Source organism: Eumetopias jubatus, unplaced genomic scaffold (assembly GCF_037043125.1).
Source record: "Eumetopias jubatus isolate StellerSeaLion01/CBP00866 unplaced genomic scaffold, mEumJub1_p1.0 scaffold_8, whole genome shotgun sequence".
In the NCBI taxonomy this organism is placed as follows: Eukaryota; Metazoa; Chordata; class Mammalia; order Carnivora; family Otariidae; genus Eumetopias; species Eumetopias jubatus.
Genome location: NW_028274814.1, coordinates 51,467,730 through 51,611,908, shown reverse-complemented (window position 1 = coordinate 51,611,908; position 144,179 = coordinate 51,467,730). Strand labels below are relative to the sequence as shown.

At 39.9% G+C, this 144,179-nt stretch overlaps 3 protein-coding genes across 7 annotated transcripts; 2 read left to right on the top strand and 1 right to left on the bottom strand.

The window, feature by feature from the left end:
- Positions 1–64,621: 64,621 nt before the first annotated feature.
- PDE6H (phosphodiesterase 6H) lies at positions 64,622–89,030 on the bottom strand. The gene is made up of 4 exons (XM_028119677.2): positions 88,687–89,030; positions 68,911–69,084; positions 67,673–67,713; positions 64,622–65,069 (listed from the first exon to the last, which is right to left on the bottom strand). Exons 1-4 carry the CDS (start codon positions 88,731–88,733, stop codon positions 64,993–64,995), a joined length of 339 nt encoding a protein of 112 aa, XP_027975478.1. The 5' UTR covers positions 88,734–89,030; the 3' UTR covers positions 64,622–64,992.
- ARHGDIB (Rho GDP dissociation inhibitor beta) lies at positions 87,038–105,463 on the top strand. The gene is made up of 6 exons (XM_028119676.2): positions 87,038–87,134; positions 95,219–95,402; positions 96,048–96,131; positions 98,767–98,843; positions 102,453–102,516; positions 104,729–105,463. The coding sequence occupies exons 2-6, from the start codon at positions 95,225–95,227 to the stop codon at positions 104,926–104,928; spliced, it is 603 nt and encodes a 200-aa protein (XP_027975477.1). The 5' UTR covers positions 87,038–87,134; positions 95,219–95,224; the 3' UTR covers positions 104,929–105,463.
- Positions 105,464–105,557: 94 nt separating this feature from the next.
- On the top strand, positions 105,558–128,792 carry ERP27 (endoplasmic reticulum protein 27). 5 transcript variants are annotated; one of them, XM_028119669.2, is made up of 7 exons: positions 105,558–106,557; positions 106,925–107,025; positions 108,749–108,886; positions 121,887–122,003; positions 125,966–126,091; positions 127,445–127,642; positions 128,059–128,792. In XM_028119669.2, the coding sequence occupies exons 1-7, from the start codon at positions 106,464–106,466 to the stop codon at positions 128,104–128,106; spliced, it is 822 nt and encodes a 273-aa protein (XP_027975470.1). In that variant the 5' UTR covers positions 105,558–106,463; the 3' UTR covers positions 128,107–128,792. The 5 variants fall into 5 exon arrangements, with proteins under 5 accessions (XP_027975470.1, XP_027975474.1, XP_027975471.1 ...); XM_028119670.2 differs by having other exon boundaries at positions 106,465–106,740; XM_028119672.2 differs by having other exon boundaries at positions 106,470–106,557; positions 106,646–107,025.
- Positions 128,793–144,179: the final 15,387 nt, after the last annotated feature.

Genomic DNA, 144,179 nt, shown 5'->3' with positions numbered 1-144,179 from the left:
GGAATACATTTTGGACAGAGGGAAAAGGTTGTTGGTGCCCTTCAAATCATACAACATAAAAACATAACAGGGTGAGCCCAGCCCTGAACAAAAAGGAAAATTTCTACTGCAATCCTAAACTTTGCAGCTTATGTTTGAATATTAGACATCTAACTACTTGGCTGACATTTAAACATATGGCTAACATATGCCAAATTTGTTTAAAAAGTTGTGTCCAAAAGTTCAAATGTGAAAGACTAAAAGTCCTTATTCATGTTTTCTTATTATATTCTCCTGAAGATAAATCAGCGCCAACGTGTCTGTGTGTGTGGTGGGGCAGGGGTGGGGTGGGGAGAAATGAAGGAAATTTAGAGGCAGGGGAGATAATCCTTCTTTGTTTTTCCTCTTTCCTCAGCCAATGGGGAAGCAAGGCAGAACACTGAAAGTCTTGCAGCAAAGCAAGTCTTTGTGACCAGTAGAATATACGTTTTCCGTGATAGCTGAAGATAAGGGCACAGTTTATCCAGAGGAATGTGGAACTACCCCAGTTCCATGAATAGGAGAATAGAATAGGGTGGATTTTTAAAAAAATAAGCAAATATGTAAAAGCGTGTCAAGGTTCATTTAAAGTTTTATAATTATATTTAGACTGTGTAGGAGCAAGTTTTCAGTAGTAGAAAAAATCTTAGAAAAACAAAAATGTAACCTGAACTATAATTACATAAGTTTGTGTTCCTACTTGTGCCTAGCACTTTTTAAGAAGGCATGTATTAATTATTTAAATCTATCAGACTAATCCAAGAAAGTGGATATTTATTATCATCTATTATGCCCTGAGAAACTAAATATTTTGGCCAAGTTAGCTTTGCAGAAAATGGTGGAGTCAGGATTCAAACTAAGGCAACCTGGTTCCAGAATTCATAGCCTTAGCCATATCCTCCTGATGCTTTGGGCTGAAGAGGGCTGAACTGATCAAGTCTGCTACTGTTTCTTTGAGAGAGCAGGAAGCAAGTTTCATCCTTAGAAATCTAAGGATTATTTTAAGTTCTTCCTATATCCCTCTATCCATCTACCTCTATGTAGTTATTAGGGGTAAAAAGATCTAAGGAACAAGATGCTACATGTGATGTATTACAAAAGAACTATAGTTTATCAGCAAAGGGAAGTAAGCAGCGCCATGGGAAATACAGAATGAGCTCTCCAGTATCATTAGAAAAACACACAAAAGTAGGTTGATGGAAGCAAACAGTGACTAGTGAAAATATGGTCCTCTGCCTTCTACCATTACCAGAAAAGGACAATTCCAGAAATCAGTAGTAACTAGTACTATAAACATTTGGCAACAAAAATTAGAAGAGGTATGCTCTTAAAGTACACTAAAGAAGCATTTTCAAAATGACTTTTGTGTTAACGAATAAGATTACATCAAAAGGGCAATGACGTTTATCAATGGATTTTTCTTAAAAGGGATCTGAAATTGAATACAAATCTTTCCTCCAGCTGACATATCTACTTATTGTTTGTGATCATACCTAACATTCCTGTGGCAGTACTTTTGTACCTGTCATTCCCATATGACAATAATCTTGCCAAACCTATAACATCTTCTTCAAGGCTTTTCCTTCAAGCCATTCCTTTCTCTCAAAGACTTATCTGACCATATGTCTTATCTTTGACAACTGTGACATTGAATATTTATACTGCCCTGTATATTGCCTGTATTTTATACGTTACCTTGTTATCTAAAGAGTAAGTTTATAATGGCCCAATATTCTTACTGATTCAAACTCTGATATAAGTTTATAAATAAGAGATACTCAGCATGCATGATTTTATATTTTTATAATTACTATGAAATATTTTAAAAGGTGACAGGAGATATAAACATTGATTGTAAGTTAATAGCTAGAACCCCAGGTAATGACCTTTGGTACAACAAAGTAGATTAGAATAATTTTACAAATCACAGGAACACATTGGTACTCTTGCCAAGATACATTTAAAATATTCTCTCTCACAATAGTACACTCAAAGGGAATTCACATCATTCTATGTTACAGTTTTCAAACTCACGTATTTACTTTTTAAACCAGCACAACAAGGAAGCTATCGTACTTGTAACTAACACAACCTATTAGCCACTTCTTTGCTGATTTTGCAGGCAGCCATTGGAGTCATGAAGCTGGCCAACATAGGTTCTGTGGAGACTTTCAAAGACTCTACCTCAAAGCATTGGCATGTGGCCATTTACAGGTTTTGAGTTTCTTAAGCCACAATCCTCCCCAAGGGGCAGAGTCACAAATATTCAGCTCATTCCACAGGCAGCAAGAATTTGTTAATTCTGCCAAAGCCCATGAGTTTTCACACCTGCAGTCAAATTAGGTTTGGTTTGCGTTCTACCATAAAGTAAAAATATTTGGGTAACTTTCAATACATTAAGCCAAGGAAACATTATTTAAGCTACTAGGCTATAACAGCTATTGCCTGAGGAGATTAAAAATGAGAAATGGGGGTAAGGCAAAAGATGGGAGCATAGGTAGATCAGTGGAAAACCTTAGTACACAACATCTAAAATCAGTACCTAAAACCAATAACCCAGTGCCACTTAATAGCATTAACACTTAAACATCATGTGAAAAAGAAACTATGTAAGTGACCTTTCCCTAAATATTTAAACATTATATTGTGAAAAAAAATTTTTCCTTCAGTGTACAGTCAGGAAATAATACATCCTAGAGTTACGGGAATACATAAAATGATATCAGTGGCAGATTTAGAGCAAATGCTCAAAAAATTAAAACTCCTTATAAGTCTTTCAATGAACAATTCCTTTTAATAGGGGTCTAGAATTGACCTATCTTATTGGGTCTTCTACTCTGATGAAGGTTGTCAATGTATCAACACAGAACTTTCAGATATTACTAGTTCAGATATTACTCATCAAATACTCATCAACACCAAAATAATAGCTGATATTTGGTTAATTATGATTATGTTCTCAACATTTAATTTGTATGAATATATTTAAATTTCAGAACAAAGCAGAAAGTATCCCCACTTTCAAGATGGAGAAATTGAGGCATGGACGCATTAAGTAAACTTCTCAAGGTTACACAGATAGCAGGGCTAAGACTTGAAGCAGTGTTGTTTGGCTCCAAAACCATTGCCCTTTTAATTACCAACCTATCACACCTCTGGCACTTGGGGATCTATCAGTAATAATTATGGTGAAATTACACCCTTGACTTAACTAAAGATAGTGAAGTAGAGTCATCTTTACACACGCCCCTTCCTTAAAACAGCTGCAAATAACAATAATTTCCATGAAGATACAACACTGAAATATAAACTTTAAAAACTATGTACCAATAAGTCTGAAAATAAAATAATGGAGTAATTCAAACTGACCAGTGTTCTAATCCTATTTTTCTTGTCAAACTTACCAGGATGGGCTTGGGAAGTGATTTTACCTTTAGCTTTTGATTCTTTAATAAGACTAAAATACAACTATTATGGTAAGGATTAAACACCTGGGTCTATGCCCTTTACAGCTCCTGGAACACTTAGAGTCTATAAATCAGTAATGCCAATTCTTCGGTGAGGACACTAGGGTGAGGGAATGGGAAAAGAAAAAAGAAGCCTTAATTAAAATAGCATTCTTATTACTGAGAAGTCGTGTTCCTTGCCTGTTTCAGGTGAAGTAAGAGCACTTGTTCAGCTTCTAATTTAATTTAGGTCTCAACTCTCCTGCATGTTACAAATTCCAAGAACTTTGTAGAAACATTGATGCTAGGACCCCCAAGTCAGTCCAATTAAATCAAATTTCTGGATAGCAAGACTGAGCATCATAATTTTTTAAAAAATGCCCCAGGTTATTGTAGTTGAGGATCAAGCCCTACTTTACCATAAGCTCTTCAGCTGTGCCCAGCAAAGTGCCTGCAGATATGGTCATATGGGTGGCAACCACAGGTACAATGACTCGTTACTTTTCTAGCTTTGCAATGAAAAGAATGGTTAAGACTCACCTTCCCCGTAAGAAAGAATTGGTACAATGATACTGTAGCTAATGGAACTCAAAATGTCAGCTTTATTTATGTTCAGTCAGGTGCTCATTTCTCTACTAAAGTGCAGTGTCCTTTGGCAAGACTGACTTTAACAATAGGAAAGGCCATTTTTCCCCTAACCCCAAACTGAAAACATCAAAAATATGCAGGGCTGGCTTGATTTACTGATCCAGGCTGAGAAGCTGGAATAGAGAAAGCAGAGACTTAGTTGGCTCTTCCAGGTAAAGCCTCTATCTTTTTTTTCCTCAAGGGGACTAGAAGAACAAAATAAGTCAACTGCTTTTTTGGCCGAGTGGTGCCTTTTTCCTAGTTTTAAAGCAAAGTACTCTATAAACTAGTAAAAAGCCATGACCCAATAAATGCACAGACTCTCATTATTCATCCTCCATCTGAACAGGAGAACAAGGATGTGAGGTAGAGGTTAACACTCTCCTATTTCCCAAGTGTGATGGAAAATTCAAATATCCTCCTTTCTGGGCCAAAATAGCAATGTAGTGTCATGCAGTGTCATTAAGATTCCACAAATTTTTGTTCTATCATAGCCCCCAGACCGTACAGCCAAGCATCTCTCAACCAGGAGTGTGAATGGCCCTTGAAGCTGTCCTTCACAGGACTATGCCACACTACATTCAATGCCCTGATACATTCTCCTGAAATTCATGAAATGGCCACTCAGTGGTCACCCCCAGAATGCTTTGATATGGGTCAGAACAGATCATAAACTAACTCAAAGTTACGCTGTCTATACAAAAGTCAGCTTTATTCTATTTCTCATTTCCAAATTATGCTCAGTATTTTAATCCAGTATAACTCATGCAAGATTATAAGTGATACCCAAATAACAGCATCAGTATTATCTCCAAATGATACAATGTGCTGAAAATTAATAATATATAGATCTTCCAAGTATGAAGTCAGAGAGAATTAAATTTTTAGATGGAATATTCTTATGCACTAAAAAATCAAAGTTCAAAATCTGTTCTCTCTTTAGCTCAACTCAGAGGACACTCATTTAATCTGGGTTTCTTCATCAACTGCTGCATCCTGTGCTGTGCCCTGCTGGTGCCTCCCAAACTGTTATTTCTATTCTAGAATTTGTGTGTACCTCTTTTTCCAGTCCTACTGAAAATGATATAGGCTATTATATCACAGGCCCTCATCTCCATTAAACTTATAAAAAAAATGGCCATGGCCATGGCCAAATTCCTAGGAACAAAATTATTCCAGAACTCAAGACTACCCACTCTTACGAAAGTGTACCAAGGCAAAAGCTTGGTCTTATCTTGGAAAGAAGGGTAGACAGGAAGTATAAGAGGTAAAAGAGAAAAATATATCTTGCCTTCAGTGGATCAGGATGCCATTCATTCTCTGAACAGTAGTCTGAAGCTTGCAATCTGTGAGGTGAAGCTCATTTCCAAGAAATCTCCCAGTGAGAGGTAATTGTCATAATATGCTTCCCCTATCCGAAGGAAAAAAAATATCTATCATATGCACTGCTTTATTGCGCAAAGCATTTGAGACATTCCAGCCTCTGTGAGCCTTCTTTTTGCCCCTTGATCCCACATATTTAAAAAGTCTTAATTAGCATTTTCCCTTTGAGCTCTCTGTACTTAGCACTCTAGGCATGGGAATTTGTGTAAATTATTTCTCATGCAACCACTGGTGCTTCTTATAAGTAAAGCTCCTCTCATTTTTAACCCGCAACGTCTCAAAGAAACACTTACTGCCCTTCTTTCTTTGCAGGCTTTTTATCTATTTCTGTCTCCCAGTAAGATCCCAAGGCATTCCAGCCCTCGGCCGTATGTTGCCTATGAATCCTGTCTCCTAGGAGTGGTTTCCCCATTGACCTCACATACATGCCAGCTGGAGAACTGCTCTCAGCCAATTCTCGAAATGAAGTTGCTGGTGATGCTTCCAAAGCCTATGCCCTCAGAGGCGCAGTGAGGTTCAATGTTCTCCCTCACCTTCTGCAGTTTCTAGATACATTAAAAAACCAAACAAATGAAAAAAGAGCCAGTTGTTAACTCCAGGAGAAATTAAAAGTTATACAAGAAAAAATGTAATCATAATACACCAAGTGCCTCAGTGAACAATATGTGCATTGTTCTAATAATCTAAACCCAATACTGATTTAACCAAAATGTGTCCAAAAAATACACTGGAATGATGGTGAAATGGAGGTGCATGAGAGCAGGGTATAATATAAAGGGACTAAATCATCTTCCCAAGTAGGAAGCCATTACACAATATCCTAACGTGAAATAAATCAAGAAGTAGCCAATAAGCATACTACTCAGAAATATGAAAGTAAATTCTAGGAGCGGTAGCTAAAAATGTTGAAAAATAACTTTCCCTGGGGAGTAGGACTCGGGACAAGATAATGGGTCATGTGACTGCTCTGTGTGGGTGTGTGTGTGTAGTATGAGCCCTTGGATCTACTTGAATTTCTAAATCATGTACGGGGACTAAAATGAAAATTGAAAGTTAATGTACAATATTGCACATACCAAACCGAGGGACCCCAGTTTTTTTAATTTTTTAAAGATTTTATTTATTTGAGAGAGAGAGAAAGAGTGCTGGGGAGGGATAGAGGAAGAGGGAGAAGCAGACTCCCTACTGAGCACCAAGCCCTACACAGGTCTCGATCCCAGGATCCCCAAATCCCAGGATCACGACCTGAGCCGAAGGCAGACACTTAACTGACTGAGCCACCCGGGACCCTAATTTTTGTTTTTGTCAAGCCACATCACATTGGTCACCTAAATACACCAGAAGTGGGGCACTGAGGGTCTGATGGTTAAGACCACACCCACAAATATTTCACATAGCGTACATCTTAATTCCAAACAAAATAAGGACAGACTGATTACTTGGCTTCCACCTCTCCCCCACTTTTTCTTTTCTTCTATGTGTAATTCTTCTAATTCTTAACCCTGGGAAATCTGTACACACTTTTCCACTTCCATGAGGCAAAGAAATAAAAGCTATCTGGAAAACCCTCTACACTTCCAGGAAGCTTTACTTGCTTGGGCTTCATAGTACCTTGAAGTTGAAAAGCATTGGTGGGGGGGCAAGAAAAAGAGATCAAGATGGGTAGGTGAATGCTCCGTGGAGGAAGATGTTTCTGGATTTGAGCAAATGGAAAGATAGTATGTCATGTTTGAGCTAGAGGCAGAGCTCCAGATTTGGAGGGAGTAGCTCCCATATGCCAAGCCAACTGACAAATCCTGCTGAGCCTGACATGGACTTTTCACAAGCAAAAAATGTCTTCTTCAGACTTCTGTATTCCTATTTAAAAGAGGGGGAATAAAAGACCATTCCCACCTCTGGATACAAGACAGAGCATTACACCGGCTTCATAGACAACTTGGCTTTGCTGAAAATGCCAGTGTTACCTGAGCCACTGCCTTTAGCCAGGCTGATTCCATGCCCCATCAGTCCATGTGACTCCTCTGACTCCCATTTAATGTGCACAATTCTTGCCCTTTATTGAATTCTTGTATCTATCCTTGAAGCTTTACTGATATTTATACGGTATTTTTCTGTGCCCTGTAATTAAAGTTTGTATCAGGAGACTTGAAAAGAAGACAAATAAAAGAATTGGAAAAACAAAACAGAAGAAAAGGCTAACAGAATTCTAATTTTTGAATCTGAGTGCAGGGTTGAGAAGTAAATTCATCATGTATTTCAGTATACAAGAAATTATTAGAAGGGGATAGCAATCATAATGTTTTTGTTTCATTGAATGAATTCCAGAAACAATTGTAACTTGCTTCAATTATAAATTGAATACATGACTGTTTGTTGATTTCATTTTATCCTGAAACAATCAAACAAGGAACAAGCCTCATAGTAAGCTTGCCAACATTATCTTCTTGCCTCCAATTATCTGGTCTGTTGAGACCAGTGTTGGCCTGGTTTCCGGTGATAACTTCTGCCTGGAACATTGGCATTCCCCCGTATTGCAATGCCTCTTGGCAGCTGGTCCCCTTCACGCTCTCCCTGCATATATAAAATGCTAGTTATCTGAATATCTCCTAAGGATATTAATACAATTCTGTGCTTTATTCTACAATAAACACATAACACTTTCCAATGAATAATGTAGTTTTTTGGAACAATAAAAATATTGTTCATTAAATTTCAATAAAAATATTTTTAAAAACTCAATAAAGTTTAAGATTTCTTTCAGTTTTTAGTCCTTAAGTTATATATAACTGAGGATTTGTAGTCACAGTACTGTGTTCTAAGGTCAAGCAGAAAAAGAAACCTCTTCTTCATAACATTTTTCCACCAAATTAATATAGGGTTATATTCATTTGTTTTTGTTGTTTTCAATTTTCAACGATACCAAAGGATTGTTTTTCTTCATTACTTAATTATTTTATTATGTAAAATATTTATATAGTTCCAAGTTCAAAACTCAATGAGGGATCTCAAAGAATTCTTGCATTAACCCTACATTTCCCTTCACTGTTTCCTTTTGCAAACATGTATGTTTTGCAAATTATATATATCTTTTCCCTCTGTCTCTCTTTCTTATACAAAAAGCTAACATTCTATACATATTCTTCTGTACTTTGAGGTTTTTTCACTTAACAATATATTTTGGAGATGATTATAATGTATAGAGATCCCTTTTACACCTTTATTCCTTTTTACCACTGCTTGGTATTTCATGGTGTGATTGTGTTATGGTTATTCAACCAGTTGCCTATTAGTAATGATGCAAATTGTTTTGGTCTTTCACTATTACAAATAATGCCACAATGAATAATCTTGTATATATGTCACTTTTTATTTTTGCAAATTTAAATTTGTGATAGATTTCCAAAAGTGAGATTCCTAAGTCAAAGGAGAAATTTTAGTGGGAATTCCACCTCTGTGGTCAAATTCTCCTCTATAAGAGCTGCCCCATTTTGCATTTTCACTAACAAAGTGTGAGAGTGCCTGCCTTCCTACAGCCACACCAACAGAATATGCTGTGAAACTGATGGTAAGAAACAGTATGTCATTGTGGTTTTAATTTGCATTTCTCTGACTATGAGAAAGATGGAGCAACACTTTTTCATATTCATCATTCATCAGGGTCATTGCCGTTCTTTTCTGAAAATTGCATTTTTAAACAAGTTTTTTTTTTCTTATTGATTTTTAGGAGGTTGTTACATATTAGGGTTATTAGTCAACTGTTTTTCCCCAGTGTGTCATTTGTCTTTTTTGTTTTTTGCCATGAAGAAGTTTGTTTCTGTTTTAATATGACCAAATGTATCAACATTTATTGCTTCAGAATTTTAACTCATGATTAGGAAGTTTTTCCCTGTACCTTGGTGAAAAATAGAATTCACACATGATTTCTTCTAGACATTGTACAATTCCGTACTTATGGTGCTAATCTTTTTGGAATATTTCTTAGTTTGTAGTGTATAATCTGTATAGAATTTTGCCTTTTTCCAAATGGCTAACCAGTTACTCCAAAACTTTTATTCAAAAAAGTCTGTCCTTCCAGGGCGCCTGAGTCAGTTAAGCGTCCACCTTGGGCTCAGGTCATGATCCCAGGGTCCTGGGATTGAGCCCTGCTTTGGGCTCCCTGCTGAGTGGGGAGTCTGCTTCTCCCTCTCCTTCTCCCTGTGCCCCTCCCCCCTGCTCCCTGCTCATGCTCACTCTCTTGCTGCTCTCAAATAAATAAAAGCTTTTTTAAAAAAAAGTCTGTCTTTCCATCCATGAATTTGAGTTTCCAAATTTATCATATACAGAATTACTATATTCATGGTCTATTTTTTAAAATTTCTTTACCCTAATTCCTTTAGCTTTCTTATTTATTCAATAATATCACACTCCCTTAATTATAGAGGCTTTATATTATGTTTTAACATATAACAGAACTAGTCTCCCTCAAAGTAGTTTTTAGGTATTGTTTATTTACTCTTCCATATGAAATTTTTAATCAATTTGTGTGGCTCGAGAAAATAAAAATTTGATGACATGGTTATTTGAGCTACATTAAATACACAAATTAGAAAGAGCTGGTATTAAGTGATATTAAATTTTAAACAGGAACTTGGTATATTTGTTTAAGTCAACTTTTATATTTTTCACTAGTGTTTTAAAACTTTCTTCATAAAGAGATAGTTTACTTTCCTTATTTTGACTGCAAATTGATTCTTCTATTTGATTATATTATCTAGTTATTGTCTGTATATACAAAGGACAGATAGATATTTTTATATTCTTTATTCTGTATTCTTTAACAGTCTAATTTTTTTAGTAATACTTCTGGTGCAATGTTAAATAGTAGCAATGATATAGGAAATTCTGTTTTGTTTCTGACTTTAAGAAGAATATGTTAGGTGTTTAATGCTTTCCTGCTAAATAAAATGCTGCCATCAGGATGTGCATGCTATATTGTTTATTCTTAAATCATTGATTTTATTTTAATCAAGAATAGGTACCGATTTTTGTCAAAGGCATTTTCAGAATCTTTGGAGATTACCATATAATTCTTCCCCTAGGAATATCAATGTACAGTTTAGATTAGTGGAACCCATAATATTAAACCAACCTTGCATTGCTGAAATAAATCTCATTGAATCCAAAGGTAATGTATATTGAATTCTGTGTGCTTTGTGACTTTATAATTGATTATTTTGCATCAGCATATATATATATATATATATCTCCATAAGCAAAATTATTCTTTTTGAAGTTTTCATCTGATACTGGCCTTAGTGTTATATTTACATTATGAAAGAATTTGGACATTTTTTTCCTATGTACTAGAATAGCATAAACAGCACTGGGGCTATCTAGATTTTCAAAAGTTTAGTAGACCTTATCTATGAAATCATCTGGGTCAGTGATTTTGTGTAGGGAAGCTATTACACAACTTTCTGTATTATTTCAATGGAAATTGGTCTGCTTGGACCTGCTATATCAACTGCATTTTTAATAAAGTCTATTTTCCTAGAGACATTCATTTCATTAAGTTTACACATCTATTTGTAAAAGATATATAGAGTAGTTACATGATAATTTAAAATTATTTAGCTTTGTTATTTATTCTATTTTGTCAATTTATTATTGTATTTGTGTATCTATGCCTACTTTTTTAAACTGGACTAGAAAAATGCTTTCCATTTTGTTGATAATTTCATAAATAAGATATTTTTTATTCTGTAATTTTTGTTTTCTAACTTTTTTTTTTTTTGCTTTCATTAATCACTCCCTTCTGCTTTTGCAAAGTTAATGTTGATGTTCTTCCTCTAAGCTTTTGAATTGGAGGTCTGGTTCACATATTTTTAATGAACTATGGCTGTCTGCTACCCCAAGTCTTGCAAGAAATGTGCTCAGGAAATGGCTCTAAAATTTGCAAGTCTTACTTTTGTATTTTCCTTCTTTGAAGGGCTGATTCCCCTCAACCTGCATTTGATCACTTTCCAGTGATCAAATGTTTTTGATTTAGTCAAAACAAAACTATTTTATTTTCTTTATCATATCTCCCTAAATCTCACAGCCTCAGCATTGAAACAGAAGCAAAAAGAGGGTTTATGTAGTGCGATTTTCATAGGATTTTGAGAACACATGTGAAATGGTAATGGTTTGCACTCAGGGAAATAAAATAGCCCTCTGAGCCTTAAAAAATAAAGTAAACTTATAATATATTAGAGATGAAATAAACAAAATTACCTTTCAGAGAATGAAGCACCCTGCCACGAAAAAGAAATAACTAATGATATTAACATATTTAAGAAAAATCACATAGATGTAAAAGTCCTAAATAAAATATTAAGTTATAGAATTGAACAGGTTTGTTATTTAAATTTTTAAAGTTTAAATTTTAAATTTTTATTGTGAACATTTTCAAACTTCCAGGAAAAAAGAAGTAATATTAGGATCAGTCCCTTTCTACTTCAACGTTTCTTTTCCTTTTTAATGCATGATGGTAATGTAGGGTTATAACTCAGGAATATGAGGAGGTTAAATATCAAAACAAAATCTCTCAAAGTAATTCACCGCATGATAGATTTAAAAAAGGAAAATGTCAAAAGATTTTTTTAAAAAGCCTGATGTTTTTTAGAAGAGACAAGAACTTCATTAATCTTTTACTTTCTCCCAATCATCTTTAAATATATATTTTAAATATATTTATATTTTATTATTTTATTTAAATATATATAAAAATTTTAGACAAACTTTATATAAGTTTAGGAACCTGACAAGAATTTTTGCCATTACAAGCAATTCCTCAAAAAAGCATTCATTATATGTCTTCCTAGTGAAAAAAGGCAAAAAAGAAAAACTGTAACCACAGGTAGATATTATTTATTAATGATTTCATTTACAGTGAAACCCCAAGAAAATTACAGTATAAACTATAAGAACTGTAAGAAGTTAAAAAAATTTACTTAATAGAAGAGCCATATATAAGAATTAACACTATTCCTCTAGTCCAGTAATAATCAACAATATAAAATGATATTTCACAAAATTTACAACGTTCCTAGTAATTAACAAAGAAAGCATAAGACATTTATAGAAAAAATTTTAATATTCTGTTAGAGGATCTAAAGGACTACGTATGTCTGTATGTGTGTATGGGTTAACAGCCCTTCATCTCTAAAATAATTGATGAATTATACACTCCATGAAATTCTAACTCAAAATCTCAGGAAGTTTTGAAAGTAGGGACCTTAATAAATTAATTCAAAAATTAATATTAGTGAATAGAAATCCCTGCATAGCTAATACATTTTGAAAAAAAGAAGAGCAAAGGTTATTTATGCTCAAGCAACATTACAAAGACAAATACTTAAATTGTGTGGTGCTAGAGCAAGAAAAAATAAATAGACCAGTAAAACAAGTAGAAAATTCATAAATGGACTTCTGTATACATGTAACTTATTATATATATATATCTGAGAGATAACTGATAATGATGTGGTCATATGTACATATTTGTTTTTCTTCTATGGTTTGTACTTTTAGGATGTTAAGAAATAAATATATACATTTGACTACATCAAAACTGAAATTTCTCTTCAATTAAGGACATCTTAGACAAAGCAATTGGATAGAAGACAGACTGGGGAAAGTATTTGTGATTTTTAAAACTGACAAGGGAATATATAAGAAACTCCTAAAATGAGCAAGAAAAAATACTGAAAACCCAATATAAAACTTAGGTATATATGTTTTTAATGAGCTAGAAAGCTCAATCAAAAGATTGAGGGCACCAGAATGTTCATATAGTATTGCTAATGGTAGCAGAGTTGGAAATATCTAACACGATCATCATTAGTGGAATGGCCAAGTAACATTTGATATATACATAGGATGAAACTATTATTGTAGCAGTCAGAAGCCATAACTGGGCTTCTTAACTTTGGTGGTCATCAAGAACATAATGTTGCATGAAAAACATAGGAAAAAGAATGCAATTGTAACTTTTATTTTACAGCATTAAATTTGTATGTATATTAAACGGGCAAAATCACACCTCGCATTTTTCAAGGATTAAAACATGTATGGAAGGTGGATTGGAAGAACATATATTACAAATACTAAAGCGGATGCCTACTGAGGGGATAAGGAAATGGAATTGAGCTTGGGGGCTGGTAAAGGAAAAAATAATAAGCATCACAAAATAAACATGAAGTCTTGGAATGCTGACCATAATTAGCCTGGAACTGAGGAATGTGATCAATTCTGCTCTCCTAAAAAAAGAGAAAAATACTATTCAGTGGGTTTTTAGGAAGAGAGGCTGTGGTGGTCAGCAATAAAAGCACTGACTTTATTATTCACTTTCCAGAGATGAGAATGTCCTGTAAGACTGACTCAAATGTCCCATCCACCTTGCGGATTGGACTAGTACTCAGCAAGAATGCACCATTTTGGTAGATTATGGCCAGAGACCTAATTGGTAACAGTACCCACTCATTGGGGTTGGGGCAATTCAGTGGTGGAGACTGAATAGTCAGATTATCAGAATTTGATAATAGTAAGCATTTCAATCATATAATTAATCCCTCTGTTCTGAAACCATGCCTCCTGGTAACATCATTAGTTTGCCTATAGAAAAAAATATATCGATCAGAACAAGGAAATAACTGTTGTATCTGACTGCCTTGTTGTTTAGTGTAAATTAAGAATGTTGATATTTTTGGGGCACCTGGGTGGCTCAGTCATTAAGCGTCTGCCTTTGGCTCAGGTCATGATCCCAGAGTCCTGGGATTGAGCCCCGCATCGGGCTCCCCGCTTGGTGTGAAGCCTGCTTCTCCCTCTCCCACTCCCCCTGCTTGTGTTCCCTCTCTTGCTGTGTCTCTCTCTGTCAAATAAATAAATAAATCGTAAAAAAAAAATGTTGATATATTTTTTTAAATGGACAGATGGTGTGTGGGTTTTTTTTTTTTTTAAGATTTTATTTATTTATTTGACAGAGAAAGACACAGCCAGAAAGGGAACACAAGCAGGGGGAGTGGGAGAGGGAGAAGCAGGCTTCCCATGGAGCACGGAGCCAGATGCAGGGCTCCATCCCAGGACCCTGGGATCACGACCTGAGCTGAAGGCAGACGCTTAACCAACTGAGCCACCCAGGGGCCCCTACAGTTAATTTTTTATAATACAATGTCTGAAGATACAAAGTTGAGGATGAGAACCTAGATCCTGATAAAATCATCAAAATGAGATTGCTTTTGATGTTTCCTTATTTTAAAAAATTAGATGTTTGTTTGGATTTTTTAAAATGTTTCCTAGTCCCATTTCAATATTTATGAGGAGTCTGAATTTGAATAATTAAAATGGAATTTCCTAATAAGTTTTCATTGTTGAGGGAAACTTCCAAATAAAAAATAAGTTTATTACCTGGATCATTGTCTGAAGTAATTCTAAATTGTTCTAAGATAATACTCAAGTTGCCCTATGCATGGATATGTAAAACAAACCATGGCTCCCCCCCTTACCTCCCAAAAATATCTCATAAAAACAAGGCATGATATTTAAAAATCAACTGCCTTCTTCCTTTTAATACCTTCTCAGAGTTGATATTTTAATTACACATTCAACCATTTATTTTTTAGTCCTGCCAGGAATAATTTATGTGGTTCTTTGCCATTTGAAATACTCACAAACTAAGGAGTCTCTGAATTGAAATCATCTTTCCCTTTCCTAGAGCGAACCTCCTTGACAATGTGTGACATGCCCTCTCAAAGAAAGGAAGACCCAAAGGACGTTCAACCCTTGCTACCTAAAGAGTATCTCCTGGGAAATGCAGAGCCTCAGTCCCCTCCCCAGGTCTACTGAATTAGAATCTCTGTTTTAGCTAAGGCCTGAGTAAATCACATGCACTTTAAAGTTTGAAAAACACTGGTTTCCCGAAATCTGGGCAATCATCAAAATCACAGTAAAACACTTTTGAAATCATTTAGTCTTGGATCTTGCCCATGGAAATTCTGATTCACTTAGTTTGGGGTGGGTCTAAATCTGTTTTTAAAACTTCCAAAACTTGGTCAAATTCAGGAACCACTGTAGAACATGTTTTCATCAGTAGTGCACAAAGATTAATTCCACCAAGTGTACATAGCTGTTTGGTTGCATACAGGAAACTGCTGTCCTCTAACATGGGAGATGCCAAAGCAACTCCGAAGCACCTAACAGTGTATCCTTTTGAGGTAAATATTTTGTTCAACAGAAAACAAAATTGTAGCTAGAGATATGAAGTGATTTATTCAAAATCACTTTGTTAGTTATTCTCAGACCAGGGATTGAACATAAACACCTGGCCTCAAAATATAGGAATCTTTCCACTATACAAGAACTCTTCTTTCTTACATCTTTTACAATCATGGGGCCTATATTAAAATTTTCCTTTTACACTTAATTGAGCCCCAATTGTGATTGCCCTTCAGCAGGGCAGGAGTATAAGGATGTGGGCAGAAGACCCCACCTCCACAATAAGTCTTCTCTGTTTCCTACTGAAACTATAAAGTATACAATTTACTAAGCTCCAAACTCTAAATTTGAATATTATTTTCAAAATTCATTGGGAAATAAAATCCCATAACCTCACCACCCTACCACAACTTCTATTGTTGGATTGTCCCTTCTAGGTTTTGTATTATATACATTATATGTATTTACCCAGTTACAACTAGGTAAATCCATATTTTTGAGAGGGAGTGAGAGAGAGAGAGAGAATCTCCAGCAGACTCCCCTCTGAGCATGGAGCCCAACATGGGGCTTGAACTCATAACCCTGAGATCAAGAGTTGCAAACTCTACTGACTGAGCCAGCCAGGTGCCCCTTGAGCTCCAAGAATTCCTCAAAATCTACCCCCACAATCACTGTGGTGACCCCCAAATCACTGGATTCACACTGGTGCAGAAGGATGGCAGCAAAGGTGTGGAAAGGGAGTCTGGAAGCTCACAGAGAGAATTTCCTGTCTACAGTCAAAACTCGGATGTCTTTCATCACAGTGACATCAACATAATGTCTGCACACACATTCTTCTTCTTCAGTCCTGCTCAATATTCTATTTTATTTTGGTTTTAAAGGTCTTTCGAAAGAGTGACATAACAGTGATTGTGATTAGCCTTCCATGTCCAGGTTTTTTTTTATTATTATGTTATGTTAGTCACCATACAGTACATCAGTAGTTTTTGATGTAGTGTTCAATGATTCATTATTTGCATATAACACCCAGTGCTCCACGCAGTACGTGCCCTCCTTAATACCCATCACCAGGCTAATCCATCCCCCCACCCCTCCCCTCTAGAACCCTCGGTTTGTTTCTCAGAGTCCAGATTTTTCAAACTATGTAATTTTAACAAGAAAGAAATTGTCTTACTTGAATATTTCTTTGCCCCTCAACCAACCATCTTACATATTTTTCAGGAGAAAATGGGTTTGGAGACTGATTTTTAAACTGTTGGCAGAGGGAAATGGGTTGGGCTTGCGTCTCCTCCCCGGCCATCCCACTTCTTCCAGAACAATTCAGATCTATATGTTTTATTGATGTTACACAACCATGTTCAAATTTAAAAAACAGGTTTCTGTGATTTTACACATTTGGAGGCTTGGCTTGGCGATGGGGCTTTGATGTGGTGTGTGTTAATAAAAAGTAGGACATAAGCAATGCAGGGATAATGGGTGGCTAGGAGAAGTGGCAAATGCCAGATATTTCTTCATGTTGCCATTCACAATAACCAAAATTAGAGGTTGTCTGTATCACTGCTTTTCCCTGCAGATGTATTCTTCCCATGGGTGTTTTGCATTTTTAAGCTGTTTATTTCTAATTGTAGAATTAAATAATTTGTTTCCTCTTAAAATTTTTTAGTTGTCAGCAAGCAAGAGAAATGTATGCTAAGACTCTTCCCAGTATCTCAAAAATCACATTTCCTCACAGAAGTAAGACTGTCTGGGCCTGGTAGAAAAACATAAAATCTGTTTGTCATAGATTCCAAATATCTGAAACTCTCTGATCCTAATGAGAAGCAGAATTCTGGTACCTCAACAAAAATTTTAGCAATCAAATCAAACATTGTATAAAAGAAATAATACATCACAACCAAGTAGCATTTATTCCACATATATATGCTGGTTCATTATTCAAAATTTAGCCAACCTAATTCACACAACAACCACTAAAGAAGAAAAAAATCATATGATATCAATTAACACAGAAAAAATATTCAACATAATTCAACTTCCATTCAAAATAAAAAAATCCCAGTACACCAGGAGTAGAGGAGGACTCTCCTAACCTCATAAAGAGCATCTACAACTAACTTACAGCTAACAATGTTTAATAGTGAAAGAATGCTTCCCCATATGATCAGAAATAAGGCTAAGGATATCCATTCTCACAACTTTTATTCAACACAGACCTGGAAATTTTAGCCAATATAATAATTAGGCATGAAAAAGAAACAAAAAAACATACAAATTGGAAGGAAAGAAAACAACATTTATTTGCAAATGATATCATGTATGTATAGAAAATTCCAAGGAATCTACTAAACAAACCTCTTAAGACAGTTTAGTAGGGTGACAGGATCCATGATCAGCACACAATCAATTTTTTTCTATATACTGACAATGAACAAGTAGAAACTGGAATAAAGCATGTAGTACCATTTATAATTGCTCAAAAGAAAGTGAAATAGATATAAATGTGACAAAACATAGTGAATCTGTAAAAATTATAAAACCCTGGGGGAAAAAATCAGGCTTAAACACACGGAGAGAATATACAATGATTATGGATTGGAAAATGCCACATAGCAAATATATCAATTCTCCCCAAACTTATCTGTTTATCAAAATGCCTATCAAAATTTCAATTTCATGTAGACCTAGACAAACTTATTCTAAAATTTATATGGAAAGGGAAGACATTCTAGGCCTTTATTTTTCACAATAATTCTGAAAATTAAAAATAAAGTAGAGGAATCACTTTTCCTAATGTTCAGCCTTCTTACATAGGTGAAATAATCAAAAAAGTATAGTAGTAACAGAAGGATGCAAAGATCACTAGGATAGAATAGAGAACCCAGAAACTGACCTACACAAATATGTCCAATTAATATTTGACAAAAGAACAAAAACAATTCAATGGAGAAAAGATTGTTTTTTCAATAAACAGAACTGGAACAATTGAGTATTCATTGACAAAAAGAAAAAAAGAACCTTGACCTATATCTCACACATTATATAAAAATTAACTCACACAAAATTTAACTTATACAAGGATGGGTTATGGACTTCATGTAAAAATTATAAAATTTTTAGAAAAGAACATGGGATAAAACATTTGGGACTTAGGACTAGCCAAAGGGTTCTTAGACTTGACACCAAAGCATAATTCATAAGAGGAAAAAGTTGATAAATTCAGATCTAATCAAAATTGAGAACTTTGACCTGCAAAATATCCTGTTAAAAGACAGAAAAGACAAATTATAGACTGGAAATATATTTGTTAAATCACATACCTGACAAAGCCCCTATATTCAGAAGCATATGTAAATATGTTCTACATCATTAGCAATCAGTGAAATAAACATTAAAATCACAATGAGCTATCCCTACACACCTATCAGAATAGTTACAGTGAAAAATGGTGACAACACCAAATGCTGGTGAGGATTGTGAAGAAACTCGAGCACTTAAATTTTGCTGATGTGGATAGAAAGTGATAAAGCCGCTCTGGAAAACCATCTGGCAATTAAGGGAAAAAAACTAAACATGAAACTACCTCAGAGCCCAACAGTTGTCTCCTGGACATTTTTCTCAAGGAAGTTAAAACTTCTGTTCACACATAAACCTATGTACAAATGGTCACGGCAGCTTTATTCATAATGGCAAGAAACTAGCAAAATTCTACTGTCTTTCAACAGCTGAATGGTTAAACAAACTGTGTTACATTTGTACCATACTACTTAGAAATGAAAAGGAATGAACTATAGACACATGCAATTTGAATAAATTTCCAGAGAATTATGCTGATTACAAAAGATCCAGTTCCAAAAGGTTCATACTATATGATTACATTTGTATAACATTCTTAAAATGGCAAAATTGTAGAGAGATAGAGAACAGATCAGTGGTTGCCAGGGGTTAAGAAAAAGGGAGGAGAGTGGTTAATTTCAACAAACCTTTCAACAAAGTTTAATTAAAAAATTTTAAAAGTCTTCTGACATGACCTCTGATGCCGAGAAAACTCAACCAATTACCATACTATTCTTCTCCATCCAAGAATGAGAATTTTATATGCCTACTCTCTGAGTACTTCTCTCCCACTCTTGACCTTTGCTGGAGATCCTGCGGATGCAGATTGTCAGCACTCACCCACGCCCCTTATGATTGTATCACTGGAGTGAAAACCAACCAGTTTTTAACTGGCTGCAGGTTTTCTCTACAGGCTAGAACCTGCATCAACCTGGCTGCAAGTGCTGAGGAATCAGTTTCCCCTTTACACAATCTCTGCAGCATCCCCTAATACTCACCTCTTAGGGGATGAGCTAACCATGAAGTGCATTTTCTTCATCAACTCCCAGGGAGTTCGCCAGTTAGAATTAAGATCCAGTAGCAAACAATGGTAATTGGCTTTGATCATGTATCCTTTATTGGCTGGCTTCCCTTGCCTTTCTCGATTTCCCACCCTCTCGCTGTTTTTTTCTTGAAAACACCACCTCCCAATCAAACTTCTTGCATTGAAATCCTTCTGTTTGGGTGTTTTTGAAAAACCCCAAATAAGACACTTAACGTCACAATTCTAGGAGTGAATGTTGATGGGCTTGAGATGGTCTCCTTTCTCCTCTGGTTTCTGCACTTCTCATTTCTGCACTTACCTGGACCCTGAAAGTACATGAGATCTGAGGTCCCATTCTTTTCTTCTATTTGCTTTGAATTATGAGCAATGGGTACAGTACCTGTCCAAGCATTCCTTGTTCTAGTGCAATTCTCACTCCTGAATTATTAATTCCCTGAATTCAGCCAAAACAAAGAAGCTTGCTGGGTCTTTTTTCCTTTTTTTCTTGGATTAATAAGAATAACCGTCCTTGCCCTAATGCCATCACAAAATCATCATAAAAATAAAATGTGAAAGTAGCTGGGAAAGAATAAAGCATGGTGAAATGTGAAGTCAGAACATTTGTAGGGCGCCTGGGTGGCTTAGTTGGTCGGGCGACTGCCTTCGGCTCAGGTCATGATCCTGGAGTCCCTGGATCGAGTCCCGCATTGGGCTCCCTGCTCGGCCGGGAGTCTGCTTCTCCCTCTGACACTCCCCCCTCTCATGTGCGCTCTCTCTCTCTCTCTCTCATTCTCTCTGTCTCAAATAAATAAGTAAAATCTTAAAAAAAAAAAAAGAACATTTGTACCTTGGTTTTCACAGGGAGAATTCTCTCTGAAATTCCACTGCCCTGGTGTGACTGGCTACAGGAAAGAGAGAGGCTCTGAGTCATCCATTTAACCTTCTCCTTCAAGGCTTTCTCTGCCTGCCACCAGCACCAAATGGCTTTTGTTAGCAGTGTCAGTCTGGTTGGGTTCTAACTTGTTAGGAACACCAAGATATCCAATTCCCTTTTCACAAATCCTGCTCCAACGTCATTTCAGCCTAAGCCAGCAAAGGAGCTTTGGTTCTGTAAAAAGCAGTTGTCTGTTCACTTTGTTGTTTTGTGTGAATCTCTAACAAAGCCATCTGAGTTTTATGATTTTTTTCCCCTCCCCACAGTCATAACAGGGATATGCTATTTTCCCTCTTTTTTAAATGCAAAGAGAAGATGTTGCCCAAGGCAGAGAATACTTATCAGATATTCATTTTTCATGTAGCTTTCCCCTGCTGTGGCTTTAATGTAGAGATGATGAAGCTAAAGCTCTCATATAATCCGGGTTTTAAATAACTGTGACAAAGATCTCTCTCACATTCCATGGCTAATGTGGTGAGATCTCTTGAAATGAAGGAAAGCTTAAGAGTCAAGAAATGAGACATGTTTAGTGGGTCAGGCTCTAAAAAGTGAGGCCTCAAAAGCCTTCTCCCAATTCCAAATTCTCTGTTTCTACATTCTCTTAGAGTCAGGAGTAGCTATAATACCAAAGAAGCTTTTACATTATACTCTTATTTTATAGCTGTGTAGCCTTCAATAAGAGATTTAACCTTGTAAGCCTTCCCCTGAAAAATGGGACCAATTATGATGGTACCTACTTCTTGAGCCACATGTTTAGTTCCTAACACATAGTAGGCTTTCAACAAATGTTCACCGCTGTTATCATTATCAGCATCATCAGTAGCATTAATACTATTTTTTTTCAAAAGTAATGCTATGATCATTTTGGATTTTCTTCTTAGAAGCTGTGTAGCTGTTGACTAATAATTTTTCTTTCTTTAAATGGCAGATTATCCATTTGCTTCCAGTGGCATAGAAGTACTGGCTCGCTTGAGAATCTATCCCACTCCATAGAAAGACAAAATTTTCATGAATATCTTAAGAATCACCAGTTCTTCCCCTGTAATGCTTGGCACTAACAGTTAATGACATGAGAAAGTGTCTGCCTGGGTTGTACTAATATCATCTTTACCTCAGCTTCTTAAGGTTTTTGTGCTCAGTACCATCAGGTGCATAATAAAGCAGACATAGATGGTAAGTAAACTAACAGGCAAGTACTTTTTAAACATATAATTGACTTTATTTCTTTCTTTAGAGGGAGTTTTAGGTTAATGGGAAAATTGAGCAGAAAGTAGAGAGTTCCCATATATTTGTGTACAGTTAAAATCAGTGAAATAATAAAACAATTGTTATGAGCTACCTCCAACTAAGACTCCATATGGCTAAGAAAAGTACATTGTCTTATAAAAAAGTTCACCACACAATAATATGCAATGGCACAGAAGTAAAAGCAAGCATGGTAGTCTCAAAGAGCAATTTTGCTAAAGGATAGGATACAAAGATACTATAAATCAGAGAAGGCGCTTGAGAAGAGGGCTAAGAGAGAACCCAAAAGATACTGAAAAAGTGTAAAGGTTTTTATCTTACAGGTAATAGGGAACCACTAAGGAATTTTGTACAGCAAAACAACATAATTAGATGTGTGTTTAGGGGCCAAGGGCAGGCTGCCCCAAGGCGTGCAATTTCAGCATGAAGATCATTTGTGAGTTAAAAGTAATCAAAACTCAGCAGATTCAGGAAAAGCTCTTTACCTTCCCCTCAACTGCCTAAAAAATTTTCAGATAGAGAACCTGCTCCAGGAAGACAGCTATCACCGTAGACAGCTACATTACAATATGAACTGTGTGAGGTAGACGGGGGGGGGGGGGGTACTTAGCAAGGGCTGTTTGATCAAAGTGCTCTATGTTCCATTGTTTCTGAGTGGCCTAACAGACATTTGCTTACCAAACATTTGCTCTTTTTCATTTTCCTGTAAATTGCATTCCTTCTTTTTGAAGTCCCAGATTTCTTACCCCCTTCTCCTTAGTTCAGGATGGCATATATACCTCATATTGCCTGTCTTTGGAATTTCTTGTCTGTGTGGATTCCCCATACATTTGAAATTAAATATAATTTTCTCCTGTTAATCTCTCTCGTTAATTTGATTCTTTATTTTTTATTTTTTTATTGTTATGTTAATCCCCATACATTACATCATTAGTTTTTGATGTAGTGTTCCATGAATCATTGTTTGTGCATAACAGCCAGTGCTCCACGCAGAATGTGCCCTCTTTAATACCCATCACCAGGCTAACCCTCCCCCCACCCCCTTCCCCTCTAGAACCCTCAGTTTGTTTTTCAGTCTCCATCGTCTCTCATGGTTCATCTCCCCCTCCGACTTAGTCCCCTTCATTCTTCCCCTCCTGCTATCTTCTTCTTCTTTTTTTTCTTAACATATACTGCATTATTTGTTTCAGAAGTACAGATCTGTGATTCAACAGTCTTGCACAATTCACAGCGCTCACCATAGCACATACCCTCCCCCATGTCTATCACCCAGCCACCCCATCCCTCCCACCCCCGACCACTCCAGCAACCCTCAGTTTGTTTCCTGAGATTAAGAATTCCTCATACCAGTGAGGTCATATGATACATGTCTTTCTCTGATTGACTTATTTCACTCAGCATAACACCCTCCAGTTCCATCCACGTCATTGCAAATGGCAAGATCTCGTTCCTTTTGATGGCTGCATAATATTCCATTGTGTATATATACCACACCTTCTTTATCCATTCATCTGTCGATGGACATCTTGGCTCTTTCCACAGTTTGGCTATTGTGGACATTGCTGCTATAAACATTGGGGTGCACGTACCCCTTCGGATCCCGACATTTGTATCGTTGTGGTAAATACCTAGTAGTGCAATTGCTGGATCATATGATAGCTCTATTTTCAACCGTTTGAGGACTCTCCATACTGTTTTCCAGAGGGGTTGCACCAGCTTGCATTCCCACCAACAGTGTAGGAGGGTTCCCCTTTCTCTGCATCCCTGCCAACATCTGTCGTTTCCTGACTTGTTAATTTTAGCCACTCTGACGGGTGTGAGGTGGAATTTCATTGAGCTTTTGATTTGGATTTCCCTGATGCCGAGCGATGTTGAGCACTTTTTCATGTGTCTGTTGGCCATTTGGATGTCTTCTTTGGAAAAATGTCTGTTCATGTCTTCTGCCCATTTCTTGATTGGATTATCTGTTCTTTGGGTGTTGAGTTTGATAAGTTCTTTATAGATTTTGGACACTAGCCCTTTATCTGATATGTCATTTGCAAATATTTTCTCCCATTCTGTCGGTTGTCTTTTGGTTTTGTGGACTGTTTCTTTTGCTGTGCAAAAGCTTTTTATCTTGATGAAATCCCAAGAGTTCATTTTTGCCCTTGCTTCCCTCACCTTTGGCGATATTTCTAGGAAGAAGTGGCTGCGGCTGAGGTCGAAGAGGTTGCTGCCTGTGTTCTCCTTTAGGATTTTGATGGACTCCTGTCTCACATTGAGGTCTTTCAACCATTTGGAGTCTATTTTTGTGTGTGGTGTAAGGAAATGGTCCAGTTTCATTCTTCTGCATGTGGCTGTCCAATTTTCCCAACACCATTTGTTGAAGAGACTGTCTTTTTTCCACTGGACATTCTTTCCTGCTTTGTCAAAGATGAGAGGACCATAGAGTTGAGGGTCCATTTCTGGGCTCTCGATTCTGTTCCATTGATCGATGTGTCTGTTTTTGTGCCAGTACCATACTGTCTTGATGATGACAGCTTTGTAATAGAGCTGGAAGTCCGGAATTGTGATGCCGCCAGCTTTGCTTTTCTTTTTCAACATTCCTCTGGCTATTCGGCGTCTCTTCTGGTTCCATACAAATTTTAGGATGATTTGTTCCATTTCTTTGAAAAAAGTGGATGGTATTTTGATGGGGATTGCATTGAATGTGTAGATTGCTCTAGGTAGCTTTGACATTTTCACAATGTTTGTTCTTCCAATCCATGAGCATGGAACGTTTTTCCATTTCTTTGTGTCTTCTTCAATTTCTTTCCTGAGTATTTTATAGTTTTCTGAGTACAGATCCTTTGCCTCTTTGGTTAAATTTATTCCTAGGTATCTTCTGGTTTTGGGTGCAATTGTAAATGGGATCGACTCCTTGATTTGTCTCTCTTCTGTCTTGTTGTTGGTGTATAGGAATGCCACTGATTTCTGTGCATTGATTTTATAGCCTGCTACTTGACTGAATTCCTGTATGAGTTCTAGCAGTTTTGGGGTGGAGGCTTTTGGGTTTTCCACATACAGTATCATATCATCTGGAAAGAGTGAGAGTTTGACTTCCTCTTTGCCGATTCGGATGCCTTTGATTTCTTTTTGTTGTCTGAATGCTGTGGCTAGGACTTCTAATACTATGTTGAATAGCAGTGGTGAGAGTGGACATCCCTGCCGTGTTCCTGACCTTAGGGGGAAAGCTCTCAGCTTTTCCACATTGAGAACGATAGTCGCTGTAGGTTTTTCATAGATGGCTTTTATGATATTGAGGTATGTACCCTCTATCCCTATACTCTGAAGAGTTTTGATCAAGAAAGGATGCTGTACTTTGTCAAATGCTTTTTCTGCATCTATTGAGAGGATCATATGATTTTTGTTCTTTCTTTTGTTAATGTATTGTATCACGTTGATTGATTTGCGGATGTTGAACCAACCTTGCAGCCCAGGGATAAATCCCACTTGGTCATGGTGAATAATTCTTTTAATGTACTGTTGGATCCTGTTGGCTAGTATTTTGGTGAGAATTTTTGCATCCATGTTCATCATGGATATTGGTCTGTAATTCTCCTTTTTGATGAGGTCTTTGTCTGGTTTTGGAATCAAGGTAATGGTGGCCTCATAATAGGAGTTTGGAAATTTTCCTTTAATTTCTATTTTTTGGAACAGTTTCAAAATAGGTATTAATTCTTCTTTAAATGTCTGATAGAATTCCCCTGGGAAGCCGTCTGGCCCTGGGCTTTTGTTGGTTGGGAGATTTTTGATGACTGCTTCCATTTCCTTAGTGGTTATAGGTCTGTTCAGGTTTTCTATTTCTTCCTGGTTCAATTTTGGTAGTTGATACATCTCTAGGAATGCACCCATTTCTTCCAGGTTATCTAATTTGCTGGCATAGAGTTGCTCATAATACGTTCTTATAATTGTTTGTATTTCTTTGGTGTTGGTTGTGATCTCTCCTCTTTCATTCATGATTTTGTTCATTCAGGTCATTTCTCTTTTCTTTTTGCTAAGTCTGGCCAGGAGTTTATCAATCTTGTTAATTCTTTCAAAGAACCAGATCCTAGTTTTGTTGATCTGTTCTACTGTTCTTTTGGTTTCTAGTTCATTGATTTCTGCTCTGATCTTTATTATTTCTCTTCCCCTGCTGGGTTTAGGCTTTATTTGTTGTTTTTCTCTAGCTCCTTTAAGTGTAGGGTTAGGTTGTGTGTTTGAGACCTTTCTTGTTTCTTGAGAAAGGCTTGTATTGCTATATACTTTCCTCTCAGGACTGCCTTTGCTGTATCCCAAAGATTTTGAACAATTGTGTTTTCATTTTCATTGGTTTCCATGAATTTTTTTAGTTCTTCTTTAATTTCGTGGTTGACCCATTCATTCTTTAGTAGGATGCTCTTTTGCTTCCATGTATTTGAGTTCTTTCCGACTTTCCTCTTGTGATTGAGTTGTAGTTTCAAAGCATTGTGGTCTGAAAATATGCAGGTAATGACCCCAGTCTTTTCGTACCGGTTGAGACCTGATTTGTGACCTAGGATGTGATCTATTCTGGAGAATGTTCCATGGGCACTAGAGAGGAATGTGTATTCTGTTGCTTTGGGATGGAATGTTCTGGATATGTCTGTGAAGTCCATTTGGTCCAGTGTTTCATTTAAAGTCTTTATTTCCCTGTTGATCTTTTGTTTAGATGATCTGTCCATTTCAGTCAGGGGGGTGTTAAGGTCCCCCACTATTATTGTATTGTTGTCAATGTGTTTCTTTGTTTTTGTTATTAATTGCCTTATATAACTGGCTGCTCCCATTTTAGGGGCATAGATACTTCAATTGTTAGATCTTCTTGTTGGATAGACCCTTTAAGTAGGATATAGTGTCCTTCTTCATCTCTTATTACAGTCTTTGTTTTAAATCTAATTTGTCTGATATAAGGATTGCCACCCCAGCTTTCTTTTGGTGTCCATTAGCATGGTAAATGGTTTTCCACCCCCTCACTTTCAACCTGGGGGTGTCTTTGGGTCTAAAATAAGTCTCTTGCAGACAGCATATTGATGGGTCTTGTTTTTTAATCCAATCTGATAGCCTGTGTCTTTTGATTAGGGCATTTAGCCCATTTACATTCAGGGTAACTATTGAAAGGTATGAATTTAGTGCCATTGTATTGCCTGTAAGGTGACTGTGTCTGTGTTCCTTTCTGATCTATGCTGCTTTTAGGCTCTCTCTTTGCTTAGAGGACCCCTTTCAATATTTCTTGGAGGGCTGGTTTCGTGTTTGCCAATTCCTTTAGTTTTTGTTTGTTCTGGAAGCTTTTTATCTCTCCTTCTATTTTCAATGACAGCCTAGCTGGATATAGTATTCTTGGCTGCATATTTTTCTCATTTAGTGCTCTGAAGATATCATGCCAGTCCTTTCTGGCCTGCCAGGTCTCTGTGGATAGGTCGGTTGCCAATCTAATGTTTTTGACATTGTAGGTTACAGATCTCCTCTCCCGAGCTGCTTTCAGGATTTTCTCTTTGTCTCTGAGACTCGTAAGTTTTACTATTCGTCAATTTGATTCTTAATCCTCTCAAAGGATCTCGAAATATAGAACTCGAGCTAGAAGGACCTTGAAGGGCAGAGGAAAGTATTCCTTCCCAACATGTTCTGAGGTACTCTGATGGCAATATATTGGATGAATTAAGGAAAGTCAAGGCTACATGGGTGGAAACTAATGAATCTGTTGAAATAATTAAAATGAGATCATTCAAATGAGAACTCAAGTGGTGATAGTAGAATGAGGGAGAAGATGAGTCATACTTCAAAATTTTAAAGAGATGAAATTAATAGACCATCTTGGGCAATTCTAGGTGAGGAATGATAGAGGAAGAATTATAGAATGACTCCCCTTTTCTGCCTTGAGAAATTAAATTAATGGTGATGTCATTTTCTGATACAGAATGTGTCAGAAGAGAAGGACATCAGAAAAAAGTTGAGTTTAATTGTATATTGAGTTTGGGATTTTCAGGTAGAACTATCTAGTAGCATGTAAGATGTCATACTTTGGAACCCAGAAAAAGATATTTGAGCTGGAGATAAGATTTGGGGTCATTACTTAATTGATGATATTTCCTAGGGTGTATGCATTGAGAAGAAAGAGGGGGGTCTAGAATCAAACCCTGAATAATACCAATATTTATGGAGCAGGCAAAGGAAGCAGCTCTAGTGGAAAAAGAACCAGGTAAGGGTGATGTCATGAAGCCAACAGAAAAAAAAAAGTTTTAAGAAGGAGGAACTAATCAAGGAGGCTCTGTAAAACATGCTTCTAATGGATTTAGTTATCAGAAGGTCATTGACAATCTCAGCAAGAGGGGACTTGCAATAGACTGAGGTGTGAAATGTAAGTCAGTCCTATTCATTGCTGAATCCCTACCACCTAGCGTAATGATTTGTTCTCCTCATTGTCTAGTAAATATTTACTGAATGATTGAATGATAAATCTTTTTCTAGGTCACATAACAGATAGCAGAGAATCATTGCTCTTTCTTCTCAACTGTACTTAAAATTTAGTGATTCTCACTCTGATCTGAAAGCTTATCTGATGGACTAACACAGCCACATTCAGGGACTCTCTCTGGATTCTCTGCTCCTACTCAATTATTCTTGCCAGTCTTTTATAGCAAAGTCTTGTTCCTTGCAAAATAGCTTAAAATAAGTTTTAAATATTTTAAAATTTTTAATTGTAAAAAAAGTAACATAAAACTTACCATCTTGGGGCACATGGTGGCTCAGTGGGTTAAACATCTGTCTTTGGCTCAGGTCACGATCTCAGGGTCCTGGGATTGAGACCCACATTGGGCTCTCTGCTCAGTGGGAAGCATGCTTCTCCCTCTCCCTCTGCCTGCCGCTCCCCTGGCTTGTGCTCTCGCTCTCTCCCTCTGTCAAATAAATAAATAAAATCTTTAAAAAAAAAACTTACCATCTTAACCATTTTTAACCATATAGTACTATCCCCTATTATATTATTAAGTATATTCACATTGTTGTGCACTAGATCTGAACTTTTTCATCTTGCAAACCTGAAACTCTACCCACTGAACAAAAACTGCCTATATCTCCCTCCCTCCAGCTGCTGGCAACCACCATTATATGCTCTGTTTCTATGAATTTGGCTACTTTAGATACCTCAATTCGTTTCCAGGAATCATACAGTATTTGTCTTTTTGCCACTGGCTTATCGTCCTCAAGATTCATCCATGTGTACTATATAAAATGGACCTGTTTCTTTTAAACACAGTTTCAGTGTTTTTCTTGCAAAAGCTCAAGAATCTAACAACACACATAAGTCATACTATTTCTAGTTAAGTTGGAATCATGAAGTTTTGTCCATCCATTTGTGGATATCCTTAACATGGAAGAGAGCCTTCTTCTTACTAGAAATCATTCAGTGATAGGGAACCCTCTAATTTTGAGGATGCCTACTGCACTTTTCAATAAACCTCACCATTAAAAGCTACAATACTCTACTCCCTGTACTGATCTGGGGATGCATCTATTGAAATCCTAGAATTTGACAGGCATGTAGGAGATATCTAATGCCAGTTTAAAGCACTTCTTTTTCTTAAAGCCTTATAACATTCTTCAGGTCACCTTTGTGTTCTTGTAACTAGCCATTTTATTCCTTGTATCATTAAACTGTGGTTACTTATTAATCACCCTCCCATGAGATGGCTGCAGTAACAATGCGCACACAGGTTAAGCTTTCTGGTTTGGGAAAATGAAAAGAGGCAGAAGTATAAAACAGGAGGGTTAGAATCCATCCCTACAGACCAGAAACAAAGGAGTTGTTGGCTGAGTCTGGCATCTCAGCCGCTACCTCCCACACAACTAGATTTTACTATAATTGAGCTCTCAGCTTCCAACTTAGTATGACTGTAGTCTCCAGCAGCATTTCAGATATAGAAAAACACATTTCCACATATTTTTATTTATAGCTTCGTTGACACAAAGTTTGAAAATGAAAATAAAAATTTGAAATGATGTCTAACTTTCTACATAAAGAGAAGATGGGGATAATCTAGTCACTGTGCTTATATCTACATTTCTCAATTCTGCCACACATGGTATATTCCAGTAAGAACTGAGTTAATCTTAGCTGATGTTGTTTTTCCTTTTGGCCTGGTACAAAAGTCTAGACTGCTGAGGACAAACATGTTTAGTTATTTTTACTAGGGTTGAGCAAATAAGTACTAAATCTTGTCTTAAAACTTGAGCTGATCTTTAACAGAACATTTTAGGAAGTTCCAAAAGGTGTTTTCAACCTGGTGTTTTCACTTGTTCTCCTGTTATTAACCAATTCTAATCTTAAAATATATATATATACATGCTTTAAGGAAGATTTTATCAGCTCTCCATACAGGATATAAGTGGGGGGAAAAAATCCATGATTGTTCTGTGTACAGAGTTACTGAAAATATCTTTCTAAGTTTTCACCAGGCAAATATTCTTTCCACCATGGAACATAAGCAGTATAGATATATCATGATATTATTACTAAGATTTAAGATTTCCTTTTTGGGAAGACCTATACATGCACATTGAGATTAACAGAAATTCCTTTATGTGGAAGATGCTAACAGTTGAATTTTACTCTCCAATCTACTCATATATAACTGTTCACTCTTGGATGCCCCTCATAACTGCTCCTGAGCCAGGAATCCGGGGTTAGGTTATGAAGCATGGCCTCAGTTTTTGCTAACCTACATGATTCTCCCCTAGGATGGATTTGACTCCCTTTACCCCCAGGTCCTCCACAGTTTTCAGTTACATCCTCTCAGCCTTCCAACTTACATGTGAGGCACAGCTGTACAAAACTAATAATTCTTGACACTTTTATAGGAAACACAATTACAAGATACATTCTCACGTATTACCTTAACACAACAATCTGGGATAATCAGGTCCAGAAACAGAGCCACATTTTAAAGATAAGGAAACTAAGAGTAAAGCCATGATCTAAAGACCAAGACGTGAGCAGAGTGGAGACAAGATCCTAGATTTTCTAACTGTCCATTGTGGTTTTTGCCTTCTGGTTATCTGTGTAAGCCCCATAGGGAAATTCACATTGTTCTCAATAGTCCATCTTCCTTTCAGTTGTCTTTCTTTCTTCCCTTCATCCTTGTCTTCCCTTCACCCAGTCTGCTGTGGTTCTTTGGAAGTTTCCTCTGCCTCATAATAGCCAGTTCACATTTACTCTGTGTAGCCACTTCCTACAGCGTCCTGAGCTTCTGGTTTTCCTGAGCTCCAGAAACCTCTCATTCTCTCAATGCTCTGCTAGGCTCTTGGAGCCAAGTCACATGGAACTAATGAGAGATAATAGTTCAACCAGGGTGATTTTGCCCCACAGGGGAGCCTAGCAGTGTCTGGAGATATTTTTATGCTACTGGCATCTAACTGGTAGAGACCAAGTGCTGCTAAACATCCTACAATACACAGGATAACCCCCAAGAAAAAGAATTACCTAGCCAAATGTTAATAGTGCCCCAAACGCCAAGGTTGCAAGGCCTTGGCTTAGAGCAATGACACACCTCTCCCATGATGTCTATTACAAACATTTACCCAAAAGAACTAGCCAATGTTAAGCCTTTTTATCACCATGGTGGTGGGAGAAAATAATTGGTTTCAGTAGAGGAGGTGGGGGTGGTGGATGGGTATGGTGGTGTTTTCAGTCAGGTCATAAACCAGTAACCTACTTGGACTATGTTTACTGATAACTCTTGACACCATAAGGCCACATTAAGTTTGCAGGTTTGCTCCATGGCAACACAGCAGAAACTTGTCGTGAAGGGAAAGAAGAAAAGTCAATGACCTGGGAAGTCTCTGTCTCAGAGACACTGAAGATTTGTTATGAGTCTGCCACACACTGGGCCTCCTGGTTCTGAAGGTGAGCTTGGAAAATGTGTCCCCAGGAACCACATGAGATGATTATGTGATGGGCGACAGCCTTGAGCCTTGAGGATCAAAAGACAAAAACTATTTTTAATGTAGTGTCCCATGGTGAGGAACACATTGCTGATGTGAGAATTTGAGTGTGAGATCCACACTCTGCTCCTACTGGATCTATCAGAGCAGTTGGTCATCTAATTCCATTCTAACTGTAGAATAAGACATTTAAAAAAAAATCATTCTGGGACCTGTGCCATTCATGTTTCTAACCAACAGTGCAAAATTCCATTTCATCTCAAGGACAAAGAACAATTTGCTCTCAGCTAAAGCTTCCTTTCGTCCTTCTCTGACATCAACTCTATTCTTCTTGGTTCCTCCTCTCTAGCCTCACGTGGAACTAGCTCAAAGGACAGAGATATCCTTTGACCCCACTGTCCCTCCACTTTCATGTTCATGACATGTATTTACAATATCTGAGTGAGTGATCATCATTTAATTCTAACACATGTTTTGAAAGAACATTTTTCTTAAACGTTTTACTTTCCAAGTCTGATCCTCTCAATCCCAAGAATTTCTCCCTTTCCATTTGAATGAATCCAGGGTCCTCTCTTGGTTATCTGCTTTCCGGACCCCAGTCTGACATTTGACACTTTTCTTGCTCTCTGCTTCACCACTTTCCAGCCTCAGGGGCAGACGCCCTCGATTTTTATCTTATTGCTTCTTTCTGTTACCAGAACATTAATACGCTTACATCACTTCTTTTCCTTCCATGTGTGCTATACGATTGGAGCTACATAAGGACATAAGTTCTAGTTGCTACTACACGTGGAAAACTGCATTTATTTTGAACTTTCCTCCCAATTAATGGTAACCCATTAGTTACAGGCTAATTTGTCTACTAAGGTAAATGGGCTTGAGCTCTATCAATGTTTCCCCTTTCCACAATCAATTTTGAGAAAAGCTACATGCCTGCACTACATATGTGCATGTGTGTGTCACTATAAGAGAAAGTAGGAATTTATTTTTAGGTATTTAAAGGTGATAGAAGTTCTTTTTCTTAAATAAGATTCTGTCTGTGGGGCGCCTGGGTGGCTCAGTCGGTTGAGTGTCTGACTCTTGATTTTGGTTCAGGTCATGATCTCAAGTCATGAAATCAATCCCCATGTTCAGCTCCACACTCAGCAGGGAGTCAGCTTGACATTCTCTCTCTTCCTCTGCCCCCCCCTTAAAAATACTAAATAAAATAAAAATAAAAATAAATAAGATTCATAAGATTCTGTCTGCGACATTGGCTAGTGTAGTACATAGAAAACACAATTTCCCCTTGTTCTTCCATTTCAAGATTCAAAGTACAGGATCATGCTAAGAAAAGAGGGATTTAGGGCTGCATTAGTTTCAGTTCTCTATTGGAGTCTCTTCCAATGGTTGACCCTTATTTTTCCTTTGGCAAGGACAAATTTTTGTTTTGCTTAGAAAATCCTTTGCTGTTGCTAGTGGTAGGTATTTCAAAGAAGGATGGAATGAAGGAAATGGAAAGAACTATGTGATAGAACATTTTCCTTGATTTTTTTCCCCTCAAAGTAGAAGGATGGGGGGTCATTTAGGGTGAGAAAAATATGTGTTTTGACCTCCTTGAAGCAAACACCATATTATTTTGCCTTCCCACAGAGCCTAGTTAAATTTCTATAACCAGTGAGTGTCAGGAAAGTATTATTATCTGACTGTTTTTGTCCTGAAACTCTAATAAAAATACTCAGATAAGAATTTCATGTCACGAGGTGCCTGGGTGGCTCAGTCGTTAAGCGCCTGCCTTCAGCTCAGGTCATGATCCCAGGGTCCTGGGATCAAGCCCCACATCGGGCTCTCTACTCAGCGGGGAGCCTGCTTCTCCCTCTCCCACTCCCCCTGCTTGTGTTCCCTTTCTCACTGTCTCTCTCTCTGTCAAATAAATAAATAAAAGCTTAAAATAATAATAATAAAAAAAATTTTAAAAAAGCATTTCATGTCAAAATACACATTTTTCCCTTTATAATAAATAACTGTTTAGAGAGTTAAATGAATCCACTCTGTGAAAGGGTACACATGGTTTTAAATCTTTCAGTGTGCTGCTCCCTAGTGAGCATTTGTTAAAAAGACAGCTCTGCCTGAACTCTACCACAGGCTCCAGCAGGGTGACCGCCTGTGGGGCCAGATAGCGGGTGGTGGTGGTGGTGGTGGTGGTGGTGGCCATATGCAGTGGGGATCAGGAGAGACCAGAAAGCCACCATGAGCCTGAAACAGATCAGACACATGAAATCTAGAGAGCAAAACTGGGTGTTCATTGATTACTCATCAGAGGCATCTCTGTATTAATAGATTTTATTAGGCCCAGGCTTAAGCCAGAGCAAGTCCAGTGATGACCTAGGCACTCTCTTTTGCAAACCAGGGACTGATGGGAGAAACTGAGAGGCAGTGAGCAAGAAGTTGGTTTCCAGTTGGTGGTAAAATAAATAAACAACCACCCCCCCAAGATTCATGTATGCAGCCAGAATCCTGTCTGAAAGAGCTAGCTGGGTACTCAGAAATACTCCAACTACCCCACGTTACCTTCTCTTTGTAAGAGGCATCCTCTCACCTACTTTTAGTCTTTAGAATTGCCCTACCTACACAAAAGAATTATTGCAATAAAGATGGAATTTGTGCCATGTTGGAGAAGGCTTGGGTTTGGGCCCTGGCAGTTAGCAAGCCCAAACTGGCATCCTGCCAGACATGAGTTGTGGGTAAACTGAACCACAGCTTATAAAGGATGAGGAGTTCAGAGGTTTGATCACCTCAGTAAATACTAAATCTTTTGTTTTAGCATTCTACGGTAGCTGACTGTCCCTTTCTTGGGTGTGAAATATAGGATTAACTTCCTCAAAAATATAAAAAGGTAAAATGCATTTTAGAAGGCATTTTCTTATATAGCAACCCCATTTCCTTTTGAAATTATTATTCAAAACATACGAGCTATTATTTTTGAATACTTACTATGCCTTTTTTTGTTTATTTATTTTTTTATTAACCTCTAATACCCAACATGTGGCTCAAACTCGTGACCCCAACATCAAGAGTCTCCTGCTCTTCCAACAGAGCCAGCCAGGTGCCCCTACTGTGTCTTTCTTTGATCTTAATAATAACTAACCCTGGATGCAAATTTAATTGTCCAAGAGATTGCTGCTAAGAGAGTTGCCCATGATTAAGAAACTGGTACATGGCAGTACCGAGAATTAAATGCTTTGTCTGACACTAAAGACACTATGCTCTATTTGCTTGCTTGCTTGCTTGCTTGTTTTTTAACAATCATTTCCTTTCAAGACATACCTAATTCTGTTGCTCTTTGGAAGATAATTAGTGAAGTGGATGAATTAATCTGACCAAAGCTAACCCTTCTCTTCTGAGTAACATGGGCACTTGTTACCATGGCTTTTTGAGATGATATCCAACCCAAGAAGGTCATTGGACATTTCCAATCAGCCATAACTAGAAACTGAAACTATGACAAAATAGTAAAAGAAGTAATTCTGGGCAGATAAAACCTTACAATTCCTCTCAAAATAAACCAATATTTGTTTGAACAAGTAGACCTTTCCTCCTACCTTCTCTTTTGAACCCATTGCACTGGGTTGAATAGTGCCCTCCACAATTCATGTCCATCTGGGGCCTCAGAATGCACCCTTATTTGGAAATAGGGCAATAAAGAAAAGTAATTAGTTAAGAGGAGGTCATCCTGGATTAGAGTGAGCCCCAGATCCAGTGACTGGCGTCTCTATAAGAGAAGGGAGCAGGAGGGGCACCTGGGTGGCTCAGTTGGTTAAGCGTCCCACTCTTGACTCCAGCAGGTCAAGATCTCAGGGTCATGAGCTTGAGCCCCTTGGAGCCCTGCACTGGCTCTGTACTAGGGTGGAGTCTGCTTAAGATTCTCCTTCTCCCTCTCCTTCTGCTTCTCCCCACCAGCTCCCACGTGCTTGCACATGCACACTCTCTGTCTCTCTCTCAAAAAAAAAAAAAAAAAGAAAGAAAGAAAAGAAAGAAAGAGAGAGAGACGGAAGGAAGAAAAAGAGGAAGATTCAGAGACGGAGACATAAAGAACAGAGACTGGAGTGATGCAGCTACAAGCCAAGGAACACGGAGGATTGCCAGGACCCACCGGAAGCTCTGAAGAAAGAAGAAAGTTTTCCTTCCCACGGCTTTCAGAGGGAGCGCAACCCTGCCAACACCCTGACTTTGGACTTTTGGCCTCCAGACGGTGAGGGAATAAATTTCTTCTGTTTTAAGCCACACATTTTTTGGCACTTTGTTATGGCAACCTTAGGAAATGAATACGCCCATGGTCGCTAACTGGTTTATCCATGCAGTTATCTCCTTGAACTCATGAAAAAAGCATAAAATCTGAAAGAATGAAATAAAAAATAGTGAAGTTTCAGGGGCTGCCAAAAGCATAGGAGCGAGACATCCCAAGTGGCTCAAGGACCAATACAGCAATCTAGGAGCTGAAGAGAAAGCAGACAAGATGGAGATGACAGGTCAAAAACATGATATTGAGGTGGGACCGCCTGCTGTTCACTTTCATCTAAGGGTCCGAGTTGATAATGGTCAGCCCTGCCCATGTCCTAAAAATCGTTTAGGAAAATTAGCTTGCTTATTTTATGTAAATAAAGCCAATTTTCCCAATAAAAACATTGAATGAACTTTGTGATATGCTAAGCCAAAACATACATTTTTAGATAAATGAGCGATTTTTCAAAATAAATAAACTTCAAAAACTGATATTCACATGAAGGCCTTCCTAAAGTCAACAGTCAATGTACGTTTATATTAGTTCTAGCCAGAAAACTCTTTCAAAATGGTATTTGTACAAACAGTTCTTTGCTTAAAGTTTCATAAAACCCTTAGTGAATACTTTTCGAGGCTCTTTAGAAAAACAAAGTTGGAGTTAAAGTAGATTGCTTTCTCAGAATAAGAAAGCAGGAGTCTTGGATGGACTGTGGAAATCCCTTCTAGTCCCATTCATTATTAAGGAAAAAAACAAAAAGACTTCATAGTTTAACAAAAGGAGCCTTGTGCCGAGAGTCAGGAGACTCCATATGAATTATAACCTAGGTTCTGACATTGATTTACTGTATGACTTTAAGGCAAATACGTCATCTCCTGATATCCCAAGTTTCAACTTAACTTTTTTTGCTGTGGAACATTGGACAAGTTGTAACAATGCTCTACCTCGGTTTTCTCATCTATTAAATAAGGATGGCATATTCTTGCAGAGTTATCGTGAAGATAATATGAGTTCATATGTCTAAAGCACTAAGAACAATGCCTGGCACCGAACACCTAATATTGGTAATCGCAGTATTAAATGGCTTCTAAACCTTAAGCTTCTTGAGGCTAGGAATCATATCTTATTCATCTTGATATCTCTCGAAACACCTAGAAATGTATCTTGCACATAGTAGTTGCTCAATAAATATTTGCTGAACTGAATTTAAACTTCAAGGACAAAGACTATATATTATCTAGCTTGTTGGGGTTGAATTCATTAATTCTTTTTTAAACCCAGTTATCTGGGAAAGGAAAAGAGAGCATCTTTTTGGAAAACATCTGTGAGCAAAGCTTTTCCATGAGAAAATTTCTATCAGGTTGGAAAAATACTTGAACAAATCTTGTAGTGATGGCAGAAGGCTTTAGCTCTTTCTGGGCACCAGTCTCTGCTCTCTTAGAACAGCCTGGAACATACTAACAGTCTGGAAGAGCCTAGTTTCTCTCTTGAGCCCCTTCTCTTCTTTCTGCTTTCCCCTTCCCAGCCCCACGCCTCAACCCAGCCTCTATCCCATTCTGCTGGTGGCCTTCTTCTCCCAGGAGAACTAATAGTAAATTCTTTATTGCTTTGGCTTTGTTACTTTCAGCTCTGGAAACAGTGTACATTCAGGCAGTAATTATATTTCGTGTATAAATATTATCTCTAAGAAAATAGCTAATAGCTTTTTTGTAATGCTATCTGTAATTCTGTAGCTGTTAAATTTATGTGCCAACCAGAATCTTGAAGTAAACAAAGTTTATAAATTGATTCCTGTAGAGTGATATAAGATCTTGCTAGACTCCACTACTGCTCAGATAAGAACAACTGAATTCATCAGCTAAGCCAGCAGTGAAATTAAAGTGCAATTGAACATTCTGAGCAGTCTGAGAACTGTGACAAATTACAATAAAACCAAACATGTGAATGTCAGTTGCTTTGTAAAGAAGTCAGGTTCCAAGTCCCTCAGCCTCCCACTTGGCCACAGTTTCATGTTTCTTCCCAAGTTAACTTCAAGTTAGCTTTCCCATAAAAACAATTCAGATGGGAAAGGGCCTTTAACCTTCACAGAAAAAAGTTCAAGAACACTATCAATTACAGGTAGCACTACTGAACTCTATATAGGGTCCATAGATGGAAATGCTTCTCAAGAAGAGGTTAATGTCCACTCTGATGTCTTAGCTGTCAGGACAGTGTCATGATGAGGACAGGATGGTAGTAGGATCCCATCCTCATACAGTGGGGCTCTAAGGAATACTGTGTGCAATGGCCTTCTCGACACTAAAGGAGTATTAAATGTTAGCAGACATCTGCATACTTTGATAAAATTCACTTTCTCTCGAGAGGTACCATTATGTAATGATTAACTGCATAAGCTCTGAGGACAGAACTTCATGGGTTTATATAAAAAAACTGGGTTGGGGGGCACCTGGATGGCTCAGTCAGCTGAGTGTCTGCCTTGGGCTCAGGTCCTGATCTCAGCGTCCTGGGATTGAGCCCCCAAGAGCCCCACCCCACGAGCCCCCCACAGCGCTCCCCATTCAGCTGGGAGTCTGCTTGTCCCTCTGCCCCTGCCCCCACTCATGCGCACGCGCACATGTGCTCTCTCTTTCTCTCTTTGTCTCTCTCTCAAATAAATAAATCCTTAAAAAGAAACTGAGTTGGACAAGCTGTATCAGGTTTTCTTTTTTTTTTTTTTTCTCATTTGTAAAATGGATAGTAGCTGGGAACATTAACTGAGTTAATACAACTGAAGGACCTGGCAGACCATAAAAGATCAATAAGTGTTTGCCATTATATATTACTACTGTTATTATTTAGAACTATTTTATTTAGAGTAATTATTAGGATTATTCAATTTTGCATTATTATATTATTTAGAATTATTATTTAGCTCTCTCTTAGCTCTTGTTATCTTAATTTTAACTTAGGAAACTGCCAAGCGGCTGCCACCAAGTTTACTGTCCTGAAGAGGCATTCTGACAACCTTCTCTCTACGACGGCCCCAACCAAGACGATTCTAATTAGACCTAAAAGGAGGGAAAATCTCTTCTAAAAAAAAAAAAAAATTAAAGGACCAAACGAGAATAAAAACAATTAAGAGTCCAAAAAGAAAGATAATACATTAGCCGCTCCTTATCCATGATTTTGCTTTCCAGAATTTCAGTTAACTGCAGTCAGTCATGGTCAGATTGCAGATTATCCTCCATCTGAGGGTCAAGAGTAGCCTAAGCCTGCTCCCACTGCCTGTATCACTCACCTTACTTCATCTTGTCACGTAAGCACGTGGCATTACAAGAATGGTGAGTACAGTTAGATATTTTGAAAAGAGAGAGAGCTCACATTCATATCATTTTTATTAGTATATTATTATACTTGTTCTATTTATTTGTTATTGTTGTTTATCTCTTAACTGTGCCTCAGTTATACATGAAGCTCTAGCATAGCTGTGTATGTCTAGGAGAAAACCTAGTGTATAAGGTTCAGTGCTATCTATGTTTTCAGGCACCCACTGGGGGTCTTGGCATGAGTCCCCTGCAGATAAGGGGGGCCAACAGTACAGAACACAGCACTCCAAAGTGACATGTTACTAGTTCTAAGGGAACTGAGGCCCCTAGCAATCCTCTGTAGTCCCTGGGGGACCTCTATTCTTGGAAGCACAATGAATTTAGGTAGTTTTCCTCTCCTCCTCTGAGCTGGGTCTTCTGTTTTCATCTACATGGATCCCTTTTCCTCAAGGCCAGCTTCAGAGGGGAATCACAATTCTCCTTGACCTTTTCCTCTTTGTGCTATCTCCCCAAATTAACAAACAGCCCTTTTCCATCCAATGATTTTATTACTAATTACCACACAGTAAAAGAACGGTGCTTAAAAAATTTTTTTAACAAAAAATAAAACCGGAAGCTACAGAGTTCCCAAAGTTCTTATGGAAGTCTGGGATTTTGACCCTGAATGCCTTTCTTGGGTGGAGCAGAGACCCCATTGTCCTCCAGCTCCTCTGTAAGTCTTAAAGATGGAATTTACTGAAATATCATCCATTAATAAAGTTTCACCAAATCCTTCTCTTTTTGAAAACTCTTCCACATAGGGACAAAGATGTAATTAAGGTGGATTAACTAAGCTCTTCTCAAGTGAGTGACTTGTACTGCAAATGGATTCCAGGCATACATCTCGCCTTCGGGGCCATCTCCATGTTCTTCCACTTCTGTACATGAAAGGTTACTGGGTGGCGCCCATTTATCTCATGACTGTTTCCAACCTTTACTCCAGTGATTCTCAAATTTGAGTGTGTATCACAATGGCTCAGAGGGCTTGTTAAAGCAACAGACTCCTGGTCCCTGTTCTCAGAGTTTTGCAGTCAGTGGGGTCTGGGACAGGGCCCGAAAAGTTGCATTTCCAACCAGCTTCCGGGTGACACTGAGTCTTTTGGAAGCACTCTAAGAACTTTTGAATTATGGTCCTCCTCTCCTGGTTTTCCTCTTTGGCCAAATGGGGAGAGCTTTTTTGTAGAATGAAGTCAGAATCAGAGCCATGAAATAAAGAGAAAGGAAGGGGCAGGCGAGGAGAAACCTAAACAAGATTATACAGCTCTGTGGTCCATCAGGGTCTGAAGCCAGTGTCAACACTCCATTTCCCAGCAATACAGTAAAAGTTATAAATATACTCTTCGCTAAGCTAGTGTCACTTGGGTTTATGCCACTCGCCACCAAAAAAAAGCACAGCCAATGTAATCTCAGTAAAATGTATTGTTATAAAAATTGTACACTCGAGACCATTTCTCACCGCTCCTGTAGATAATCAGAGAAGTAATTTCTCCACATCCCTTAATCAGCTCTGTCAACAACAAATATCCATTACCAACTTGACAAAGACTACATGTTTATTTATGGAGATCTGATGGTGGCTGAAGCAGATGGAAATTCTCCCAGGTGGATATAGGCACAGAAGGAGAAGTTGAGCATATGTTTGGCAAGCCTAGGATCATTCATCCATTTATTTAATAAATATTTGTTAAATCCCAATTGCGTACTCCTCACTATGCCAAGTGCTGGAATGAAACAGTGAAAAATATCACTTCACGTCTGTCACTCCTCAAGTTGGGGTGACAGGAACAGGCAGTTACAGCAGAGTTAGATCTTTGTTCTGTGGGCATCGCATGGTACCATTGGCTCCAGAGTGAACAAACAGGGCCACCCGGCCATCAGGTATGCACTCTGTAGACCACTGCTCTGAGTCAAATTTTGGGCAATGGTATGATGCAGTGGACATGGAGGGCTGATAGATTTTAGTTCTTCAGGGACCAGGCTTTGGGCTTCGGATAGATTTGTGTTTGAAGCACTGCCGCACTATCTTCTAGTCTAGTTGGTGACATCGAGCAATTACCTTCTAAGCCCCAGTGTCTCTTATTTATAAATTGGGCTATTCAATATTACCTATTTTAGGTCATTTTGCAGTAAGACTTGCACTCTGGCGCTAAACATAGAGTAAATATTCTTTCAACGCTTGCTGAAGAAAATACCCCCAAATGACACAATTTTAGAAAAACAGTAAAGGAGGGGGCCATCTTCTGCTGGAAAACTACTCACAGAACAAATGTGAAACTTGAAGTTCTAAGGACCAACGTGACATTAAAATTAAAGGAGGAATTTTTGAGTGATCAATAGCTTCAAATCTGAAACTCTGAGGGACATCCTTAGGAATCAATATTGATGCCATAAGATTTATTGAAAAAAATATAAGAAATGGCATGATATTTGTTTTTGAAATGGAAAAATAATGCCAATAAAAAAGAAGTTGTGAGAGACATAAGTCCTCTGTGGTCTTCCTTAATGGAATATAGGAAAAATGCCCCTGCAAGTTGATGCACGAGTGCACATTATCTGTTACAAGAGAAGGAGGGGAAATAAAAAGGCAAAACGTCAGATTTCAGACTTAGACTTGACCAAGGACTAGCTCCACCACTTTCTAGTTGTGGGGGATTAAATTCTGGGCTCAAGAATCGTGATAAATTCTGCCATCATAACATTTACAGCACAGGTTTGTGGAGAACCAAGAGAGAAAATGTGTGAAAAGTGCCTACAGCAACGCTTTGCATCTAAGAGGCACTCAGCCCATGGAAACCATAGAAATTGGTGAGAGAGAGAGAGGAATGCTTTTATGCCCTCTCCACAGGTCAAGCCACACTCCACTCTCTACTGATGGCTGGAATCTTCCCACGGCATCACATTTTCACCTTTTGCAGAATACGGGGAAATGCTGTTATTAGCGAAGTCAAGGGGTTGCTGGACCTTAGGTCACAATTCTGAGGCACAAAGCCTACTGTGGACATAATTGTGAGATGACACAGAATTTCAGCCATTGCAGATGGCAATTTCTGTCCCTACTCTGGCCCCATCCCAGGAGTTCTATTGAGCTGTTTGGAGGCTACCCTGACTCTGATCCCAGCAGTTTCCTAAAACTACCTTCTCCAATTCTGTGTATCTGCATCCTTCTTGCCATGAATAGACTCTAGCAGGAACAAGCAAGTGGTCTGTTGAAATTAGGCCCTCCTGAAAATTACTCAAATTATTCAATCTGAAAAAAATTTTTTTACCTGTCTGGGGATAAGATTATAAACCCATAGGAAGTTCTCACTTCCAACATCACAGGAAGAGATGATGATCTCAGAATTCATGGACCATTCGTAGTTGTTTTTTTTATGTTGTACTTTTAAAAAGAGATGCTTTTAAGAGTAAAAAATACATTGATCCAACTGAAATGTGTTAAAATGGATAAGTGGAATGATGGTATTTATATTCTGTACATGCCTCCATGTATTTTATGTAGTTAAATAGCCATCGTCGGAAAAATATTTTTAAATTATAAGAAATCCTGCAATTACAATTCAGTTGAATTTTTAAAAAGTTCTGCAAGTTTGTGGTTAATTGTTAGAGCTTTAAAATATGGAATTTGTCAGGGCGCCTGGGTGGCTCAGTTGGTTAAGTGGCCGACTCTTGATTTGGGCTCAGGTCGTGATCTTGGGGTCCTGGGATCAGCTGCGTCAGGCTCCACGCTCAGCACAGAGTCTCCTTGTCCCTCTCCTTCCCTCTCTGCTCCTCAACCACCCTCCCCACCCCCTGCCCCCATGTGAGTGCTCTCGCTCTCTCTCTCTCTCAAATAAATAAAATCTTTTAAAAATAAATAAAATATAGAATTTGAATATAGAAACACATATAGCTTTAGGATAAAGAACATAATGAGACTCTTTGTCCATTAGAGTCCAGTTTAGGAAACTGGAAAGCATACTAATTAACAGACAGAAATAGTATAAATTAATTATAATCAATTGAGGAATTTCCTAAATAAATGTTAGAGGGTGGAAAATGCAAAAAGGAGATATTGAGGTAGTGAATACAGAGAGAACTTTCAGAAGCAGGAACCACCATAGGGAAGGTGCAGTAGAAGGAAGAACATAGGGATAGAGAAGGGGCCCTTGGAGCTCACCAGACCTCTGCAGAGAAGGCACCGGCTGGTGCTGACAGCTCTGCAGGAGGAGGCAGAGCATAGAATGAACTGGAGAAGAGAATGGAACAGTCACTGCTGCCAAGAGAAAGCAGCTGCTGTTGGGTGTGCTGTTGACACAAACAGGAAAAGGAACGTCTCCTTCTACCTCACGGCATGCCCCCAGGGCCTCCTCCTCCAAGTAGCCCAAACTATGTTTCCTAGCCTCTCAGCCCAGAGTCACAAAGCTGAGGATAGAAAGCTGGGTTTGGAATAGAGACTAGCTTCATGAATCAGCACAGTATCTTCTTAGCAACCTTTTCAAGTAAACTGAGGCAGTCACACATCACAGCAGGTGCTTCAATGGGCACCTGAAGTTTGCAAACAAAGAACAGCCTTGTGGGGCACCTGGGTGGCTCAGTCAGTTAAGCGTCTACTTCGGCTCAGGTCATGATCCTAGGGTCCTGGGACCGAGTTCCACATTGGGCTCCCTGCTCAGTGGGAAGCCTGCTTCTCCCTCTGCCTATGCTACTCCCCCTGCTTGTGCTCTCTCTCTCTCTCTTTCTCTGACAAATGTATAAATAAAATCTTTAAAAAACAAAGAGCAACATTGCTATATCTAGAGTAGGGAAGCCCCTGCTCATGCCATGTTGATCTTTCCAGCCATCCATGCACACAAATAATCATCCCATTCACTTCTTCATGTATTTATTCAACCAAGAATTATTTATTGATGTCCATTTCCAGGCATTTTTCTAGGTGCTGGGGTGGTTATAACAGTGAATAAGATGGACAAATTCCTGTCCTTGTGAAGCTTATGTTCTAATGGGGTAGACGAACAGCAAACAAACACATGACCAATGAATGGCCAGTAGCGCTATGACCATGGGGAGAAGGGGTCTTAAATCCACTTCTTTTTTGTAATGTGATGAACACATGGAATATTTTTTTTAAAAATAACTAACTTTTCCAGTTCACCTGGATTGTCATGTTACATTAACTTTCTATTTCTCATAAGCCATCATTCCAACTGTCAGTAGCTCGTATTAAGCATTCTGGCTGACAACACGCCCCTGATAAAACAACAAGACCTAAGCTTTGCTGCTTCCTGGAAAAAGCCAAAGACAGACACAGCTCAAGCCCGCACACCAAGGTGGTTGGATGGCAGGACACTCTCTCGGAGGATGTTTTTGTGCCCCACACATACACCGTGGTGCCTGAAATATTCCTCTGAAAGAGATTTAGTGAAAAGCTCTGGGCACAGCTTATGCAAGATAATTAAAACCCAGAAATATTTCAGGAACTTGTCCTTTCTTTAAAGCTTCAGTGGCAAATCACCTGTTGGTAGCTTAGTGTACAGTGAGTTGCCTACATAAAAATATCATAAGATGGTTATTCTAGCTCCATTATATTTTTACTCTGGGCAAAATAAATGTTAGAGATGTCTTGTTTTGCTTCTTCTAGGCACCATGACTATTAAAATATGGAGAATATTAATCAAATCTGTGTGTGTGTGTGTGTGTGTGTGTGTGTGTGTGTGTTTACCAGAAAACCTAAGGAAAGCCCGTAGAGCTTAGAAAGAATATTGTTTCTAAGGGCCTAAGCATGGGGTGCACAAGATGCTAGATCTACAAAACATCTGAGATTCCTGTTTTAAAATGGATAAGAAGAGATGTCTGGGTGGCTTGGTCAGTTAAACGTCCAACTCTTGATTTTGGCTCAGGTTATGATCTTAGGGTTGTGGGATCGAGCCCTGCATCAGGCTCCATGCTAGATGTGGAGCCTCCCTAAGATTCTCTCTCTCCCTCCCCCTCTGTCCCTCCCCCACCCCACTCATTTTCTCTCTCACTCTCTCTAACAAGTAAAAGTAATAAAATATAAAATAAAATAAAATAAAATAAAATAAAATAAAATAATAAAATAAAATAGATAAGTAAGGCAATGATTCCTTCGTCCCACAGGCCTGAATAATGGAAGAACTAAGGTCACAAGAACCCCCTTATCCCACTTATCTGTCTCCTTCCACTGGACTGAGAGTATTTTTGGTCTTTGTATTTCCCAAACTTAAGACAGTGCCTGGCACACAACACCTCCTCCCAGTCCCTTCCAATTTCAAGTTGATTTAGGTGTTCTCCCTTTGTTCTAGTTTATCTGTCTTGTCTGGAAGATCCCCGAGAGAAGAGACTCCGTCTTATTTACTGAATATTGTGCCTAGTGCCTGACTCAGAGTAATATATTTGTTGAATGGAGAAAGAAAGGAATATCAATCAATAGATGATCTTGGCAAATAGTTGTGGGGGGAAATCTGTAATATGAAGCATTGATTTGTTCAAAGTATGTGGCTGATTTATGAAATTATCCGGCAGACATTGGCGATTGGCTCCCCAAAAGCCATTCCCAACCTCTCCATCCTTATGGTCTCTTTGTATAGTGGCTGGAAGTCTTTATGGCCTCCTATGCTTAGAGGTAACAGTGTGATACAGTTCGGATCTATAAGCAGAGGTCTGCTGGGGTGGGGACCAGAATAGGTATTGTACTCTCTGGCTATTTTTGCCTCTTCTATTTCCTTCATCCTATCTTGAACATGGATGTGATGACCAGTGCTGAAACATCTTGTAGTTATGAAAAAAAAAGGACCTGAAAATCCAGAGGCATCCGGCTATGACCTGTTTTAGAACCCTGACATCTTTGAGCAATTGAATTGTCCCTAGCATCTACACCCCTTCAATCTCCTTTTTCATGATTAAAAAAAAGTGAAGGTTTTTTAAAACAAGGTTTAAACCAACAGATTTCCTATTACTTTCAGCTAATCAGTAAATATCAGATGTTAAAGCTACCTGATTCAGAAATATAGTTTCTCTGATAAGCACATTGTGGGGATGGGGACTGTAAATATATTCAGGGCACCTTGGATCTGAAAGTGGGGTGGTTGTTAGAAACCAAGATATATTTTCCCCGTGTTCTCTACAGTCTTCAGACAATTTTCCTCCTAGACACACACTAAGAATTAACCTACCCTGCTGGAAAATGAAAAAAAAAAAAAATAGACTTAGAAATGTACTTCTCTATTTCTCTGGAATACTGAAGTCCCTAATTAAGCTCCTTCTCCCTGCAGAGAACGTCATTAAACTGGGTGTGATTTCCCTCCTTTTCCATTTCCCAGTGGCCTTGGCATCTGTTTGATCGGCAAACAGTAAGTTTCACCCTGTCCAAATTCACAGTCCCTCTGTATTTTCACAATAAAACTGTCTTAACAGTAAGTGCTTTAATACCTTGTTACAACATTACAAAACGAATTACAGTGGTGAAAATTTTAATCATTATATTTCTATCCACTAATATTTATCTTTCAAAAACTAATGAATATTGATGATCTGTTGTTGCCATGCATCCGCAGCAATTTGAAAGCTCCTTGATCTGAACTAGAATGAGCCAACAACTTTAAGTGCTTCTAAGTGTGATTCTTGAATGACAAATTACAATCATTGAAAGGAGGCTTAGAGATTCTTACGTCTTTGTTTTACAAATGAAGAGACTGAGAGACCTAAAATGGGAACTGTCTTTACATATGTGTTCACGCTCCTATCAACTGTATCTATTTATATAAGCGGAAAGGGACAAGGATTGCTGGACCTGCTCTACCCATCCAGTGCCCAACACGATACCTTGCTTGCACAAAGGAGATGCTTAATTAGTGTTTATTGACTAAAGAAGTGATTCCACACATTCGATTGGGTTTTGTCTCATTCATTAGGCCATAATAGGGTGGCCTTCACTGGGTGCTCTGACTGTGCCTTGACCATTCCCATCTGCCCACCTTCTCTCTGACTATGGTCCCACTCATGGCGGCTCAGCTTCTAGCTCCTCTAGGGAGTCATTCATGCGGTCTCCAGTCCTCATGGCTCTCACTCTTGCTGCAAGAGTTTAAAAGACAATTGGCTTATTTCATACAATTTGGGATTTAATTACATAATTTCTTTTATTGATTCCTGTTTTCCTGAATAGCTTTGTCCCTGCCACTATCATTTATATTCCCAGAAGGCAGCAACAATCTGCTATATTTTTATGTACCAAAGTGCATATCCTGTTTCAGAACACACAGAGGTCCTCAGCTTGTCCTTGGTTTATTAACTGGAAAGAACAGAAACTATCTCCAGGTTCCTTTGGAAATCCCTACTCAACAAAACAGATGTGAAATAATTTCTGTGTCATGAAACCAGCGTCATAAACAAATGGAGGGAAGAGTATTTTACTAAGAATCAGAAAAGTACACATTAGCACTAGTGAAACAGAACACTTTAATATCAAGAGGGAATCAGGGATACCTGGGTGGCTCAGTCGGTTAAGCATCTGCCTTCGGCTCAGGTCCTGATCCCAGGGTCCTCGGATGGAGTCCCTCATCGGGCTCCCTGCTCAGTGGGGGAGCCTGTTTCTCCCTGTGCCTGCCGCTCCCCCTGCTTATTCTCTCTCTGTCTGATAGATAGATAGATGATAGATAGATAGATAGATAGATAGATAGATAGATAGATAGATAGATAAATAAATAAAATCAAAGGGAATCAATCATTCAAGAACACATGCCTTTATATCCCATATTTCCCAGAACAGACTGAAATATTTCAGAAACACAAAGTCAAGAAAACATCAGGGATAGAGGCAAGAATAACCAATAGATGAGAGATTTAAGTAAATCGCTAGAAGACAGAACACAAGTGGTAGTTTATTGATGGACTATAGCAAAAAGAAGTCATACCCTGGAATGTTCCATGAAGGGAACTGGGTTGGGGGATGGGGGTGCCACCATCTGCCAACCAGAATCTCAGAGGGGTGCAGGGTGAGGGATTGGTCAGGAGCCTAGAAACAGACAGGTTTACTGAAAGTATGAGCAGAGAAGAGGTATCTCTCCACCTCCCTCATGACTAACATCTGTAAGCCGTCTGGGGAGCTAAGACTTCTAGTGTGATGTTGGCACCCACAGTAACCTCTCCTCCCTCTGACTTTTGGAGAAAGCACACCTGACAGCCACCCCCACATCTTCTCATTGTAAAACTAAGCTTGCCACTCCATAAGCTCCGCCTTTGTAAACAGAGCTGCCTCTCAGAATTTCCACTCAGTGGAGCCGCTGTCTGAAAGCCAATATTGGAAATATAACAGGGGAGGTGCTTTGACCAATTTCCATCCGGCATTCTTAAATATGAAGAAACAAACCAAAGGTGACCAGATATGTGAGGAAAAAAAAAAAACCCAGCAGCATAGAGAACAAAAAAAGATCAAAAACAACAACAACAAAATCACAACAGGAGATAAAAGAGAACTCTGGTGTACAAAAAGACTGGACCTCCATGAACAGGATGCGGAGAAAAAGGAGAAAGCAGAGACCAGTAAAGAGGTTGAAAATAGGAGAGAAAACACACACACACACACACACACACACACACACACACACTAAAATGATAGGAAAAATAAAAGACAGAAATATCAAAAAATGTAAGCAAAACACTAAGCAGAAATACAATATGAGAGAAAACAGATGAGGAACAGAAAAACCATCTCTTGACTTAGAATTTCAGAGAGAGAGAGAGAGAGCAGAGAAAATGGGGGAAAGAATATTATCAAAGAAATGGCAGGGGGAAAAAATCCCCCAGATTAAGAAAGACATTTTCAACAGAGAAAGAGTTCGTTCCTGATTGCTGAGTAGACTGAATGAAAAATCCTTGTAAATTTTAGAGCACCAATGATAAAATATAATCACAAATGTTTCCAGGAAGAAAAACACAAATTTGATCTGGAATTTGATCTGTTGTCTGGGACAATACAGCTGTACTACAAGCTTGGAAAACAGCCAGTCCAGAGGGGCCAGGAGATCAGACATCTGGTAGGGAAGTCTCTCCTGAAGAGTCGGAGGACTTGGTACATTATACAAAATGATCATGAAGCTAGATAAACTATGAGAGTATGACAAAGACATATAGTTTTTTTGCCAAAAAACAAAACAAAAGATAATTGGAAAAACAAGAGAGAAATAAACAAAACAAAGACTTTACAAGACTTTAAGTAACGGATAACGTTTAAGGGACAGATTCCTTTTTTTTTTTTTTTTTTAAGTAGGCTCCACACCCAGGGCTGAGCCCCAACATGGGGCTTGAACTCAGGACCCTGAGATCAAGACCTGAGCTGAGATCAAGAGGGAGACACCTAACCAGACAAGCCACCCAGGTGGCCCAAGATTTCCTTGACCTTGATCCTGGAAAGATGTTCCACTGAGCAGACCAGAAATGTAGACAGTCAATGAACAGAGAAGAAATATTTACTAAGCATACTATTTGGCCCTACTTTGGGGGGGAAAAAACTATATAGTCATAATAATGCAACTGCTGTTGATTACTTTTGCTTTTAGAATCAATTAATAGGAAAAATATAGAAGGTTCATGTAGGGCTAGTGAACAGAACGTTCATACTAAAAATCCTGAGAATGTAAAAGAAAAGTTGTGACTGACAGAATGAGGAAAAGAGGGAAGAAAGTTGGAGAAAGGGATGAAGACACTCAGCGTCTCATCCTAAATAAGCAAAGATTCAAGATAATGACGAAAGCTGATAGAGGAAGAAATGTCACTTGAACTGCATCAATAAAAGTATAGTGATAACGAATAGAATATCTAAAAACAGTGAGCATTGAATTTAGGAAATGAGAACGCATAGGGCAAGTAGCCAATGATATAAGTTAGTATCTCATCTTTTATAGCAAGGACTCTGTAAATATTGTTTAAATAAAGATATAAGCTTATAATTGGAAGTTATGCTGGTAACCATGAGAAGATAAAAAAAATAGAAGCAGATAAAGAGTTGCCCTTAGAAAGTGGAGAACAGAAAGGGTATAATGGGCATTTTGCTATTTATAATAAGTTCTTTTATTTTATTAAATATGTATTTTTACACTGATTTTATAACAGTAATTTTGTAATAAAATAATGCGCTAATAGCCATCCCTCAGTCTCATCCAGTTCTGAACCTCATCCTATCTTTATTCACACCCCAGATCTCATCTCTGACCAAACTGTGCCTATAACCTGATTTTACCTCCTCATGAGCCCGGGCGGAACTCGCAGCTGATGTATCAAAATGGCTCATCAAATTGGCCAAATGAAAATATTATGAGTGGCCCGTCATTTCATGCTCTGCGCCTCAAGTTGTCCTTTTGTAAAATGAGGGCATGCGGTGAATGATGTAAAGTCTGTTCCAGTTTTAACATTTCCTAAGAATGTTTGTGCCCGTTTATGTATTTGTCGGCACTAGACCATGGAGCTAAATATCCACAAGATGGCAGTCTAAGTCCGGTTCTAGAAATAGTCTGCTTTCTTCTTTTTAATTCTCCTAGTCTTGCTGGTAGAAATTACAAAGCACAAAGAACTAAGAGAAATATTTTGAGGAAAACCTCAATCAGGCCATAAATACCGTTCAGAGACAGGCATACTCCCCACAACCTTCCGCCGTCGCTAAACCTCTCCAATAGCGTGGAACTACATTACCGCAGGTCATTAACAGCCTGAGCATTAACATAGTTTCAAAATAACAATTCCCAAACCGTATTTCTCCGGTTTGGACTTCCACTCCCACTGTGGGAAATTCAATCTGCTGCTCACCACCCTAACCCCTCCAGTTATTTCTGAGATCCCTGGCAGGTGCTTTATCAGCCAAACCTCTCAGCACCTTCACTTCCGCATCGGTCAGCGTTCTGCCAGAGCAGCAGAATGAGTAGGATATCAACATTAAGACGTTTTTATTAAGAAACTGATGTATGTGGTTGTGGGCGCTGGCTAGGCAAGCCTGAAATCTTAACGCAGGCTGGGGACTCTCAAGCAGAAGCTGGTGCTGTCCTCCACAGGCCAAATTTTTCTTCAGGGAAACATCAGTTCTGCTCTCAAGGCTTTGCAACTCATTGCATCAGTCTCACCCAGTTTCGGGAGGATGATCTCCTATATTTTAACTGATTGATTATAGACGTTAATCTCAACTGCAGAATATCTACCTAGCCTATTAGCTAGTGTTTGATTGAATAACGAGGCACTATAGCCTTGCCCCATTGATACGTAAAACCGATCATCATGATTTCATTTTCTTTTTTCAAAAAGATTCTATTTATTTGAGAGAGAGCATGAGCAGGTGGAGCGGCAGAGGGAGAGGGAGAAGCAGACCCCCAGCTGAGCGAGGAGCCAGATGCGGGGCTGGATCCCAGGACCCTGGGATCATGACCCCAGCTGAAGGCAGATGCTTAATTGGCTGAGCCACCCAGGTGCCCCAACCATTATGATTTCTTTGCCATTTTCTCTTTTTCTTGCTCAGGCTCTTTGGGGGCAATGCTGGCTCCCAAAGAAGCGGATGTTGCTGGTGTTGCTCTTGTATAGTGTTCCTAGAACACTTTGAGCCACTGAAGTGACAGCCACCCAGGCTTTGAATATGCTCCATTGTCTTCTCACTGCTTCTCCCAGATTTTAGTGACACAGTCTCTGATTACAGCCTCTCTGCCCTGGGTCTCAGCACACTGGATAATCTGAGTGGGAAGAACCCAGGACACAGTCTTGTATAGACACCAGCCACTAGCTCTTTTCTTTGGACTAAACTTGTATACCTTGGCTTTCTCTAACATTCTCTCAGGTTGGATGAATAAAGATCTAACTAATTCTTGGCATGGTGTACAAGGCACATTGACTCCCTCTGTCTCTCCAGTCTCGTCTTGTAATGTGTTTCTCCTGCATCCTCCCTACACTCCTGTTTTTACGGTCTTTGCTCAATTCCTTGAACTTGCCAGGCTCATTCCTCCTTGGGCATTTGAATGCACTCTACCCTCTGCCTCGTATATTTAACCACATCTTCATTACCCTATCATCCAGATGATGAGTTTTTCCTCTGGATCTCACTTCAGTTGTCATTTCTTCCAGAATGTCTGTCCTGACCACCTTACCTGGTTATTTCCCCATTGTATACACTTATAGTTTTATGTAGCACAGATAATTATAAACCTAACCACAGCTGAAATTTTGTTTTTCTATATGTCATCTCTATTATATTTCTCCCTAACTAGTGTGTAAGTGTCACAAAGGCAAGGATCATGTCTGGCTTTGTTCTTTATTATGTCTGCAGCATGTATTACGCCTACGCAAGAGTACCTGGCACAAATTGGTGCTCAAAAACTTTGAGAAATGATGGGGTGCCTGGGTGGCACAGTCAGTTAGGCGTCTGACTCTTGATTTCGGCTCAGATCATGATCTCAGGGTCCTGGGATGGAGCCCTGCCTCGGGCTCTGCGCTCAGTGTGGAGTCTGCTTGAGATTCCCTCTCTCCCTCTCTCTCTGCCCCTCCCCCCCGCTCACGCACTCTCTCTTTCTCTCTCTCTCAAATAAATAAATAAATCTTTAAAAAATGGTAACTGAATAAATAATTAGATTTTGTATCCCTTTCAAGACCTAATAGAGTGTATTAATTTCCTCATGTAGGTCCATAACAAAGGCAGTTAGGGCTGCCATAACAAAGTACCACAAACTGGGTGACTTAAGGAAATTTTTGCTGTCATAGTTCTGAAGCCTAGTATCTGAAAGGAAGGTGCTGGCTAAGCCATTCTCCCTCCAAAGCCTCTACAGAAGGATCTTTCTTTGCTTCCTAATCCTGCTTCTGATAGTACCAGGTGTTTCTTGGCTTATGGTAGCCTACCTTCAATCTCCACCTTTATCTTCACACAGCTATCTTCCCTGGGTGCTGGTGTCTGTGTCCAAAATTCCCTTTTCTTATAAGGACGGTGGTAATATTGGGTTACGGGCCCACCCTACTTCAGTATTATCTCATTTTGATTACATCTACAAAAACCCTATTTCCCAGGTACTGGGAATTAAGACTTTCATATATCTTTTGAGGGGGAATACAGAGAGAGAGCACAAGCGGGGAGGGGCAGAGGGAAAGAATCTCAACAGACTCCCTGCTGAGCCCAGAGCCTGAAGTGGGCCTCAACCCCAGGACCCTGAGATCAAGACCTCAGCCAAAATCAAGAGTCAGTCGCTCAACTAACTGAGTCACCCAGGCACCCCACATAACTGAGTATGTTCTAACTGAGGCCATCTATATCCTATTTCCAGAACACCTCCAAACTACTTTTTTGCATTTCCGTGGAACTGATCATTTATACTTGAATGTTCAATGTAGCCTAAGTCCCTTTTCATCCTGTGCAAATAGTAGGTGTAATGAAAAGACCTTTTCAGTTTGTGTTCTAAAACCAGCATTGTAATCACAGTTCTGTTATTTTAACCTTGCTAGACCTACCCTCCCATAGTGTAAAATGCTATTAACAATGCACATATAGCATTGTTATTCTCAGGACTAAAAGGGGGTAATCTAAATCATCAGACACATAGGGAATGTTATATAAATATCCATTTCTTCTTTCACGTGTATGGCAATTTTTCTACTGCCTCATCTGAAAACACACACACACACATGCGTACTATAGATACAGTATATATACATGTGCTTATATAGTACCTAAATATAAATGTGTGTGTACAAACATATATATTTGCTCTGTCCATGTCTGCTATGAAGAACATGGGAAAATCCATAAGGGGTGCTAAAGCGTTAAGCCAGGAATTAGTCATCTCCCAGGTCCTCATTCATAACTCACTCTTAGCTTTTCTGTGATTCTAGAGGATGTTACTCCCTGTCTCTGGATGTTATATGTAAAATGAGACATCCCACTTCAAAAGGCAGATCTGTAGGACCACATAATTAAAAATGAGAATAATTCAGCATCAAGGCAATTGGACATATCAGACACTTAGGTGGGAGACAAAATTGGCCACCACAATGTTTTCCTAAGAGTGTTCAAGAGTATTCATAAAAATGTTGAGCAATAGATACATAAAGGACAAAACCAGAAACTTTGTGAGTTAACCCCACAATTAATTATACCCAATGCCCTTCTCTCTACCTCTAGATAGAATGTTACATAATAGAGCTAAAAACAAAAGCTGACATGCTCTAAAACCTTGTGGTTTCTAATAGGAAACAAAACATTCATTTACTCTATGGCGATCCTTAAAAACATAGATCAATGGAATTCTGCTAAGCCAGTGAAGGATTTGCAAGCAAGGTGCTAGTAGATATGGTCTTTAACTGAAATTTCTCAAGAGGTTTCTTGATTTTTAGGAAGAGAGGGAGTGTATGTAGAAGTTTCAGCTGAATTTACAATGCTGATCCTACAGACATCTAGGTCAGCATAGAATTTTGCCAGTTTTGCATGTGACCTCTCATGAATACAAAGTCAACATGAAGGAGGATGCTTTCAGGCTAAGATAGGAATGTTAGGGCCAGAGTCTTTTAGTTTATTATTTATTCATTAATTCAACAAATACCTATTGAGGTATTTGTCTGTCTGCTTACTGTCTGTCTGACTTCATGGCAGACACTGAGAACACAGCCAAGAATAATACGTTAAGGTCACTGTACTCACAGAGTTTACATTCTGAATTCTGAGAAAACAAACACTATAGCTGCGATCTAAAGGATGAGTTGGGGGGCAGAGGTGAGAACAGAAGGATCATTTGAAGGTTGTTGTAATAATTGATCAAGAAGATGATGGAAATGAAGAGCAATGGCATATTCGCCCAAATTATTACTCTTCCTAACTTCAGTATTCATCCCCTCCATAGACACAACATCTACCAGCACTGTTATGTAGCTGATGACTCCCTTCAGTGTGATCTCATATCAAACTTTGTCCCTGTGCTAGGCTATAAGCACCCTGAGAGCAAGAGATTCATAATAATACTAACAATGACAATAATAATCTTACTGGGATCACTGAGCATTTACCATGAGCTTGGCATTACACTCTTATCTCATATAAGCTTTAAAAACACTCCCATGAAATAGATACAATTTTCTCTGCTTTACAGATGAGAAGATGCATTTGGAGTAGCAACTCATTTATCTCTGTGGCTCCAGAGCTTTTGGTCTTATCCATAATAAGTCTCCAAAAATGTCAAACAGTGAGTTTATTGAATTGATATAACCAGAGCATACTATTTGCTTCTGTTTCCAGTTCTAATTATTACCTTTCTTGCTTGCATCTCACAACCTTCCACTACGACATCATTCAGGCCAAAAACATTACCTCAAGTTGGGAGGATTGGAAGAGAACAAGATATATATATATTTTTTCTTTTGGCCAATGTCATCTTATTTTCAAAAAACAACTTATTCTACCCAAGGTCAGCACTTTATTTGGTCCAACATTTGGTAAACAGACATAATACGTTTCAAGAAATAGTAAAGGAAGTCCTTCAAGTGAGAACAAAAAGACACTAAACAGCCACACAAAAGCATATGAAAATAAGAGCTTATGGCTAATAGTAAATATATAGACAAAGAATATTGTAATAGTGGTATGTTGATCACTTTTTTAAAAAAGACTTTATTTATTTGAGGAGAGAGCATGAGAGAGAGAAGCGAGCTCATGAGCAGGAGGGAGGGGTAGAGGGAGAAGCAGACTCCCCACTGAGCAGGGAGTCCCATGTGGGACTCGATCCCAGGACCCTGGGATCATGACCTGAGCCAAAGGCAGACACTTAACCGACTGAGCCACCCAGGTGCCCTATGTGAACAACTTGTATTCTGGTTTAGAAGTTAAAAGGCAAAAGCAAAAAGAAACTATAACTATAAAAATATGTTCAAGGATGCACAATATAAAAACATGTAATTTGTGACATTAATAACATGGAAAAGAAGAGCAAAAGTGTAGAGTATTTGTACACCATTGAAGTTATCGGCTTAAAATATATTGTTATCACTATAAGATACTTTATGAAAATACCATGCTAACCAGAAAAAAAAATTACCTATAGAAGATGCCCAGAAGAAAGTGAGAAAGAAATCAAAGCATATCACTGCATAAAATCAGTGAAACATAAAAGAAGGCAGCAAGTGAGGAAGACAGGAGCAAAAAAAGCTGTAAGACAGATAGAAAACATTTAACGAAAAAGCCATAGTAAGTCCTTCCTTATCGATAATGAATTGAATTGAATTGTCCAGCTAAAAGGCATAGAGTGACTGAATGCGTAAAAAAAAATTAAAAATATCCTATGTTCATGCATTAGAAGACTTAATATTGTTAAAAGGTACGTAGTATGCAAAGCAACCTATAAATTCAATGCAATCTTTATGAAAATCCCAATAGTGTGTTTGGCAGAAATATAAAAAATAACCCCAAAATTCATATAGAATCACAAAGGTCCCCAAGTAGCCAAAATAGTCTTGAAAAATGGCAAAGCTGGAGACCCCAGACTTCCTGATTTGAAAACATATTACAAAGCCATAGTTACCAAAACAGTGTGGTATTGGCATAACCACAGACATATGGATCAATGGAACAGAATGGAATGACCAAAAGTAAACCCATACATATACAGTCAAATGATCAATAAGGGTGCCATGCTTCACAATGGGGAAGACAGTCTCTTCAACAAATGGTGATGGGGAAACTGTATAACCACATGCAAAAGTATGAAAGAGGACCTTATATTACACCATACATAAAAGTCAACTCAAAATGGGTAACAAGACCTAAAACCATAAAATTCCTAGAAGGAAACAGGGGACACCTTTCGTAGTATTTGTCTTGGCAGTGATTTCATGGGTATAACACCTAAAGCACAGGCAAAAAAAACAGAAATAAACAAGTGGGACTACATCAAATAAAATGCTTCTGCACAGGAAATAATCACCAGAGTGAAAAGGCAATCTACAGAATGGGAGAAAATATTTATAAGCCATATATCTGATAAGGGATTAATACCCAAAATAAATAATGAACTCTTAAAATTCAATACCAAAAAAAAAAAAATCCCAAGTAACCTGATTAAAAATGGACAAAGGACTTGAATACAAATTTCTCCTTCAAAGAAGACATAGAAATGGCCAAGAGGTACATGAAAATATACACAACATCACTAGCCATGAGGGAAATGCAAATCAAAACCACAAATGAGATTACTTTGTACCTGTTAGAATAACCATTATAAAAAACAAACAAACAAACAAACAAAACCCCAGAAAATCAGTGTTGTCAAGGATGTAGAAAAATTGGAAGCCTTGTGCACTGTTGGTGGGAATGTAAAATGGTGCATCTCTTACGGAAAACAGTATGGAGGTTCCTCAAAAAATAAAAAAAGAAAATGGACCTATCACATGATCCAGCAATTCCACTTCTGGGTATATATCCAAAATATTTGAATCAGGGTCTCAAAGAGATATTTCCACCCCCATGTTTATTTGTAGCATTATTCAAAATAGCTAAGAGGTAGAAACAAGCTAAATGTCCATTGATAGATGAATGAAGAAAATGTTGCCTAGATATGCAATGAAATATTATTCAGCCATGAAAAAGAAGGAAATATTGTCATACGCTACCACACGGATGAAATTTGGGGATATTATGCTAAGTCAAATAGGTCGGTCACAGAAAGACAAATACTGCATGATTCCATTTATATTAAATAGAATGGTGATTGCCAGGGGTTGGAGGGGAAATGGGTAAGTGTTAGTTAATAGGTATAGTTTCAGTCAAACAAGGTGAGACATTTCTAGGGATTTGCTGTACAACATTATGCTTATAGTTAACAATATTGTACACAAAAATTTAAGAGGGTAAATTTCACATGTGTTTTTTTTTTTAACCACAATAAAAATAATTCCAAGATAATTTCTTAGGGGGATTCATGTGCAGGATGGGAGTGGAAGGAGCTAGACAAGCTAATTCCAAATTATAAATGAAAAAATAAACATACAATAATATCCAGAAAATGTATACAAAAGAATCATAATGAGACAAGGAAAGTTTTCACAGATCTTACAACATAGTCTGAAGTTGGTAGCTATTTAAAAATAGACAGATTGGGATGCCTGGGTGGCTCAGTCTGTTAAGCAGCTGCCTTCAGCTCAGGTCATGATCCCAGGCTCCTGGGATCGAGTCCTGCATCAGGCTCCTTGTTCAGCGGGGAGTCTGCTTCTTCCTCTGCCTGCCACTTCCCCTGCTTATTCTCTCTCTCTCTGACAAATAAATAAATAAATAAATCTTTAAAAAATAAATAAAAAATAAATAAAAATGGACAGATCAGTGTAAAATAACAGAAATAGAGGCACTGTGATAAACATAGCAATTCAATAAAGTAGTGGGAACGTGGATTGTGAAATAAATAAATTCCATTAGGGCTCTTTACCTGGGAAAAATATTCTCTGCAATAACAACTTTCAAATGAATCTAATATTTAAGGTAAAAAAAAAAATGAAAGAAAAATTGGGAAAAAATGTGAAAGTTTTTTTTTTTTCAAATTTGGAAGGTGAGAGACCTAAGTAAAACAAAAATACACAGAAGTCATTAAAATTTATAAATATGACTATATGAAATCTAAAACATCTACATGGTAAAAAATAATATAAATGAGAATTAAAAACTAAGAAACCAAATAGGAAAAGAAAATTTACTACACATAAAAGACAAATATTTCCTTTCAGATAGATAGATAGATAGATTGACAGTCAAATAGAGATGAATATCTTACAATTCAGCACAAAGATCAACCATCTTATTGGAAAACAGGCAAAACACATAAGAAAACAATTCATAAAGACATAAAAGTGATTTTTAAACATGAAAACCTGCTCAGTCTCAGACAAAATAAAAATGCATGAATATTCTATTAGATGAGAGTGTTAAGAAAAGTGTATATAATTGTGTACTTTGTGATCACAAATTATTTAGAGGCTAATTTGGCAATCTCTTTCCTTCAAACTCCATCCATTCTACTACTAAGAATTTACCCTAGAGATAAGCCTGTGCAAAAGTGTCAGACATGTGCAAACAATTAAAGAAAGATGAACGAGTCTAAAAACATCCCAAATCAGGGCACTTGGGTGGCTGAGTCGGTTAAGCATCTTCGAGGTCATGATCTCAGGGTCCTGGAATCGAACCCCACGCTGGGCTCCCTGCTCAGCAGGGTGTCTGCTTCTCCTTCTCACTCTCCCTCTGTGCTCTCTCTCTCTCTCTCTCTCTGTCTCTCTCAAATAAATAAATAAAAATCTAAAAAATAAAATAAAATAAAAACATCCCAAATGTCCCTCAATCCCCAAGATAAGATAGGTGACCAAGCAAGGAATGGAACGGTGACTATAGTAGGTGATCATCGTGCAAAGGAAAAAAATGTATGCACATAGGATTGTCTCTGGAAGTGTTCACAACAAACTAGTAACAGGGATTGCCTGAGAACGGGCAGGAGACAGAGGGCAGGGGGTAAAAATGAGACTTACCTTGTTCCTGTGTATACTCTTTTAAATGTTTATCTTAGGCATGAATAAGCATGTGCTTGATACACATGAATACCCAAGGTGTACAACAATTGGAATTGGTCAGTGAATGGGAACAAATTCAGAAGTAGCTCCATGGATTACAAGTTTTCCAATAGAATCTTCCAAGTGTCCTTGAGGTGTTCATTCATTACAGCAGGTGGCAGTATTATACACGAAAAGAGCTGGGAACTCAGTGCCTTGGGACTTCTGGCCGGAAAGAGAATGGTTTGTTCATGTTTGAAATATGCTCAGATTTATCACTTGATTTCTAGAATTTTATACTGCAAGGGACCTTGACAGTTATTTAGTCCAATATCTTTGCTTTATTCTCAAACACTGAGCCCAAGAAGCTGTCTAGCAGATCCTACGCAGCACAGCCGGCCAAACCCACGACTCCTGATTGTTTGGCCGTAAGGGCATGGTGAGACTGATGTGGATCATCAGTTTATGATTCTTGTTTTTTTTTTGTTTTGTTTTGTTTTGTTTTTAAGGGTCGTTAACCAGTGGTTGTACTTTATTTTTTTTTTTATTAACACATAATGTATTATTTGTTTCAGGGGTACAGGTCTATGATTCATCAGTCTTACATGATTTTTGTTTTAAATTCCAGTTTTCATCAGTCTGACTCTGCCCTTAAAAAATAAAAAGAGAGTCAAATAACTCATTTAGAGTTGCAGAAAACACTACGCTAGTTTATACAAGCACACAATTTTTGTGACCTAAGTCTTTCCCTCTAGCCTTTTCTAAAATGTAAGTCCTTTTCTGTTTCTCTCTTTAAAACAAGTCGGTGTCATATTTGCTTAGTTGTTATAATATTAGTTGTCGTGTTGGTCAGTCTCGAGTGATTGGTTTTCCTCTTGCGCAAAATCTTAGTCTTACGGATTATCCTTGTCTATGTGTGTTTTCCCCTCCCTTCTTTAGTTGTTGAGAAAATACTTTCCCTCCTTTCCTCAGTGTATGGTGATTCTTGTTTTTCTCATTGGGCAAAGGAAAAAATTAGAGTCCACTGCACAGTTCCAATTCTTTAATAACAACTGTGTTTATTTGCTTATGGTAAGGCGCTCCAGAGGAGCATTTTCTCCTTACACATTATTTTCTTCTCCGGTGGTAATGCTACTTCGCTCTGGAATGGGGGTCGGCACTTACATCATCAGCTCCATCAACCCCCACTTCTACCCAATAATGTGAACAAATAGAAAATGGTGGAGGATGAGTGAAGGTCACCGCCTCCACTTGCTGAGACAAAGCTCCTTCCCTCCCTGGTCTCCCCTACTCCAGTCAGAGGAGCAACAGAACAAGGGTGACCACCATGTGACACAATGGCAAGAGGTTCACCCAGGGAGTCATGGTGCCCGTTTGGCCTTATATTTCTTGGAACTGCTTCAGTCTAACACTTACCTTCCAAACTCTCTGACATTCTGTGCAATTTGAGAAGCATGTAACTGGGTTAGGTCTGAAGTCATGAGGCACGTCTATTCTGTCAATCCAAGAGTCAGGACACCCGAATGTTAGCTCCTGTTCTCACATCTGTTGCATACGTTATGAGGGGCACGTGGACCCAGCTATATCAGTCACCTGGGTGGCGACGAGATTTCTCTAACTCCTAACGTTCACAAGGTAGGCTTGGACCACATCAGTGTTTTCAAACCAACACAATCATAAGAATCCCCTGGAGCCCCTCTTGAAAATAAAAGATTCTGAGATCTCACCCCTGGAGACCTTTACTCAAAAAATTTGGAGTGGGGTCCAAATTCTGTGTTTTTCACAAGAAATCCTCAGTGGTTATTATTATTGAGAAAGTGTCAGAACGTTTCCAGAAATTCTCCAGACCCTTAAATGCTACGATAACTTCCTCTTGCGATTTTTCTCTTTTGTCTTTCGTGTTCTTCTATTTGACATTGTCCTTCCTCTACCCTCACAGGTTTTACACATACCCAGGCTTATTTCCCAACTCCAGCTAACAACTGCTGGTGGACAAAGGGCTTCAGTTCTTTCATACTGTGCCCCGCCGGATGGTTCCCATTCGCCCCTACACATCCACTCTCCACCCTTCTCCACCTGATCCCTGCTGTTGGAAGTGAACTTTAGACCACATCAGTGGGCTCCTTTGTCTTCTGACTTCCAACTAGGTTTATCCAATGGGAAGCATCAAGAGAGGAGAGGATGGGAGAAGAATACCACTAGGTTATTGATAAGCCTCACCCCCAGCCCCTCTTGATTACTCACAGGATCACTGTGGGGTGGCTGTGTCCTTCCACAGCCCTCGTGGGGGCCTTTCTTACAGAGAAGACCTACTGGGATTCCGTCAGGTGTAAGGCTGGAAACATTGTAGCCCCAACACTGTTGCTAGCCCCAGGTTACTGTCCTACCTTTTATAGATACGCCTTAACCCTTCTCAAGCCTTTTTTACCTTATTCTTTTTTTTTTTTTAAGTAAGCACTACACCCAATGTGGGGCTTGAACCTAAGACCCCGAGGTCAAGCGTCGCATGTTCTAACGACTGAGCCAGCGAGGCACCCCCACCCCAAGCCTTTTTAAATAGTCCCTTTGTTTAAACTTCCTCAGTTACTCTGAATATATCATCTCAGCTGCCAACACTTTGGTTGGAAGCATGATTTACTTTCTCTCTTTCCTATCTGCTATTTATATAAGAAGGGCTTTCTTGTTTCTTATTAGAAATAATAGAAATGGGAGATGTAGAATTAGAAATGGAAAGAATAGAATTCTAGGATTTGAATGGCTTTCAATTTATCTGTTGCAGCTTACTGCCAAATGCCAGAATACTTCATAAAATAGATCTGCTTCATCCGGTTCATTACAACTTCTCAAATATTTGCTGGCAATTATCATTTTTCCCCTCTAGGCTAAATATTATCAATTCCTTCGACAATTCTTCATGTAGCATGGTTTCTAGATCCTTCTCCAGCCTGGCCATTGAGTATGGTCCTCTGGGTGTGTTCTTAAAACGTCTAGAGAAACCTTTGCAAAGTAAACCAAATGTGGACCAGAGTCACACCTAACTGGAAAAGAACCCAGACCTCCGTAACTGAGAGGCATATGGGAATGAACGAGTGCAGCCCGAGGCTCTGGCTATCAGATGGAGCCGCTAGATGGAAAACAGGTCCATGGGTGGAGTCCCTGCTAAGGGGGAAGCACACATCCCCACTAACATCTGGCATGTCACGGTTCCACTCTTGAATTTATGCTTTACTTTTTCTTCTGTACTTTTTTGTTTCTACCAAGGGGGGAACAGAAATGGAATTCTAGTCAGGCCAAGAATTAAAATTAAAAAAAAAAAAATAGGACTGCTTTAAATTCCCATGGTCTGGAAATCCACAGTCTCCTTACCCCCTACCAATCCAGACGCCTTCCTTGGGCTTCTAGTCTTCTGGCCAGAGGTCAGTAGGTCATTTGTGCAAAATGGTACAGAGCCTGCGGCACAAGACATTTTCTAGAGTGCTGAGCTCCTTGAATTCTCATTCTTAGACTCTGCAGGCCTCAGTGTCATGGAATTATCACTGCCATGAACCTTACATTACCTGATTCAGGCAACCTAGAGGATCCAAAGTGAGAAATCTTTGTCCTAAATTGCAGAGTAATTTACTGGTCGAGCCAGGATTAGAACCCAGATCTCTTTCCTCTCTATAATCCCAACTCTCTCTTCAGTTAATTTACTCCACTCTTTTACCACAGATTACAAAACTGAAATGAAGAAATTAATACAGCTAGTACCCAAAGCATCCAAGTCAGACAGAGGCAGCCTTTGAATTGCACAATTGCCTTGAAAGTACTGGGGAACGATAGCTATGTACACATTACATTTGACACAACCTCAGGGGTGAAGCAACCCATCATTTTATTTAGAGGGCTCAACTACCTGTCTTTGCATATGAGTCTAAACTTTATAGAACTAAATCTTGTCAATTAGCTGAGCCAAGGCACTAAAAGGAAGGCTCACATTATCAGATTCCTGAGTTTAAATCGCCAGTCTTCCATCAACATAAGGCTGTCCAATTTGTACAAGCTGCATAGGACCTCAGGGATAACCCAGTTCAATAAAATTTAGACCAAGAACATGCACAATTTACTAACTTACAAAGCAGAATCAGGCTTGACTCTTATTCCTATGCTCTTTCACATGCACTGTGCTTGTTTCCTGGAGGACTGTGCCTTCTTTGTTTAACTGGCTCTCAGAACAGGGCATCAGATATTTGCATATAGCATTTAACACAACTGCATCATTAGATTCAAGATAAGTATCTCCTTTATTAAATGAGAAAGGGAGGGGAGTGACATAAATGTTAACTTAAAAAGCTACTACTAATTACAGGGAATGTCTACTACAAATAGATTTGAAGAACTTAACAAATAAACAAAATTCAGAGAACTATCAATGAATTCTAACCAGCTGATAGGAAAGTGTGGTAAAGTTTGAAATGCCCTATCAAAAGTCAATTTGCATCCACTATTCCAAGCTGAACTATATGGCAAGAGAGAGTCCGACACTAAGAACTCTTTGTAGCAATTTAGGGGAAATGACTTGTGTAAGCTGAGGAAACCACTTCTGAACCATGCTGAATTTCAAGACTCTGGCAGATCATAGGGCAAAAGTAATCAAAACTCCAGCAGGTGCTGTTGATGGCAGAACCTCTGGTGCATCAGATGATTCCAAATTGAGCAAGCTCATGCAATTCCAGGTGGTTGAATGCCTCCCAGGGACAAATCACCGTAATATCTGCAAGAGAGGGAAGAAGAACTTGTAAGCCAACCTCTCCCCCTGCCCCTCAGAGCCTCAAGAAGGCACCTCACTCCTCTCTCCTATTCATTGTCTCAGTAACCAGGAAGTTATCTACAATGGCCCTGTCGCCCAGGAAGGATTCGACTGATTGCTTAATTAATCCCTTGCAGGGTTCTGATGCCCCCAGAACAGGCCCCCTAGGTAAGCATCTTCATTGGTTTCATTCTGTACGTCTTTGGAGAGGTGACCCAAGGCTTTTGACTGGAGCTAGCCTTGGGTAGGGGGTGCAGGTCAGCAATCAAACTGGGTCTCCTCAAAACACAACCACTCTGGAAGGGACACAAGTGGAATTCTAATCAGGCCAAGGCTTTAAAATGAGAAATAGAAGCATTTTAAATTCCCATGATCTGGAAATCCACTGCCTTCTTACTTCCTACCCATTCAGATGCATTCTTCTCTGACTTTACATTTTGAAATGTCTACTGTATCCAGTCACATATTGAGAAGTAATCTCAAGGCATCTGCTAATCCAATTTTTTGCTTCAGGCAATAAAATATTATTATCCCTGAATTACAGAGAAGCTGACTGGAACACAAAGAGATTAAATACCTACAGAAAAATCAGAGTTATAGAGATGGGACTAAAACCAAGTCAAAGATCTCAGATCTCCCCTCAGTGTAAAGCTCTTTCCAGTATTCCAAATATGTTGGCAGAGTTAAGCATATCCTCCAGAACCCAAAGCAAATCTGCTGGTCTTATGTACATCTGGCCAAAATACAAAAGCAGTTGATTTAGGGGAATAGCAAATGACCTTTATAAAATAGCTGAAAAATGTATTTGAGGTCTCAGGAGTGGCATTTAACTGTTAAAAGCAAATACAATGAGAATTGCCTGGTAAGGACACTGATTACTGATTACACCATTTATCAAAAGTGTACTGGATAAGTTGAAAACATGTCCACTCAACAACCTGCACAATGGGGCGCCTGGGTGGCTCAGTCTGTTAAGCGTCTGCCTTCGGCTCAGGTCATGATCCCGGGGTCCTGGGATGGAGTCCCCTGTCGGGCTCCCTGCTTGTCGGGAAGCCTGCTTCTCCCTCTCCCACTCCCCCTGCTTGTGTTCCCTCTCTTGCTGTGTCTCTCTCTCTCAAATAAATAAATAAAAATCTTTAAAAAAACGCAACCCCGCACAATGGTGTTTATAGCAGTATTATTCATAATTGTGAAAATTTGGAAGCAATAAAATATCTTTTAATAGGGTAAGCAAATGGTGTTACAGCCATAGAATGAAATATTATTCTGTGGTAAAAAAAAAAAAATGAACTATCAAGCCATATAGGACATGGAGGAACCTTAAATGAATAAATATTGCTAAGTGAAAGAAGCCAGGCTGGAAAATCTATATACTGTATGATTCTAACTGTATGACAATCTGGAAAAGGCAAAACTTTTTGAGGGTAAAAAGATTTGTGGTTGTCATGAGTTTGTGGAGGGTGGGAGAAGGGATGAACATGTGGAGCCCATGGGATTTTTAGGGCATCTATTCTGTGTATACTTGTAATGATGGATACACAACATTGTGCCTTTGTCAAAACCTGGACAACACTAAGAGGGAATCCTAATATAAGCTATAAATGCTAGTTAATAATAATGTTATTAATACTGGTTCATCATTCGTAACAAATGTACCACACTAATGCAAGATGCTAATAATAGGGGAAACAGGCGTATGGAGGAGCTCCATACTTTCTGCTTAAGTTTTCTGTAAACCTAAAACAGCTCTAAAAAATAAAGTTCAGTGTTTTTATTTTTTTTAATTTTTTTTTTAAGATTTCATTTATTTATTTGAAAGAGAGAGAGAGAGCACATGAGAGGGGGGGAGGGTCAGAGGGAGAAGCAGACTCCCTACTGAGCAGGGAGCCCGATGTGGGACTCCATCCCAGGACTCCAGGATCATGACCTGAGAGGAAGGCAGTCACTTAACCAACTGAGCCACCCAGGCGCCCCGAAGTTCAGTGTTTTTAAAAGGAAGATCCGGTTGTTTTCATTCATTATCCAACAAATCAAATTATACTAGCTGACTAAAAAATATTGTATTGGATACATTCAGTGTGTAGGCCCTGTTCTGGGTGCCAGAGGATATGTAAAAAGAAGTTGGTTAAGGAGTGGTTTGTCTGGTAGAGTGAAAAAGTTCTCCAGGCCCCTCCCTTGTTTCCAGTACCTCACTCTGTGGCCTCAGATTGTCACTTCATTCCTCTCTGTCTCAGATTTCTCTTCTGAAGAAATGATGAAGTTGGGATAAATGAACCCTGAGAATCTTTCTACCATGAAAGGCTACAACTCACCATTAGACGTCCTCAAGTGTTGTTTAACAGAACAAGAGGATTTAGTATCTTTGGACCTTAGCTTGATCTCTGTTAGAGTTTTTGCCTCTGAGCACATACGTACTTACTTAGGAGATTAGACTAAGCCCCACACTTCTATGTCTTCAAGGATCTGCTGCCTTAGCTATTTCTTGTAATTTTTCATGGCCCTTTGAGGCCTAAAGTATGGATAGTGGTAAAATTCCAAGTGAAAGTCCATGGCCTTGGGTGGCTCACCTGTTCCTAGCCCCTCCATGCCTGGAATGTCATCTCCAAACCTATGGGAGAAAAAAGAAAAATTAGCTGACACCAGAGTGAAAGGATCTCATATCGAGAGCTTCCTGACTAAGGGGGAAAGAAGAGGTTTAAGATTTTGTCTTTGAGAAATATCTTTTATTTGCATTGACCTGGGGAAAAGATAAAGTCACTCAGGCTGGTTTCAGACAGTGTGTCCCTGTGGAGAGATTTTCCCCTCCTAAAAATTTAGCCTAAGACAACTGAGAGCCAAATAGAACTATTCCTGGGGCAACTTAGTCAAGCTCCACTTTTAAAAATAGAAATTGAAATGAGGGGCGCCCAGGTGACTCAGTCGGTTGGGTGTCTGCCTTCAGCTCAGGTCATGATCCCAGAGTCCTGGGATCCAGCCTCACATCAAGCTCCCTGCTCAGCGGGGAGTCCGCTTCTCCCTCTCTCTCTGCTGCTCCCCCTGCTTGTGCTCTCTTGCTCTGTCAAATAAATAAATGAATAAAATCATTAAAAAATAAAGAAATTGGAACGAAAACACAGTACGAAAGACATTTAAATGATTAATTCATCCATTTGGTTAGCTACCCAAAAGCATTTATCAAGCATTTACTATGTGCCAGGCATTGTATTAAGCATAGGGAATTGAGGAAAAAAGTAATTTTCTCTGAGGAACTTCAATCTCAGAGAACAGATGTAAATAAACAAATGTAATGTAAAACAATACAAGTTATGAGAGCTGAATGTACGAAATGCAAACATGGAAGCCATGATCACATTTGTCTAAGAGAGTCAGTCACGGCTTCAAAAGAGAAATTAACATATGAGAGTATGTTAAATAAGTAGGATTTTGCCAAGAAGAGAAAGAGAAAAATAAAGAACTGAAGCCTTAACATTTGAAACCATAAAAATAAACTCTGTATTCTGGAAATGGAAAGTGTTTTAGTACTCCAAATTAAACCACAAGGTGTACCAGTGAAGAGGAGTGGTCAAGAAAATTCTGGAAGGTCAAGTCAAAGGTTGCTGTAACAGGTTCTATTTGCCATGTTAAATGTGACCACAGACCTGGGAGGTGAGAGAGAAAGCCTTCCAGGGCTAACAATGTGATTCAGCAAAGATTGTGGTAGAGAGGAAAATAGAGGATGGGGTGGAAATCTTTCTAAGTCTATTTAATATTGGGAGCATTAATTTCTCAAAAAAATAGAAAGTCTTCTTTTTCATTTTGGTCTTACCCTTTCACACCTTTCTTAGGAGGCTTGCTCTTGAATAGGCGAGTCTGTCTCTGCTTGAACTTGGGGGGCCCCTTGCCTGGGGTAGTGGGACCCTGGTTTGAAGCTGGAGGAACCAAAGTAGCGTTGTCACTCATTCTGATGTCCGTGGGTGTCTGATCGTTCTCTTTCAGGTTCCTTAGACGGTGAGAGGAAAAAAAAAAGGCCCCTCAGGGTACAGGGACCATTGATTCTTAGACCCTCACTGGAAACGCCAGAAAAACTCAGGACTTTGTGTGCACAAAAGGGAAGAACTTACCAACTTTTAAAGAAATTTTCAAGAAAATATGGTATAAATCAATGGAGGCACTCAATGTAGTTGGATGTAGACTGACAACAGATTTTTACAAACCAAAAATCTAGGTAGATGTGTTGTTTCAATAAATCGTCACTAGCTTCCTATGTATTATTTGATATGTATTTATTTATTTATTATGATATGTACTGCCCCTCTGTGATCACCACTTCCACCATCTGTGAAGAGAGAGAAATGGACTAAATGCTATCTATAGTCTTTACAACACTGATACATTCTTTAAGCTTTATATATTTTTCCACCCAACTAAACAATAACCTGACTCTTAATGTTTATTTCCTCATATTTTATGGGCTTTTTACTTTACAGTCCTTACTTTGTTTAAACCTCATGTAATCAAGATACTTTTTTCCTAGTTCTGGGGAATAACAAAGTAGTCATCTGGACAGGGGACCTCTGAGCCAGAGACACCTAACCCCCATGTAGTATGTGATACATCCCAGTATACACACACACACACACACACACACACACACACACACACACAGGAAAATCAATGGAAGGTGATTAAGTAGTACGTTTATGCTTTAACTCCATATCCAGACATGAGGTTCTTTAGCCACCCATTTCTCTGAAATGTTCTACGTTTTCTCCTATCCAAATCATGGACTTATCCAATATGATTTTCACAGACTTTGATTTTAGCTATAGAAATGTACATTGTCATTCTTCAAGTACAAATAGAGATGCATTAATGAGATAAATTTTAAAAGTAAATATGTTAAACTAAAGGATGACCTTTCTTCTTTCTCTTTTTCTTTTTTTTTAATTTATTTATTCGAGAGAGAGAGAATGAGAGATAGAGAGCACGAGAGGGAAGAGTGTCAGAGGGAGAAGCAGACTCCCCGCCGAGCAGGGAGCCCGATGCGGGACTTGATCCCGGGACTCCAGGATCATGACCTGAGCCGAAGGCAGTCACTTAACCCACTGAGCCACCCAGGCGCCCTTCTTTCTCTTTTTCTATCACAAAAATTGATAACATTTTTCCTGGGAAGGAAGATTCTAAAAAACTCCAAAGAACTTCTAAGTAGCCTTAATCTCTTACCCTGAGCCAAACCCTTCCATGCTCTGCTACTTGGAAGATTTATTTATTTATATAATCTATAAATTATAGATTTATGCTAATATCCTTAGTTTCAGCTCTCCCTGACCATCTTTGGCCCATGCTAACCATCTTTCTCTTTCTCCACCACATTGAACATGCCTCAAATTTTATATTGTATGACTTCAAGTTCATCGGCTTTTTCTTATTACTTTCAAAATGAGTTTAAATTATTATCCTTGCCATCGACATTGGGGAGGGTATGTGCTATGGTGAGCGCTGTGAATTGTGCAAGACTGTTGAATCACAGACCTGTACTTCTGAAACAAGTAATGCAATATATGTTAAGAAGAAGGAGATAGCAGGAGGGGAAGAATGAAGGGGAGTAAATCAGAGGGGGAGACCACCCATGAGAGATGGTGGACTCTGAGAAACACACTGAGGGTTCTAGAGGGGAGGGGGGTGGGGGATGGGTTAGCCCGGTGATGGGTATTAGGGAGGGCACGTTCTGCATGGAGCACTGGGTGTTATGCACAAACAATGAATCATGGAACACTACATCAAAAACACTAATGATGTAATGTATAGGGATTAACATAACAATAAAAAAATTTAAAGGAAAAAAATTATTATCCTTGCCTAAAAGATTTTTTTCCTTATCTTCTTTTCCTCAATTACTATTTTCATTTTCTCCTGCTAGTTCTCAACTTCTTCCACAGAAACACATTGACTAATCTGTGACTAATCACCCGGGATGATGAACCTGGCCAGGGCTCTTGATCACTTGCTCATGCCAGGGATCTTGTATTAATTCTCCACTGGACTGTGCTCCAGTGGGCTTTTTTTCCCATTTTTGTTCATTTCTGTGGCCTCAAAACCTAGAGCAGTGTCTGGCATATAGCAGGTGTGCGGTATCTATTTGTCGAATGGGTGAATAAATAAATGGAGAAGTTGAACTAATACCTTGAACTTTGGGTCATGAGATCCTGACCCCGTGACTCTTCCACCAAACCACAGAGAAGGCATCAGTTGGTCTTCACCTCACAAAGCTCTCAGGGGCTTTAGGAAATGGGCTGCCAGCTCATCTGTTCACTGAATCCGGTTCTTGTGCTGTGGACCCTCTTTTGCCCTGGTAAACTGGCAAAGTTTGTGTCTCTTCTAAGTGTGGTTGGAACCATGGAAACTGCTGGTGGGCAGCCAAGAGCAGCATTATTCTCAGAGTTTACCATCAGTAACTGAAACATCCCAGCTCTGACAAAGCCACAGAAGAAAATTAGAGAACTTCTCTCAGATCAAGAGTTTTGGACTTCTCAATTCTTTCAAAATAGTAAGAAAGCACAAATTTTCCTTTCTCTCCTCTGGAGAGCTTACTAGGATTAGGATTACCAGATTTAACAAAGAAGAATGGAGGACACCCAGTTAAATTTGAATTTCAGATAAATAATGAATGGGGTTTTTATTATAAGTATATCCCAAATATTTCATGGTACATACTTATACAAAAAATTATTTGTTGTTTATCTGAAATTATAATTTTACCGGGCATCTTCTATTTTTTTAATCTAGCAGTTCTATCTAGGATCCCACTGTGTTAGGTCCAGAGTCTATAATATGAGGGCCTAAGGTAAACTAATCAGTCAAATTACCCTTTGGGGGCAATGCAATGTAAAGACTATGTGCTTTAGAATCAAATAGACATAGTTTCAAATCCCTGCTCCACAAAATCTGTCTATGTGACCTTGGATAAATTGCATAACTTTTTTGGACCTCATTCCATCTATAATATTAAATATACCTTCTTTTTAGAATTATGGGGAAAAGTAAAGGGCATAATGTAAATAAGTGTTTGGTGCAAAGTGCTCAAAAAAACCCAGTAACTATGTAATAGACCTTATAGGAGTCAAGGAAGCCAAGCAAACAAATTTATGATTGGGACACAGGTTCACTTGCCCTCCCTACACCCTTTCTCCTGGGCCAACTGTTGAAGAGCCCTTGTCATGTACCAGAGAGGTGACTGTCATCAGCACTTGCTGGGTAATCTTCTGTATCCCTTCAACACCCTATTCATTTATGCCCGGTCTTGAAATTCTGCCTTAAGCTTTCCTTGGATTCCTTTGACATCCCCAAAAGCAGCCCCAAAGAACTTAAAAATCACACTTGATTTCCATCTTTCCTTGATTATACTTCCCCTTTTTTCTTGTAAATTTCTTTTGCATATTTACATATATAATTTTGAAGTTGCACCTCTAGGCTCAGATGGAGTTCCTGTTCCTGTCTAGGTGTGATGTATTATGTAAAGTGATTCTCTTCAGAAAGGGTTATATAACAGTTGCCTCGTTAATCCCTGGATCCTCATGATATGATACTCAGGGTTTGCACTATGGGTAAGAATTTTATGTTTATTATGAATTTCATGTATAATATTTCATTTTTGAGTATGTAGGACAATCAACTAACTCGTAGAGTGTTTCTGTCATGGATGTGCCCTCCAGTTCTCCCTGTAAAACCTTTGGAAGAAGCAGAACAAATATGACCCTTTCCTGCCTTGGAAGTTAGTCTTGTCCACCACACACATCACCAGAGGCTAAACTTACTCTGCCCATGCTTTCCCAGGAACTGCAAGGGCATCCCTAGGCTAAATAATCCTCAATCTAGTGTCAGACTTGCTTTTAGCTGTAAGAAGATGTTTCACATTTTTCCTCCCCAAAGTGTCAAGTAATTCATTGACCTTTGTGAGACAGAATGGCTTTCTGTTTTTAAAGCAATGTTAACCCTTCCCCTTTTGAAGAGTATGAACTGTTGTTCTGCAGAAGGAAGTGGATGCAGCAAAGTAATATGTCAAAGCATGGTTTTGTAGGGAACCAGGGTTCATGTCACCTTGGACCCAAGGCAACAGAGCTCAGGTGTAGGAAGCTACCGAGGATGATCATCCATAAATCCCAGCTAAGGAAGAGCAGTTTCAGAAGGTCCAGAGTCAGGATTTCTGATGCTGCTATTATCACCCCAGACTTCCAGGTCTCTCCTTCTCCGCAAAGATATAGGCAAATAGACAATTCTCTTGTTGAAGGGCTAAGAGAGGGGGGTGAGGAGGAGATAGGTGCAGGGGTGGTTTCCCTGCGCTGATGGGGTTGGGCCCATAAATGTCACCAGGATCTTGCTGAGGCGGAGAGAATCAAATAATTTGGAAAGCCAAGGAAGACCCAAACCAAAGCCATGAAAAGACAAAAACAAAAATCCAGCTAGTATCCTTCATACTGGAACAAACAAACACTTTGACCTCTGAGGGAGAAGGCTAAGCCACCCACACTGCACTGGGCTCATTCCAGCTGCTCTCGACTCTTTTTCTCCTTAGCCTCACACTCTCAGGTCCCCCCTCTTGTATTTTGGTCTTTTTCAAGCACACCCTGGGAGTAAAGAACTGTTTGTTCTGTGGTCATTTAGTGCCCCAGATCCCTCCTTTCCCAGAAAACTGGAAGCCACAAAAAAGGAGTCAGTTTAGGGTTCTTTCAAAATGAGTTTAGTAATCGAGTTTTGCAGCGACCTTGTAATAATCAAATTTTACTTATTAGCTGGCTCCATGACATTATAAGGCAGTTTGGATGTATTTCCTTCATGTTTTCTCCTAGTTTCATTCCCGGCCCCAGTCCAGGCCCACGGGTTCAGTGTATTTTCTTCCATTTCTTTATTTTAGAGCCAGATCAACCTTCCACCACCCACAAACCCTTGCAATTACAACCTACTTAAACACCAGGAGTTGAGAAATACTCACAGAGTTGAATCTTGCTCCCATAAACTGCCCAGTTGCCCTCTTCAAAGTAGATGACTAAAGGATCTTTGCATCCTGATTTATCTCCCTGTAATACCCACATGCTTCGTAATCCCACTGTTATGAGCTTAGAGTACCAACCCAGGTGCAAAGAAGTTAGAAGAATAAGGGGTGAGCCTGGGACAGGCTTAGGAGTTTTCTGATAATTGAATACTCTCACAAAACCAACTTGGGCTCTCCCCTGTCAATAAATAGGTATTGAAACAACAAATGCACACAAAGTGTTGATATCCAGGGGTATATTTGTAGTTTGTGATTCAATATCACTTGTCTTCCTTCATTCCCACCATTAGTCCTTGCTATCTCCCATTCCATCCCTTTCCCTGACACCCCAATCATAAGTCAATCCCCACCACAAACACATCATGTCATAATTCTTACGGGATTTCCCCTAATCCTTATGGAAAAGAGGAGAGTGAATCATAGTGTCCCCTGCTTCAGTGGGGACACCAGGATGGTGATTGTGTGAGCAATGACATTGGAAAGTATAAAATATCTGTCCCCAATAGGTTCTGTATATATGTCCTCAGTAAGATGGAACCACAAATCAAAAATGACACAAAACTCAGTGATACTTGACAGAGAAAGAGCCCAACTTATAGCTGATAACTATTAACTGATGGCATTTATTTGAAAATTGATTGCTGGATCTTCCATATCAAAGGCTTCAGGGTTTAAGTCTCAGGCTACAATTCAATTCATTGGTATACTTGGCTTCAGTCTTTCGATTACATTGAGGCACTAGTATTAATTTGTACATCATTTTATATAGACCTTAGTCCATATGCTAGTATCATTAAGCTCTTTTAAAAAATTTATCATAGAGAAATAAAGTGGTTTATTCAAGACTGCATATAAAGTTAGTAATGCAGCCAGGATCAAGGCCCAAATCTGGGAACACCTTGCATATTCTGCTATCTTTCTATTACACTACAGCAAAGCAGAATAGACCAAAATGCATGTGTTGTTGGTGTCTCTCATGCCTTACCATGAATTGTAACGTGCCTTCCCTAGATTGTTACTTGTTAGAGAATTGCACTCCATAAGATTATAGAGAAAGAACGTCCTTATCCTTTCCAGGAGGGGAAAGATTCTTAACTGACAGCCCCAAGCAGATTACATGGGCAGCTAAACAGTTTATGGGTTTTTTCTGATAAGCTTTCCTTTGGTCTTCACCAAAATTAGAGGAGTTTTGAAGCAGCAAATGCATTGCAGAGCCAGCAGAGTATTTGGTGTCTGGATGAGTCTTTCCACTCCTACCTCTGTGTCTCCCTTACCATTCAGACCTTCCTCTACTCTTATATACCAGGCACATAGATATTGAGATTCTTATCTGTGAAACCCTCACGCATTCTCTATTTCTTTGTTGAAGGACTGCAACTCATACAGACAGTAAAAAGAGCAATAAGCTGAATGTTCTAGAGTGTTGTTACTCAAAGTGTAACAGCATCCGCACCACTTGAGCATTTCTTAGAAATGCAGGACTTCAGGCCCTGCTCCAGACTTACTAAACCAGAAGCTGTGTTTTAATAAGGTATCAAGGTGATTTATTTGCACAGTACTATTGTAGACCCATGTGCAGGCTTGATTTCACCACATCTCTGCTATGTGACAAGATTGCCACCTCTTCAAGTCTCAGTTTCCTTATGTCATATGACATAATGTGCCAAGCTTCTCAATTTTTTCCATCCCAGCACACTTGAGAAAGATGAACCACATTGATCAGTAACAGGATTTGTAACCGGTGATTCTCAATGTTGGAGGAAGACGGAGGGTGTTGTCCCATGACTCTTCTCCTTCCCAGGGAGAGCCAGAAGAATGGAATGTGAGGAGTGAGATGTATAACTAAGTATATAGCTTGAAAAACTCTTCTAAAGTGATTCTAATTTAGCTCTGAAGGATTTATGATTAGAAAATTCTTAAATTGCTTTAAGGACTTAAAAATTTATTTTCCATGCAGTTCTGGACCAAGATGGAATAAATATACTTCTCCCCATTCCTCTGCTAAGTATAACTAAAATTCCTAGATATTATATATAGAACAAACATAAGAGTATTTTAAAAGGTCAAGAGAAGAAGAGAAACCAAATAGGGAATTTAGTGCCCTAGGAACAATGTGGCAGTAAATTCCTTGAGTTCTCTTTTAGTTTTGTATATCCTGAACTAGAGGCAAGAGAGGCGGCAACCCAGAAACACAAACAGAAGCAGATAAAAAAAAAATCCTCTCAAAAAGCCTACTATTTCTAGACAAATGACCAGAAAAGATGTAATCTAGTAAGGCAGAAATAATTAGACAAAAATCACCCTATACCATGGAAACAAATCCAACATCAAGAAATCCAACATCATGGTGGGAGTGGGGGGAGGCCAATATCAACCCTATCAGCACAGGTTGAGTAACGAGACTTCCATCCTGGCCCAGCTATAATTAGGTAACCCTACCCCACCCCCATCTGGGTAATTATCAGAGAAGGTCACACGGGGATCTTAGACCTTCATCTCCAACCAGTGATAACGAGGCACCCTCTTCCTTCCTACCAGAATGGTGTCAGAGGAGGCCAAGTGGGGAATTTTCACCACTATTCAACAATAACAAGGTCCCTAAAGAAGAATAAAATGAAAATTTTAGAACTGAAAAATACAATAACCAGCATAAAAAATTCAATGGATGGCCTTGACAACAGAAGGAAGACAAAAGAAAGAATCAGTGAACCTGAAACTAGAACAGAAATTACCCCATATTATCAAAAGAGAGAAAATAAATAGAAAAGAAGAGGAGGTGGAGGAGGGAGAAGAGAAGAAAAGGGGAAGAAGAAGAAGAAGAAGAAGAAGAAGAAGAAGAAGAAGAAGAAGAAGAAGAAGAAGAAGAAGAAGAAGAAAGAGAAGGAGAAGGAGAAGAAGAAGAAGAAGAAGAGGAAGAGGAAGAGGAAGGAGAAGGAGAAGGAGAAAAACCACCACCACCACCACCACCACCACCTCAGAGACCTCAGAAATTGAAAGGTCTAACAGTCATGTCATCAAAGTTCCAGGAGAGAAGAAAAGGATGAGGCTAAAACAAGTACTTGAAAAAATAGTGACTGAAAATTTCCTAAATTTGATGAAAGACATAAGCCTATGGAATCAAGAAGCCATCAAACTCCAGTGGGATAAACCTAAAGAAATCAATGCCAAAGCACATCATAATCAAATGACAAAACTAAAGACAAAACAAATTTTTGAAATCAGTTAAAAAATATATATATACATATATATATATATATATATATGTATATATATATACCACCTTACCTAGAGGTGGAAAAATGGAATGACGGAGGATTTCTCATCAGAAGCCACAGGGCCAGAAGAAAGTAACACAACATTTTTCAAGTCCTGATAAAAATAGAATTGTCACCTCTGTCTGTGAATTTATCCTTCAGGAATGAAAGGAAATAAAGACATCCTAATAAAGGAAGACTAAGGCAATCGATCACCAGAAGACCTACACTAAAAGAATGACAAAGGAAGTTCTTAAAGAAAGGAAATGATAATGAAAAAAAGAAATTTTTGAACATCTAGAAAGAAAAAACACCAAAAAAAAGAGAAAGTGTGGGATACAAGGGGATGTGTGGAAGACAGGAAACTCAACCATATTCAGCAGGGCTTGTGGAGACTTAAACATGGTTCAAGACACTGTGAAGTTCTAAAGATCTCGTCAGTTTGTATCTCCAGGGACTGTATCCATTGTTCCCTGTTCCGAGTGACTGTTTTTTCCAGCTGTTCCTCTACTACTCCTGCTGCCACTGAGTCAGAGGATTTGAGTTACCTGGCTCATCATCAGCAGTAAGTACATACTGCCTCAGTGAGACAGAAGGATTCTACCAGGTTACTTAATTGGTCATTGGCTAGCCTCATCAGGCTGACTTTTGATCAGTTGTCTATCTCTGATCTCATCAACCAGGTAATGGAGTCACATGGCTCTAAACAAGGTGACTGATGACCAAGACATTTCTCTGGATGAAACTTGGTTGTCCTGGACACACTAAGATTTCAAAGACATAAGAAATAAAGCCAGCAGAAACCTTGCCGGGAAAAGAACAAGAATTATTGGTATATGTAATGACATCAATGAATATGAAGCACATTTTACTCAGTGAAAGAATCCAGAGTTGAAATGCTCTAATAGTACCTGATTTCATTAATGACATTCAGAAAAGACAAAACTATGAGGTTGGAGAACTAATCAGTAGCGGCCAGGAGTTGAGAGAAGTCGACTGCATGTAAAGGGACAACGCAAAGGATTTTAAAGGGTCATGGATTTGGTATCTTGATTGTAGTGGTGGATCTACAACTCCATGCATTGGTCAAAACACACAGAGAATGAGTTTTACTGTATACAAATTTAAAAACGAAATATCATAAAACGCCTTTTAAAAATTCTGTTTCATAGTTCTATAATCCTTGGTTCTTGATACTTGCTGAAAGATGGGAAAGTATTAATCACATACAGAAAGAGAGTTAAAGGGCAGGTACTAAGTAATTAGAAAGTAATTAAAATTTTAGCTGTCCTATAAGCTCCTTAGACAAGTGCTAATCTCTAATCCTTCTTTAGTGTTTCTTAAAATACCTTTGAGTAGGAAGACACACATCAAAGACACATTTCCTCTACATTTGGATTCTCCTAGACTGAGATTCCCACTCTGATTAATATACACAGCTGACTCCAGAGAGGAACACCCTAAATGTGAAGAAGGAAGGTACAAAGCTGTCTCCACCTTCTCCTACTATCCCATGATATTTATGCATTTTCCAGAACAACATTGTTAATCTTGAACAAAATAACTTATTAATTGAAAATACAATACTCCCTTTCAGAAAATAGGGAAGAGGGAACAGTTCTCAACTCATTTCATTGGGCCAGTTTTACCCTCATGAAATTTTTTAACACTAAAACCAAAGACAGTAAAAAGGAAAAATACTGACCAATCTGTCTCACAAATTTAGATGTAAAAATCCTTAACAAAATATTAGCAACTCAAAGACAGGAATACACAAAAATAATAATACATCATGATCAAGTGAGATTTATTCCATGTATGCAAGACTATTTAAAGCCTAATCAATTAACATAATGTACTATATCAACAGCCTAAAAAGAAAAATCATATGATCATATCAATTGACATAGAAATGCACAGAAAATGCATTTGGCAAAACCCAGTGCTTGTTTATGATAACTCTCAGCAAACTAGAAATAGAAGGGAACTTATAAAGAGCATCTTCAAAAAAAATAAAAACAAAAAACAGCCAAACAAACAACCAAACAAACAAAAAACCTGACAGTTAACCTCATACTTAATTGTGAAAGACTGAATGCTTTTTCTCTAAGATCAGGAACGAGTCAAGGATGTGTGCTCTCATCATTCTTATTCAACATGGTACTGAAAGTTCTGGCCAGTGCAATCAAGCATGAAAAAAATAGAAAGCTTATAGTTTGGAAATGAAGAAATGAAGCTGTTTCTATTAACAGATGACATGTTTGTCTACATAGAAAAATCCTAAGGAATCTGCATTTTAAAACTATCCTATAACTAATAAGTGAGTTCAGCAAGGTTGAAGCATACTAGACTAATACAGAAAAATCAATTGCATTTATACATAACAATGAATAAATGGAAACTGAAACTTAAAAAGTAACATCATTCATAATTGCTCTAAAGAAAATGAAATACTTAGGTATAAATCTAACAAAGCATGCACAAGATTTGTATGATTACAAACTAAAAAATCTAATTTTTAAAAAAGATTTTAAGAGAGAGAGAGAGAGCAAGCACGAGCAGGGGGAGCAGAGGCAAAGGAAGAAGCAGGCTCCCTGTTGAACAAGGAGCCTGATGTGGGACTCGATCCCAGGACCCTGGGATCATGACCTGAGCCAAAGGCAGATGCTTAACTGAGTGAGCCACCCAGGCACCCTACAAAATCTAATGTAAAAGAAATCAAAGCAGACCTAAATAGTTGAAAAAACATACCATGCTATGGATTAGAAGACTCAACATAATAAAGATGTCAATTCTCACTAAATTGATAGATGTTTACCGCAATTCCTATCAAAATTCCAGCAAGGTTTTCTGTAGACATAGATAAGTTTATTATAAAATGCATATCCAAAACAAATTTTGAAAAAGAAAAAAGTAGGGTGGGAAGGAATCACTCTTCCTAATGTTAAAGCTTACTGTAGAGCTGCGGTAGTCAAGACAGTGCAGTATGGACAGAGTGAGAGACACACAGATCAGTGAAACAAAGGAAAGAAGCCAAGTGTAGACCCACACAAATATGCCCAATTAACTTTTGACAAAGGTGCAAAAGCAATTAAATGGAGGGGGGATTAGCCTATTCAACGAAAGGTGCTGGAGAATGAACATCTAAAGCCTGGACAAATGGTGCTGAGCATTGACATTTTGTCCATGGACATCATAAAAACAAAACAAAACAAAAAAAAGTGAATCTTAAATCTCATACTTTATGCACCTAAAATTCCACACCTAACCACCACAGCTTGTATGAGAACTAGCTTCACGTGTATCACAGACTTAAATGTACAACATAAATCTATAAAGATTTAGGAAAAAAAGAGGAGAAACTCTTCAGGGCCTTGGGCTAAGCAAAGAGGTCTTAGACTTGCCAGCAAAAGTACTTAACAGGGAAATTTGATATATTTGACCTCATCAAAATTAAACTTTTGCTCTGTGTGAAACCCTGCATAAAAAAACCAACTATAAGTGGAGAGCAAATGTTTGCAAATTACACACCCAACAAGAGATGTGCCTTTAGAATATACAAAGAACGCTCAAAACTCAAAATTCAAAAGGCAAACATGTCAATTAGAAAAATGGACCAAAAATACAAATAAACATTTCACTGAAGAGAACATACAGATGGCAATAAGCCCATAAATAGATTTTGCCATAATCCTCTATTACTGAAACACAAATTAAAACCACAATGAGGAAATGAGTCAAGTATGGCTCTCTGGGAGGAGAGCATTCCAGCAGAGACAATACCTCCGGAAATGGGAACCTACTTCTCCTGTAAGGATTAGCAGGGGAGTGGGGGACTAGAGTGGAGACAACAAAAGAATAGGGAGAGGAGTCTGGAGTGGTGCAAGGGCCCAGATCATGAGTGTACCGGTTATTGAATAACATAAAAATTACCTCAAAATTTGGCAGCTCCTAACCGTAAACATCTGTTATATCCCACGGTTTCTGAGGGTCTATTCAGGAGTAGTGTAGTTGGGTGGTTCCTGCTCTGTCTTTCATGAGGTGATAGTCAGGCTGCTGGGACTACAGTCATCTGGAGCTGGAGGATTCATTTCCTGTAGGAAATAGCTCACTCACACAGCTGTTAGCAGAAATCCTCATTTCTCACAGTGTAGACCACTCCGTATGTTGCTTGTATGTCACCTCCGTGTCGTTATGACATGGCACCTGGCTTTCCACAGAACAACTGATCCAAGAGATCAAGAGAGAAGGCACTATGTCTTTTATAACACAGCCTCAGAACTGACATAGCATCACTTCTGCCACGCTCTACTGGTCCCACAGACCAAGCCTGATACACACTGGGGCCATCTTGGAGGTTGGTTGCCACAGTGAGAACACCTGCAGGCCATGGCAAATGCTTCCATTTTATTATAAATGGGTAAAAGGTCCTTAGAGGTTTCAGATGGAAGGAATGATCTGGTCATGAGTGTGCTTCTTACTCTGACTACTCTGAGGAGAATAAAGCATGAGGCTATTATGGAAGTGGAAAAAATACAAAGAAGCTGTTCTAAAAGTCTCTAGAAGCATGGTGATGGTAGGGCTAGGCTGCTAGCAGAGAAGATGAGAAGTAGTGAGCATGTTATATACAGAAAGCAGAGCTTGCATAAAACAGGATTTTCCTAGATGTGGCCAAGTTCTCTTTTTATACTCTCTCAGGGTGGTCTCATCCATTTATATGGGTTAAACCAATGTTTCTCAAACATCACAACTTAACTGCAGAGTGTTTTAAAACAGATTCCTGACTCCAGCCCTAGTGATGCTGATATCATGGGTCTGGAGTTGGCTTGATAATTTGCAGTTTTAACAAATTCCTGGGTGATGCCCATCTGCAGATCCACAGATCACACTTTGGGTAACCTGGTTGAAACTACTATCTATAGCTTGATGAAGAATGAATCATTAGTTTAGAGTTGAAATCCAGGCTTATATATCTTTCTGTCAAAAATCACCTCCTAGAAATGGCACAGTTGTTTTCAAACTCAACATGTCCAAACAAGCCATAACTTCCCCCAAGACATCTCTTTTCTTTTGTATTTTCTATATCAATTGATGATACCACCAAGAACCCTGTCATTCTTGCAAGAAACCTGTAAGTCCTCACTCCTCCTCACCTTCATCCTTCACATCCCTCCAATCACCAAGTCATGCCAACTTCACCTAAGTATTTCTTGCAGCTGCTCACCTCTGTCTATCTCTCCCATGAGTGCTTTAGTTCAGGCCTACACCATCTCCAGACCAGTTTTGTTCCCAACAAACCCATCAACACAGATACCAGAGTAAACTATAGAGTAAAACACAAGACTGTTCATGTGCCTCCTTTACTTTCAATGGCTCTCCATCGCTGACAGGATCAAGACCAAGTTCCTTATTAGCATAGACTGAGAGGTCTGCTGTAATGAGGACCCTGTGCCTGCCCCGCTCCAGGCACATTTATTATGCTTATATAATGTTCACTTTGAAGTCCAGCAACCTTGAGCAGCTTCTTTATAATTCCCTGCACATATCACACCATTTTAGGATGCCATGCCTTTGCTCATGGTTTCCCTTTCCTCAAATGCCTTCTCCATTTCCAACCCTTCCCATGTCAAGTAGCCAACATCTACTCTCCTTTATAGACTTAGCGCTGTAATCACTTCCTCCAAGAAGCCTTTCTTGATGTCCTTACTAACTTCTCTCATAATACCTCCTATACATTTCTTAAGCACACACAAAAAATTTAATTTGTTTCTTTCTGTCTTCCTCATTACGTTGGTAGCAACATGAGATCTAGGACAGTGCCTTAGAAATGGGCTTATCTCTGACCTTGTGCACAGGTCCTGGAATATAGCTGGGAATTCTTAAGGGCTTGTTGAACTTGGAAATGAACCTTTATGTCAAGGCTATGAACCCCTTCAGAATGTAGTTCAGTATGTCATATATACATATATATAAGAAAGGAAGAAACAGAAAAATTGGTTTCAGTGACCCCTATGGACACACAATTATACTCATATTCGTATTCATTTTTCCCCAAGACAACACAGTAACCAGAGGAAAGAGATGGGGTGGGGGTGCAGAATGTAGGCATTTCTATCTAATCTAGACAGATACATATCTACTAAAGAACTTTACTCAATTTCTTGCATGATTCAGTCAAGTATTGTGCTAGCTGCTTCAAGGAATACAAGGCACGTAAGACACAGCCCTTTCCTCACACATTTTATATTTGGATGGAGAAATAACTCTACTATTCAGAAAATAATCATGTAACACAAAGCAGTGCCTACTAAAGTCCTAAATTATATTGTATAAACAGTGCACGATCTAGTTCAGAAAGAAAATATAACACACTTATCCTGGATCAATGCTGGAAAGCTTCAAAGAAGAACAAGGTAGGCACCTGGGTGGCTCAGTGGTTTAAGCGTCTGCATTTGGCTCAGGTCATGATCCCAGGATCCTGGGATCGAACCCCGTTTCAGGGTCCCTGCTCTGTAGGGAGCCTGCTTCTCCTTCTCCCTCTCCCTCTGCATGCCACTCCCCCTGTTTGTGCTTGCTCGCTCTCTCTCTGTCAAATAAATGAATAAGATCTTAAAAAAAGAAGGAGGAGGTAATATATAAGATATATATATATATATTTGAGATGTGTGTGGGCTGATTGTAAGCACTTAGATGAAAATGACTCTCCCCTAGTCAATCTCATATGTGGTCTGCAATAATAAGCATCAAAATGTCCTGTGGAATTGATGATGGCGATGATTTTCTTAGCCTCAATCGTTTATTGAGTATTGAGCACTCTGCTGGATGCTTTCTCACACATTATTTCCAACCCTTCCAGCAAGGCTGAAGGTTGATATCATTCCTCTTTTACAGATGGGCAAACTGAGCCTCAGAGAAATGAAGCCATGGCCCGGGGATACACTGACGGGAAGACACAGAGCCAGGACATCTGTCTAACTGTAGCCCACCCCCCGCCCAAGCCTGCTATTGGTGCCTCGTGGACACATTTCAGAATGGACAGCTTTCAGAGTTGAAAGTCTTCTCTGAGAGTTTATTGTCTCAACTTGTAGCCTCAAAGAAATACATCTGTGCCAAAAGGGGAAGTCTAACAGTCAGCTGCAGTCTTTTGACGTTTTTTGAGGTTCATGGCGAAGGCACTGCCCCATGGAAGAGTTGTCTAGAATTTCCCTTTCAGTTGTGTGCTTGTACCAACAAAAACTGGAAACTACTTCAAAGGTTTGATTCTTGTTCTGGAAACTCTCATGCAGGTTTCCAAGTTCTGCTGACTTCACTTAGCAACACAGGGCTAGGGTCCTTGGAGTAAGAGCCTCCTTACTGCAATGACAGGCATTGTCCTGCATCTGAAGAAGCTTGGATACGGGGAAGGGAGTCTGGGTGTATAACACATCTTTGTCAGCATGGGCTAGAAGCAGAGTGTCTGCCCTTGTAGGCCTCTCCAAAGAGTCTCTTCATCTGTTTTCCCAGCTGACAAAAACAGGTGAACAGTGAACGGTGATGGAGGAGAAATGAGAAATGGGAATTTCGGTGAGATCCCTGCCCTGACTGTGATGTCAGGAGGTATTTTAGGAGAACATGGCATTCGTCCTCCAACTGACTGTGTCCTCCCATGGCTATGTCATCAAGAAGAGGCTTTAAATGAGCAATTCTTAATACTTTTGAGGTCATGGACTCCTTTGAGAATTTGCTGAAAGTTATGAATGCTCTCTCTTCCCCCAATAAATACACACACACTGCACACATACATAGAGATGTTGCAGACACTTTTAACTGGCTCCCCTACCTTCCAATGTCCATACCCAGGGGTGCCTGGGTGGCCTAGTCGTTAAGCATCTGCCTTCGGCTCAGGTCATGGTCCCGGGGTCCTGGGATCAAGCCCCGCATCGGGCTCCCTGCTCCGTGGGAAGTCTGCTTCTCCCTCTCTCACTCCCTCTGCTTGTGTTCCCTCTCTCGCTGTGTCTCTCTGTCAAATAAATAAATAAAATCTTTAAAAAAAAAATGTCCGTACCCAGTGCAGTGGATTAGGAAAAATTGTGGAGACACATCGGGCTTGACGGGGAAAAAAAAAAGCCCTGTTTGACTAGTGATGTTTTCCCTAATAGCATGAGAAATGGGGAGTGGCATGTGGACTTTGAATCTACCATTCCCAATTTTTAAATCCTCCTTGTTCTAAGTAATTTATTTTTACCTATGTTATTTTTTCATTGTCTGTCCCCGCCCAGAACATAATTTCCACAAGAGAGCAGAGAGTTTGTCCGTTGTCTACTGCTGTTTCACTGGGGCCTAGGACGGTAGCTGGAAAAATAAAGGTGCTCCACAAATGTTACTGAGAGAAGAAATGTGTCCCCCCTTACAAGTACTGAGCTACAAAATTTACTCTCTTCCATGTTGGTTAATATTTGCTTCGATTTATAATACAGCCAGTTGCTTTCAAGGGCTACCTTCTATCTACATCATTTTGAAATTTACAGACTAAGTCTGTATTTGGTGTTCAGAACTTTTGCTAATTGTAATTATATACTGTTTTCCTTTTTATATTTTCCTCGATTAATCTCTTTTCTCCCACCAAATAACCATCATCTCGACTGCTTCAGTTCCAGTGACTAAAGATAAGATGTATTTGGTGGCATCAGTTTACAAAAAAGGGAACAAGATGCAGCACGTTTAAATGACAGCAAAATAAATGTCAGTTTCTCCAAGTATATTTGCTTAAGTAGTCAGCGCTACACATATTGAAACAATGTAAATGCTGAATATTGAAATGTTCGTATAAATAAGCATTTTTTATCGACAGCAGCTATGGAAGTGTATGGAACAATGTGGCTTGACTGCTTAAAAACTGTTCCCTTAAAGGGTTTAAATATGGCATCTGCCACTTGTTCGCATTTAAATTACTTCACAAACCATTTCCTTAAATATGGGAAGAAGTCCGCTTTCGTACTTGTTAAATCGCCACAAACTCTGAGTTACAAGATTATGAATTAACGACATTGCACGCTGTTTTATAGTCCTCATTCCTAGGTTTAATCGAAAGCAGTGCTTCACTTTTTTTTTAATTAAAACAATCAGCGAAAACTACAAGTGACATTTGATTGTGCTGCGGTGCAAAGCTACGGTTTGAAATTATAACCAACAAAACTCCAAAAACCCGTTTGAGGGCACACCTTCTAAGTTTAGGGCCAAGTATATGCAGTTAACATTTATAATTCCTTAGCTCTCTGCATTCGCGGCCAGCAAACTTTCAAGGTATCTGGCAGATAAGAAAGATGGCAGAAACCCCATAGGAGCAGAAGTCAGTGATACGAAGTAAAGCTGATGCAAATTTATTGCTACTGGTTTTCAGTTCCTTGCCTCAGTAAGCTTATGCACTGCAAGGACTTGATTTTTTAGACACACCCACACAGTGATCCATTACACTCAAAGGCTATGGCCTCGAGGCCCTTGCACGAACCCTCGTGCACATCCGTGTTCACACTCACACGGGCGGTCATGCTCCCACCTGTGCCATTAATTGATAAGAACACTGTTCAGTTGACTGATCAAGAGATATGCAGCGCAAAGGAACAGGATTTGAGACAGCCCAGGGTTTCCTCTTCTAGTAGGTTTAAAACATTTTTTTTTCCTCACTAACTTCCTTCCTGTTCTAACTGCCAGTACTCAGAAGTCAGAGTGAGAGACAGAGGCACCCCAGAGAGCCGTGAGCCACTGAATGTAAGTTGAAATGCCTCTGGGTGGGGGAGGCTGTAGGTGGGCACAGGAAAATGTAGGCGATATCTCAACTAGGCGAGGACCCTCTCCAGTTTTTTTGTTTTTTTTTTTTTAGATTATCTTTGAAACAGATAAGAAAGTACTAAGGAGGCAGTAGGAACCGTTTGCAGAGAAGGGGAAGTCAGAGCAGGGAATCTTGGCAATGACTCAGGGGAGAGAGCTCGGGGGGGGGGGGGTGCCGGGCAGCCCATGAGATCCTGAGTGTCTGGGAAAAGGGCTATGAGTGTAACTCCTGGGGAGTGCCCAGAGGGGTTTCCTACAAGGTGGGGGTGGGCATCCAGCCAAGGTGAGAAGCAAAAAGCCTGTGGAGCCAAACTGGTGTGAAACATGCTAGTAGATGAGGGGTTGCTGAGGGGGTGGGGATATGTGGTTTCCTGTTTTTAAGTAGATGTAAAGAGACTGATTGAAAAGAAAAAAAGATAAAGACTCAAAGCTGTCAAACATTGAACTGTTTTCCCCTAAAGAATTTTTCTGGTGGTATAAGAGAAATGCATAATGAAAACCTCTATGGGATTTAACCATGTGCTATGGGATTTAACCATCAAGGGGGAGGTGTGGTAGAACACATTGTTATTTACTCATCGGTCACAGAGGGATCGATTTTTGCCACTAGCAAAGACCACTTATTAAATTCCTGCAGTCAGGAATGCCCGGGTGGCTCAGTCGGTTAAGTGTCTGCCTTCGGCTCAGGTCATGATCTCAGATCCCTGGGATCGAGTCTCACATCGGGCTCCTTGCTCAGTGGGGAGTCTGCTTCTCCCTCTGCCTGCTGATCTCCCTGCTTGTGCTCTCTTTCTCTCTCTCTGTCTCTCTTTCTCTGAAAAATAAATAAAAATCTTAAGTATATGCATACATGCATATATATACATCTATATAAATTCCTGCATTCAGATGGGCAGAAAGATCATTGCTGTTGTTGCTTAAAAAAATAGCTCTTTACATCTGAGAGGACTAAAAGCAAACAAGGAAGGCACAAAATAATTTATTAAGAGATAGGTTCTACAAAAATCCAATTAGCCCCTGCTAGGATACCTGCCTTGCGAGCCTTCAAAATGCCAAGGACTAAATTTGGCGACCCTTAGAAGTGCTTTAGGCATGATCTGAAATGCTTCCCTTTAGAGGATGCCCCAGTCAGCATGTGTTATAAACCTAGTCTGTTATTAAACTCAAGACTTAGGGTTACTTGTGGCCTGGGTCTGATCAAGCCCTGGCTGTTCTTCCATGCAAGGTCCAGGAAGGCAGACTGCTCTCCCTGAGAGCCCCTTCCCATAGTCACCCCTTCACATGGAGAGCCACTGAAATCAGGATTAGCCTCGTGGAGCCTCCCTGCAGGAATGATCAAGCAAGGGAAAGCGAGAGGTCTGTGCTTGCCCAGGAGGTTTGGCCACAGGGAGGCATCACAGATATTTGCCATTGCTTTGTTTTGTTAAGTGTACAAGAAAACATCCCTCCCAGATCCAGATAGGACGCAAGCATAGTAATAAGATCATCTTACTCTTTTGTGAGATGTGCAGAGTTCTGAGAGAAGAGTTCCTTCTCCATTCAGGATGCACAGTGTGGAATGACTGTGTTACAGCTGAACCAAAGCTGACGGGCATGTTCCAGGGACTGGGATTTAGTCCTTCCTTGCTTGGGAGAGCATGAATTTGTCCCTAGGGAAGTAGGCTGAGAGCAACACTGAGGTTCTGTTGTTAGTGGAAGCTCAGCACAGCGAAGCCATTGTGACGGGAACATTGGCCTGGGCCAATTTATGGGAGCAAAATATAGTACAAATTTCTGCTAGCAGGAAGAGAGAAGCCCCAGGGACTAGAAACGAAGCCGAAAGGGAGAGAGAACCAACATCTGTTGAGTGCCTTCTATAGGTGAAGCCTGGTGGTAGAAACTTTCAGTCACCAAAAAAAAAAAAAAAAAAAAAGAACCAGCAGCTACAATGCCTTAGAAGGACATTTTAGGAAATGTCCCGTGGGGGAAATTTTCTCTAATCCCACAATCTGGGTGTCCTTATTTGTAGGCAGTGTTATGCTGTCCGAGGCCCTGGATGAAAGTCCACACTGGCATACCCAGGGACGGCTCTCGCATTGTTCCTGCAACTTCAATGTTTATCACTTCGGTGAACACTTCCCAAATCACTCTGGGCCATGTCACACTCTGGTGTCCACCGCCAGAGCTAGTACAAAGGCACCTGAGCTTTCTTAAAGGGGCTGATAATCTCAGCACCCATGGTTACAGATCGTGTCTCTGCTTCTTTTCGTGCTGAATTTAAAACTTCTGTGACTGTATCAAGTTATGGCAGTCAAGTGTTTTGCTTAATAATGGCTTCCTTGATGCAGTTTTCATCGAGGATTATTTAAAATAAATATTTACGGAAATACCAAGCGTGGTAACTTCACAGGGCAGACACTCAGCAGACATGAATGGCCCCACTGAGTTCTCTCTCCTTTTGCCTAGGAATCTGAGTTAGAAGAGTATACTGTGACTAAGCAGGGGAGAAAGAATGTATGGTTTCTCTCACCCAGGCAAGTGTTAAAGAATTCTGCTTCTGGGCATCTGATCTTTCTCTGGACTGGTTTTAATATTTATTGTATTTAACAAGACACTGTCCTCTCAGGCGCTGAGTTGATTCTCCTCACCCAGCTTTGCAATTTCAGATGTTCTTCACAGAGCTAAGATGGTGGAGAGCTGCCCTGAGGAGCCCGGGAGGCACCAATCCCTCCATGTTGCTAAGGAACCCTGAGAAACCACAGAGCCAAGACAGCTTCTGGTGTCCCGAGGGATCAACTCGGATTCCCCAAATAAGCCCAGTCACCAGGCAGGCAGCAAAGCAGACCCAAATCCTTGACATGTCGGCCGTCCTTCAGGGATGACCCAATTCTCCATGTATCCTGGTCAGCAGGGAGAGGACATGACAGGGTGACGGAGAAAGCTAATGCTTGCATCAACTTCTCTGATGGAAATCCCCCTACTTCTGGCACTTCCATATTTCTCTGTCCCTTTGTCATTTCCACCTCTTCTATCTCATATTCATGACCTGTGCATCTAGAGGCATGATCTGGCAACCTTGGAACATGAGTTTAGTCTCCACAGTATTTTGCTCCAGAGCCAAAGGAAATTCTCTCCACTGGTTGTGCCTGTTGTCTTTTGTCATTTCTCATCATTTGCAGAGTGAACTCTGGCTTCAATGAGGAAAGGGAGCAATAAATAGAATCTAAAATTAAATTGTTCGTGAGGAAGCTTTTTAAAGAAATATAATAGTGACGTTCCCATTTTAAGCTTGATTCAGTTAATAAACAGTTCTCGCAATTCCGAGAACTTCTTGTGTCTTCCGTGCTCCTCAAAGAAACAAAATCTATTTTTAAGATGGAAGGAGTGGACATTGTCAACACTGCAGAGACGAGGGAAAGCATTTGGTGCCTAAGCAGCCAGCTACCTCACTTCACAGAGGCTGTGCCACACAACAGACAGTCCCGCAGGGCAGGGTTCGGAGGAAGAGAACGGGTAGTTTATTGAACATCTACTATTGGACAGGATCGTCTGAGAGCTTTTCATGTGTTTTCTCCAACTCTTCAACCCCATAAAGGAAGAGCATTATTTCCACACTACTGGTGGAAAATCAGGCGGAGCGAGGCTGATCATTTGCTTAGTTAGGTCCTGCAATAAGGCAATGAAGAACCACATTTTGAATCTCTGGCCCACCGGACTCAAAGTCCAGGTCCTAATAGGCCTTAAAGGTCACCTGTCTTTGAATTAACCAGGTGATCTGTTTCATCTGAACTCAAAAGTTTCACCTTCCCTTGCCCCCCACTGCTTTGGAACTGCATCAATGAACCAGACAAGGATGCTCTGTCCTGAGATTGGTGCAAATGCTTAAGTGTATTTCACTTTCAGTATCTTGGACAATTCACTGGATTTGCAAGCAAAACCACCAATTTGTGCTATGGCAGTCACACCATGAGTAACCGTCCTAATTTCATGTGGCATTTTAACTGAGCCTGAGAGGATTAAGTTTCTATCTCAGCACGCCCCAAGCTTAACACTGCTTTGCTGCATAGCAAACATGAGGGTGTGAGGGGCTCACTGTGAAAATTCACCTGTGGAAGCATCTGTGAAGCAGAAGATAAAGATAATGAGCAGTAAGCACACGCACGCACACACACACAAAACCAGTATGTGCTTTGGGCCTGATGGGGTGCACACTAACCTTGTTAAACATGTAATTCTTCATTCTCCATTTCACTTTTACTGTGTAAAAAACCAACGTCAAAACGACCGCCAAGCAAATGAAACAACTCTGCTTTTTGTGGAACAGTGGGGGAGTTGCAAAGGAAGGTGAGAAAAGGCCAACCAGAATGTTCTACACAGCTGGCCTGGGTCTTCCCCAACCCCACCTCCACTTCCTCTTTTCTTGTTTCAGAGCCTTCTTTAAATTAAGGAGCGTTCGAGTCTCTGAATTAGGAAGAGGCCTCAGAGGTCCTTCTAAGGCAATGATTTCATTTTGCCGAGCACAAAACTGGAGCGCAGAAAGGGTCAGGGACTTGTGCAAGGGGACACGCAGCAGAGTGGCCCTGAAACCCTCTTTATGTGACGCTTCCCTGCCTCGCTAAAGCTGGCAGAGTTTTGCAAAACAGCACATTTCCCGCTGCCTGTGCACCCTCTGGATAGATTCCCAAGATAACTAATGGGTTCTATAATTTCATTTTTACTTCTTACTAAAGACAGCTAGAGCAACAGAGCATAGTGCCTGTGAGCCAGATGAGCTGGCCCAGACAGTAATTCTGCCCCTTAACACAATAGGTCCTCTTCGGCAAGCTACTTGTCTGAACTTCAGTTTCCTAACCTATAGAAGAGAATGATGACCATGCCCGCCCCTAGGCTGTAGTGAGGACTGATGAGCTAATCCTCGCAACAGCATTTAGCATTATATATGGTAACTATTATAATTATCATGATCAATAATAAAGCCAGTTGTTCTTTAGATGATACTCAAAGGTAGTCTGTAGAATTTCCATAAAATGCCAGTTCTCCCTTTTGCAGGCATATCCCACTGTAAAATGGGGGGATAAAGAGAGAACTAACAAGGTGTGGTTAAATATGCACACACATAGAGTTTGGGAAAGCATTATCAAACTCTATAAGCCATGATGGCTGAGGCTTTGGCAGAATCTGAGGTTCCCGAGAGATGAACTGTGAAATTAAAAAGGCTGTTTCTTTGGGGACTTCAAACAAATTTGAGATAATAAAACAGAAATTGGATACGTCTCTTCTGTACACAAGTGAAATAAGGTAATCGAATACCTGTAACTCAGCTGACGCATGACCGCAGGGCAAGACAAATCTACAGATGGAGAACTTAGAAAGGGAAAGCACCTAGAGGTGGTCTGCTCCAACCCCCCAAACCTCAAGAGAAGGAGAATAAGATCCACAGTAGGGTGAACCATTTGCTAAGGGCGTGACAGCTGATTAGTCTCAGATTTATTAATAAGAACATCAAGATCAAGATGACTGAGAAATTGACTCGCCAATGATCACAGATGTTATTGAATCCTGTCCTAGATCATGTCTTTGTCTTTTTCTCTCCCCTGCTCTCTCTCTCTCATTCTCCTTTCAAAATTGAGATCTCAGGGTACAGAATAACAATTCCCTGCAGGTTATGGAAATCACCTTGAGCTAGGTAGTGGGTAGGTGTGGTGTTATCTTCTGATGGTCAGACTTCAAGCAGATGACTTGTTAGAACCAAGCGATATATTCCAGAGAGTCCTGTCCAAGAGGGCCAAGACATCCTCATCTGTAGATAGGCTTCCCGATGATCTGTCCACATGTATGGTTTTTGGTTTTTTCTTTTTTTAAGATTTTATTTATTTATTTCAGAGAGAGAAAGAGTGGGAGGAGGAACAGAGGAGGAGGGAGAAAGACAAGGAGATGGAGACTCTGCACTGAGCTTGGAGCCGGATGCAGGGCTCGATCCCAGGACTCTGAGATCATGACCTGAGCCAAAACCAAGAATCAGACACTTAACTGACCGAGTCACCCAGGCACACCGGTTCCTGGGTGTCACCAGAGGAGAACCTCTCTCTTCTAATCTCATCTGGGTTGCTCTTCATCTGCCCCTTAATGATTGTCCTCAAGCTACCCACAACCTACAATCTCCACCCACTGCATCCTTCATTATTTTTCCAACCAGTTCATTCATTTTTCCTGAGTGTTGTTTGGAATATGAGTTGAGCTGGTCATGATATTTATTATGCTGTCTCGAGAGGCTCAGCAATGAGTGGTGCTGAGTCTTCAGCTGAGGCAAGAGTTGCCATAGGAACAAGCCTGCATGCTTCCTTCCTGCACAGGAAGTGGACCTGGGCATTGCAATGCTGTTTGCAGACTTGATCAAGCTCATGGTGTTTGGCTTCTTATTTTGTTAGAAGAGGATCAATGAGCCAAGGGATATCATTTCTTTTTATTCTGTTTTTTTTCCTTCTTTTTCTGTTAAAGTTGTTTTTGTTTGGCTTCCCTTCCAAATGATTTTCCTTTCTGATGCCAGTGATGGAGACACTGAAACTCAAAACCACGGCTGATTTTGGCCAGAGATAGCTTCCCGCCATGGGGGACTTGACAGAGCTTTGCAGACTCACTCAGGATGAGATGTGCTAGATATTGTCTAGAGTTGTGCCACCTAGGAACAATGTAGTCTTTAACCACCGGCAGGGAGGACACGCTCGGGGGAGAATTGCAGGAAATCAGGAAATTATCTCCTTGCCCAAATACCTCCCATATGTCCCCAAATAGCTCCATTGCTGCGAGCCACGGGCCTGAAATTCTTCCAGTAGAGACTTCTTCCTATTTATTAAAGGACACTGAAGTTCATCCAGCTATGGAAATTTGGGCATTTCTCTTAACCTCTGAGTTTCAATTTTCTCAATGATTACGTGACAGATTGGAATATCTCACCTCTACGGTTCCTTTCTGCTCTGAAAATCTCTGACTATACACGGCCTAAAATGAATAATTTTTTAAAGCTATTATTCAGTCACTAACAATTAAGTGCGGATCATTTTATTAGAATCTCCCCTCCATATTTTAACACATAGCAAGTAAATGTAGATGATGAGGGAGGAAGACAGACTCCCAGGTATGCCGAGGTGAGGCCTTAGAGAATAACGTCACTAGTCATCTGGCAAGAGGAGGAAGATACTAAAAGGGAATGGGATCCAGAAAAGGGAGATCAATGGAAGGTAAAGGTAAAATAAAGACATGCTAATCCTTCCCATTTTGTCTGGAGGAATTTAAAGAGTCTTTTGTTATTTTATGTCATTTCAAAAGAACAGAAGATCTTTAGATACAGAGCCAAATAAGTCAAACCAGGGGGGTTTATAAAATGCCTAAACTATTCAATTACCATGGGAGATTCAAGAGAAGCACAGAACCTGGTACTTGCTGCCCTCAGGCAGTTATTAGCAGTGCTGGATGGGAGCCATTCAGACACCTCAGGCGGGTGTTACAATGTTGCACGGCTTACCTTTGAAGTATTGCAGGAGTTCAGGGAAAGATTCAATTAATGGGAAGAAGCCAGCGGTTTCTTTGACCCCCTGTGTTTTGAAACCATCACAACAGGGATTGCACGATGCTAAGAGCTTGGACACTCGAGGAGCGGCTGAATTAAGAGGACTGTGGCTATTCCTAGAATTGTTTGAACTGGGGCTATCTGCTCATTATTTGGGACTGCTTGTGTTATGTTGTTTCACTTGGACTTTATTCACAAATGAGCTATTTCTCTCTGGTCAGCTTTATTCGGTGAATAGAAGACATTTGCCACAGTACAGAGAAATTCGGGAAGGTCAGAGAAAAGACCAAAGGCATTCTCTGCTTATTGCATAAAAAAATAATGAGATGAGATTAGGAAAAACTATCCTGGAAAATCACTGATGATTACAGAAGTCCATGAGGGCAAGGATGGTGTTACCAGCAGCCCCCCAAACTTGTTCATATCCATTGACTTTTGGTTAATGGACTATCATCCTCTCTCTCTCTCTCTGAAATAGATCAAAATGACTGAAAAGGACCCAGAAACACACCTGGAAGAGGATGTCGATGAGCTGGACAGCAAGCTCAATTACAAGCCTCCACCCCAGAAGTCCCTGAAAGAGCTACAGGAGATGGACAAAGATGACGAAAGTCTGATCAAGTACAAGAAGACACTCCTGGGGGACGGCCCTGTGGTGGCAGGTGTGTGTGTGTGTGTGTGTGTGTGTGTGTGTGTGTGTGTGTGTGTGTGGAGCGGGATGGGGGGCAGGTGCAGAAGAAAGAGACCAAGTGTTGTCAGAGCTAAGTGAGCGAGGCACAGTCCATATGTGCTGCATAAAGTTAAGGACGGTAAGATGAAGACTTCTTTGGAGATAAAGTGCAAGTCAGCATTGAAATAGGCAAAAAGTACACATGCGGAGGAATTAGAAAGAACCCCCGACTACCACTTAGAACTGTATTCTCTCCATGCTCTCACATTTTCTCTCCTTCTCCTCTTTCTCTTTCTCACTCCTTCCTTCCCTAATACTCCATCTTCCACAGACGCAACGGCAGAATAAGGTAGAGAGAGGCAGTGCCCATCTAGCAGAGGAAATTGCCCAGAGCCACCCAGGAAATGTTTGCTGTTGACAACTAAGATGGACCTCCAAGTGCCTGAAGCAGAAATAGCACTGCTCTAATTTATAAGGCCATTGAGCCCAACATGGGGAATCTGCCACTTGCCTTTCTATTGCCAGTCCAGAGATACCACTCTTCTTCTTATGTTCCCTCTCTCCGACTTGAAATGTACACATACACTGCACACACGTGTCTCTGCCCTAGGCTCACGTTCTTTTTTGAATCTTGCAGACCCGACAGCCCCCAATGTCACGGTCACCCGGCTTACCCTGGTGTGTGAAAGTGCCCCAGGACCAATCACCATGGACCTCACTGGTAAGTGGACACATCTGTTCTGTCCCGAGGGGCCTAGTGATATCACGGAGAACACTTAGTCTCTGTCACCTCTCCCAGCAAAAGGAAGCGCCAGTAAGGTGAATCCCAGACACGTGTATGCTGGGACCAGTTCACAAATCGTTGCTCTCAGGATACACAGTATTTACCCCACTCAGTGAAAAGCCCAATCTCTGTCTCTGTTTAATTGAAGATGGTGCAGTCATAAGTATTGGATCTATTTACTTGTATCATCATATTTACTTCAGATTTTTATCTCCACACAGCAGCAAGGGAATTACTATTCATGTGAAAAGACATGATGGGGGCACGTGGGTGGCTCAGTTGGTTAAGCATCTGCCTTCAGCTCAGGTCATGATCCTGGAGTCCCAGAATTGGGTTCTGCATCGGGCTCCCTGCTCAGCGGGGAGGCTGCTTCTCCCTCTGACCCTACCTCCTTTCATGCTCTCGCTCTCTCTCAAATAAATAAAATCTTTAAAAAAAGAAAGACTGGTGATGGAAATATTACAAAGCAAGCTGTCTGCTTCTAACATGTAATCTTTATACAATCTGAACAGCAGAGAATATTGACCATATATCAACTAGAGAACTTCTGTGAAGGCAAGAAGCCATCTAAAATCTTTTAATTAGTGCTGAGAATGCCATTGTTAAATACGTACTATTTTAGCTTAAAGCTCTCATTCTTGTATAAGCGACTTCCCCCACTAGAGACGTACAAATTAAGATGTTATTTCCTTTCCTCTTATTGTGACAATGGTCAGGTCCTTCCCTGACACTTAAATCTTCAGGAGATAGAGAGAGACTGAGAAGGTGCGTATTATGGGAGAAATGTGCATCTGAGAGGAATGAGGGAAGGGCCAAGGAGCTGGGAGGTTGGGGGCATCCAAGGCAGATTTTCAGAGAAAAAATTATTCCCAGATTCAAAAGGTGAACTCGTGAGACAGAGCAAAGCCTGACTCCAGAACAGTAGGCTCAGCAGCTAGGTGATTCCTCTCTCACAGTACATATCCACTCTTTACCTTATATGGCCTTATTTGTCTGAAGGAGGAAATCCGAGGCTGAGAAGACACACTTCCCCTTCAACTGAAACCATTACATCAGACACAAATTCACCTACCTCCACATTCTAGCATTTCTCTAGGAGAATCTCTCTCTCCCTCTCTCTCTTTCTTTTTCTCACCAGGACTCAGGCCTCTTCCTGTGTGAAATAGTGTAGCGCTAGCAGGTACAACTGTCAGTTTGTGAGATGAGGTCTGAATTAGCACTAAGGAAATCTAAGGGCCTGACCACATCGCAAGGAAAACTCAGTCTCTTTCACTTTCCAGGCATCGGGATGCCCAAATTTGGATTTCAAGAAGCTACTGAGGTGAATCCCAGTACACACACACACACACACACACACACACACACACACACACACATAATACACATATATAGTATGTATACAAAATATATAGCGTATATTATATATGTATAATATACACACATACATACTATGTATGTAGTGTGTATGCATGTAGTGTGTATATATACACATCTATACATTATATATACATATAATACACATAATTATATACAAAATATATAGTATATGTATTATATACAAATAATATACATACATACTATATACACATAGTGTGTGCATGTATATATACATATATATATGATATGAAGCACATGCCCAGTTATACAAAACACACACACACACACACACACACACACGCACACACACACATTTACCCCTGAACGTCAAATGATACAGGACCACACTGGGAGAAGAACAGAGAGTGATTACCTCTCTAACCAGAGTACAGGAATTAGTCAGATGCTGGTTTCATGGGGCCCAAAGCTTTTATCACTTAAGTGACTTTCCTTAAGAAAATTAATATGAGATTACAAATGCAAATGCAAAATTAAGTACAAAAGTGAATATATATCTAGAATGATAAAAGGGAGCCAAAACAAGTAAATTTTTTAAAGCTAGAAAATGTCACAAAAATCACCAAATCTACAAAAACAAATAGCTGGTGCTCTTACATAATATTTTTCTTATTTATTTATTTGAGGGGTAGGGACACATTCTTTAATCATCTTTTTGTTTGGCCACTTATGTAATATCATTTTCAACAGAGAAAATAGAAATATAATTCAGATTTTCCTCTAGGATGGCTGATTAAAACTTGTTTTTATTATTAACAGTTAGAAAAGACATTGTCAGGGCAGCTGGTTGGCTCAGTGGTAGAGCATGCATCCCTCGATCATGAGGTCATGAGTTCAAGCCCCACTTTGGGCATGGAGCCTACTTAAAAAAAAAAAAAAGGCATTGTCATACAGAGTTCATTGCTGATAATACCTTGTATATTTTAGGGATGTCATCAAATTTGGGGGAGAAAGCGCTATCACATTTTTCTCATATCTAGCTGTAAGATTTCAGGCATTTCAAGTGTGTGTGTGTGTGTGTGTGTGTGTGTGATCTCAAATATTCTTCGAATTGAAGGCCATGTGGACCATGTTATTCTGACGGGCCCAGCAAACAGCTCTGGAGTTTAAACTCCATTCATCTCTTTGTATTTCTCCTTCTGAGGAGAATAAACTCTCTCTAAATCTACTTCTACAGGGGATCTTGAAGCCCTCAAAAAAGAAACTTTTGTGCTAAAGGAAGGTGTTGAATACAGAGTCAAAATTCACTTCAAAGTAAGTATCTTGGCCTGTATGTTTTTATAAAGTCTACATTCTTCCTATAGTCAGAGAAAGAAAAAAAATCAAGCATCTTGCATTATCATGTTGTCATAGTTTTTGTTTCTTTTTCTTCCCCCTGGATCTGGACTGTCTCTCCCCAACTCTGAACTCTACCTGTTGAGGCCCCCGCTGCTTCCTGCCTTTTCCCTACCAGGACCCTCTCCCTGAACTCTCCGTTGATCACTTAACCAATAAGACCCCTCTCTCTGTGAACTCCAGATGCTCCCCACCATGAAGCACACCCTGCTTTATATTGTACCAGTTTTGCCATTTCGTCCCTGTACAGTCCAAGCACCCTGAGAAAGGGAGAGATTATATATCTCTTCTTTCCAACATTTTACACAAAACTTTGCAAATGATATTTGGTGAATATGTATTGAGAAATCGATACATGAATGAATCAATTAATAGTAAAAAATGGAACAGATAGAGCCTCAGTTCTAATTGCTCAATGATTATATAAATCCAGGGAGTGTGGACCTTGGTAAATAACTGGAAATTACAATTATAGTTGTGGAGCAAGCAAATATGAAAGAGCAAAACTAAACAGGAGATAAATTGACATATAATGAATAGACACATACACCAATGATTGGCCAAAAGCAAAAAGAAAAATAATCTTGGCTGAAACCAAGTAAGTCAGAAATGTACTGTTTGCTCTTAGTTGCTTATGTTTGCTTTGGTTGCCCTTCTCAGCCATATTCTGCACAGCAGGGCCCTTCAGGGCCACCAAGGAAGACCCCATCTGCCCTCTGTGTTTGCACACTGGGCTCTTCTTACCGTCTGGTGCAGGGTGAATTCAGGGTCTAGGAACAATCCCTGTGTACCACATATAAATATGCCTCAAAATAATTCCAGCCTGAAAATAGTTGTTGATGCCTACTCTATAATACGCACTGAGCTGTGGCTCACTTGCTTGTTTCCTATAGTATTATTTATTATTGAAGCACCTGAAAGTCTGATATCACATCCAAATTTGCCTAGAATTATATCCAAAGCATTGTATCCCAATATGCTTAGAATGCGTTACACACTGGCTGAATTTTTAATCATTAAAACAGCTACCTTAATTTATCAATTTAGTAAGCCGGTTGAAAGCAAATGAAACAGGACAGGTAAATATTGACGGGACTAAGATCAGAAGGAAAGGTCTGGGGCATGGGCTTCAGCTATGCGTGGGAGGCCAACGAGAATGTAGCAAGCGGTCGGTGTTATACGGTGTTACACATTAGGGTGACGGAGGACAGGGGCACAGAAAGGGGTTTTCAAGTTCCATCTGCTGCAGAGACTTAGCATTTTCTCAAATAAGAGAAAAACCACTCTCTCTATATAACCCACACAAAGTTTAGCTAGCCTGTCCCAGCATGGAGCTACCATCAGAAGAAGCACCAGCTCAAAACTGGAAATAACTGAGAAGCAATTTAAATCTTTCCTGACATCTGTTGAAAAATACCCAAGAAAGTTTGCATTTATAACACCAGCAACCGATCCTAAAATCCTCTTTTTTTTTTTTTTTAAAGATTTTATTTATTTATTTGACACACAGAGAGCGAGAGAAAGAGAGAGACAGAGAGAGGGAGAGAGCGCAAGCAGGGGGAGCGGCAGGCAGAGGGAGAAGCAGGCTTCCTGCATGAGCAGGGAGCCCGATGTGGGGCTCGATCCCAGGACCCTGGGATCATGGCCTGAGCTGAAGGCAGCGGTTTAACCAACTGAGCCACCCAGGTGCCCCATCCTAAAATCCTCTTGCGTTATCTCTCTCTTAACTGCACTCCGTGTTCTTCTCTTTCCCTACTCTGCCCACCACACCCCCCACCCAAGCTTCATGGCTCTCTCCAAAACCTGGCCTGGGATGGTTCCTTTAGTTTCTTCACCTTTTCCTTCTGCCTCCCAAGGAAATGTAGTATCTTTGACGTCCACAGCTCTCATGTCATCCAGGTTTTTTCCTCCTGGGGTGAGGGGGAGCAATGGGGAGAAGCGTGCAGATGGAGGAAGAGAATATGATGAATATTCATATTTTTCTCTTACCCATCTCAAACATATTTATGTTAAATGAACCTCAGGGCACTGGGTGGCTCAGTTGGTTAAGCATCCAACTCTTGATTTCAGCTCAGGTCAGGATCTCAGGGCCCTGAGGTCAAGCCCCACATCTGGCCCCAGGCTGGGCATGGAGCATGCTTAAGCTTCTCTCCCTCTCCCTCAGCCCCTCCCCACTCTCTAAAAAATAAATAAATAAATAGAATGAACCCTCCATGGAGCAGTAGAAAAAACAAGGGACTCTGATTTGAAGTCCTTATTGCTGAGCAGCACTCACCATTCCCGTTTTTCAGACTTTTTACCAGCACACCACATCTCCTACGAGGCCCAAAGGATGAGCTTAGAGACTTCTAGAAAAAGGCATTCACTTTTTTTTACTTCCATGAGCCACATCTGGCAGAGTAATCAGAAAGTTTGGGTGTCATTTTAGCACAGTTTCTTCAATGACGCTGTTTTCATTGTGCCTGCTTTTGATAGATCCGTAGCAGAGATTTTACTGAGTGACAGTCTAAAACCTAAGCTGGTGGTGTTCACTGCTGTGCTTCCTCGTCGCCCACACAGCAAAACGTAGCACTGATAAATGGGTTTAATTACTCTGTCCAAAACAAAAAGGCAGCCATAATTACCATGGGGTGAAATTATGTGAGGATGCCTTCATTCTTCATCTTGGCGAACAATTCAGCAGGCTGTCCAACTACTGACGCAACGTTCGCTTTGTTTGTATAAACACGAGCCCTGTATAAAACTAATGGACAACCCAGGTCCGGCCTAGGCAAAATGAATCATGGAAAAACAAAGTGCTTGGGCTGTGTATATTTTCATCCCGCTTCAGTGACCTTTCTTTGAAAGGCTTGGGGAAGTGGTGACATCTCAGACAACATCTGAAAAGAAGAGACATCCACAATGCTTGCCAGACACAAGTGGATTTCGCCCATTATTTTTATGCAGGAAGGATGTTTCTGGGGGGCAAAAACTCCTCATCTTTACACTGCAATCTCAGAGACGTTACGGACACAACCCTCTTCTAGACCTGATTGATTTTCCATGACAGCTTTTCTCCTTGTTGTTTGTTTTTCATGCTAGGTGGATGATTTCTGAGGTTAGGGTTTTCATGTCCTCACATAACAATTTCCGTTGGTACCTTTATAGCCTTTCCTAAGACAAGGACTGTCTTCTGGCCAATAGTATCAGGCAGGGGGAGCTCAAGACCATTCTTTGGACCTTTAGAGGAAGGAGAAATGTAATGAAGAACATTGAGACAATGTTTTACTTAAGCAGCACCCCCCCACAAACAAACAGCACAGTATTTGATGATTAAAACCAGGTTGACAATGTTGAATCCTGTGATCTCTTCTTTCCAATCTCTGCCTTTCCACCCGCACTAAATGATAATACTTATTCTGAACTAAATCTTAACCTTCTTTCATCCTCAAAGAACTCAAAGAAGACTCAGCTAGGTAGGATAAGCATGAAGGATAAGGGAAAATGACTGTTTTTAATCTGAATTGCTTGGATCCTTCCCACCTACAGGTGAACAGGGATATTGTGTCGGGCCTGAAATACGTTCAGCATACCTACCGGACTGGGGTGAAAGGTAAGGAACCCACACTTCACACTGTCCCAAACTCTGCTCCCCACTGATACTTGAACTTCTGCTTATCAACAATTTTAGTCATAGACTCGCTTAAGAATCTGACAAAAAGCTGTGGACACTCTCCCTAGGAAAGAGCACACATAGACCTCTGACCTAGACATTAATGGCAAGGCCTACATTCAGAGATTTAGTTTAGACTGGGTCAACGACCAACCTTCAGCATTTGGCTTCTGTGATTTAAGTTTATTATTCACAAAGGGGAAGAGTAATCAAGATAATATTGAATAAAAATGGAGTCTATTAAAATACTCTCAAGAGTAAAAAAAAAAAAAAAAAAAGCACTTCAGAGGTATAAACTTAAGTGTCAGAGAAATCCAAGACTGGAAGGTTCTATCCAGCGGCAAGTGTGGTTTTTTTGGAATGGGAGTTGTAAGTAGCATGTGGGCAGGTGGGGATGGGGAAGCAGGGGGCAGCCCTTATTTTAAAACAAAGAAATGGAATTCTTTCTAGAATTAAGAAAAGCTGTGATTGAGACATAATACAACATTATTTGAGCTGCCGTTGCTCTTGACAAGTTGTACCTAAACTGTACGTGCCTTGGGGAATGCCTTCAGTTTCCTTCCATTCTTATGGGCAGGGAGAAATGAAAATTGGAAAGGTAATGGAAATACTTGTACAGTTCCCTTTTGCCTCAGGGGCTGTCTTCTTTCAGGGGTGGGAAACAGTAAGGCACAGGTCAGTTCCCCCAAATTAATAAACAAAGGATTCGAGGGGAAATTGTTTGACAAATTTGCATGACTTGGACGACCACTCAATTACTCAGATCCCACAGAAGGTTGTTGACCTGGAAGATCTTAACTGGTCTTTCCAGGACCAAGTCTCATGAAAAAAATACTTCAACTTCCTATTTTCCTTTGGGTCTAGAGTCTATGTTGCCTCACTTAGGCAAGAGGACGATGATCTGTCTGTAGTTATTCCTCCAAACTTATTCATAACACTTAGCAGCTAACTACACATTGCCTGTCTATCTGCCTGCCTACCTTTAGTTATACTTTCTAATGCCCTCTTTTTCTTAATATATGTCCCAGTTATTCACCTATTAATAACTTTGGTTGGCTATTTTCAACATTTGTCCCAGTTCTTCACTTTTTTTTTTTAACCAAAGTATTGGTTTTCCCTCTCCATCCAAATCTTCCATCCATGAGTTCTGTTCATTCTGATAACCAGCTGTTGTTACCTTACCTCCCACAATGGATATGTTCATGGGATAATAGTTTGTAGATAGAAAATCCATGAAGTTCATTATACAGAGAAAGAAACAGAGGCCCAGAAATGTCATATGACGTAAGTGGTTGCAGAGCCAAGACCAGAACTCGGGTCTCAATTAATGAAGGATTTTTTTTAATGGTATAACCTGCTACATCTCTATAAAAGAAGAGTCTTGAGGGGCGCCTGGGTAGCTCAGTCCTTAAGCGTGTGCCTTCGGCTCAGGTCGTGATCCCAGCCCCACATCGGGCTCCCTGCTCCGCGGGGAAGCCTGATTCTCCCTCTCCAACTCCCCCTGCTTGTGTTCCCTCTCTCGCTGTGTTTCTCTCTGTCAAATAAATAAATAAAATCTTTTAAAAAAAAAGTCTTGATCCCCACAGATTTAAGGTGCTGATTTCCCAACTTTCCTGATAGCATTGGCTGTGAGGTTTTTTAAAAGCACTGATTCTTGGGGCGCCTGGGTGGCTCAGTTGGTTAAGCTCCTGCCTTCAGCTCAGGTCATGATCCCCAGAGTCCTGGGATCAAACCCCTGTATCCGGCTCCCTGCTCAGTGAGGAGTCTGCTTCTTCCTCTCCCTCTGACCCTCCCCCTGCTTGTGGTCTTTCTTGCTCACACTCTTTCAAATAAATAAATAAAATCTTAAATAAATAAATAATAAAATAAAATAAAAACACTGATTCTTGACACTGCCCATAGCAGCTTACTGATCCATAGTCTCTGATAGTGAAACTGTATTATTAAAAGGCACTCCAATTAAAAATATATATATTTTAAAGGTAAAAAAAAAAAAAAAAAAGATGCCCAGGTAACTCTGATGTTTACCCAGGCTTGGAAACTATGGCTTTTGGTTTTGGTCACTGTAGGCTGTGCTCCAAATTTTCCAGTTTTCTGTGTTTGCTTTTCCTCTATCAGAAGCTTACCCTAATGAACTTGTCTTTCTTCTTAGTGGACAAAGCAACATTTATGGTTGGCAGCTATGGGCCTCGGCCAGAGGAGTATGAGTTCCTGACTCCAACTGAGGAGGCTCCCAAGGGCATGCTGGCCCGAGGCACTTACCACAACAAGTCCTTCTTCACCGACGATGACAAGCACGACCACCTTACCTGGGAGTGGAACCTGTCCATCAAGAAGGAGTGGACGGAATGAGTGCATCTGCCCATCCCTTTCCCTACCTTGCCACCCAGAAGTACTCTCTCAGTCATGTTCACCACCCTGTCCCTCCTCTCTGTTCACAGCTGGATTCCTTCCCCAATGCTCCCCACATTCTGTTATCCTCACATCTTATCCCGCAATGTCTCTCAAAGTGTTCCCTAGCACGACATGCTTAAAACCCAGACTTTAATCCAGCCCATTTCTTCTGGCCCCCCATCATGGCCAGATCTTCAAAATTCTTCATTTCAATACCCAGTCATTTAATATTTCCTTCTATGTTTCCCATTTGAGCAACTAGAGGCCAGGAAATTGGCAAACCATCACTAACAGTCCTTTTGCCTTGGGTTCCAGTAGCTCATTCCCATCCCTGGATTCTTCTGTGGTTGCTGCTGGCTCAGTGAAGGTCCCTAATCACATTCCCTACCAGTTGAGGTTCTTTTCTGGGAGACTGTAAACAGCACATAAATAAATAAATAAATAAATAAATAAATAAATAAATAAATAAATAAAACAATTATTGAGACCCTCATTTCCCTGCTTTCTTCCTTCGAACAAATATGATAACTAAATTGTTTACATTTGTTAGTTTCCTCAGAGGCCGTGTGGGCTGGACACAGTAGGAAAGGTATTTACATCACCAGGAAGAGTTTGGTCTCCCTGTTCCAGGGCAATGAGCAATGGATATTCAGGATATGAGTAATAGAAATCTTGAGTTATTTTACTTTATAGTAGTACCACATGGAACTTTGTCCTGAGCTTGAGACCTCTATATTTCACTGTCTATGGGAATCCTGTCTTGGATTTCTGAGGGCACCTGTGGGCCAAATCAGACACTGCCTCTTACCAGCTTATGATTTTTCAATGTAATCCCATCACCTAGAGAATAAGACCCTACACTTATTGTATAATGCCCCTTACAATCTGGCCTAATTTCAATTACTAATAATTCTCTCACACATTACATTTGCATCTCCGTGTTTCACTCTTTACATGAGACTCTCTTTCCACCTTTGTTGCCTGATGACATCCTATTTACAGAGGATTCTGCTTAGGCATCTGCTGCAGGAAGAAAACCTTCACTGAACCCTACCACTGTCCTAAATGTCCTCAAGTCTGTATTCTCATAGTATCCTATGAGTTTCTCAATTTTTTATCACATCCCATTTTATATTTAAATGATCTATTTGTCCATCTCTCACACTAACAATCCAAGCTGGGGAAGGCTGGATCAGATCATACTTACCTTTTGCATCCCTAGTGCTTAGATCAATACCTGCAAAGAATATTTCCTCTTTTTTTTTTTTTTTTAATCCAAATGAACAACCTCGACTTTCTTCTGGTTGGTTATGTTCTGAGATCCTGTCATGGAACTTGGTCTTTTATCTCAGAAGTTGAAGGTTTTCATAGAGCCAGCTGCACAGTTCCCAGAACACTAACATCACCACAGCCAATTACCAGGAGCGGGCTGCCCTGAATCGGTCTCCCAAAACACAAAGTCCAGGGCTTGGAGAAGGAGCAGGAAAAGAACAATGGAAGCTGACCAATCCAGACTCCTGTTTCTATTATTTCTTTTCACATGGAAACTATCCCCAGAAGTTGCTGCAGAAGTTCAGGAATCATCAGGTAAAAAAAAAAGCACTTGGGTGACCATATGTTGTTAGGGGAAGGGAAGGGAACATGGGAATGCTCTAAGTACTTTTCCTCCAAACAGAGAACATTTTCAGGAAATGGAAAATGGATAAAGACCTGTCTTGCCCAGTGGAGAAAAGAGAAGTCTAGCGTCGTCCTTCAGAGAGAAACCATAAGGTGGAGTCACCCTCCATATGTTAGTAAAATAATAAGGCCTTGGGATGATGACAGTGCCCCTAGAGACCATGATCTCTTCAGCCATAGTATATAGAGAAAAAGTAGAGATGCCCTCAGCATTTAGAACTCCTACCTTCCTCTTGATACCCCAACATTTTCTCCTTCTCTCTCTCTCACTCTCTAGATGGTTCTGCTTCTTCCCAGAAAACTGTGTCACTCACAGATGTCCCAGCAACCATGGAATTCATTGCTGCTGCTGAGGTGGCTGTCATAGGTTTCTTCCAGGTTTGTCCAGGTACCCCGTTTCTGTTCCCCCAAAGAACCAGGAACATCTTAGCTCAGAGCTGCCATGACAGTCACCTGCTGGCCAGATGATACTGCACTAGAAGTCAAAGGGCACAAAGTCTGCTTTCAGCCTCTCAGTCGAGACCTCTCAATTTCAAAACATTCCCAGTCTCTGAATTATATCTTTCTCATACTTGCTTCAAGAGTTCTGAGGCTCCTCATCTAGGAGTGCTTTGGAGTCCATATTGGGACTGCCAAGGTAGGCGCCAGAGTAAATTCAACTTCTATCATCCAGGAAACACAGTAGCCAATGGTTAATCTCTGTCTAAAGCCTTACCAAATAGGTAGTCCCTCATCTTTCTAGCTCTTCGTTTGTTCTGAAATGTTGAGAAAGGATGACCTTTTGAATATTGAAGGCGTTAGCTGCCATCTTCCAGATTGGCTGCCTGGCTAATGAAAGCAACCATACACGAAAGGGCACCACTCCAGCATTTTTTCTTTCTTTGAAGGTAACATCTGGTTATTCTCACAGATCAAGCCCCTGCTCTTATTGCAGACCTTCTTATCCATTTCCATTAATTAGTTACAACTCTCCACCACCCTGGCGATTCTGTGTACACAGCTGGAAATGGCTGCAATGAGATGCAAGTGGGGAAGGAAGACAAGGGAGCCCATTTCTCTGCGTGGAGAAATCTGAGGTGGAGACCACAGCAGCCACCCTCGGGAAGGCAACAGAAGTGGGAATGGAGGCATTTGCAATAACTTAAGCAGCCACCAGACGCCGGCCATCATTTGATCCATGAGTAATTCCACACTAAGGAGAATCAAAAAGGGGGAAGCCTAGATTAGCAATTGTTCTTAGCCTCGAATGAACTCCACACACCCTTCCCAAGGAGCAAGATACCAGCTCCCTCTGCTTGACCCCAGAGGGAAGGCTAGTCAGTTTCTTTTCTTTTTGTACTTCTCCCCCTCCGGCCCAGAAAGATGTCAGAAAAGGCCATGCTCCCTCCTGTTTACTGTCTGGAGCTGCTCTGGGCAAAGGTCCTGTGACTGCAGGGAAAATGATGGCAGCTTGTTATGGAAGGACTGGAATCTTAACTTAGACGTGGCTTCCCTGCTCCCTCCTGCAGGCCTGGGTTCTAGCGTTGGAACAACATAGGAACAGTATCTTTCACGGGCAATACCTCAGGCTTAATGCAGGAAAAGAAGACCGTTCTTCCACATCCCGCACAAACCTTTGTTCATAAAACTTCCAAGCTTCCATTTTAATTTCCTTTATTCTTATTTTTTTTTTCCTTTTTGGCTCTTTGACAGCACCTAGTTCTTATTTTTGCATTTCTTCTTTCCTCCACAAATTGTTCCCAAAACATTTGCCTCCTCGGGTGGATCAGTGACAGTGCAGCCAAACTCTGCAGGCCTCTCTGATTTGGGGGCCCCTCTCTGCTCATAAACTACAAGCTTTATGATAAGGCCAGACAAGAGTTTCAGGCTGAGCTACAATTTTGTAGTTACCTATTAGCCCACCCCGCCTGGAAAATTCAACAATCCCACTGCAAATTTAGCCTGCATTCTTAGGGGTAAAGGTTTTTCACCTGACAATAAATCAAGTCTATGATATTTTTAGATGAGTGAGCACATTTCTATTCCCTATTCTCTATGTCTCTCCTCTCTAACATAATCCCTGTGGGTGGTTGTTTTTTTTTTTCTCTCTTGTTTTTTTTAGGATTTAGAAATACCAGCAGTGTCCCTATTCCATAGCATGGTGCAAAATTTCCAAGATGTGTCATTTGGAATCAGCACTGATTCTGAGGTTCTGGCCCACTACAATATCACCGGGAACACCATTTCCCTCTTTCGCCTGGTAAGTTGGGTGGGCTTCTCGAGGCTTTTTCCAGTTTTTCCTTAGGTTATAGATTCATGAACTTGTGAGCGTGGAAAGGCTGTATGCCTTTAACACTAATGATGGTGCCAGCGACTGAGGAGTCAGGGACAGTGATGACAAAGATGGTGGCTCCACTCAAGCTTCCCAAACAGGTGCTGTCATGAGATGGAGAGAGAACTGGACTGAGCATCAAGAGGTAGGATTGCAGCACAGCTTTGTCACTGACCAGCCACATGACTTGTGCAAGTCACTGGACGTTTTTTAGCTTCAATTCCTTCATCTGTAAAATAAAAGAATTTGACGTTATCATAGCTAAGGTCATTTTGAGCTCCAAAATTTTATATTTTTATATCCTTGGGAGTTCACTTACATTTACCAAACATGTATTAAACAACCACTGTGCCCTCTGCAAGATACTGATAATAAAAACATGTTAAATATGTTCTCTGCTCTCATAGGTCTTAAAATATAGTCGAGAATGTAAACATAGTTTACAAGTATCTACAATGCAAAGAGCATCACTGTGGATAAAGTATGATAGTCATTAAAAGGATAAATGCAAGATAGGGATTCTGGCAAAAAAAAATGATGAAGGAGACAACTGAACTGGGATTTAAAGGAGAGAGAAAATTTGGACAAAGTAGAGGAGAATTCATGTCCAAGATGGGAATAATATCAAACCTAGGAAACAGTGATTAAGCCAATTTGACTGGATCTCTGGGTACATGTTTAGAGAAAATAAATATACGAGAAGCTTGATTAAAGCCACATTATGGAGAAATTTGAATACCAGGTTAGTGGGTTTGCATTTAACTTGGTTGGCACTGCAAAGCCCTTAAAGCCTTTAGATCCGGGAGTAACATGAACAGGAATGTGTTTTAGCAAGATGATTTTGGCAGAGATGACTAGGGTGGATTGTTAAGCAAAAACACAAGAGTAGAGAGGACTTTTGTTAGGCTGACAAAATCAACCATGTACTAAGGGTCTGTAGCAGAGAGGGGTCTGCAGTAGAGAGGGGATAAAAGAAAGTGAAGAAAAGGGGCGCCTGGGTGGCTCAGTCGGTTAGGCACCTGCCTTCGGCTCAGGTCACGGTCTCGGGGTCCTGGGATCAAGTCCCACATCAGGCTCCCTGCTCACTGGGGAGCCTGCCTCTCCCTCTCCCTCTGCCCCTCCCTCCTCCTCCCTTCTCCTCCTCCCACTTCCCCCTCCCCACCCAACCCCCCCCCCCCCCCCCCGCTCAGGCACACCCTCTCTCTCAAATAAATAAATAAAATCTTTTTTTTAATTTTATTTATTTATTTGACAGAGAGAGACACAGCGAGAGAGGGAACACAGGCAGGGGGAGTGGGAGAGGGAGAAGCAGGCCTCCCGCCGAGCAGGGAGCCCGATGCGGGGCTTGATCCCAGGGCCCTGGGATCATGACCTGAGCCGAAGGCAGACGCTTAACGACTGAGCCACCCAGGCGCTCCTAAATAAAATCTTTTTAAAAAAATTATAAAAAAAGAAAGAAAGTGAAGAAAAGGCAGGTCCTGCTAATGATTAAACATAAAATTTCTGGAAAAGAGGCAAAGTTTAAAGCCAGGATATGAACGAATAGTGAAGGCATATACAAAAATAGGGATTTCTGATGCTTTAGTTAGTTGTTAAGTTTGTACTGTTGGTGGAATATCAAGAGAAAGATGTACAGAATCTACTGGAAATGCAAAATTGGGACAAAAGATAAAGTTTTCAAGATTTCTGCACTAAATGTCTTTCCCCCTCTAGCCTCCATCCTATATATTTCACTTCTCACTCAAATCTCTTTTAAATGTCTTTTATATTCAGTGTCTCCAATTTTCTTCAAGCTCTTAAAGACCCTGTTATCTAATCTATGCCCCACACTCCATTAAAACTGCTTTCCTCCAGGTCAGCCTGGCTTCCACATTTCCAAACCCAGTGAACACGCTTTAGGTCTTATTTAAGTGAACATGTCTGCCATATTTGACTTTGTTGACTGTCTCTTTAGCATTCTTTCTTTCCTTAACTCCTAAGAGCCCACTTCTGGTCCTCTTGTTCTTTTCTTAATCTGCTTGAGATGTTCTCTGCCTCCATGTACAGTTTCCTGACCCCAGTGCTCTTCCCAATCTGGGTTATTAGAATTTGCGTTCTGTAGAAGCAGAGACTATTTTGTTCACGCCTTCAATTACAGAGCCTAAAAAAGTGTCAGTCATGGAGCAGGTGTCCATTAAGTGTTTGTTGAGTGAATCAGTGAATGAATGAATGTGTTTTCCTTAGGTAATACAATTCTTTTTGTTTGACTATTATGCATCTACTGAGGATCTGAAATGTTTTCTCTCTAGCCTGGACCTTTCTCATGATTCAAATGCTTGCTGTATATAATTATTTGGGATAGTTTCATTAAACATTACAGTCCTAACGTGTTCAAAACTGAATTTATCATCTGCACCTGCTAAGTTATACTCTTTCCTCTAAAACACTTTTATTGAATGGCTATGTTCATTTAGTCTAATTTTTGCCAATTGTACCTCAAATCTGATTGAATCTATATTCCCCTTCACTCTTTTGACTTTATTCCTCATTTAGGTCCTTAGCATCTTTGGCATAAACCATTTCAATAGCTTCTTAATTAGTCTCCCTTTGCTACTTCACATGCAAATTCTAGATTGTTATCAGAATGATGTATTTAAAATGGAAAGTTGACCATGACATTCCCTTCTTAAAAACACCTCAATATTCTCCTTTTCTTACAAGATAAAAACCAAGATATTTAACGGTACATATAGTCTTTTATGACCTGGCCACTGCCTGCTTCTCTAGTCCCTTTTTTAGCACATTCCCATGGTAGGCTTTACTCTCCCGCTACACAGTGTGATAATACAATTCCATGACTTCACACAGGCCCCTGCCTAGAATGCCACCACCTTCAATGGCCCCTGTCACTTAGCCTCACCCAGCAACCTCCTCCTATCCCAGTGAGTCAGTTGAGGCATTGTATCCTTCACAAAGCCTCCACGGAATCTTCAAATTGGCCTACCTATGCCTCTATACTTCCATAGCTCTATTTACATTTACCACTTTATAGTACATGTCATATATCTCTGTGTCTGTCTCACCTAATATGACATTAGACCATGAGCTATTCAAGGGCAGGAACCACGACTTATGCACGTTTGTATTCCAAAGCTCCACAATATGCCTCTGGTCACGAAGACACTCAGAAGTGCTTGAGAAATTGACTCACCTCCCAAAGTACATCTGAGTCCCTAATCCTTTGCCTACCTGGACAGCAGCTGCAGGTTGTTATTGTCACCATCGTGAAATAGGATTAAACCGAGCTCTTCTGTGAAAAGCTTTGGTAAGACAGGTATGGAAGGTTATTCTAATGCCTTTCATGTGACTGCTGAACCACTGGGAGTAACCCTTCCATAGAAAAAGTGCTGATCAGCTACACGTTCACAAGTCCTTCTTTTCCCAGTTCGGTGTTTATAAATCTCACAAAGGCCTGATTGAAAAGTCTTAGTACTAAAAAAAATTTAAAAATTAAATAAATAAACAAACAAACAAATAAATAAGTCTACTAAGATACACATGTGGGGAAGAAAAACTAGAGCTGTTCCTTCCAATGTCTCTACAGGCTTTCTGACCTCTAATGGGTGCACTAACCTGGCTTACCGTGTATTCTTTATAAAGCCCTGTTGATGACTTCCCAGGGCTGTTCACGCTTCTTTAGCATCTGTTTTTTGTTTACCACTAGTGGCAACACCTACTCTAAATGAACTCCTGGGAACCCTGCGGATGAGATTATTGATGTACCATACCAAAAACAAACATACCAGTTCCTGCCCTGCTCCATGGGCAGGTCTGGGAGAGGTTCAACCTATGCCGCACCAGCTTTGAGATAAACATATTTGTCTCAGTTTCTACTTTCAAAAGTTTAGTCCATATTTTAATAGAATTATTATTTAGGAGTTTGGGATGATTTTTTTCTTTTTTTAGAAGAACATCAACCAAGACTATTCTTTTTTAAATTGGGAAAAGTGAACCTGTTGCGAAATTTTGGGTACCTACCTTCATCTTAAATGTATAGTTCATTCTGTTTGTTTTGTGTTATGATAGATGTTATGCTAGGTGTTTTTCAGTGTTCTACCATTTAATTCTCAAGAGAATCTGATGAAATAATTATTATTATCCCTGCATTATCAATAAGGACACTAAAGCTCCCTACTCTATAGTCTCACAACTATGGAATAAACAGACGTCTGATTCATACCCAGAATTGCTGTCTCCAAAACATGCCATTTCTATGATACTATAGTGACTTTCTGAAGCACGTAAGCCTGACAAAAACCTTTGTTTTTACTCCTAGATTCTATCAGACTCCTCATTCTCAAGCCCACTTAAAATTAAGCCTTCTCTTAAATCATTTCTCTATCCCCCTGGAACTACTTCAACCCTAGGATTACTTCTCAAGATTTAATCTAGGCATTACATATGTTGGCAAAGAAATCTCAGAATGTAGACATAGAGAATTTTCAATTGTAAGAACATATTTAGAGACAAGCTGGAATAATGATAAGTGGAAAAACAGTAAGATTGTAATGAGTTGACATTACTAGATGCTTTGAAATGTTAGAGCAATATGAAGCCAACTAGTGCTATATTCGTGGAACACATCACTCTCCAGAAAGAGTGCAGGCCAACTCTATAAATGTGATCAGAAAGAATTTAAGTCAGTGAAACAATAATAAGTTGTGTATAACAACCTGTTTGGTGTGTGTGACAGCTTGTCTTTTGTTGAGTGTGACAGCAGGCAGACCCTCCACCCTCTCTGACAACACTCCCGTTGTTGCCCTAATGGAGATGTAATCCTGGGTTGAATAAACCATGAGCCTGTTCTAAAATGGAATTTCAGATATTATTTGAATGTTTATCCTGCTTTGGCTTTCCTCAATCACCTCTTTTTTAAGAAATATAATTGCCTAACTTTGACCCAGTGGGATAGTAATGGAAACACAGTGAAGGCATTCTTTCATTCTCTGGACAGTTATGTGCTGGATTCTTATTATAAGAAATGCACCTTGCCAAACAAAGAGAATCAAAAGGAACTAGTGCAGAAAAATAAGCTAATAAATGCAAGAAGTGAGATCTGTCAAATTATTAAGTATTTCTTTCTAAAGTATATATTTACCAAATACATGACGAGCTAAGCAGTTTATAAAAACAAACGCAGGAACATGAGGGTTTTCGTTTCACAGATGATTTCTCAGTGCTATTCAAAACATTTAATACTATAACTGTGGTGTAAACTAAGACAACTTTAATACACTTTATAAAAAACTGCATTCTTAATTAAAGAAACACATAGGAATTCAAAAGAATATTGCTGAATTACTAATGAACAGGAAAAAACTAATCTGTTGGTATGGCACAGTGTCTAAAACATAAAATAATCCACTTCCAATACCCTTGGGAGGGCTCAAAATTATATTTTAAGGTGGCAACCCTTCTGGATTACTGTTTCTGTTTTCCATCCGGTGCCTCTTTTCTTGGGGAGAAAAAGAATATGATATCTCAAGTAAAATTCTTTCCAAAAACCAGAAAATACATAAAAACAATTTTTCACAACTCTTGGTTTCAGGGTCGGATTTTCTGTCCAGTGCAGTATGCAAATAATTCCTGAAAGAAGGGAGATTTCCTGTTAAAATGTTGTTTGAACACATGAAGTTTCCAGAGCTTATTCGTTTAATACCCGCTGAACTAATCTGCCATGTTGCGTTAAAAGGAGCACTACAGGGCGCCTGGCTGGCTCAGTGGGTTAAGCGACTGCCTTCGGCTCAGGTCATGGTCCTGGAGTCTCGAGATCGAGTCCCACATCGGGCTCCCTGCTCAGCAGGGACCCTGCTTCTCCCTCTGACCCTCTTCCCTCTCATTCTCTCTCTCTCTCAAATAAATAAATAAAATCTTAAAAAAAAAAAAAAGAAGCACTACAAACTGGAGGGACTTCAGGAAAGCGGTTTTTATTAAAACTCTTTGCTACTTAGAGAATGTTATCACCCCTTAACATCCTCTGCCTTCAATATACTGCATTCCTGAAGTCCAGAAACACCTGGAGGAACGGGCGCTTCCTGTTCTCCCTGTTCTGGGAAGTGGTGAGGGACTACCTGGAAAAGAGCAGAGAGGGAGGGGTTCCCGGCCACAGCGCAGCTCTGTTAGCTGAGGCGCGCCACCAGGCCTGCCGGTTCCTAGCCAAACAATCGCGAAGTATTTAGACACATGAAATATTAAAAGGGCCCCGGTTGTGATTATAATAATGATGATTCTGATGTTTGCAATTAGCAAAGCCTTAAGTGTGAAGGAGACATGCCATCTGGCAAAGCAGCCGCAAAGAGGCTGTGTGCTCCTTCTCTTCCTCTGGGGACTCTTACCCGTGAAGGAGGATAGGAGGGGCCGGGCCAGGACTCCCCCCTAGGAAGACTTTTTCTCTTGCTTTGCTAGTTCTGCCCCAAGCTTTCTGCTCAGAACTTTGTGAATGTTAAAACAATTAAGTATACTAAGGGAGTTCACATTTTTTTAAAATATCCTATGGTTTTGACGTTTTTTTCCAAAATTCTTATTTTGAAATACATTTTTTGCACCTCAGCATTTATTTGTTTTATAAATTTGAGTTGTGAGGAACAGTCATAAAATAAAGTGATTGAATTGCTTTCTGAGTGAATGTCAAACCCTCCTGTACCTCAGTGCCTAACACACAGCAGGCACTCAACAAATAATCCATTCGCAAACGTATTATAAGAGAATGACTGGGTATATCCAGAATTAATATTATTAACCATAGAGTGCATCGGGCTTCTTAAAGGTGCATATTGCTTTTAACTAACCTGATGGGAGACCACCTTGAACAAAAGAGAAGAAAAATAGGCAACGGACTCATCATGGGAATGACAATAACGAACAATCTCGGATTCCTATAGTTTAGTGACTTCAATTTATCTTTGCCTGAATTCCCTCCTGCATACACTAAAATGAGACTTACCTCTGACTTTGCTGGGTAGACTGGGAGAAAGTATCTTGGGGCCAAAAGGATGGTTCTGATCCAGCGTAAGATCAGATTGGGTAGGACCTATATGAGATAGAAGATATAAGGGAAGAGTTTGGGATGTCTACAGGTTGGTGGCCCAAGGATCTCAAACTATTTTAGGAAACAGAACCCTTCAGGAGCTAACATTTGTCTGTAGGCATAGTTGCTATGGGTGAGAGAAGCATGATCTTGTGCCTTTATGGGCATGAGTAGATTGGGGGAGAGGAATGGAAAACTCTGGAACAATGATGGACAGTATGAAGTCTTATGTTCTAATATATCTGAGTATGGTGGAAAGGTAGCTCTAAAATGCAAATGTGGTATAATGGACTAGGTAACTAGATAACCCTTCCACCAAAACCAACTTATTTTAAAAGCCAGGCAAGCAGAAAAGGGGGCGGTGAGGCTTTGGAGAACAAGAAGAAGAAGAAGAAGAAATGTCTAGATCTAAGATCTAGAAAGGATGAAAACCCAGAAAGAAAATGCTGCACTGGGACTGTTCTTTGTCTGGGAAGCTTTTCCTGCCAGTTCCTGAAGCAGTCAAGAGGCTAAGAAGTTTACTAGCTTTCTTAAGACCCTCAAGGAGCCAGAAAAGTAAATGTTGAAATTCAGGGCCCAGAAACAGAAGTAGGAGGTAGATTTAGTAAAACACCCTTTGCCCCACTTTGGACCCTAAAAAGCAGTATCCTAAGAACAAGGATGTACCATAAGTAGATCAGCTCTCCCAAGGGCTGCAACACATTTGAATCATCTTAATCACTGAAATTGGATTAAGATGGTCATATATGAATATATAAATTATGTATACCGATGGATACATGCAGACACACATATACCTCTACACATACATAATTATACATATGTATCATATATATAATCTACCCTTAGCCATGCCATAGTATAATAGCTGAAACTCAGAGAAGAAGAGAAAAATTTTAAATCAGAGGAAAGAGATTACCCTCAAAGTAATCTCCAAGGGGTAATACTAAGTTTCACAGATGACTTCTCAGGAGAAAGAATACCACATATGAAGAATTATATCTTGCAAAAACTGAAAGAAAATAACTGTCAACTTAGAATTCTACCTCCAACAAAAATAGCCTTCAAAAATAAAGTGGAAATGACAATATTTTAAGCATGGCACCCAAGAGATCTTACACTAAAAGTTGTTCTCTATGCAGAAGGCAAAACATCCCAGACGGAAGCTCAAAAGTGCAGGAAGGAACAAAAAGAAACTAAAATATGAGAATGTGCAGAAGTGTAAATGTATATTGACTATATGACAATAATAATAACACTTTGTGAGATTTAGAATTAAAATACACAATAATAATCACCTGTAAGTCTTCACTGTGGGGCAAGGGAATGGAGTCAGAAGGAGGAAAACTACTAGAATGTTCTAATGTCTGCATAGTCCAAGAAGAGACAAAATTGACAGTTAAAATTAGGTTCGGATGACTAAAGAATGCATGTTGTATAATGCGTGCTGGTTCTCAAGAGAATGACTATAGCACATGTGACTTCTAAGCCAATCAAGGGAAAGAAAGAATAATATAAAGTGCTCAATCAATTCAAAGTAGTCCAGAAATGAAAGAAAGTGGATATTTGGAACAGGCAGAACCAATAGGAAATGTATATGGGATTAAATGTATTTGTGGTTACATTATATAAAATAATGCAATCAAAAGACAGAGCAGACTGGATTAAAAAATACAACTCTGTGCTTTTTACAAAAGACATATCATTTTTTTGAATTTTATTTTATTATGTTATGTTAATCACCATACATTACATCATTAGTTCTTGATGTAGTGTTCCATGATTCATTGTTTGCGTATAACACCCAGTGCTCCATTCAGTACATGCCCTCTTTAATACCCATCACCAGGCTAACCCATCCCCCCACCCCCCTCTCCTCTAGAACCCTCAGTTTGTTTCACAGAGTCCACAGTCTCTCATGGTTCGTCTCCCCCTCTGACTTCCCCCCTTCATCTTTCCCTTCCTACTATCTTCTTTCTCTCTCTCTCTTTTTTTTTTTTAACATATAATGTATTATTTGTTTCAGAGGTACATATCTGTGATTCAGCAGTCTTGCACAATTCACAGCACTCGCCATAGCACATACCCTCCCCAATGTCTATCACCCAGCCACCCCATCCCTCCCACCACCCCCACCACTCCAGCAACCCTGAGTTTGTTTCCTGATCATTTTAAAACACAGGGACACATGTAAAATATAAAGATAGGTTTCAAAAAAAGGGATAAACCCTATGATCCAGCAATTGTGCTAATAGGTATTTAACCAAAAGATGCAAAACTACAGACTTGGAGGGGCACATGCACCCTGATGTTTATAGCAGCGTTATCAACAATAGCCAAACTATGGAGAGAGCCCCAATGTCCATGGACTGATGACTGGGTAAAGAAGAAGTGGTGTATATATATACGATGGAATATTACTCAGCTATCAAAAAGAATGAAATCTTAGGATGCTTGGGTGGCTCAGTCGGTTAAGCGTCTGCCTTCAGCACAGGTCATGATCCCAGGGTCCTGGGATTGAGTCCCGAACCGAGCTCCTTGCTCAGCGGGAAGCCTGCTTCTCCCTCTGCCTGCCGCTCCCCCTGCTTGTATGTTCTCTCTCTCTCTCTCCCTCTGACAAATCAATAAGTAAAATCAATAAGTAAAACAAAAAGAATGAGATCTTGCCATTTGCAATGACATGGATGGAGCTAGAGTGTATTAAGCTAAGTGAAGTAAGCCAGTCAGAGAAAGACAAACCATATGATTACACTCATATGTGGAATTTAAGAAACAAAACAGATGAACATATGGGAAGGGGCAAAGGGAAAAAAAGAGAGAGAGAGAGAGAGAGAGAGAGAGAAACAAACCATAAGAGCCTTTTAATGATAGAGAACAAACAGGGTTGATGGAGGGAGGGAGGTGGGAGATGGGTTAAATGGGTGATGGGTATTAAGGAGGGCAATTGTGATGAGCCCCGGATATTGTATGTAATTGATGAATCACTGAATTCTACTCCTGAAACCAATATTGCACTGTATATTAACTAAAATTTAAATAAAAATGTTTTTAAAAAAGGAATTCCTACCTAAAGAAAAAGAAATAGAAGGATAGAGCTATACCATGCAAATACTTCCAAAAGAAAGCTGATATTAAGCATATTGATGTAAGACAAAGTAGTCTTTTAGGCAACAAGAGATAAAGAATGATGCTTTATAATGATACATATTTCAGTTTGGCCAGAAGATGTAACAATTCTAAATTTGCATTCATCTAATAAATGGCCTGAGAACATGTAAGCAGAAACTGACAGAATTGTAAGAAAAAAATGGTTAAATTCACAATCACAGTGGGAGATTTTTAGTACTACTCTCTTGATAAAATAAACTGGTTAAATAAATCAATAAGAATATAGAAAATTCGAACTATGAAATTAACCAAGTGAGCTGTTAGTGTACACAGAACACTGTATTTGAAAACTGCAGAATATACATAATTTTAAGGACACATATAACATATCTAGAAGTTGACAAATGATATAAATAAAATGTAGAAATTAAGCTAGAAATTAATAACAAGATTAAATTAAGAAACACACTTCTAAATAGCCAATAGGTTAGAGAAGAAATAAGAACAGAAATTGGAAAACAGGGCGCCTGGGTGGCTCAGATGGTTAAGCGTCTGCCTTCGGCTCAGGTCATGATCCCAGAGTCCTGGGATCGAGTCCCACGTAGGGCTCCCTGCTCCTTGGGAGCCTGCTTCTCCCTCTGCCTCTCTCTCTCTCTCTCTGTCTTTCATGAATAAATAAATAAAATCTTTAAAAAAAAAAGAAATTGGAAAACATTTTGGGCTGAATGATAAAAAATCTACACATAAAATTTATGGATGCATTTATAGCCCTGTAAGGGGGAAATGTGTAGATTTTAATGTATATTTTAGAAAAGGATAAAAATCAAGATCTAAGCATCCATTTTAAAGTGAGAAAAATAATGAGTTCCAGGTAGATTTCCAATTTATTGTGAAAGATAAAATAGTAATGTTTCTAGGAGATAATATAAGAGAATATCTTCATGACCTTGGGTAGTCAAAGATTTTTAAATAAGACAAAGCAAAAACACACACCAGCTATAAGGGAAATGATTGATAACCTCAACTACACTGAAATCACCTTCTGTTTATGAGCAATAACTAATAAAAGGGAAGGTCCCAGTGAGGGAAGATAATGCAACATAGAAGCAATAAAGGACCGATATATAGAATATATAAAAAATACCTTCAAACCGGCAAGAAAAAGATAGACACTCAATACAATAGAAAAATAGGCAAATGAAGAGGACATAAAGGTGGTTATTCAGGGAAATGCAATGTAAACCACAATAAGGGGCGCCTGGGTGTCTCAGTCAGTAAAGCATCTACCTTTGGCTCCGGTCATGATCTCAAGGGTCCTGCGATCGAGGGTCAAGTTGGGCTGCCTGCTCAGCCAGGAGTCTGCTTCTCCCTCTGCCTCTGCCCCTTTCCCCCACTCACGCTCTCTCTCAAATAAATAAATAAAATCTTGAAAAAAAACACACAGTAAGACACCACCCCATATTCACCAAAATGAATACAATTAGAAAGGCTGATTAATAGGAAATGTTGGCAAGGATGTGGAGCAACGGGGCTTTCAAACAATATAGGTGCAAGCATAAATTATTATCTACTTTAGAAAATAGCTTGGCATTTTTGTTAGTTGAAAACACGAATGCTCTCTAATCAAAAATCCCAATCCAAGGTATATGGTCAACAGAGAGTTACCATGAACAAGAGTGTTCACTGAAGTATTATTTTAATAATCAGAAACAGGAAACAGCCTAAATATCCATCAGTAGTAAGTGAATAAATACATGTTGCATATTTATACAGTGGAACATTATATAGCAAAGAAACTGAAAGACCTCAGCTGCGTGCAGGAACACAGATGACTCCTAAACAAAATGAGATATGCATACCAAAAATACACTGTTTGTTTCCACTTATATAAAGTTTTAAGAAAGAAAACTGAACCACAGGATCAAAAGATGCATCCTTAAGTGGCAAAGCTATAAAGGAAGGATTGAAAATGGTCACCATAAAAGTCAGGAAATGGTCACCTTTGGCAAAAAAAAAAAAAAAGCAGCAGATTATGGCTTAGAAGGGAAGACAGAGGGCCTCCGGGGTTCTGGCAATATTCTATGTCTTTACCCAAATGGTGGTTCCACTGTTGTTTGCCCTGTAATAATTTTTAAAAACTGAGTTTTACATTTTCCATTTCATGCTTTTCTCTATATGTGCGTATTATTTCCCGTTAAAAGGGTACATACATACATACATAAATCTGATTATGCAAATGGATCCTCTTGCCTTCAGGTTAGGCTTTAATCTATTTGCCTCGGCTTCAAGGCCATTTGGAAGTTTCCCCCAGCCTATGCCACTAACCTTGTCTCTCTCCTACTCACACTTAACCTCTACTGTTATAGTCATAGCAAACTAACTGCAGCTTCCAGAACATGGCATCTCACATCTTTTTGCCTTTTGCAAATACTGTTTTTTACTTTACAACTCCCTCCCCACCCTCATTCACCTAACCTAGTTTTAGCTACTTTTTAAGAGTTGCTTCGTCCTGGAAGATTTCTGCTCTTCCTTTAGGTGACATATGGGCCTATGATTCCCCTGTGATGACATTTCTGTTCCCTTTTTTGTATCCCACAGGACAGTGTTCTTTGAAAGCAGAGAATATTTCCTATTTACCTTTAAGTCCTTTGAGCTTTAGTCAGTGCCTGACATGTGGTAGATAGTCCAGAAACATTTACCAATGAATAAATAAAAACAGAACAGTGACAATTTTATCCTTTTTGTGTTACCCAGGTGGATAACGAAAAACTGGATTTAGAGAGCAAGGACATTGAAAGGATTGATGCCTCCAAATTAAGCCGTTTCATTGAGATCAACAGCCTCCACTTGGTGACAGAGTACAACCCTGTGGTAAGCAATAGCCCTTGTCTCCAGACCCTTTTAAATTCCTTTGTCAGAGAGGGTACTTGTCTCCATAGCAGAGATTTCTTCCTCTAGGAGTTCTAATCCTTTGACCTGTAATAACAGTAACTGTCATTATTGTTGTTTATGTTGCTATCCTTACTACAACCCTTTACATTTGATAGACTTGTTCCTATTCAATAAAGAAAGAAATCAAGTTATAAAACTTAAATACCCATCAGGTGGCGCCTGGATGGCTCAGTCCATTGAGTATCCTGCCCTTGGTTTCAGCTCAGGTTGTGATCTCGTGGGTTATGGGATCAAGCCCCACATCCAGCTCTGCTCTCAGCATGGAGTCTGCTTGGGATTCTCTCTCCCTCTCTCTCTGCCCCTCCCACTTGTGCTTTCTCTCTCTCTCAAATAAATAAATAAATCTCTTTTAAGAAAGAAAGAAAGAAGGAAAGAAAGAAAGGAAGAAAGAAAGAAAGAAAGAAAGAAAGAAAGAAAGAAAGAAAGAAAGAAAGAGAAAGAAAGAAAGAGAGAGAGAGAAAACTTAAATACCCATGAGACGACTAGTAAGAAAGAGAGCCTGAATGCAAAGTCAAGATGACTGAGTCAAAAACTTCTGAGTTTTGCTGCCTGAGAGGGTTCACTAAAGGCAACTCATCCGAGCAACCCTCTAGACCACACTTTCCAAACAAAATCGCAATCTCTGCTGAAGGTCCATTTTTTTCCAAAAGCATTCATGACCAATACTTTTGCAAAATACAATGAAAGTAAATAATAGACAAATGAAATATTAAAAAATAAGGCCCACTGATCACATATTTGGATGTTACAGCAATGTAAAATTTCTATAAAAGCTTTTAAAACCTCTCCCTACCTCCTTGTGGACCAGTAACTAACAATTCCTGGTCTGGCACCCCCTCCTCATGCCTAGACTCTCACGGTGGTCAGCTTTCTTTCTAGATTTGTCTTCGGGTGAAGGTGATGATCCAACTATTCTGATAATCTTCTGTCCTCCTAACACTCTACAGCTTCTACAAGTACCTTCTATGCCCTGTCTTTTATTTTCCCTGATGTAGATCGTAAAGTGATAGAGTATTAATTCCCAGGGACTTCCTCAGTTCAGAAATGCTGTACATTCTCTAATAACACGACTCGAGATGCACATCTCAATTTTTAGAACTCACAAAGCTATTTCACACCCATTTTCTCTTTTAATCTTCATGTTGATATTTTGAGGGAGGAGAGAGAAAATTATCATGCCCATTTTATAGAGGAGTACATTTAAGATCCAAGTGACTTATTCGGGATCCCATAGTAAGCAGGAAAGGCATAGTGGAAGGCAGGAAGTTTAACTGCTGATGCATTAGTTCATATTGTCTGTTTCCATTTTGCAGTAGAAGAAAAGAGAGTTCAGAAAAGTGGACTCACTTCCTCAAAGCCATAGGACTAGCAATTTGAGCTCCAGACACAGACCTTTGCACTTGTCCCTACTTTTTCTTTTTTTTTTTTATGACTTGTCTGTCTGACTGAATCCTGTGGTTTTTCCATAGCCCCACACAGCCTTCAATAGGAAACACCTCTTTTCCTGTTGACTAAATTCCTGTCCACCTCTCACACCGCGTTTGTCTTCATGGAGTGGTGACTCCATTTCCATTTTTTCTAAGATTCCAAACACATGCACCCCAGGGGTGTTGGCAGCAATACTCAAAACAGGCATTTTTTCTCCTAGACTGTCATCATTCTCATGATTATGTCTGTAGAGGTCAGGAGTGCATGTGGGAGCAGAAACGATGATCTGAGAGTCCCTGGGTTAATGGCCCCGGGGTCCTGGAGTTCTGCAGGTGAACGAAGGTAGGGGCAAGGTCTGGTCTTCCTGAGTTCTTAGTCTCTTTTCTTACAAAATACTGACACTGTTTTTAAGTTCCACATTAGTAGTAAAGGCAAATCACATCAAGAAGAAATTAGGTAAGAATTTCTTTAGAGAAGCAAGTCCAACTTTTATTGCAACCTTTTTCATTACCCCAAAGTGATTATTTTTCTCATTTGGAGACCTGCCCCCACCCACTATTATAGATATTTCTCACCTGCTGTTGATGCAGAAGTTTTGCACAATGACAACGAGGTGGCAGAAACCCACAACCACGTATTAGGCCGGCTGTACACTATTTTTTTAAAGATGTATTTATTTATTTTACAGGGAAGCAGAGGCAAAGAGAGAGGGAGAGGGAGTCTTAAGCAGACTCTGCGCTGAGCACGGAGCCTGATGCAGGGTTTGATCTCACAGCCCTGAGATCATGACCCGAGTTAAAACGAAAAGCCAAAAACTCAACTGACTGCACCACCCAAGCAACCCACCCCCCGGCTGTATAGTTTTAATGTACACACTTAATATTTGGCTTCAAGGTGAAAAATCAGGCTGTGTCTATTAAGATTAAATTAATCACTTCTGATATGTCCAATCCCTTCTGCTAAGACAGCTGTACCTTTTGACTCCTTAGCTTTGATTTCTTGACTTCCCAAAAATCATTCTCCATCTCTGCTATGGGAAGACGGATGCATGCTTTACATTTAAGTAGCAGGATTTAGTAAAACAAGAGATGGTTGTTGAACATCCAATCTCCCAAATTTAAAATCCAAGAGCTGGCTTTAAACTCCAGGGAGAAAGTCTTGGGAAAGAACTCATTGAACCCTCCTTGCCGATGTGTTGGCCGAGAGAGCTGGAGAATCTCTCCAGAGAAGTGTGTAGCTTCCAGAAGTCTACCTAGCTGCCGCCCTTCCCACCATCCTGGGACTCTGCCTTGATGGTTCATTAATCCTCTGTACTCTTCCCTTCCTATACGCATGCTAGTTTTACAGCAGCACTTTCTGTATTTAGGAGGGAGAAGTGAAAAGGAATGGGATTTGTTTAAAACAGAGAGACACTTGGAGCACTCTTTCAGGAAAAAGAAATGAAGCGAGCCAGTACCATAGTCTCACGCTCTCTCCTCTCCTCACCCTGGCTCACGGCTGTCCCACTCCCCTCCATCACCGACAACTTCATGGGAAATCACCCTCTCTCATCAGCAAATAAAGAGCCAATGCTTCTGATCTCCTGAAGAGCTTATCTCATTGCCGAGGTTTGAGGTAGACAGCTTCCGGCGGAGTCCGTTTAGATGGGGCTTTGCATCAGGCAGTACCTCTCAACCAGGTTGAGAGTCTGGACTCTGGAGCCTGACTGCCTGGTGTGACTCCCAGTCCGCCCCTTACGTGACTTTGGGAGAGTTTGTGCCTCAGTTTCCTCATTGATAAAACTGAAACTTTGAGGCTTCAATTAGTTATATGTAAAGACCCGGAGACAGTGCCCCGTACATGATAAGCATTCAAAGGTGTATCTGACTGCTCTTGGGACAGGAAGAGGAACTGAAAAAAGTAACTGATAGGTTACATGGTGTATTCATTGTCCATCGGTATATAACAGATTGCCCCCAAATGTATCAGCTTAGAACAGTAAAAATTGATTCTCTCCCCCACTTTCTGTGGGCTAATAATTTGGGAGTGGCTAGGCTAGGGGCTTCTGATCTGGAGGCTCTTGCCACCCTTGGTCAGAGAGGCAGTCATCTGCAGGTTTGACTGGAGCTAGAGGATCCACTTCACATAGCTGGTAAGTTAATGCCGGCATTGTGCTGTGTGAATCTCTTCGTAAGGCTGCTTGATGTCCTACACTGGGACTGGTTTTCCCTAGAGTGAGTGATAGAAGAGAGAACAAGGTAGAAGCCTCTATGTCATATATGAGTTAACCTTGGAAGTCACGCTCCATCATTTCTGCAATATCCCAGTTGTTACGGATACTAGTTACCATTTATGTTATGGATGGACAGCTCTCATTTATATTTCACCCTACTTATTTACTGGGTTGCCACTAATGTTTTTTTTTTTTTCTCCTTGTCTCTTTCATTTTACTATAATACACTTCAATTTGCCAGAAAGCGATTGGCCTATTTAATAGCGTGATCCAGATTCATCTTCTACTGATGATGAACAAGGCCTCCCCAGAGTATGAAGAAAGCCTACACAGATACCAGAAGGCAGCCAAGCTCTTCCAGGGAAAGGTAAGTCTGTAATGGGAGATACCCTTCTGACTACTCAGTACCAGGACAAAGGACACTGAAAAAAGGGGAGATGGGTCCAGAGAGATTAGATAAATAAGGAAAGTGGGTATGGTTAAGAGATAACAAAGTAAGAACTGGGACATAATGAGTCACATTACTCTGATTTAAAATTAAAGATCTATTTTAGAGTGTTAAAGACCTATATAACCATATCTTCCCTTGGCGGGGAGTCTATTTTTTTTGTTCCTGCATTGAGAAGTGGAGAGAAAAATGGAGACCCAAAGATGCTGAAAGTAAAAATCCCTTATTATTCACAATGTATTTATTCTTTGCCATAACCTCTTAAAGTTTTAGACTCAGGACTTATTGCTCATATAAAGCACCTATCATGTACCTGGTGCCTACTAGATGTCTAATAAATATTTAGTTATGTTCCTTCTCTACCTTGTGCAGCTCTGTTTGGTATCACTGAAATAATAAATCTTCAACCACCTCAAGGCTACTGCATTAAGCTAGACCTTTTCTCTTTTCGTATTTTTTTTTTTAAGATTTTATTTATTTATTTGTCAGAGAGAGAGAACAAGCACAAGCAGGGGGAACGACAGGGAGAGGGAGAAGCAGGCTCCCCGCTGAGCAGGGAGCCCGATGCAGGACTCGATCCCAGGACCCTGGGATCACGACCTGAGCAGACGGCAGACACTTAACCGACTGAGCCAGCCACCCAGGCGTCCCTAAACTATACCTTTCCAAAGTTGACAACTGTATGGTGGTAACATAAGCTGGCTTTCTGGTGGCTGTTTCCCTAACACTGGAACTTTTCAGTGTTTCTGAATGTAAATGATCCTCTAACAAGAACATTCTAAAGGTTTCTACTTTGGGTAGAAGGTTTGATTTAATAATATCAAATAGATGACATTTATCAAGCACCTACCATATGCTAAAAACCATACTGGACATATTAAATGGATTGTCTCATTTAATCTCCCCCAACAAAAGCCTATTTTGCCAGTGAGAATACTGAGTCTCAGAGAGGCTAAGTAATGTGCCAAAGGCACACAACTAGAGAGTACCAGAAACAAAATTTAGAATGTATTATCCGCTTTTAACCATTAGGCTACACTTAAGTATTTAGCTAATCACTAAAGCTGCTTCCAATTCTGTGTTCTTAAAATTAAATAAACCTGATCAAAGGGATAAAATACCAAAGCAGAGAAAAATAAGAAGAAATTCATTAAATTATAGGGTACAGACCGCAAGTTCAATCAGTGTAAACTGCAACAATCATGAGGTGTCTCTTCCTCCTGTAGGCCTCAGATAGATTTTTTTTTCCCTCTCAAACCTCTCCAACTGCAGATTCTTTTTATTCTGGTGGACAGTGGTGTGAAGGCCAATGGGAAGGTGATCTCATTTTTCAAACTAAAGGAGTCTCAACTGCCAGCTTTGGCAATTTACCAGACTCTAGATGAGGCCTGGGATACACTGGCCATCGCAGAAGTTTCTGTGGAGCATGTGCAAAACTTTTGTGACGGATTCCTCAAAGGAAAACGGCTGGTAAGTGGGAGATTCCAGGTACAGCGAGTTGAGTTTTCCTCTCTGTGTCCTCTTATTTCCTGTTGAATAAAAATTCTTTGAGCTCTACTGGATTTGATTAAGAGCAAAAGTACATGAGGATATATGGTGGAGAGGATCGGGATGCTTGCTAGGAGAGAGTCGTGAGAATAGAACTACACGTGCATCTTTGGAAACATCTTGCATATTCAAAGGAGCTGAATTTGGGGCTTTACCGTTCTGTTGACCTTATTAATGGGAAAAAACCCAAATTCCTATATAGAAGAGTTCATGAGATTAAAAATTAAGGATGGATTTAGGACTTCCAGGAGGCATTAAATAGTTCAGTTTGCTAATCTCAGAGCTCAAAACCAAGCGTGGGCTTCAAATCTAAATAACAGTGTCATGATGTTTTTCAGAGAGAAAATCATGAATCAGAAGAAAAGACTCCAAAGGCGGAACTCTGATCTCTCCCTGATACTTCTGCATACTACTAAGTATTTACATGAAATAAAAAAAGGGCAACTCAAACCTCAGAGTCACCAAATAACAGGATCGCCAGGCCTTACACACACGCGCATGCACACACACACACACACACACACACACACACACACAGCTCTCCGTTTTGTTCCTTAAAATCTCATTTACTCTCCTTATCTTTTCTTTTAAATTGTCTACACTCTCTTACTGCCCATCCAGTATTCTTCTACACATTCATACCATGTAGTCCCATACACCCACAACACACGTCACTGAAGGGTGCCTTTAAGAGAACTCCTGTGATATCTCTTTGAAGTGGAGACATTCCTGGAGGGAGATTGTTCTGATTTGTCATTTTCTAGTGAATCTGTACACGGCAGAGGACTTACACGTACACCATAGTTTCTGTTCTTTTATGGTTACCAAGGGGTTGAAACTCCACTTTCCTCATAAGCACATGTCCCTCTCTAACTCAGGGCCAGGGACAAAAGGAAGGTCTTAAACACCTTTCTGGAATTGTCTTTTTGCCAGAGTCAAATGATGTTTTCCAAGTCTCTAAACTCAGCCAAAACAAACCATGTAAAAATCCTATGCTGGTTTAGTGTTCCTAACTCCCATGTAAATCAACAACTGTACAGTAAATAAAAAGCAATAACGTTATAGGAAAAGACTGGCATCTCTTTGCAGGCCGATCCTTTTGTAAATACCCAGCTGCCCAGTTAAGCAGTAGGTACCTCTCCCTTTGGTGCCCACTGTTTAGTGTCCGGCCAGGAGCCACTAATGTGTTATTGTTAACTCTGTGGGTAGGATGGGAGGTGGGTAGAGACCATCCTGCATGAGGATCCATGTAAATGTAGCAAAAGAGCTAGGAATCGAATTAGGTAAAAGTTGGGGGAATAGGTAAGGAGGGGGCCCCTTGGTGCTGGGGCCTGCTGGGGCTAAGTGTGGATTGTTGCAGGTGGGGTGTGCACTGCTGCCTATGTGAAGCAGAGGGAGAGTTTGGCTTAGTCTCTGGTCCGCAGGCTGTTACTGTCAACACACAGATGCTACATTGTTCCCAGGAAGCCCTTGGCTCTGAAGGAAAGGGCCTAAGTGCTGAAGAGCTGAAAAACCACAGTGTACACCTAAGGACTGGTCCAAGCCAGGAACAGGGAGTGAAAGACTTAGCTGTTTCTTTCTGCGGGGGAAAACTACACAGCCTCTGAGCTGGGAGTCGGAGGCCAGCAAGGAGGCTATGAAAGCAGCAGTGTGTAGGGCACGCCTCTCAGCAACAGGAGACCGATGGATTGTGGGGAGGCCATCCAGCCCATCCTCGGGGCTACAGGAAACCACCCAGCCTCTCGCCTGAAGCTACAAAATAGTCCTAGGCTGGGCACATCCCAGAAGCCTCCCTTTGATCCTCTAAAGCTGAGCTCTTGACATTTACAGTCAGGAAATTCTTCCTGATATCCCGCTGAGGTCCTCTGGCCACACAACTCATTTCTTCTTACCTGCAGTCCATGGAAATTCGTAACAGTTGCCAATCCCCGCCATCTCCAAGTGGCACCTCCAGTGCTTGCGGGTTGTTCTTGACCTCCTAATCCTGTCTTCTTTTCTCCATACCTACAGTCCAACTCTTCAGCCAATTTATTTTATTTCCAAGTCATTTGATTAGCTTTCTTATTTTTCTCTCTTCCCTCTTACTCAACTTTCCCTCTTTTTTTTTTTTTTTTTTTTTTTTGCTTAAAATCAAGGATTCCAAACCACTGCAGGAATCTGGCAAATGTCAAAAGACAAATCCTCATGAGCTATATTTTGTTCCACGTTGGGTTAATTTGTGAAATATTTTACTTGAAGTATTTCCCCCCCATAGCTCCGGTCAACACTGACCAGATCTTTATGGTGCATTTTGCTGCTTGATGACATTTGATAGCAATTTTATTACATATTACCTTTTTATGCTTTTTTACCTTTATTGTATTGAATTGAATAATTCCTTCGGTTTATGGTTCCCCAAAACTGCAAGATAGTTTTGCCTATCTTCTTCACAGCCTATCTTTTTTTTTTTTTTAAGATTTTATTTATTTATTTGAGAGAGAAAAACAGCGTGAGAGGGGAGAAGGTCAGGGGGAGAAGCAGGCTCCCCGCTGAGCCGGGAGCCTGATGTGGGACTTGATCCCAGGACTCCGGGATCATGACCTGAGCCGAAGGCAGTCACTTAACCAACTGAGCCACCCAGGTGCCCCAGCCTATCTGTTTTTTGTAGCTCTGATGACGCATGATCAAAGAGTGGAACTCTTTCAGAAAGAAGAGATTCTAAAGTTTCTCATTCATTCACTAAATATCAGACTTAGGATTGTAAAGTTCTTTAATTTCTAGATCTTCTCTATCTTTGGGTAATATCTTCTTAAGACTCTACCTTCATTTCCCCAAGCCCATGTTATTGTTGAAATATCTTAGCTACTTTTCATTATGGACTCATTTTTTAAAGTATGAAGAAATTTCCATACTTTTCTTTAAAGTGTGAAGGAAGCAGTGATGTTCTACAACAGAACTCTGTAGAAGATACTGGAGGATTTAGAAGACTTTGGTAGAAGGAATAGAAACAGGGCATGATTCAGAGGAATGCCAGGAAAATTTGTGTTTGAGTCTCATCTCTTCTGTGTATGTGGCTTGGCGACCTTGGAAAACACTATCTTTAAATTTCAGTTCATTGAGGATAGTAAAATAATTGACAGGATTTTTTAAGATCCCAGGTTGATAATACATATGAAACAAAGTCTGCCATTAGTTTTATTTTTTTAACTTAATACTACACTGCCTTCTCTGGGTCATAGTTATTTCTCCAGATTGTCAGAACTTTTAGAAAAAGAGAGCTTTCCCTCAGTACTAAAAGAGTGAGCATGGGAAGCCTCACACTTGGGATTAGAGAAGTATTTGAAATAACTATTTTAACATGTAGGTTTTATTATCACTCAGACATGGGGCAGCCACCAGATCCGGGAGGCAACTGACATTGAAAAGATAGTTTGTTACAGTTTCCAAGAGGAGGGAACATGTTATACCTTAAGGAACCACCAGGATTGGTCAAGAGGCAAAAGGAGCAAGGGGAAAATATAAGCAAGAGGCTTTATTGTGCTTTCTGTGGGAAGGAACAGGCAAGACCAGGTAAGCCGACTTAAGATTGGTTGCTTTGAATATCAGCAGACTCTGGGGCATAGGAGCTGTCCCTAGTTGTCTGGACCCTGGCCCTGAGGTGTTTAGAGCAGGTGGATAGTGGCTCAGAATATGAGAGCCCAGTGAGAACGTAAAGAAGGTTTTTGGGATATGGGCTCTGGCTTGGTTGGAAGTGGCCAGCCTTTGGAAGAGCAATCTCTCCAGGATCAGCAAGGCCCCAGGTGTCAAGGTATCAGAAACACAGGGTTAACAAAATACTCTCCACCCAATCTGTCATGGGACTCCTCTCCCGACTCAACCTAGTTTGGTCCTGCTACAAAGGAAGGCATGCTGTTTTTTTCAGGCCCCTGTTAATACAAATTTACCTTGGGTGGGTGGGGGCAGAGCAGGTGCTAAGTGGTGTATTATGAGGGACCAGTTTATTGATTCGTATTCCCATCCATTTATTTAAATACTTACTAATCAATTATAAGTGTGCCAAACAACATAGCCTCCTAAAAGAGCAAAGTTAGCCTTGGATGAGGAGCCGTAGAAAGGGGACATTTCAGTTATAGTGACAACATGGGGCAGCCTAGAGGCCATCAGACTGGCTGTGGGTCATGGACAGGGAACAACAGAACAGGGAAAGTGGGATGAAGAAGAGGGCTGCTGTGGAGAGGGATGGACGGGAGGCTGGAAATAAACCAAGGAAGTCTCAAAGTTAGGGGAAGAGTAGCCACAAGGAAAAATAGTCTGTTGCAAAGGGGAAGAGGCTCATCATGGACAAACTATTTCACAATGAGTTTGGAACCAGCCCTATTTATTTTACCATTCCGAAAATATCTGGTTTTCCAAGCAAAGAAAATTAAGACAGGGAGTGGGATGTATCAGACCCACGCCCCTAATTACGGCACTTTCACATTTCTAGAGAAAAGAAAAAAGAGGAAGCTGAAAACCTCTTTTCAGTTGGAACCTTTGGAGAACAGGTACTCTAGAAATCAAACAAACAAATGAATTTTAAAGTCCTTCCTACTCCTGTAAGTTTGAAAGCGAATCCCCCTCTTTCAAATCATCTCCACAAGAGGCCAGTGTGCCCTTTTCTTTCCATTCTGTCATTGCTCACATGGGTTTGACAATGAAAGGTCTGAGTTACATCAGGAGTAAAGGTAAGGAGGTGAGAGTGAGGGCCAGGGGGTTAAGTCACTTCTATAGATTATGAAAAGTGTGAAATCCAGATATTAATGTTTCATCATCCAAATAGTTACATTAGTCTTTTTTTAAAATTGAAGAATAAGTGACATACAGTATTGTATCAGTTTCAGGCATACAACATAATAATTTGATATGTATCTACCTTATCAAATGGTCACCATGATAAGTCTACTTACCATCTGTCACCATACGGAGTTACTGCAATATTATTAACTGTATTCCCTATGCTGTACCTTACATCCCATGTCTTACTTACTTTCTAACTGGAAGATTGTACCTTACAATCCCCTTCACCTATCTTGTCTCTCCTCCCAACCTACTCCATCCTTCAGATTTAGAGAAATGAAATTGAATGGTATTTGTTTCTCTCTGCCTGACTTACCTCACTTATACAATACCCATCGGGTCTACACATGATACGGTAAATGGCAAGATTTCGTTCTTTTTTAATGGTTGAGTAACATTCCATTATACATACATATATATATATATATATCCCACATCTTCTTTATACATTGATCTATTCATGGACACTTGGGCTGCTTCCATATCTTGGCCTTTGCAAATAACATCGCAATGAATATAGGGGTGCATATGTCTTTTCAAATTAGTGCTTTTGTTTTCTTCGGATTAATACCTAGAAGTAGAATTGCCAGATTGTAGGGAAATTCCATTTTTCATTTTTTGAGGAAACTCCATACTGTTTTCCAGACTGGCTGCACCAGCTTGCGTTCCCACCAGCAGTGCACCAGGGTTCCCTTTTCTCTACATCCTCGCCAACACTTGTTACCTGGGTTACACTCAAGTCTTAATAGCAGGATTCAATTTCTAATTCAAGTGGGCCTAAAAACATTAGGCCCACTTGTCTTAACACGGGGACGCGGTGTTAGCCTCAGCTTGAGGAAGAAAAAATAGACAAGATCTGACACAATTCTAACTGTGGTGAAGTAAGAATTTTAAAATTCACAAACATGTTGTGTCAGAGGTTATGTTTCCCAGGAAGAAGACCCTAAGACTAAATTTCCCTGCCAGAAGTTTATTGGAGAGTACTCTTGGGACATGTGGGGAAACGAAGAAAGTAGGACTGGGCAGAAGGGAAAGTTGGGCTGTGACATAGTCACAGAGAGGACTCAGATTACCCCCTGAGGGTAGTCAGTGCTGGGATGTCCTTGCAGAATTGTCCCAGATTGGAGAATGGGGGCCAGGCCTTTTTACCCTTTTTTTTTAAAGATTTTATTTATTTATTTGAGAGAGAGAGAGAATGAGAGATAGAGAGCACGAGAGGGAAGAGGGTCAGAGGGAGAAGCAGACTCCCCGCCGAGCAGGGAGCCCGATGCGGGACTCGATCCCGGGGCTCCAGGATCATGACCCGAGGCGAAGGCAGTGCTTAACCCACTGAGCCACCCAGGCGCCCGCCTTTTTACCCTTATCCTGTTATCTCCACTTCCTGCTCCTCCCTCCCTCTGGCACATCAACCCTCTTGCCAGTAATTACCACCCTGTGGTCCCTCCTTTTTTACTTTCCTACCAACTCATGGCCTCTGTCTCTACTTCTTCCTCCATCTTCACCTCATCCTAGGATGTTGCTCCAGGTCACCACCTGGGGCAGACGTTGAAGCAGGTTGAGTTATGTATCAGGGCTGAGCACAAAGGAGTATAGTACGGTCAGGGAAGGAAGTTTCTGGAAGGAAGTGGTATACATTGAACAGTGTATCAAAAGTCGTGGCCCTGTCCTGAAATCTCTACACTCTACATCAGGATCATGAGACTCTCACGGGTCCCAAAGGGCATTCCACCACTCTTGGGCAAACATGCCACAGAATGAATAATCCTCACTCCACCACTCTTGGGCAAACATGCCACAGAATGAATAATCCTCACTCCACCACTCTTGGGCAAACATGCCACAGAATGAAGATAGGAAATAATGACTTGTGATCTAACTCCTTAGACCCCTAGCCTCTCTTGAATTGATTCATTCTGGTCACTCCACATGCTCTTTTCCTTTAACACTGCAAATGATATGCCAGGGCTGGAGAAGGGAAGACGTCCACAGCCAACAAGTGGAAATATTGGGTGTTCACAGAAGGCAGGTAGTTTGTGGGAAGGTATTTACATGATTGTGAAACGTAAGAATGGTACTGGCCAATAACATGATGTTGATTTGTAAGGTGAGGGCTAAGGGTCAAAGAGTCACTACTCTCTTGGGGCAAGCTGGTGTTTGGGAAAGAATGGTAGCCAGTGAGGTTAAGGCTGGAAATAATTATGGAAGCCAGACCAAGTGTTAAAATGGCAATTTACTATGGGGTACAGTTTTAGAACTGTCATCAGCTTATGACCTTCTAGTTCTCCTTCCACCTTCTCATTTTCCAATTTTCTAAATTACAGAATATTCAAGTCCTTCAGGGTTTCCTGAAGGAGAAATTCACCATTTTCCAATCTGTGTGAGTTTAATTATATCTTAGTGTCTTAGCATAATGATTTCTGGAAAGCTTAAGTCACAAAACACAATTTCCACATGGTTCTCAAGTGTCTGGTTTTAAGCACAGTGTTTTCAAGTTCCAAGAAGAGATAGAAATTTCAAGAATAAACTTAAAAGGACTTTGAGATAACTAATGAATGAATGAAGAAGGAAAGCTGTGATAATCATCAAGCAGGATCTTAAAAAGGAAGCATTTGAAAGAGGCCATATATTAGTTACAGTTCTTAGTCACTGAAAACAGAATAGAACCCAAACCACAGCAAAGGCTGTTTTGTTTGCAGAGCTAATATTAATTTCTCATGCACCTCTACAAATTCTTGACCATGTTTCTGTAAAGGACACATCCCTTAAATAAACAGCTTCCAAAAAATCCATCAAGATTAAAGGCTTCATTTTTTTTTTCCTTAAGAGAGATCAGGCATCTAAGATTGGAACAAAGTGGCCATCGTTGTAGGAAAGGGAAGAAATGTCAAGGGAATGGGAACTCTAAGGAAAAAGTCACTTCTCCAAGCAACTATCTCTTCCATCAGTTCTCTGCTCTGCACTTAAGAGACTGTTTATTTAAGACATCTAGTCTTGGGGCGCCTGGGTGGCTCAATCATTAAGTGCCTGCCTTCGGCTCAGGTCATGATCCTGGGGTCCTGGGATAGAGCCCCGCATGCTTCTCCCTTTACCCCTCCCCCTGCTTGTGTTCCCTCTCTCGCTGTCTCTCTCTATCACATAAATAAATAAAATCTTTAAAAAAAATGACATCTAGTCTCTTATGTATCATAGGAAAATGACTGTCCATGGGGGGGTCCAGCATGGAGTACTGTTCATCACAAAGAGGCCAATGAAAGAATCGGTCTCTCTAGACAGAAAGAGTTAAATTTTAAATAATGGGATCAAGGAAAAAAGTAGCATATGGGTTCCAAATGCCACATGTCTCTTCAAAATTAGCCCAACGTGTTGAAGCAAATTAACTAGAAGCATCTTTTGTAAAAATGAACATAGGGGCATAGGTACATCCCAGTGTCCATGTATCGTACAACTTCTCTAAATCATACTAACGGAGGGAGTGGTGGGAGAGTGTGGCCCTACGCTTAGGAAAACTGAAACAGTTCTGACTTCTCCATTCAATTTGGGAACGTCACTGTGTCTCATTTTTCCCTTTCCCAGCATTTTCCCTCACTTTTCCACTCCCTTAAGATGTGAAATGGAGTTAGTTTTACCTTTCCATCTCCTCGCAAATAGATAGCAAAGATAACGTGAAGTGAGGAATGGGGAAGCATTCTGAGATGTAAAAATACACACTGATTCTGGCCTGGACCCAGAAACTCCTCTGAGCAAGCGCGCTACAAACCCGCGCCCCCATACACACACACACCTGTGTCCCGACGCTGAAGCACCACTAATGGTAGCCTCAGGAGGCTAAGGAGAGGGGAGGAAGCTGGACAACCTCCCACACAGAGTGTATCTGTTAATACAGCCCAACTTTTCCTTCTGCCCAATCCTACTTTCCTCATTTCCCCACATGTCCCAAGAATACTCTCCAATAAACTTCCGAATTTCTGCTCATGTGTGTGCAAACCAAACTGTTTCCATGTTTATCGTCCCAGTGCAGAAGAGCCAAAATGGAATCTCCTCATTGGTAGGTACCATCCGGTAGTGTAGTGACACACTGTTCTAATCTAATGCTATTGGGGAGATGGGAGGACATCTGACTCCTCAGAGTCTCGGTTTCCTCCACACAAAATGAGGTGATGAAGAAAATGGCCATAAAGTTTCTTTTAAACTCCAGCATTCTGCGTTTTGAAAATTGGAGGAAAAGGAGGGCAGAACTGACCAGTTTTTGTCCTGCGCGCCAGGCCAGACATTCTACCTCCCCATTGTCTCCTCATAATGAAAATAACTGTGGTTCAGTTAAGGCCAATGCAGCCTCAATCTCCCACTGGTTTGAAAGTCAGTCATTAGACTCAACTCAAAAGCAGCTGGTTCTATTTCTGTCTGACTTTCGGTGCCAAAGCTCAACCCCCAGTTTGTTTGGTTTTAATAAATTTATTCTGTTGTTGCGGACATTGTGTAAAATGGAAAAAACAAGTCTAGACTGGTTTGAGTTCAGGAAGTTAGGGCAGGGTCTCTTTATTAAAAATAAACATCCTCCTTGTTTCCTTTTCACTCTTTTCTCACAAATCTGCTCCCCAAAACCCTTGGAATCTGGGGCTCCACTGTGTGATTACTGTCCCAGATCCTTGAAGAACACCTGACCATTTCATGAATAATAATGCCAAGAATACAAGAAGTTCTTAAGGGAAGTTAACAGTAATACTATTTGGACATGACAAGAAATTAATTAACTGAACCCTGGTAGGATCTTTTTTATCTTCCTTTTATAAAAGCTGTCACATTAATCCCAGTGAGTGAGACCCATTTTTATCTTCATCTCCCACTCTATGTTTTTTGGCACTAACTGCCCTTCTAGCTTTAACCAAGGATGCTGGTCTTTATCACTTCCTGTCCCAGTTCTGTAATGAGATCCAGGACTGAGTTTGCATTCAGTCCTCTCCCTTCCAAACCTTTTAGAGCTTTCCCTTTCCTTGTGAATCTGCCTCTTCCTTTTCTCCTCAGGGATTTTGTGAAGTGCTATTAAAATATAGGGGTTTATAATTAGTGAGGTTCACAAGTGACCTGCAAAGGAAACCATACTAATAATTATTTCTAGTTCTTCAACAAACACTTGGAAGGGCCTGGTAGAAGGCAATATATCATGGCAGTTAAGCCCATAGGCTCTGGGGTCAGACAGTCTGATCCTACCACGTATTAACTGTGTGTGTGTTTATGAGTTTCCTAATTCCTGTGTCTCAGTTCCTACAATGCAAAATGGGAATAACAGACTAACCTCATAGGTTTATTGTGAAGATCAAATGAAATAGCACAAGTTAAGGACTTGGAACATCACTTGGCACAGAGCAAGCATCAATTACGATCCCTGAGGAATATCCCAAAGTGTGCAGACACACACTTCACAAGCTTTCTTTGACTTCCTTCCCCTTGCCCTCCTAGTTTGTACTAAGGTACTAGCTATTCATTCTACATAGAATATCTGCTGCATCTTCCCTAGTTGGCAGCCCCTCATTAGCCACCAAGGGCCACACTCAAATGGGTCTCTCTGGAGGTTCCCTTGGACCTCTGGGCTCCCCTAGTACATGATACAAGTGTGTATCAACTAATACAGCAGTGATCATATCTTATTGCCACTATTAATTTACATACATATCTAACTTTCTTTTAGAAGCATATAGCATAGGGGTGGCTGGGTGGCGTAGTCGGGTGAGCATCAAATACTTGGTTTCAGCTCAGGTCATGATCTCAGGGTCGTGGGATCAAGCCCCGAGTCAGGCTCCACACTCAGCATGGAGTCTGAGATTCTCTCTTCCTCTCCCTCTGCCCCTCCTGCTCATGCTCTCTCTCTCTCTCAAATAAATAAATAAATAAATAAATAAGTATATAGCATACACTGAGAACTCAATACATAGTTTAGGTATCTCTGGGATACATCCAAAAACCTGTTGTCAATCATTTCTTTCCACCACATCTATGCTAATCTGAAAATGTATGAGCATATGACAATGACCAGTCAGAAAGAGACTCCACGGACTCTGTCTTTTTAGTGTAGAAAACTATCTAAGTTGCCTCCAAGAATAAATTTGCTGGAGCCTATTGATTTTCTTCTCTTAGAAACTCTTTCTCTATGTGTGTATATATATATATATATGTATACATATATATATATATTCTTCCACCCCCGATCACCTTGAGGAAGACCATACAAATTAGCCCCTATTTGATCTTATATAGCCCCTATATTAGTTAATCTAAAAAAAATTAACTTTTTGGAATTTAGCTATTTACCTAAAGAGCTTTTGGAAAATTATACATATAAATTAGACATTTTACTGGTGGAAAATTAAATCAGGGAGGTGGGAGGAAGTGTTGAAGTATGATATAAGAAACTTTTTTTTTTTTTTTTTAGTAAATGTTTGTGAACAAGAAAAAGGAAAAAGAACAGCGAAGGCAAAAACAAAGAAAGAGGAAAACCAAAAAAGAAAAAAGACACTGGAGTTTTTCCCACGTGAAATGAGGAGGCACAAAATGTGGGCCTGTTCTTTCCTGTCTGTCTACCATCTATCTATCCATCATTTCTCTCTCTCTCTGGTTCCTGTGTGTACTGGCTCTATAGATAGCCGCAGAAGCTCTAGGAGATGGGTGACATAAACTCTGTAACCAACAATTCAGGTTAATCAATTCAACAAATATTCGAAGGCAGCTTAGAATAATGGAAAACTCAAATCTGAGTTTTGGTCTCAGCTCCAGCATTTACTGGTTCTATCTTTGAGCAGGTTAGCCTTTCCAAACCCAAAATGGGGATAGCATGCATACCTGGAAGGACTTTATGAAAATTAGAAATAATATGGGTGAAGTATCTCGAATGTACTAAATAACAGGTATTATGATGATGATGATGATGATCATTATTAAAGTAATCTCTACACCCAATGTGGGACTCAAACCCATGACTGCAAGATCAAGCGTCTCATGCTCAAAAAGAAAAAGAAAAAAGTGTCACATGTTCTACAAACTGAGCCAGCCAGGTGTCCATGTTACCATTATTATTACAAAGCATATAAAGCAACGTAAGTAAAACAAGATTCTTACTCGCAGAAAGGTTTATAAGCAATAAAACCAGAAAAAAATTTCAGAAAAACTTTCTGAAAATGTTGGGGAAATGAGAGCAAAATGCTTAAAGACACATAAAAGGTTGCAAACTTTACTCCCTAAAACAAACATACTGCAATGACTTGGCATTTTTATTGGGAAATAGATTTTTGCCCAGTTATTCTCAGGTCAATTAAATACTGTATCAGTGATCACAGGCCACATAGGACTTGGTCTGGTCCAAAGGAGACAGACAGGATTTAGATAGACAAAGGGAGAGGAAAGCATTCTAAAAGAGGGGAGTGGTGTGCAGCAAAGGGACACAGGTGTCCGAGATGATCCTGAGCCTTCAAATACCCACGCCCCAGCCCCAGTGGGAGAAACTTCTAACACCCTTGCTTTATTCAGAGCTACATTTTGGAACTTTTTTATATTCTCGTATCCTTGTGCGATGCTCAGAGACCTACAGCTGATCTCTTGACTTCTTGCTACACTTTCCATGTACAGCCCGGAACTCTACCTTAGGACACATTTAGCATTGTTCCTCTGGTTCTATCCCATGCCTTCCCTTTCCTTGATAGTAATTTGAACTTGGCCAATAAATAGCATAATTTTCTGGTGTATCCAGATGATTACTCAGCCTTATCCCATGAGGCTATTTAGGGCCAGGATATATGCTGACTACTTGGTCCCTAGAGAGGGAATGGAAAAAGACATGGAAAATACAAGATATTCGTAAATTAATCGGACTGAGGCAGAGCATTTGGGAAGATGAGTGGTTAAAAACATTGGCAAAATCTTTTACAAAATTATAGAGTTCTTTCCGCATTGCCTCTCTCATAAAACACTTTGTGTTTGCCAAATTATATTAGCTGTGAGAAGGCCCATGGCCCACCAAAGGCTAAGTGACAGACTGAAAGTTTGGGTCTTAGATTATGCCCGGTCACTTGAACTGTGTAGCCAAAGTCAACCTCTCCAGAGTGGGAAGGGCTTTCTCTTGTCTTCTGACAGGGGAGTATTTATGGTCGTAGTCATGTTTTCTTTTTTTTTTTTTTACAACAAACCCAATCATGAGCCATCATTAAAAAAATGATTGAGCAATATTTTTAGTGTGACTTGGTCAAACAACAAATATGTATTGATCGCCTACTCTGAGCAAATCATCCCGATGGACTTGTGTGTTTAAACTCCCTCTGTGTAACTCTATTTTGTTGGTATTGTACAATATATTTATTGTTTGGTTTTATTATTATAACTCATGAAGGATTTAGGAAATAGTAAGCAAAAGGATTTGACAGGACTCATCTCCTTCATTCATCCCTGAGTAAAAAGCAGTTTGTTCTACGGAGGAGAGCAGGTGGGAATCCATTTAGGGAGAGATGTATTTTCATTTATTTTGGAAAATAAATGTGTTTCATTTATATGAGCTAATCACTCCCAAATTTGCATTTCCAGTTCAGCTCAGACACTGAACACCAACTACATGGTTGTGTATTGCCCAGTTATGCTCAGGCCATGGGCATGACCTGAGAATACACTGGGTCTTACACCCAGTGTCAGATGTAAGACACACTGTAAGGAAATGTAGAGTAGGTCATACACCCACTCTACATTTCTATATGGAGATCACAAAAACATCTCAACTCATTTCCATTTCGTCCTAAAGCTGTAAACTGCTCTAGATCAGCAACACTTGTGTAATCCAGAAACAAAGGGCACATCTTTGGTGCCACACTTTTACCTCTACATTTATCGGTTCAACGTTACCTTCGAAGTAACTTTTATATCCCTCCTCCTTTCGTTCTTTTCAACATCATCTTAGATTAAGCTACCATCACCCGGCGCTGGGCTACTCCGATGGCCCCCCATACTGATCTTCCGGCATTAACTCTCGCCCCTTTTCAAGCTATTCTCTACACAGATGCCAGAATCATGTTTTTGAAGCAATATTTTATTATGTCTCTCTCCTCCTTCTTAAAGTTCTTCAGTGGTTTTCAACTAGCTTTAAGACTTCAAAATGTTAGGGGGCACCTGGGTGGCACAGCCGGTTAAAAGTCCAGCTCTTGGTTTCAGCTCAGGTCGTGATCTCAGGGTCGTGAAATCAAGGCCCATATCAGGCTCTGTTTTCAGTGGGGTGTCTTATTGAGATTCTCTCTCCCTCTCCCTCTGCCTCTCTGCACCATGTGCTCTCTCTCTCTCTTTCTCTCAAATAATCACATGGTCCTGCCTAATTCCCAAGCCTTGTGTCTTTTTCTTTTCTAGTTTTATTGAGGTATGATTGACAAATAAAAATTGTATATATTTGGGTTGTACAATGTGTTTTTAAGTTGCCCAAGATGATGACTTAAATATACATTGTGAAATGATTACTGTAGTCAATTAGTTCATCCATCACCTCACATAGCTACCTTTGTGTGTGTGTGGTGTGGTGTGTGGTGTGTGTGTGTGTGTGTGTGTGTGCAGTAAGAACACTTAAGATCTTGTGCCTTTGAACACACAAAGCCTCATTCCACCTTACAATGTATACAGTCACTGTATCTCAGTTTTTCTCCTCCTGTTTTTACTGCCCCCTTTATACATTTAACTCTTTTTTATACCTCAAATTGCAGACCAAACATTCTTCTTCAAGAAATTTTTTCCTAACCTCCTCAATCATGTCTGGATCCATTGTCACATATTTTCCTAATTGAAGTACTTTTCCTTCATAATATTTATTAAACTTTATAATTATGCATTTTCATGATTATCTCATTTAACAAGACTGTGTGTCCCAGAGGGTAGAGATGTATCCCTCTTGCTCATTACTATAGCCCTAAACTGTGATAAGCATGTGTTGGGAGTAGATGGGGATGGGCTAACCCATAGGAACACTCAAATATGAATAAGTGAGCTGCAGTATATAGGTGCAGACCCTCAAAGCAATTCCTATAATCCTTCTGTTTTTTCTTGGCATTTACCACTAGCTCCCATGAAATTATTTATTTAATTAGTTTACTGTTTGTCCCCTCTCTTACCAGGACCTACACATGATATCGGTTTGATAAGAAGATGGTTTGAAAAATGAATGAAAGTAAATGTCACATTAAAATGAAAAAGAAATCAATGAATCACTTCAAAAGAAATAACTCGTGCCACAAAAATTAGTTTGTGCCCCAGGGAAGAAGGAAATTATGTCTATAACTAGAAGTCAGTATAAATGAGTGAGGGTGGTCAGTGTCTAAGAATAATATGTGTGCCTGGAAAGTGGGAATGAATACCTAGAGAGGTAGCTATGGAGAGAGGAACAGGCATCCAAAATGGCTGTGAGATATGTGGTTAAATTATTACAGTTGTTGAATGCATCTCTATAAACCTCTGTCTATGTTGTTGCTGTTGTTTATAGATTTATTTACTTATTTATTTATTTGAGAGAGAAAGAGAGAGAGCAAGCAGGGGGAGGGAGGGGCCGAAGGAGAGCGACAATCCTGAAGCAGCCTCGCCACTGAGCAGGGGACCCCTTGAGGGGTTAACCACGGGGCTCGATCCCAGGACCCTGAGACCATGACCTGAGCCGAAATAAGAGTCAGCCACTCACCTGCCTTAGCCACCCAGGCGCCCCTGTTGTTGCTATTTTAATAAGGAGTAAAACTAACAATGAGGAGACAGAGGAAGGAGCTGATTAATCTTGTATTCACCCCCATGTAACCACTTCAGTGAAGAATGAGCCTCTAATACCGGTTCTATCCTGTTTATATATTCTAAGCGGCTGAAATTGTGAAACCCCACTATGGCAGATCTATGAACTAGGAGAAAGGGTTGAGGCCATTATTCTAGGCTTGGTTGAGCTTTGGGGCTTTTCAGAGGCTAGAGAAATGAGCAGCACAGACTGACCAAGGTGACTCATACCAATGAGTCATTCATTCTTCCCACTGAGAAGTGTTAAAAACAAACCCACACAACTTCATGGTTCTGGAATCTGAAGCAGGAAGTGTAGTGTCTATGCTCTGGCACAGACTGAACCTGGCTAACTCCTGAGGAGGCTCTACTGTCTCAAAAATGCAGGAGTGCCTACATTTTTGCTACTGTGACATTTGAGTGACTAACTTGAGCCATTTTACATTCTGGGTTCTTTTGAGAACTGTAGCAGGTACACCTTTGTATTGAAAGTAGCCAGCATCTAGCACTTTGTGTAGCACACTGTTAATGTGCATTAGTTATCGTTGGATAAATGAGTCAATAAATGGCCAGAAAGAAATTTATCCAGCAGCACAGAGAGATTACATGGATGCTTGTTGGTATCTGCATATTAAAAAAAAAAAGTCTCCCATGAGAAATCAAAAAGTTAGGCTTACTCTGAGGAAAGATTTGAATTCTAAATATATACCAATTTTGTGTCCAAGAACCCTCAAGTTGATAAATTAGCACAAAATTCTGCCCCCTTGGGCACTTTCATTAAAAGTAGAACAATTCTGGACAGATAATCTAATGACTTAGTTGTTTAGGATTCCCACAAATAGCAGCCCAAATAAGATAAACTCATTATCCAGAGACACAA

Excerpts from the sequence above, each read along its gene's own strand:
- ERP27 (XM_028119669.2), top strand. The coding sequence starts at position 106,464 with ATGGAAGCTGACCAATCCAGACTCCTGTTTCTATTATTTCTTTTCACA. Across the intron at positions 108,887-121,886 it reads CCATTTCCCTCTTTCGCCTG|GTGGATAACGAAAAACTGGA; the intron begins GTAAGTTGGGTG and ends TGTGTTACCCAG. Across the intron at positions 126,092-127,444 it reads CCAAGCTCTTCCAGGGAAAG|ATTCTTTTTATTCTGGTGGA; the intron begins GTAAGTCTGTAA and ends CTCCAACTGCAG.
- ARHGDIB (XM_028119676.2), top strand. The coding sequence starts at position 95,225 with ATGACTGAAAAGGACCCAGAAACACACCTGGAAGAGGATGTCGATGAG. Across the intron at positions 95,403-96,047 it reads GGACGGCCCTGTGGTGGCAG|ACCCGACAGCCCCCAATGTC; the intron begins GTGTGTGTGTGT and ends TGAATCTTGCAG. Across the intron at positions 102,517-104,728 it reads CTACCGGACTGGGGTGAAAG|TGGACAAAGCAACATTTATG; the intron begins GTAAGGAACCCA and ends CTTTCTTCTTAG.
- PDE6H (XM_028119677.2), bottom strand. The coding sequence starts at position 88,733 with ATGGAGAAGGAACTCTTCTCTCAGAACTCTGCACATCTCACAAAAGA. Across the intron at positions 69,085-88,686 it reads TCTGCACATCTCACAAAAGA|GAACCTGAAAGAGAACGATC; the intron begins GTAAGATGATCT and ends TCACCGTCTAAG. Across the intron at positions 67,714-68,910 it reads CCTAAGAAAGGTGTGAAAGG|GTTTGGAGATGACATTCCAG; the intron begins GTAAGACCAAAA and ends TTTCTCCCATAG.